At 45.8% G+C, this 144,179-nt stretch overlaps 1 protein-coding gene across 1 annotated transcript; it reads right to left on the reverse strand.

The window, feature by feature from the left end:
- Positions 1-4,062: 4,062 nt before the first annotated feature.
- Positions 4,063-101,613, reverse strand: LOC120986670 (acetylgalactosaminyl-O-glycosyl-glycoprotein beta-1,3-N-acetylglucosaminyltransferase-like). Its single transcript, XM_040415341.1, has 3 exons — positions 101,109-101,613; positions 5,906-6,468; positions 4,063-4,643 (listed from the first exon to the last, which is right to left on the reverse strand). Exons 2-3 carry the CDS (start codon positions 6,459-6,461, stop codon positions 4,183-4,185), a joined length of 1,017 nt encoding a protein of 338 aa, XP_040271275.1. The 5' UTR covers positions 6,462-6,468; positions 101,109-101,613; the 3' UTR covers positions 4,063-4,182.
- Between the last annotated feature and the right edge of the window lie 42,566 nt (positions 101,614-144,179).

Consider the following 144,179-nt stretch of genomic DNA (forward strand, 5'->3'; position numbering starts at 1 on the left):
ACTTGAATAGTCCCACATACAGTCTAGATGATGTCATTAAATCCAATACAGTTTCAAAATTCAATTCAAAAAGTGCAGTCCATAGTTTTAAATTCAGTCCAGAATTTAATTTAAAAAAAATTTGAGCTCAAAGATTTTGGCATCAATAAAAATCCAAAAATCTTCTAAGAAAAAAATGTAAATCTCCAATGTACGCCACTTTCTTGTGTCACGCACATTCACATTTTCATTTATTCATTTCTTGCTGCAACATTATTTATTCATATCCATACGCACCCCAGACTGCACACACAGCTCTGCTGAGCATCCATCCGTCTCTACAAGGGTCATATTCGAATTCAAGATATTTTGCGAATATTTTGGAGAATATTTGTCGAATATTCGCAAATTCGAATATTCGTTATATTCTTTTTAACTCGAAAAATCGGCAATGTAATGATCGTGTAATATGCGAATATTACGCAATCAATACAGGCGTGGTTCAAAAAGGAATATATAGCACAATATTGAATATAGCGCTGTATATTCGTTTTTTAGAATATTCGTCATTTTTTTCCATCTGAAGTCATGATTCCTCCCTGCTTGACAAGCAACTTAAGCAGGAAGGTAACATAACTTCAGATGGAAAAAAATGACGAATATTCTAAAAAACAAATACAGTGCTGCCCATAATTATTCCTACCCCTGGCAAATTTTGACTTAAAGTTACTTTTATTCGACCAGCAAGTAATTTTTTGATGGGAAATGACATCGGTGTCTCCCAAAAGATAATAAGACGATGTACAAGAGGCTTTATTGTGGGGAAAAAACATTTCTCAGCTTTTATTATCAGGGTAATTTGGATGCTTTAGAGCAGCTTGGACTATTTGGTATAGAACTTTGGATTTCCCTACAGACTGTGACAGTTTGTGAAGGGTATGAATAATTTTGGACTGGACACTTTTTGCTCAAATTTTCCCCAATAATGCCTCTTGTACATCGTCTTATTATCTTTTGGGAGACACCGATGTCATTTCCCGTCAAAAAATTACTTGCTGGTCGAATAAAAGTAACTAAGTCAAAATTTGCCAGGGGTAGGAATAATTATGGGCAGCACTGTATTCAATATAGTGCCATATATTCCTTTTTGAACCACGCCTGTATTGATTGTGTAATATTCGTCTATTACGCGATCATTACATTGACGATTTTTTTTGTAAAAAAAAAAAGACGAATATTTCGAAAAACAAATATATAGCACTATATTCAAAATATTTGTGAATTCTCAAAGTTGCGATATTCGCACTAAAAAATTCGAATATTCGCGCTCAACACTATCTACTACAACTTCAAACATCAAAAGCTTAAAGCGGCAATGATTTACGGCTGCCCTACCAGCTACGCAGCCCTCTCTGTCTGATGTTCCTGAAACTTAGGCCTCATGCACTCAAACTTATTTTCATTCTGTGTCCGTTCCGTTTTTTTTTTTTTTGTGGACCATATACGGAACCATTCATTTCAATGGGTCCGCAAAAAAAAACAGAAGGTACATTCCGTCTGCATTCTGTTTCCTTATTTCCGTTCCGCAAAAAAATAGAACATGTCCTATTATTGTCCGCATTACGGACAAGGATAGGACTGTTCTATTAGGGGCCAGTGTTCCGTTCTGCAAAATATCATCTGCATTTTTTGCGAATCCGTTTTTTTGCAGTCCTCAAAATACATACGTTGTGTGCAAGAGGCTTCACCCTCCCCCCCATACAGCCACATAGCAGTCCATCACATGAGCAGCGATCAGTCTGGGAAATTCTGCTGGAACAGGGAGTTTATATCACGGACTGAATACACTAGTCTGAAATCCGCCATTATTGGAGCGCCCAAATGCTTCTCTAACACGTCAGCGTCCCCCAAATGTGAATCGCTGCAGCTTTATTGCACTTTCAGGAAACGGAAGGCATACTGAGTAACTTCATTTTTTTTTGCGGATCCATTGAAATGAATAGTCCCGTATACGGACCACAAAAAACGGAACGTAAACGAAAAAAAAAACATGTGCATGAGGCCTTATTCTGACAAATCAAAAGAATGGAAAGTGCATCACAGATGTGAACAAGGCCTAGTGTTCTTCTGTCTGTCATGGCTGAATTCCAGGGTGGACTGCCGATGAGCTTACGGTTCGGCTACATGACAAAGGGTACATCTACACAGCGACTTCTTGTCACGGAAAAGTCACACGTTTTTGTAATAATAGTTAACGGTGTCACAATATGACATGCTGCGGCTGTGATGTGACAGTGGCAAAAAAAAAACTGACTTGGATGGACTTTTTTTGAAACTGTCACAGCAAGTCGCATGTCACATTGTGACACCATTGACTAATATTGCAAAATAAATGCTGCGTGACTTTTCTACGACATATGTCACTGTGTAGCCAGACCCTTAACCCTGTCCACCCTCCCTGTCCATATGTATACTATAAGAATGCCTGAGACGTCTTACTGATGTACCTCCTTCAGTCTGCAGGGGGAAAGGGTTAAACACAGGCATGACTAGCTGTCTCTGTGGCTGACTGGTTGTTGTCTTCGCGGGCTGCATGACCATGCTGAGCACTATGTGCGTCCATACATAGAGACTGGGATCTAGAGAAAAAGCATCGGCGCTGCTCCTCTCTGGGAGTGACAGGCCTTGCATGGCAAAGCAGCAGGCAGGAAAGTTAGCCTTGCCTTCATTGGATGGACTCCTCAACTCCTCCTCATCCTCCTCCTCCTCCTGACCGCCTGGTCTTGGCTTGGTCTATGGGCAGAACGCATAGTGGTGGCCCAAAATACCCTCTCTATGTAACACCCTAGCAACAATAAGCATATCCATTTGCTCAAATCCCATTTCTGATACCAAGTGTTTAAAACATGAATTCAAAGAGAATGAATACACTTAAGCAGGCTAAGTGAATAAATATAATTAATACGTTTGATTAAATAAAAGATAACACAGACAAATCACATACAGAATAATAAAAAGTAAATAATCACCACTGGCCTGGGGATTGGGGGGCTCCGAGTCGGCCCCAGGGTGTATAAGAGATAGGGCAAATCAATACTCATATCCTACTGTACCTAGAAGAAAGTTTTCAATGGAGTGCCAACTAATGTATGTGTGTAAGAAAGTTTATAGCCCCTCCTGCAGTGTGAGGTACGCATGTCTTCTCGGGAGTGTGGCCTCAGCACAATGGGGGATGGGTATGATCGAACTATCCCTAACCCACTACGTTGCAAGTAAAACTTTATTGCACAGAATATTAAAGATAATTTAAAAGAGATTTAAAGGGGACAAAATACTTCAAAATACTGTTACAACACAGATACATAAATAAATTATTCAAGATTTGCAGGGGTCGCCCCCAGTCTCTGAAGTAGAGTTTTTGAGTCATGACTTTTTTTGTAACACCCCAGGGTGGTGTTACCACTCCAGCACCCTGCTACTTTCTTTAATGGTCTAACATAAATGTCATGTGTGTAATTCTGTTCCAGGTTCACCACAATGTGCATCTATAAATATTGTTATGCAACTGTTATATATGTAATGTGTCTGGTTCACCAGCAAGTGGCAGCGTTTCTGGCAGAGCTATCTAAGACAGAATGGAACTCACCATTACATTTCCCCCTTTTGGGCAGAAGTGGGCCAGTCCTGCTTGCTATCAGAAGGAGTGGTGGCAGTTCTAGTTGATTCTGGTTCAGACTCCATGTTGGAGCTGACATGAGCCTAATCTATTCCTTGCCTCAAACTAAGTCAGACTAAAGAGTGGAGTGCAGCATAAAGAAGGAATCAAAGTTACTTAACTGGCTTCTCAGTACAGCAGAGAGAAAGAGATAAAGCAGAGTTGAGTTTGCCTGCCAGTTCATGCTAAAGCCTGCTGGAACCAAGACCAAGCCTGAAAACAGTTTTTACTTTAATCAAGTAAAGCTGCCATTGAACTTCATCTCAAGATTTGGACTTAAGTTATTATTTTATCCCTCAATTATTCCCCCTTTTTATTTCTTTGGAGTCAAAGCCTTGGGTCCAGCAGAATCCAAATAGGAGCACCGTGACATAAAGAGACATTTAGGCCGCACTACACCACTCGGCATTCCTACTACACCTGGGGCGCGATAGAGGGGCCCTGGGGGGAGGCGCACATTGGACATTGTTGGTTCCAGCTGATCGCGATCACTTAATGGTGGGCACTGTGCCGTTACATTGGGCTTCTTGGACTAGTTTCCAGATTTTTTGCAGGTAATCAGGTTCTATTCTGTGCACCACAAAAGCTTGCTGGTAGTCACAAGGGTCAAATTTCAGTCCAAAAACATAAAAACGACTGTCATGGCGAAGACTGAGATTGGCGGCCAAAGAAAGGAACCCAAAATATACGTCATCTAGTGGAAAAACTGGCAGCTGCAGGGAGGCATGATACAGGAGCTGGACTGAGGCTCCAGGGAAGAGGAAGCCTCCACCAGACAGAAAGTATGGATATTTAGAATAAGGGAACAAGGTCTCGGAGATTTTGTATTTGGAGTAACGAAGAACAACCGAGTGTCTCTGCAGTGCCCCATGTAGTGTGGATGGAGACGTAGCTTGCATCTTTATGTACTGGACCAAGGAGGCTGGATTCACAAACACATCGTCATCACCTAGAAGACAACAGAAGCACATCATCGTCACCTAGAAATCTACACAAACACATTGCCATAAACTAGAAATCTACATAACAACTAAAAGGCAACACAAACACATTGTTATATAAAAAAGACACAAACTCATCACCTAGAAAATGACACAAACACATCATCTGGAAGACAATAAAAGCACACAATTATCACCTAGAAGACACCACAGACATCATCCTCTAGAAGACAACACACACCTTTATTAATGGATTTGGCTATTTATACTGGTGCCTGGCCTGGGGTCTAATTTGGAGATATGGTCCTCCTCTCCTATCCTGCAGTCTGTACATGCATGTGGAACGCCCCAGAGTGGTGTTACCACTTCTGCACTTTGCTACCATCTCTATTGGTCTAACCTCATGTCATCTTATGCATTTATTCCAGGTCCTCCACAACGTGCATTCCTATTTTGTTATGTAATGGGACTGATTCACCAGCAGGTGGCAGAAAACACGGCAGAACTACAGTTATATAGAATGGAACTTTCCATTCCATTCTAAAGGGTGGGACCAGTTAGTTCTAGTCTAGCTTACCCCCAGCTAGGGGAATGGTGTGCAGGGACACGTCCCTGTGGATGTGCCCACACCAGCCAAAGCACCCTAAGCTCTGCTGGCCATGGAGGCCAAAGCTTGAAGCCTCAGGAGCCAGGAGGACAGTTCCCTGGCCTAATCTAGAGTCAGCCTATGGAGAAGAAGCTGAGTTATACAGCCAGCCTGTCAGTACAGCAGAGTCAGAGAGGAACAGATGTAGCAGAGTTCAGTTTGCCTGCCAGTTTCATGCTAAAGCCTGCTGGAACCAAAACAAAGCCTATAAACCATTTTGGAGAACGTTTATGCAAAGCAAAGCTGCCATTGAACTTCATCTCAATGATTCCCCCTATTTATTGCTTCGGAGCCAAAGCCAGCGGTCCAGCCGTATCCAGGTAGGAGCACCGTGACACACATAAAGAGACATTTTAGGCCGCACTACACCACACTGCATTTCCTACACCTGGGATGTGTTATATAGAGGGCTCTGGGGGGAGGCACCCGTTGCACATGGGACCATTGCGCCACCAGTCTCTGTTCACTTATCAGCTCATGTTGGGGGTTGTACTTCCACAGTTGTGTTTTTACCATGACTCAGACGATAAGCATGCCTTAATCCTCACATGGATCTTATAAATGCTCATAAGGGGCCATTCGATACCTTGGTTCCTTCTAATTACACCCCTGGGAGACACTGACCTTTGAATATAAAAGCTGCCTGTGGGGAATTGTAGTTCAGCCACTCCAAGAAGCATCGTTCCTTGAGGGACAAGTTGTGGTGTCCTTCAGTGAAGTCCCACAGTAAGATGTCCTTGTATTCATCATTCTCCAGCTTCACTATCTCCATCTGCATGTCACTTAGTGCCATCAGGAAGACTGGCCTCACCATGTAGCCCATTATGTCCACAGATTTTGCCCATGTACTTCTCAGGGCCGCTCTTCTGCTGAGTGATGCTGGGTGAGATTTGATAGCCAGGAGCAGTAGTGGTGAGGTGCCCCCATTCACTGGCTGGGGGGTGTAGAGGAGGGAGCAGTGGTAACTCTGAAGCTGAGGGAACTCTTCCTGGAATTGTGAGAGGTTCAGGTGGTAGGTGTAGACCCCGTCCTCCAGCGTCACTGACTTTCTCTCAGGCTCGGGAAGGCTTGCGGGAATCACAGACATCTTGGCTGAAAGCGTCAAACTTATTGTTGCAAAGAGCAAAATGACGCCCATAGACAGAAGGACGCAGAAGGAAACCAAGATCCGGTGCCGCATGATATCTGCAAGACAATGGGGGATGGGTGAGACGACTATTGTACATTATCCAGCACTGCATGCTCTTCCCTACTAATAACCCCCATACATTACACTCCATGCTCATACCCACCAGTGACCTCCGACCTCTACACTACAGCTCTATTACTCCATACTCATCAGTGACCTCTGACCTCTATAGTCTGATAACCCCCATACATTGCATGAGTCTAGCACTCTATGCTGATACCCGCCAGTGACCCCTGACATTAACACTATATATCTCTAACCCCCATACATTCCCAGTGTCCGAAAATCCATCCTCATCCTCTGACCTCTGACTATTATAGTCCTATGACCCCCATACATTGTGTGAGTCCAGCAATGCATACTCATTAGTGAATCAACTTGTAACAAACCAGATTGGTTTACGAATTTCATGAAAATTCATCTGCCAAATGAACCCAAAGCTTTTTAGGTTTGATTCCGTCAAATCCAGTAAAAGGGCGCACAGTGCCATTTTACTGCGCATGTTGGAGGGCAAAACGATGAGGGAGGAAGAAGGATGTTCACATGACCCTGGCAGGAAGAATGTCCCACGGAATATGTAGGATTATCCTTCTTTTATATTGGGACTGTCCTGTAAATCCCATTGATCAGTTCCTGTAGACAATATGATAAGTAGGAGTACGTACTCACGATGTAACTACACGTGGCTCGAGCGTGGACTCACCCCGCTGCGGCCCGCCGCGTGACACCGGAGTCTGTGATATGTGATGTTGGGTTCGTTACCCTTCAGCTCTACCACAGTATATATTATTATTCTTAAATGAATGTATCTTTTGAATTGATATATATCTTAGGGTCTGCCAAACGCGTTTCGGAGCGTACTTCGGATGCGTCCTGCCCACTTTTATATCCATTTATTGGTCACAAGTAAAAACCCTTTTATGGATTTTTTGATTCATTCTGTTTATATGTAGTTCATACATCAAAGAAAGGAGATACAGTATTTCATATTCCTAAATGAACCTCCCATACGACAGTTTAAATCAATGATCGTATTGTTCTTATATCCAACCATGTTAAAAAAAAAAACGCTTTGGGATTTAGGTGCGTTTTTTGCTATACGTGCATTTTATTGAGCATGGATACATCTTGGCTCTGGTAGTTAGGACTAGGGGATGCAGGATAGAGGCAAAGTACACAGTTCTTGAATCAAACAGCGATAAGTTGTATCACAAAACGCAGGCGGCTTGGTGTCTGTTCAGACACAAGAAACGTCCATAAACAATAAAAGTCACCTTTTCTCCTGTTAATTCACACCCTGTTAGCCGTTCAGCCTCATCAAGTCCATAGGCGGCCTGTTCGCCTTTAGAGGGTCCTGAGTCCTCCAGCCCGGCTCAGACCTCAGATCCCAGCACAGGCCTCAGATCCCAGCACACAGACTCCTGAGCTCCACCATCAGAGGGAGGTAAATCCACCATACCTGGCAGTGCTGGCTGGTTTTTATGCCTGGCAAAACCGACCTGGAACATGGGGAGTAGTCACCCACCCAGCACTTTGACTACTCCCAGTAAGAGCCGGCCAGCTATGACTGCCATGCTAAATCTCACGGTGTCAATTAGCAATAGCTGCTGCTGACACATAAAATACAAAGTGGAATCTCTAGGTGAAGCCCTACAAGCTGGTGGGAAGCTTATATCACCACATTTTTTGTTATTTCCATGAACTGTTATTTTGTTTGCTGGAGCCTGTATCGTATTTTCGTGTATGCCCAATAAACCCTGGGAAAAGAGACTGTCTGAATGGTCCCGTCTCATATATGGTGGAGGATGTGGGCAAGTCGGTTGCAAGAAGCAATACCTGTTATTGGTGAATTGGTTAAAGCAGCAGCAGCAGAATTGCAATAAGACTCTGTTATAATGGAGGATCTCATTAAACAGATGGTGCAGAGCGTGCAGAGGCTTTACAGGCTCAACGGCAGGCTAATGCACAGCAACAGGAGATTAATCGCCTACTGACAGGGCAAATTGCGGCCCTAAGAGACGCCGTGACAGGGCAGCAAGTGGTGCATGTGGCTGGGCAAAGTTCTGGTGGTGGTGTGCGGAAAACTGTGCAGTCTGCCTTACAAAAAATGACGACTGAGGATGATGTGGAGGCTTATTTGACTGTCTTTGAGCGTATTGAAGACAGAGAAAAACTGCCTGTAGATCAGTGGGCTGAAGTGCTGGCTCCATATCTGACTGGAGAGCCGCAGAAGGCTTACTATGACCTCACCTTGCAGGATTCCAAGGACTACCGCAAACTAAAAGTTCAGATACTTGCTCGTCTTGGGGTCAGTCCCGCACTCCAGGCCCAGCGGGTGTCACGGGAAGTACGGGAAAGGAAAGACAACCAAAGGGAACCACAACTAAGCAACAACAGACTAGGCCCCGAACCTAGGGAACAAAGAGGACACCTCCTAGCAATCCCTGAAACTCTCCCTAAGCTGCTAACAACATGTGCAAATCTCAAAGGTAGAAATGCACATGCACTGGAACCTGAGATTGCTGAAACACTGCACTGCACCCTCAGCTTAGGGAACAGGGAAAGAGGCAACCGGCTCCTTCCAAACTGAAGGAACTAGTGTCTCCCTGAGGCCTAGTCAGAACAGACACACCAGGAAAAGGGAAAAGGACTTAGCTTGAGATATAACTGGAACAGGAGAACCACCATACAAGCAGAGCACTCCACAGAAGAACTATCAGCCACAGGGAAACAAGTGAGAGGCGGAACATATAAAGAGCCACCTGACTGATAATGAGCAGCATCTGCGAAGGGGTGGAACCTGTCAGATAGACTCCTGAGTCTTCCGTCTATCTGAACTTCTAAGATCTCTCCCAGGGCCGGCGATGACAGCGGGTACATCAATGGACTTTTTGCAAAGACAAGCCTCCAAGGTCACAGATTTTTGACCTATTCCACTTGGTTTGGAAGTGGTTGCAACCGGAGTTGTCTTCTGCCAGAATATTTATACTGCTCTGATTAACAGTCTATATTCTTAATGTAAATAAATTAGAATCTGTAAGAGAGGAGATTCTAACTTATTATCATAAAGATCAAGCCAATAAGAGCTCGTGATCGGCGCTAAGTTTGACGACAAAAAGAAGGCGGTGGTAAATCAAAATATATATATTTATTTATTAAAATAATAATAATGCAGTGCAAATTAATCAAATCCTATTTGTTCCTGGACGGTTTGCAAACAGTAACAGAAAGATCCCGCTCCCCTGCCTCTCTATCCTAGCATTGGTTCTTCTTCATGCACGGAAACCGCAGTTAGGACCTCGATACTTGTAGCAAAGAAAAAAATATTGGATCCAGCACCGGAGTATTTCAGAGTTGTTTGTTTCTTTAAAAAGGTACATGCAGCATCAAAACCATCCGCTGATGTCAACCAAAGTCTGCGCGTTTCGAACCGTGCGGTTCTTACTCATGACTTACTCGGAATGCCCAGACAGCTGAACTTATAAGAATAGACTCAATCTCCTCCTTTGAATGGGGGATGGAGGATAGAATAGGTCAGGTGTATCCTTAAATGAAGCTGCACTGGGTGTTACCTGTGAGGCTAGCCTACTTAAGCCTCGTTCACATCACCGGCTCTCCTTTCCGTTCTCCGGCTCCGTGAGGATAACTGAGACCTAACTGAGCGTAACGGAGCCTTAAGACCCCATAGACTACAATGGAGTCCGTTCGGTGTCCTCTTAGAATATGATTTTTGAGCAGAGAGGAAAGTCCTGCACATCTCTACACTTATCAGAAGCGGCGTGAATCCCCTAGAGATCTATACGAGGAAATAAAAAACCGCAAGTAGCACATGGCGTATGTAGAAAGACATCGCATCTAAAAGGGCAAACAGAAAAAGAGTTGTATCATATTAATACAAATGTATCTGATCCTGTCCTGTGTGATACTGTCTGCTGAGCTGTGTATCTAAGCCTATCCTGTGTGATACTGTCTGCAGAGTCGTGTATCTAAGCCTATCCTGTGTGATACTGTCTGCAGAGTCGTGTATCTAAGCCTACTGTGTGTGATACTGCCTGCTGAGCTGTGTATCTAATCCTATCCTGTGTGATACTGTCTGCAGAGTCGTGTATCTAATCCTATCCTGTGTGATACTGACTGCTGAGCTGTGTATCTAATCCTATCCTGTGTGATACTGTCTGCTGAGCTGTGTATCTAATCCTATCCTGTGTGATACTGTCTGCAGAGTCGTGTATCTGATCCTATCCTGTGTGATACTGTCTGCAGAGTCGTGTATCTAAGCCTATCCTGTGTGATACTGTCTGCAGAGTCGTGTATCTAAGCCTATCCTGTGTGATACTGTCTGCAGAGTCGTGTATCTAAGCCTATCCTGTGTGATACTGTCTGCAGAGTCGTGTATCTAAGCCTATTGTGTGTGATACTGCCTGCTGAGCTGTGTATCTAAGCCTATTGTGTGTGATACTTTCTGCTGAGCTGTGTATCTAATCCTATCCTGTGTGATACAGTCTGCTGAGCTGTGTATCTAATCCTATCCTGTGTGATACTGTCTGCTGAGCTGTGTATCTAAGCCTATTGTGTGTGATACTGTCTGCTGAGCTGTGTATCTAAGCCTATCCTGTGTGATACTGTCTGCAGAGTCGTGTATCTAAGCCTATCCTGTGTGATACTGTCTGCAGAGTCGTGTATCTAAGCCTACTGTGTGTGATACTGCCTGCTGAGCTGTGTATCTAATCCTATCCTGTGTGATACTGTCTGCAGAGTCGTGTATCTAATCCTATCCTGTGTGATACTGACTGCTGAGCTGTGTATCTAATCCTATCCTGTGTGATACTGTCTGCTGAGCTGTGTATCTAATCCTATCCTGTGTGATACTGTCTGCAGAGTCGTGTATCTGATCCTATCCTGTGTGATACTGTCTGCAGAGTCGTGTATCTAAGCCTATCCTGTGTGATACTGTCTGCAGAGTCGTGTATCTAAGCCTATCCTGTGTGATACTGTCTGCAGAGTCGTGTATCTAAGCCTATCCTGTGTGATACTGTCTGCAGAGTCGTGTATCTAAGCCTATTGTGTGTGATACTGCCTGCTGAGCTGTGTATCTAAGCCTATTGTGTGTGATACTTTCTGCTGAGCTGTGTATCTAATCCTATCCTGTGTGATACAGTCTGCTGAGCTGTGTATCTAATCCTATCCTGTGTGATACTGTCTGCTGAGCTGTGTATCTAAGCCTATTGTGTGTGATGCTGTCTGCTGAGCTGTGTATCTAATCCTATCAGGTGTAATACTGTCTGCTGAGTTGTGTATCTAATCCTGTCCTGTGTGATACTGTCTGCTGAGCCGTGTATCTAATCCTATCCTGTGTGATACTGCCTGCTGAGCTGTGTATCTAATCCTATCCTGTGTGATACTGTCTGCTGAGCTGTGTATCTAATCCTATCCTGTGTGATACTGTCTGCTGAGCTGTGTATCTAATCCTCCCCTGTGTGATACAGTCTGCTGAGCTGTGTATCTAATCCTATCCTGTGTGATACTGTCTGCTGAGCTGTGTATCTAATCCTATCCTGTGTGATACTGTCTGCTGAGCTGTGTATCTAATCCTATCCTGTGTGATACTGTCTGAGCTGTGTATCTAATCCTATCCTGTGTGATACTGACTGCTGAGCTGTGTATCTAATCCTATCCTGTGTGATACTGTCTGCTGAGCCGTGTATCTAATCCTATCCTGTGTGATACTGTCTGCTGAGCTGTGTATCTAATCCTACCCTGTGTGATACTGTCTGCTGAGCTGTGTATCTAATCCTATCCTGTGTGATACTGTCTGCTGAGCTGTGTATCTAAACCTATCCTGTGTGATACTGTCTGCTGAGCTGCGTATCTAATCCTATCCTGTGTGATACTGTCTGCTTAGCTGTGTATCTAATCCTATCATGTGTGATACTGCCTGCGAAGCTGTGTATCTAATCCTATCCTGTGTGATACTGTCTGCTGAGCTATGTATCTAATCCTATTCTGTGTGATACTGCTGAGTTGTGTATCTAATCCTATCCTGTGTGATACTGTCTGCTGAGCTGTGTATCTAATCCTATCCTGTGTGATACTGTCTGCTGAGCTGTGTATCTAATCCTGTCCTGTGTGATACAGTCTGCTGAGCTGTGTATCTAATCCTATTATGTGTGATACAGTCTGCTGAGCTGTGTATCTAATCCTATCCTGTGTGATACTGTCTGCTGAGCCGTGTATCTAATCCTGTCCTGTGTGATACTGTCTGCTGAGCCGTGTATCTAATCCTATCCTGTGTGATACTGCCTGCTGAGCTGTGTATCTAATCCTACCCTGTGTGATACTGTCTGCTGTGTATCTAATCCTGTCCTGTGTGATACTGTCTGCTGAGCTGTGTATCTAATCCTATCCTATGTAATACTGTCTGCTGAGCTGTGTATCTAATCCTATCCTGTGTGATACTGTCTGCTGAGCTGTGTATCTAATCCTATCCTGTGTGATACTGTCTGCTGAGCTGTGTATCTAATCCTCCCCTGTGTGATACAGTCTGCTGAGCTGTGTATCTAATCCTATCCTGTGTGATACTGTCTGCTGAGCTGTGTATCTAATCCTATCCTGTTATACTGTCTGCTGAGCTGTGTATCTAATCCTATCCTGTGTGATACTGCCTGCTGAGCTGTGTATCTAATCCTATCCTGTGTGATACTGTCTGCTGAGCTGTGTATCTAATCCTACCCTGTGTGATACTGTCTGCTGAGCTGTGTATCTAATCCTATCCTGTGTGATACTGTCTGAGCTGTGTATCTAATCCTATCCTGTGTGATACTGACTGCTGAGCTGTGTATCTAATCCTGTCCTGTGTGATACTGTCTGCTGAGCCGTGTATCTAATCCTATCCTGTGTGATACTGTCTGCTGAGCTGTGTATCTAATCCTACCCTGTGTGATACTGTCTGCTGAGCTGTGTATCTAATCCTATCCTGTGTGATACTGTCTGCTGAGCCGTGTATCTAAACCTATCCTGTGTGATACTGTCTGCTGAGCTGTGTATCTAAACCTATCATGTGCGATACCGCCTGCTGAGCTGCGTATCTAATCCTATCCTGTGTGATACTGTCTGCTGAGCTGTGTATCTAATCCTATCATGTGTGATACTGTCTGCTGAGCTGTGTATCTAATCCTATCCTGTGTGATACTGTCTGCTGAGCTATGTATCTAATCCTATTCTGTGTGATACTGCTGAGTTGTGTATCTAATCCTATCCTGTGTGATACTGTCTGCTGAGCTGTGTATCTAATCCTATCCTGTGTGATACTGTCTGCTGAGCTGTGTATCTAATCCTGTCCTGTGTGATACAGTCTGCTGAGCTGTGTATCTAATCCTATTATGTGTGATACAGTCTGCAGAGCTGTGTATCTAATCCTAGCCTGTGTGATACTGACTGCTGAGCTGTGTATCTAATCCTATCCTGTGTGATACTGTCTGCTGAGCTGTGTATCTAATCCTGTCCTGTGTGATACAGTCTGCTGAGCTGTGTATCTAATCCTCTCCTGTGTGATACTGTCTGCTGAGCTGTGTATCTAATCCTATTATGTGTGATACAGTCTGCTGAGCTGTGTATCTAATCCTAGCCTGTGTGATACTGACTGCTGAGCTGTGTATCTAATCCTATCCTGTGTGATACTGTCTGCTAAGCTGTGTATCTAATCCTATCCTGTGTGATACTGTCTGCTGAGCTGTGTATCTAATCCTATTCTGTGTGATACTGCTGAGTTGTGTATCTAATCCTATCCTGTGTGATACTGTCTGCTGAGCTGTGTATCTAATCCTATCCTGTGTGATACTGTCTGCTGAGCTGTGTATCTAATCCTATCCTGTGTGATACTGTCTGCTGAGCTGTGTATCTAATTCTACCCTGTGGGATACTGTCTGCTCAGCTGTGTATCTAATCCTATCCTGTGTGATACTGACTGCTGAGCTGTGTATCTAATCCTATCCTGTGTGATACTGTCTGCTGAGCTGTGTATCTAATCCTATCCTGTGTGATACTGTCTGCTGAGCTGTGTATCTAATCCTATCCTGTGTGATACTGTCTGCTGAGCTGTGTATCTAATCCTATTATGTGTGATACTGTCTGCTCAGCTGTGTATCTAATCCTATCCTGTGTGATACTGACTGCTGAGCTGTGTATCTAATCCTATCCTGTGTGATACTGTCTGCTGAGCTGTGTATCTAATCCTATCCTGTGTGATACTGTCTGCTGAGCTGTGTATCTAATCCTATCCTGTGTGATACTGTCTGCTGAGCTGTGTATCTAATCCTATTATGTGTGATACTGTCTGCTGAGCTGTGTATCTAATCCTATCCTGTGTGATACTGTCTGCTGAGCTGCGTATCTAATCCTGTCCTGTGTGATACTGCCTGCTGAGCTGCGTATCTAATCCTGTCCTGTGTGATACCGCCTGCTGAGCTGCGTATCTAATCCTGTCCTGTGTGATACCGCCTGCTGAGCTGCGTATCTAATCCTATCCTGTGTGATACTGTCTGCTGAGCTGTGTATCTAATCCTATCCTGTGTGATACTGCCTGCTGAGCTGCGTATCTAATCCTGTCCTGTGTGATACTGTCTGCTGAGCTGTGTATCTAATCCTATGTGATACCGCCTGCTGAGCTGCGTATCTAATCCTGTCCTGTGTGATACCGCCTGCTGAGCTGCGTATCTAATCCTGTCCTGTGTGATACCGCCTGCTGAGCGGTGTATCTAATCCTATCCTGTGTGATACAGTCTGCTGAGCGGTGTATCTAATCCTATGTGATACCGCCTGCTGAGCGGTGTATCTAATCCTATCCTGTGTGATACTGTCTGCTGAGCTGTGTATCTAATCCTATGTGATACCGCCTGCTGAGTTGTGTATCTAATCCTGTCCTGTGTGATACTGCCTGCTGAGCTGCGTATCTAATCCTGTCCTGTGTGATACTGTCTGCTGAGCTGTGTATCTAATCCTCTCCTGTGTGATACTGCCTGCTGAGCTGTGTATCTAATCCTATCCTGTGTGATACTGTCTGCTGAGCTGTGTATCTAATCCTATCCTGTGTCATTCTGCCTGCTGAGCTGTGTATCTAATCCTCTCCTGTGTGATACGTCTGCTGAGCTGTGTATCTAATCCTATCCTGTGTGATACTGTCTGCTGAGCTGTGTATCTAATCCTATCCTGTGTGATACTGTCTGCTGAGCTGTGTATCTAATCCTATCCTGTGTGATACTGCCTGCTGAGCTGCGTATCTAATCCTGTCCTGTGTGATACCGCCTGCTGAGCGGTGTATCTAATCCTATCCTGTGTGATACAGTCTGCTGAGCTGTGTATCTAATCCTATCCTGTGTGATACTGTCTGCTGAGCTGTGTATCTAATCCTATCCTGTGTGATACTGTCTGCTGAGCTGTGTATCTAATCCTATCCTGTCTGATACTGTCTGCTGAGCTGTGTATCTAATCCTATCCTGTGTGATACTGTCTGCTGAGCTGTGTATCTAATCCTATCCTGTGTGATACTGTCTGCTGAGCTTTGTATCTAATCCTATCCTGTGTGATACTGTCTGCTGAGCTGTGTATCTAATCCTATCCTGTGTGATACCGCCTGCTGAGCTGTGTATCTAATCCTATGTGATACCGCCTGCTGAGCGGTGTATCTAATCCTATCCTGTGTGATACTGTCTGCTGAGCTGTGTATCTAATCCTATGTGATACCGCCTGCTGAGTTGTGTATCTAATCCTGTCCTGTGTGATACTGCCTGCTGAGCTGCGTATCTAATCCTATCCTGTGTGATACTGTCTGCTGAGCTGTGTATCTAATCCTATCCTGTGTGATACTGTCTGCTGAGCTGTGTATCTAATCCTATCCTGTGTGATACTGATTGCTGAGCTGTGTATCTAATCCTATCCTGTGTGATACTGTCTGCTGAGCTGTGTATCTAATCCTATCCTGTGTGATACCGCCTGCTGAGCTGTGTATCTAATCCTATGTGATACCGCCTGCTGAGCGGTGTATCTAATCCTATCCTGTGTGATACTGTCTGCTGAGCTGTGTATCTAATCCTATGTGATACCGCCTGCTGAGTTGTGTATCTAATCCTGTCCTGTGTGATACTGCCTGCTGAGCTGCGTATCTAATCCTATCCTGTCTGATACTGTCTGCTGAGCTGTGTATCTAATCCTATCCTGTGTGATACTGTCTGCTGAGCTGTGTATCTAATCCTATCCTGTGTGATACTGATTGCTGAGCTGTGTATCTAATCTTATCCTGTGTGATACTGTCTGCTGAGCTGTGAATCTAATCCTGTCCTGTGTGATACTGTCTGCTGAGCTGTGTATCTAATCCTATTCTGTGTGATACTGCCTGCTGAGCTGCGTATCTAATCCTGTCCTGTGTGATACTGCCTGCTGAGCCGTGTATCTAATCCTATCCTGTGTGATACTGCCTGCTGAGCTGTGTATCTAATCCTCTCCTGTGTGATACTGCCTGCTGAGCTGTGTATCTAATCCTATCCTGTGTGATACAGTCTGCTGAGCGGTGTATCTAATCCTATCCTGTGTGATACTGATTGCTGAGCTGTGTATCTAATCCTATCCTGTGTGATACTGTCTGCTGAGCTGTGTATCTAATCCTATCCTGTGTGATACTGTCTGCTGAGCTTTGTATCTAATCCTATCCTGTGTGATACTGTCTGCTGAGCTGTGTATCTAATCCTATCCTGTGTGATACCGCCTGCTGAGCTGTGTATCTAATCCTATGTGATACCGCCTGCTGAGCGGTGTATCTAATCCTATCCTGTGTGATACTGTCTGCTGAGCTGTGTATCTAATCCTATGTGATACCGCCTGCTGAGTTGTGTATCTAATCCTGTCCTGTGTGATACTGCCTGCTGAGCTGCGTATCTAATCCTGTCCTGTGTGATACTGTCTGCTGAGCTGTGTATCTAATCCTATCCTGTGTGATACTGTCTGCTGAGCTGTGTATCTAATCCTATCCTGTGTGATACTGATTGCTGAGCTGTGTATCTAATCCTATCCTGTGTGATACTGTCTGCTGAGCTGTGAATCTAATCCTGTCCTGTGTGATACTGTCTGCTGAGCTGTGTATCTAATCCTATTCTGTGTGATACTGCCTGCTGAGCTGCGTATCTAATCCTGTCCTGTGTGATACTGCCTGCTGAGCCGTGTATCTAATCCTATCCTGTGTGATACTGCCTGCTGAGCTGTGTATCTAATCCTCTCCTGTGTGATACTGCCTGCTGAGCTGTGTATCTAATCCTATCCTGTGTGATACAGTCTGCTGAGCGGTGTATCTAATCCTATCCTGTGTGATACTGATTGCTGAGCTGTGTATCTAATCCTATCCTGTGTGATACTGTCTGCTGAGCTGTGAATCTAATCCTGTCCTGTGTGATACTGTCTGCTGAGCTGTGTATCTAATCCTATCCTGTGTGATACTGTCTGCTGAGCTGTGTATCTAATCCTATCCTGTGTGATACTGTCTGCTGAGCTGTGTATCTAATCCTATTCTGTGTGATACTGCCTGCTGAGCTGCGTATCTAATCCTGTCCTGTGTGATACTGCCTGCTGAGCCGTGTATCTAATCCTATCCTGTGTGATACTGCCTGCTGAGCTGTGTATCTAATCCTCTCCTGTGTGATACTGTCTGCTGAGCTGTGTATCTAATCCTGTCCTGTGTGATACCGCCTGCTGAGCTGTGTATCTAATCCTCTCCTGTGTGATACTGACTGCTGAGCTGTGTATCTAATCCTATCCTGTGTGATACTGTCTGCTGAGCTGTGTATCTAATCCTATCCTGTGTGATACAGTCTGCTGAGCTGTGTATCTAATCCTATCCTGTGTGATACTGTCTGCTGAGCTGTGTATCTAATCCTATCCTGTGTGATACCGCCTGCTGAGCTGTGTATCTAATCCTATGTGATACCGCCTGCTGAGCGGTGTATCTAATCCTATCCTGTGTGATACTGTCTGCTGAGCTGTGTATCTAATCCTATGTGATACCGCCTGCTGAGTTGTGTATCTAATCCTGTCCTGTGTGATACTGCCTGCTGAGCTGCGTATCTAATCCTATCCTGTCTGATACTGTCTGCTGAGCTGTGTATCTAATCCTATCCTGTGTGATACTGTCTGCTGAGCTGTGTATCTAATCCTATCCTGTGTGATACTGATTGCTGAGCTGTGTATCTAATCCTATCCTGTGTGATACTGTCTGCTGAGCTGTGAATCTAATCCTGTCCTGTGTGATACTGTCTGCTGAGCTGTGTATCTAATCCTATTCTGTGTGATACTGCCTGCTGAGCTGCGTATCTAATCCTGTCCTGTGTGATACTGCCTGCTGAGCCGTGTATCTAATCCTATCCTGTGTGATACTGCCTGCTGAGCTGTGTATCTAATCCTCTCCTGTGTGATACTGCCTGCTGAGCTGTGTATCTAATCCTATCCTGTGTGATACAGTCTGCTGAGCGGTGTATCTAATCCTATCCTGTGTGATACTGATTGCTGAGCTGTGTATCTAATCCTATCCTGTGTGATACTGTCTGCTGAGCTGTGTATCTAATCCTATCCTGTGTGATACTGTCTGCTGAGCTTTGTATCTAATCCTATCCTGTGTGATACTGTCTGCTGAGCTGTGTATCTAATCCTATCCTGTGTGATACCGCCTGCTGAGCTGTGTATCTAATCCTATGTGATACCGCCTGCTGAGCGGTGTATCTAATCCTATCCTGTGTGATACTGTCTGCTGAGCTGTGTATCTAATCCTATGTGATACCGCCTGCTGAGTTGTGTATCTAATCCTGTCCTGTGTGATACTGCCTGCTGAGCTGCGTATCTAATCCTGTCCTGTGTGATACTGTCTGCTGAGCTGTGTATCTAATCCTATCCTGTGTGATACTGTCTGCTGAGCTGTGTATCTAATCCTATCCTGTGTGATACTGATTGCTGAGCTGTGTATCTAATCCTATCCTGTGTGATACTGTCTGCTGAGCTGTGAATCTAATCCTGTCCTGTGTGATACTGTCTGCTGAGCTGTGTATCTAATCCTATTCTGTGTGATACTGCCTGCTGAGCTGCGTATCTAATCCTGTCCTGTGTGATACTGCCTGCTGAGCCGTGTATCTAATCCTATCCTGTGTGATACTGCCTGCTGAGCTGTGTATCTAATCCTCTCCTGTGTGATACTGTCTGCTGAGCTGTGTATCTAATCCTATCCTGTGTGATACTGTCTGCTGAGCAGTGTATCTAATCCTATCCTGTGTGATACTGCCTGCTGAGCTGTGTATCTAATCCTATCCTGTGTGATACAGTCTGCTGAGCGGTGTATCTAATCCTATCCTGTGTGATACTGATTGCTGAGCTGTGTATCTAATCCTATCCTGTGTGATACTGTCTGCTGAGCTGTGAATCTAATCCTGTCCTGTGTGATACTGTCTGCTGAGCTGTGTATCTAATCCTGTCCTGTGTGATACTGCCTGCTGAGCCGTGTATCTAATCCTATCCTGTGTGATACTGCCTGCTGAGCTGTGTATCTAATCCTCTCCTGTGTGATACTGTCTGCTGAGCTGTGTATCTAATCCTATTCTGTGTGATACTGCCTGCTGAGCTGCGTATCTAATCCTGTCCTGTGTGATACTGCCTGCTGAGCCGTGTATCTAATCCTATCCTGTGTGATACTGCCTGCTGAGCTGTGTATCTAATCCTCTCCTGTGTGATACTGTCTGCTGAGCTGTGTATCTAATCCTGTCCTGTGTGATACCGCCTGCTGAGCTGTGTATCTAATCCTCTCCTGTGTGATACTGACTGCTGAGCTGTGTATCTAATCCTATCCTGTGTGATACTGTCTGCTGAGCTGTGTATCTAATCCTATCCTGTGTGATACAGTCTGCTGAGCTGTGTATCTAATCCTATCCTGTGTGATACTGCCTGCTGAGCTGTGTATCTAATCCTCTCCTGTGTGATACTGCCTGCTGAGCTGTGTATCTAATCCTATCCTGTGTGATACAGTCTGCTGAGCGGTGTATCTAATCCTATCCTGTGTGATACTGTCTGCTGAGCTGTGTATCTAATCCTATCCTGTGTGATACTGACTGCTGAGCTGTGTATCTAATCCTATCCTGTGTGATACAGTCTGCTGAGCTGTGTATCTAATCCTATCCTGTGTGATACTGCCTGCTGAGCTGTGTATCTAATCCTATCCTGTGTGATACTGTCTGCTGAGCTGTGTATCTAATCCTGTCCTGTGTGATACTGTCTGCTGAGCTGTGTATCTAATCCTGTCCTGTGTGATACTGTCTGCTGAGCTGTGTATCTAATCCTGTCCTGTGTGATACTGTCTGCTGAGCTGTGTATCTAATCCTATCCTGTGTGATACAGTGGCTCATTTCCCAGGTGTTTCTGTCTCTGTCATTCTTACAATTCCCTGTAGAGAGGACGGTTTGATGTGAAGGAACAGATCTGAGCCGGAGATCAGAGGGGGATAAGACGTTCCCTGATGGGTGACGGGGTTTTCGGCAGTGCAGGAGAATAGGGTGATACAGGAAAAATTACAATATCGTGCAAAGTTCATTTATTTCAGTAATACATCTTAAAAGGTGAAACTAACACATGAGACTCATTACAGGCAGCGAGATATTTCAATAGTTTGTTATGATTTGGATGATTATGGCTTACAGTTTATGAAACCCCAAAGTCACAATCTCAGGTCCCCTTTGCTCAGGGGGTATGGGTTAATTCGATGACTAGAGTCTGACACGTTGAGCCTAGAATATGGAACCTTTTAACAATATTCAAGTTTTAAGTTGCATTACGGAAATAAATGAACGTTTGCACAATATTCAAATTTTTTGAGTTTCACCTGTAGTTGTGGAAAGCAGAAACATTGTTTGCAGTGTATATTTCATTAGTTACAATTCTGGTATAATTTGATTTTGTGCACTTAGTAAGTTTGCTTTTTGGATGAAGACCAATGTCTCAGAAGAACTAAAACCTTCCATTTACACTTCTAGGTGTGAACAATAGAGGGGGGGGGGGGGGGGGGGCTGGATTTAACCTAATCAGGGACTAATCACAGAACAGCTGGATACAATGGTGAATAGTCAGAGCAAACAAACAGCTAATGACGAGACAGGGCCTGGAGCCTGGAGACTGGAACCTGGAGACAGGGCCTGGAGACTGGAGACAGGGACTGGAGACTGGAGATAGGGCCTGGAGACTGGAGACTGGACACAGGGCCTGGAGACTGGAGACTGGACACAGGGCCTGGAGACTGGAGACTGGACACAGGGCCTGGAGACTGGAGACTGGACACAGGGCCTGGAGACTGGAGACTGGACACAGGGCCTGGAGACTGGAGACTGGACACAGGGCCTGGAGACTGGAGACTGGACACAGGGCCTGGAGACTGGAGACTGGACACAGGGCCTGGAGACTGGAGACTGGACACAGGGCCTGGAGACTGGAGACTGGACACAGGGCCTGGAGACTGGAGACTGGACACAGGGCCTGGAGCCTGGAGACTGGAGACAGGGCCTGGAGCCTGGAGACTGGAGACAGGGCCTGGAGACTGGAGACAGGGCCTGGAGACTGGAGACAGGGCCTGGAGACTGGAGACAGGGCCTGGAGACTGGAGACAGGGCCTGGAGACTGGAGACAGGGCCTAGAGACTGGAGATAGGGACTGGAGACAGGGCCTGGAGACTGGAGACAGGGCCTGGAGACTGGAGACAGGGCCTGGAGACTGGAGACAGGGCCTGGAGACTGGAGACAGGGCCTGGAGACTGGAGACAGGGCCTGGAGACTGGAGACAGGGCCTGGAGACTGGAGACAGGGCCTAGAGACTGGAGATAGGGACTGGAGACAGGGCCTGGAGACTGGAGACAGGGTCTGGAGACTGGAGACAGGGCCTGGAGCCTGGAGACTGGAGACAGGACCTGGAGACTGGAGACAGGGCCTGGAGACTGGAGACTGGAGACAGGGCCTGGAGACTGGAGACTGGAGACAGGGCCTGGAGACTGGAGACTGGAGACTGGAGACAGGGCCTGGAGACTGGAGACTGGAGACAGGGCCTGGAGACTGGAGACAGGGCCTGGAGCCTGGAGACAGGGCCTGGAGACTGGAGACAGGGCCTGGAGACTGGGGCCTGGAGACAGGGCCTGGAGACTGGAGCCTGGAGACAGGGCCTGGAGCCTGGAGACAGGGCCTGGAGCCTGGAGACATGGCCTGGAGACTGGAGACAGGGCCTGGAGACTGGAGCCTGGAGACAGGGCCTGGAGACAGGGCCTGGAGACTGGAGACAGGGCCTGGAGACTGGAGACAGGGCCTGGAGACTGGAGACAGGGCCTGGAGACTGGAGACAGGGCCTGGAGACTGGAGACAGGGCCTGGAGACTGGAGACAGGGCCTGGAGACTGGAGACAGGGCCTGGAGACTGGAGACAGGGCCTGGAGACTGGAGACAGGGCCTGGAGACTGGAGACAGGGCCTGGAGACAGGGACTGGAGCCTAGAGACAGGGACTGGAGACAGGGACTGGAGCCTAGAGACAGGGACTGGAGACAGGGCCTGGAGACAGAGACAGGGACTGGAGACAGGGCCTGGAGACAGGGACTGGAGCCTGGAGACAGGGCCTGGAGACAGGGCCTGGAGACATGGCCTGGAGACTGGAGACAGGGCCTGGAGACTGGAGACAGGGCCTGGAGACTGGAGACAGGGCCTGGAGACTGGAGACAGGGCCTGGAGACTGGAGACAGGGCCTGGAGACAGGGACTGGAGCCTAGAGACAGGGACTGGAGACAGGGCCTGGAGACAGGGACTGGAGCCTAGAGACAGGGCCTGGAGACTGGAGCCTGGAGACAGGGCCTGGAGACATGGCCTGGAGACTGGAGACAGGGCCTGGAGACTGGAGCCTGGAGACAGGGCCTGGAGCCTGGAGACAGGGCCTGGAGCCTGGAGACAGGGCCTGGAGACAGGGCCTGGAGCCTGGAGACAGGGCCTGGAGACAGGGCCTGGAGACAGGGCCTGGAGCCTAGAGACAGGGACTGGAGCCTAGAGACAGGGACTGGAGCCTAGAGACAGGGCCTGGAGACTGGAGCCTGGAGACAGGGCCTGGAGACTGGAGCCTAGAGACAGGGCCTGGAGACTGGAGCCTGGAGACAGGGCCTGGAGACTGGAGCCTGGAGACAGGGCCTGGAGACTGGAGCCTGGAGACAGGGCCTGGAGACTGGAGCCTGGACATGAGCAGTAAATATGAGGCCTAGACACTTAGATGAGAGGCTAAACACAGCCGGTTTTCAGCCAAAGCCAGAAGTATAAATCCTTCCTTTACTGTATATTTCTAATTCCTTTCCAATCCATTCTGGAGGCAGGTCTGCTTCAAATCCTCATCCGAAAAACTTTGTGTATTTAGCCTTATTGCATTCACACGACCATATTTTTGGTCTGCATCCGATCCACATTTTTTGAGGACCCATTCCTTTCAATGGCGGCAAAAGAGATGTGGTCAACCCCCTGTGCTGCCTGCATCTGAATGTCCGTTCTGTGCCCTCCCCCCCTCCAAGAATATAGAACCTGTCCTATTCTTGTCTGTTTTGCGGGGGGAATTCTCCATTGGCAATACAGGGTGGGCAATATATATTTATTGGCAAAGCACGCAATATGAGGAGGGAGGTCGAAAGAGGATTATATACTGGCACTACTGGGGGAAACGGAGGAGCATTAAACACTGGAGCCATAATATATATATATATACACACAGACACTTCAGGGGCATTATAATACAGGGCACAGTACAGGGGAGGTATAACTGCAGAGGGCATTAGAACTACATGGGGACCTGCATTATAAATACTGAGGGCACCATGGTGATATTATTACTTGGGAATCGTTTCATTGCTCGTTATTGAAGGAGACCACTGAAATTTCGTGTAGCGAACGCCTTCATACTATGGTCAGGAGCAAACACTAATGCCATCTCTCCTCCCCATATGGAATAGGTTGGGAAAGGGTTAAATCACTCACCGTCCCAAAGTTGTGTTTTACACTTTTTATACCTTTTGCTATATTACTTTATTCACTGTCCTCCTGTGCTCATTGTGCCTACAGTCATATTTTTACTTTACAATTAAGATATAAAACCCAGCAGATACATGCGGTTATTTTGTTTTAAAAAATATTTTACTTGCAATAACACCAGCAAAAACGATGACACAAATCTAAGCACGTTCTGTATGACCTCACAATATACATTGTATCTGCAATGGGCAGGTGCTTATGTAGCAGGGCAGAAAAACTTGCTTCAAAAACTTCTCGTGTAATGTCTTCTCACACAATAAAACTGCTAGAATCAAATAACTTGCAACTTTCTCAGACCGTCAAATTTATAAAGTGAAATACAGTTGGGAAGGGAATGAACCGTCCCAATGGCTGCTGGGATGCCAGTAGTTCTTTATGGCTCTTCCATGGCCGGACTCTGGGCATTCGAGGTGTCACGGATAGGGTTGAGCGAACCCGAACATCCAGGTGTCCGCTCAACTCTAGTCACGGATAATGCCGATCTCTGTTAGTCCCACCCTGATTCTATTCCGGCATCTGGATAAACAATCCTCCTTCAAGTTGCTGGTCAGAGCTCTCTTTGCCCGACTGCCATCAAAGTTCACAGTCTTGACCCAGGTCAGGTACATGGCAGGGGGCACATGCTCTTGGAAGTTTGCTTGTGAAGAACGATGCTGCCGTCCGTGACTTGTGGCAAACAATAATTGGGCCAGTTCTGGGGCGATGACAGTCAGAGGAATGTCAGGTACAGCTCTCCCAGAGAAGGCAAGGATGTCATTTATTGGTAGGTCCTGCGTTGGCTGGAATTCCAGGAGAAACCCATTCTGACGGTGATCTGCTCTCCAGTCTACTCACTGGTCCTGTAGCCACAATCTCTTTGTCAAATACTTGATCATCAATCAAATAGGACATGTGCACCTCCTCTGTAGCTGCTGCTTTTCTCCTGAATTGCTTCCTGGACCCTTTATGTACTGTGTCCTTCATAAATTCTTTGAGATCACACACATGTGCCTGCAGATAACGCATTTCCTGAATAAGCTGTCTCATCATTGCAGTGCACTCACGTGGAGCACGGCAGACACAAGAGGAATTCAGCTTTCGCCGTACCATCTTTGGATGCAGACTATTGGCTTTTGGAGTATACTCAAGACGAAGTGGAAACGTTTGCTGTTCTGCTCTATTCATTTGTGGCAGAGCTTGTTCGAAGTTGGTGCAAACATTCTCCTGGATGTCGAATGCTGGCTCCAGCTCTCTTATTGTAAAAATGTCCAGGCTTTCTTTAAAAAGTATTCCAGTGGCCATCCATGAGTCTTCTGGTATGCTCACCTCTTCTTCTTTAGCCAGCAGAGATGGTTCCTGTATTTCTGGGGACATCACACTCACTTCTTTTTTTGCTCTGCTGGCCAGGCTCTTATTCCGTCTTTGTGGCATTGCATTCTCCTTTCCCACAGTCTTCTAGTATACGACTGGGTTTGGGTTTTCAGCGAGATGAGAAGTACTTGCACCATAGAAGGTCTTCTTCTTCATTTTCTGATACAGTACCAGTAGAGCAGACAATGAAACGGGAGATGTACAGGACTGTTTGTTCACTTCTCCTAAAGTCCTGATACAGTTCTGAAGTTTCCCTCCATTGGTTAACAGCTATGTTTATTCAAGGGACCGGGCGGCTCCAGGTGACATCACACCGTAAAAGTTTTGAGTGTTTTTAAAGTCTCCTTTTACTTGCTGTCTTATTGTATGTCCGTACACTGTACACAAACGTTAATATTTTAACTGAAGAAGATGACGCTCAAAATCTCCAAGTATTTGAGTGAGGCCATAGCGAACATGAAGAAGCAACACATGGCAACAAGAGAGATTCATACATGGCTGAAAAAAGTTGGAATCCACGCTAGATTCACTATCATGCATATAAAAGCGCTCGACTCCGAATACTGACGCTTTCTAAATGCACATGGTATGTGTTATATGTTCTACTACACCATTCTGAAGTGCGGTGCTGTCCTTATGTCCATCACACGTATGTCAATTGACGTTATACTGTCTGCTTCATTTTGTTGTAGGAGTATGAGGCAAATTGTGGATGCCTTGAGCCATAAAAACGACGAGCACACCGCTGCCCAAATACAGACGGTTCTTCATTCGCAGCATCCTCTTTCCTGCAGTAATAATTAGTGATGAGCGGCAGGGGTCATATTAGAATTCGCAATATTTCGCTAATATTTTGTAAAATATTCGGCGAATATTCGTGAATTCGAATATTCGTTATATTCTATGATTTTTTTACTCAAAAAATCGACAAGGTAATGATTGCGTAATATTTTTCAATTGCCAAGCAAAAACATGATTCCTCCCTGCTTCTTGCTTGTGGGCCAATGAGTCATAGCACTATATCGAATATATTTGTTTTTTCAAATATTCGTAATATTATAAAGCAAGAATATATAGCAATACAGCGAATATTCGAAAAAAACGAATGTAGAGCAATTTAGCTAATATAGTGCTATAATCTTTTTTTTAAATAGTTGAAATTTTTTTCCAATCTGAACTTCAGATGAGAAAAAATTACAACTATTAGACAAAGAAGATTATAGCACTATATTAGCTAAATTGCTCTATATTAGTTTTTTTTCCAAATATTCGCTATATTGCTATATATTCTGAATATATATTTTATATAGTGCCGTATATTCGTTTTTTAGAATATTCATCATTTTTCCTATTTAAAGTCATGATTCCTCCCTGCTTCTTGCGCGTGTCATTGGCCCACAAGCAAGAAGCAGGGAGGAATCGTGTTTTTGAATGCAGCACCTGTATCAGCACAACATCAAAAGAAGAAGACACGTAAACCATAATTAAATGTATAATTAACTAATAAATTTATAATTAATTAATAAATTTAGAAGTGTCGTCAACAAGCATTGGGATATTGTGAGAAAAGCATATCCCACGGTGCAGGAATTTCAGGATTTACCTATGGTTTGCTATAGAAGGTCTAAAAACATCAGAGATACCATAGTTAGAGCTGATATAGGAAGGACCATATCTACACCCAGGAGGGGCACCTTCCCCTGTCTGCAATGTATTCACTGTATTCACTAGTGTCATCAGGGGAGAATAGCTCACTCACCCGCACACAGGAGAATGGATTCCTATAAAAGGGTTTTCTACATGTAACAGCAATTTTGTGATATATATTTTGAAAATGCCCATGTGGGCTGGTATATGTTGGCGAAACATCAACTCGCATGAAAGACCGGTTCTGCAAACATAAGTCAACCATAAGTAAAAAGAATTCATTGCTGCCGCTTCCCTTTCACTTTGATCAATGTCGCCACAATATATCTCAACTGCGCTTTCAAATTATAGAACAAATACTACCAAATACTACCACCTCGCAGGGGTGGAGATGGAATGCAGATGTTAAAAAAACATGAAGGGCTGCAGACCCTGGATCCAAGAGGCTTGAATCGTAAATATGAGCTTAATTGCTTATTGTAAAAGGGATTTTCTCCTTTGTGTTGAATAAGATGCTGTTGTCACCCTGTAGTGAATTACCATTCATATGGTTTCTTGTGGAATGAACTTCAGTCAGTGATCTTCTTTTGAAATTTAGTGATTCGACAATTATTGCATATCCCACATCTAAAGAATCCTTTTAATTCCAACCAATTTTGTGTCTGCATTATTCCATTCTTTTTATATGAAGGGGCAATTTTTAGGCCCAAATTCGGAGCTCTCGTATAAGTTATCTTTGGGGTAGGAGTTAGAATAGGACCTATTAATTTGTCTTCTAAAATATAATGCCAATGTTTGTTTATTATCTTTTCTATCCCTCTATAGTGAGCGCTAAAGGGGAGAATTATTCCTAAAACATCATCTTCATTCTTTTCAATTGCAGTCCTTTTTGTGCAAAAGTCTTTCCTCTTCATTGATCTAACTTTATTCAAAGAACTATCAATACATTTTAGGGGATAATCTTACCTTAAAAATTGTCCACTTACTTCCTGTGCCTCCTTTTCAAATTGATCATCTTTAGTACAATTCCTTATTCATCTTCTAAATTGACTAGTGGGTACATTAATCAGCCATCTTGGTAGGTGGCAGCTTGAGAAGAGTATATATAGCTCTTTTTATTGACTGGTTTTTGGTATGTGTTACCCATTAAACTATTATTTTGTTTTTTAACTGTTATATGCAAGAAATTCACCTTTTCCCTACTAATATTTGTAGTAAAACTCAGGTCCCTTTGATTGATTGATGTTTATATCTTGTATAAATGTATGTAGGTCCTCTTCTGATTCTATGTAGTGGCGCCAGAGCACCAGGCTTTCCCCCAGCCTGGGAGTGATGACCTCATCTTCCCAATGTGCCATAAAAAGATTGGCATAGCTGGGGGCAAACCTGGTGCCCATGGCAGTCCCGATAATTTGCAAATAAAAATCTGATCCATAATAAATAAACCTTTTATTATTAGATTTGCCCTTGGTACGGTTCCCGGTAAATTGAGTGCCTGTTAATTTAATTAATACACAGATATTTCACTACTGATAGTGGGGTGTTCAGATAACGGTGCACCTAAATTCAGAGGCCAAACAGGAGAGCCGCTATATATTTATATAATTTATATTTGTTATGTCCCTGCCTTTCTTCAAAATTGGTCTTAGGAGCCCACGGCATTACATATGGTGGAGGATGCGGCCATAACAGTAAGGCAAACATAGTGTTCACATGTCTTGGATTAAACCAGCAAAGTTCCAACCTAAGCCAGCAGCCGAGATAGAGGAAATATTGAAGCAGCTGGTGTTGGCCAATGTTCAGCAACAGCAAGAGACCAACAGCCTGTTGCTACAGCAGATTGCGGCCCTGAGGGAGACACCACCACTGGTGACCCAGCTCCAGCTAGCGGCCCGGGATAAAGTTCGGTCAACATTGCGGAAGATGACTCCAGAAGATGACGTGCAGGCCTTTCTGACAGTTTTTGAATGAACAGCAGAGTGGGAGAATCTGCCGTCCGACCAGTGGACTGAAGTGGTGGCTTTGTTTCTGGTGGGGGATGCACAGAAGGCCTACTTTGACCTCAGCCGTGAGGACGGCCAGAACTATGGGAAGCTTAAAGGTGAGGTACTGGCCCACATGGGGGTCAATACATATGTGCGGGCCCAGCGAGTGTACCAGTGGGCGTTTGTAGATCCTCAGCATGCCAGGTCACAGGCTTATGATTTGTTGCACCTCGTGAAAAAATGGCTCCAGCCTGGGACTTTGTGCCCAGAGCAGATAATAGAGCGAGTGGTGGTGGATCGGTTTGTGCGTACTCTGCTAGTGGCCATTCAGCGTTGGGTGGGTCAGAAGGGACCCGGGCAACCTCGACCAGTTGGTCAGCCTGGACGAGCAGTACCCAGGTATTAGTGCGAGACACTTCTCAAAAATGGGTGACACCCCGGTCCCCCTTATAGAGACTGGAAAAAGGTCCCAATCCCAAGCAGGGGAAAATGCAACCCACAGGCCCCTTAAGCATGCCCCGTGGGCTTGTGAGGACACATTTATCTGATGCTGTCGGTGCCAGGGGCTTGGACATAGGGTCGCTAACTGCCCCTTGACCACTGAACCCATGGACTGCGGGTTTGCACGCCAGTCCTCATTCTACGCCAGGACTGTCTGTACCGCAGACACCCTGCTGAGTGCTGTTAACCCTCATGTGCCCATTAACGGGTAAAGGGTTAACACGCTGTAAGGGATCGCTTTCTCAAGCAGGGAGGTGATGACACACTCCTCCTCTAACAACGGGGTTCAAGTCCAGATGGTGCTTTATTTTGCCACTTCAGCACCAGCACAAACATAAACATTGCGAAATAAACACCTGCCCGTCTAGGCACTACCTAATACAGAGGTCTTCTCCCTGACTGACCTCTAATGCACAGTTTACACACAGGGTCTCAGGCTCCAACCCTTAGCAGGTCAGCTCACCAAACATAAGTCCAGGGGAGAAATATGGCTTCACACAGCCTTGTAGCCCCTCAGCCCTCCTGGCTGAGACCACACAGAACCTCTGCAGGCCTCTCTTTCCCAGTCCTCCCTCTCTAGGGTCACTTCCTCTCCCCCAGACTCATGCACAAAGAGTTGGTTTTATCCCTTCTTGATTAACCCAACTGGCATCACCTGGGGCCAGGGAACCTGTAATGGACTGGGGTGTGGACTGGAAGACTCCCACTACCAACCTATCTCCCAGTCCAAAGAAATCCAGCCCATACAACTTTAAACAAAATGATCTCTAGCAAGCTACGCCTCGCTGAAGCAGCACCATTACTGGATTCCAGTTATCTCACCCAGCTAAACTGAACCACCGGGTGAGATACACCCCCCACCATACCTCTACCATGCACTTTACTGTATACATTACCACAGCGCTGATAGACTCCGGGAGTCTAGTGACCCTACTGCATGGGTCACTGGTTTGTCAGAAAAATCCCTCTGAACAAAAGGTCTCTGTTATCTGTATCCATGGGGATATCCGAGAGTATCCGACGGCGATGGTTGTCCACAACGGGCGGGGAGGTACAGCACATGGTGGGAGTGGTAAAGAATTTTGGGAAGAGACTTACCCATATTATGGTCCTTATGGAAGGACGGAGCAGGTTCTCTTGTGGAGAGAGATTCTCCGGGTCCTGATCCCGAAGACCCCGATTCCAGGGTACCGGCCGTAGGGGTCCCCATCTTAGGGCCAGAGTGTAACTCCGATAGGTTTCCCTAGAGGCATTCTCCGGCGAGGCCGCAGAGGCCCCATCTATCCCGGAGCCGGTAGGTGTTAAGACGCCAGGACTAGAGATTGCGACAAAAGTGTGTGACATTGTGGTGGATGGCAGTCCAAGTGTTGTTGGACGCAGGGAGCCAGGAGAGCCTGGTACATGCCAGCTTGGTAGTTGGGGACTATGTGTTGGACATACATGGGGATAGCAAGAACTATCCAGTGGCTCTCACTAAGTGTGAGACTCCAGTGGGAACTGGGACTTATGAACTTGATGTTGCTAACAAGCTCCTTCATGATGTAAGGTTGGGCCGTCATTTCCCCTTGTTGTGGGGAAATGGAGACACTTCTGCAGCAAGTGACAAAACTCCTGCAGAACCTGTACCTGTCCCTTTTAATGAAGGTGTAAGGGAGATGCACAGTATACACAATGGTTTAGGTGAAACAACCATTGAAGACAATGGGTCAGATAAGGTGCAGAGTGAACACGTCAACTTAACTGTAATGCATAATGAAAGTGAGGGGTCATCTGAAAGATATGATGAGGATGATGATGATGACACCCCATTTCTCCCCCTGCTGGTAAAGATGTATGTGATTTAAAGATGCTGATTGATGTTGAGAGCACACAGATGAGGGAACCCACTGTGATAAATGTGCAGGAAAGTGTGGCAGTGCTACAGGGTGTACCACACGTACCAGGGGTGGACAAGCAGTCTCCACAGTGTTCTATGATTGTGAGCTCGGGTGCAGGGTTGATGAAGGTGTTGTGACATACAACGTGAACTAGGCACATGAAAGAGAACCTGAGTGGGTTCAGGACATGAACCTGATCAAGCAGGGAGAGGTCAGCATAGAGTCCAATAACTATACCCAGGCAGTCAGGACCTTCTCCCCAGGAGATAGAGTTCTCATGCTCGTACCCACTGCTGAGAGTAAGTTTCTAGCCAAGTGGCAAAGGCCCTATGAAATTCGGGAAAAAGTGGGCAAAGTTAACTATAAAATATATCAGCCTGGGTGGAGAAAACCAGAACAAATATATCACGTAAACTTGCTAAAGGCGCGGAACCCTTGTGGGCCACTGAGGCGCTGGTTGGGAGTAGTGTAGACCCTCCAACGTCAGTCCCGACAGAGGTCGGAGTAAAAATAGCAGCAGAAGACCAATGTCTTTTCAGAAAAGCCTGGTCGTACATCGGTGATCCAGCATGACATTGTCACCGAGCCGTACCGTGTGCCAGAGGCCCGGAGACAAGCCATTACAGAAGAGGTACAGAAAATGCTTAGCCTAGGAGTTATCAAGGAATCCAAGAGCGAGCGGGAAGTCCCATTGTGTTGATTCCAAACCGTAGGGGTCGTTGCGATTTTGTAACGATTTCTGGAAATTGAATAAAGTGTCGAAGTTCAACCTTTATCCAATGCCTCGGGTTGACAAGCTGATTGAAAGACGGAACCAAGCCCAGTACTTCACGACGCTGGATTTAACCAAGGGTTACTGGCAGGTACCTCTGACAGTCCACAAAGGAAAAGACCGCCTTTGTCACACCGGAGGGACTTTACCACTATGTTGTTTTGCCTTTTGGGTTACATGGGGCCCCCGCCACGTTCCACGTCCCGCTGATGGACATAGTCTTAAAACCTCATCGGAAGTACTTAGATGATATCATTATCCATAGTGGCGACTGGCAGTCTCATTTGTCCCAGGTGCAGGCAGTCGAGGACTCACTCCGAGATGAGGGCTTGACTGCGAATCCTCCAAAGTGTACCATAGGGCTAGAGGAGGCTCGTTATTTGGGGTACGTGATTGGCCATGGAACATCGAACGGGAAAGCTGCAGGGTAATGTAGATGCCCTGTCACGAGCATCATGTTTTGGTTCAGGTGTTCACCACCACAGGTTTGAACAGGGGGGGGTGAGCGGGGTATGTGAGGCAGTGACAGGCCTCATATATGAAGGACGGTATGTATCTCCGAGAATGGTGCAGGAAAACTATTAAGGGGATACATATTGTGGTTTGCTGTGGTGCACCTGAGACGTGCTACCAAGGTACCCGGCCTTGGTGGAGTAAAAGCCGTTAGCTTGTGCGTCCACTAGAATACGGTAGATAGTGGACGCTCTTGTTAACTGGCATAACTGGTTTCAGCTAATCCGGGCCTGGCTTTTACTGGGAGTAAAAAAAGAGCTGGGTGGTTGCTTACTCCCCACCATCCACTCCGGGGTTTATACGTGGCTCATGTCAATGGTTGTGTTTAAAAGTCAGCAGCAGGAAGCAGGATGTGTCTGAGGAAGTGGAAAGGCTGCAGATTAAATTCCAGCTAAACTTGACCTTAAGCACACATCAAGGCATATTTATGACTTTCATTATTTTCAAAGGGTCAAAAAGACCAATAAAGCCTTTTTGTTACATGTGCTCTTCGTTACATATTAAAACATAACTTTTATTATTGCTGTAAACATAAACATCCACTGACTAAATAAAAAATTCTAAAATTATCAGCTGTGTCGTCTGGTTACTTTTTATCAATTGTATTTGTAGCACTGTTATCTTCACGGTGTAATGTAGCAATTGCAGGGATATAATGAGCTGTGTCCGTACTTTGCTAAAGTCTCACTGCACTAGAGTGGGACTCCCCCAAAAAATCTTAACTGACCAGGGGACACCATTTATGTCCAGGATTATGAACGAGCTATGTAAAATACTAAAGATTAAACAGTTAAAAACTTCATTATACCGTTCACAAACCGATGGCCTTGTAGAGAGGTTCAACAAAACCTTGAAGGCAATGCCGAAAAGGCCATTAAAAAAGACAGTAATGATTTGGATTGTTTGTTGCCATGGTTGTTGTTCTCAGTCCGGGAAGTTCCTCAAGCCTCTACAGGGTTCTCACCTTTTGAGTTGCTCTATCGTAGACACCCCGGGGTTTGCTTGATGTATCTAAGGAGACATGGGAGACTGAAGCCACTCCATACAGAAGTGTAATTGATAATGTTGTACAAATGCAGAAAATAATTGCCAAGGTGATGCCCATAGTCAAGAAACATCTCCAGAGGGCCCTACAAGCTCAGAGAAGTGTGTACAACCGCTCTGCCCAAATTAGAGAGTTCAAGCAGGGGGGGTCAGTATTAATTTTGGTACCTACGGTTGAGAGCAAGTTCTTGGCTAAATGGCAGGGACCTTTTGAGGTGATGGAAAAGGTTGGGGAGGAAAATTACAGAGTCCATCAGCCAGGTAAAAGGAAACCAGTGCAGATATATCATGTAAACCTGATGAAACCTTGCAGAGAAAATGAGTCATTGTCGGTTACTCTCTTCTCTCCTACTTAATGCTATGGAACATGATATCCTTACTGAGTCCCAGTTAAGGAAAACCTTACCGCATCCCAGAAGCCCGTAGACAGAGGGTCTCAGAAGAAGTTCAGAGGATGTTAACATTGGGAGTAATTGACAGGTCCAAAAGTGAATGGTCAAGCCCAATTGTATTAGTTCCAAAACCAAATGGAAGCTGGCTCTTCTGCAATGATTTTCAGAAACTTAATGAGGTTTTCAAGATGGGCGCCTACCCTATGCCCAGGGTGGATGAACTGGTTGAAAGATGGGGTCCAGACAGATACATTACCACATTAGACCTCACTAAAGGGTATTGGCAAATACCATTGTCAAAAGAGGCCCAAGAGAAAACAGCATTTTCTACTTCAGAAGGGTGTTTTCACAATGTTAGAATGCCATTTGGGTTGAAAGGAGCCCCTGCTACATTTCAAAGGGCAATGGATGATATTTTGGTTTCCCATAGAGAATATGCAGCCTGGATTGGGAAAGCCATTTAAGTAAAGTCCAGGCCGTCCTAGACTCGCTTAGAAAAGTGGGGTTTATGGAGCAGGCTAAATACTTGGCCTACATTGTGGGAAGAGGCATGATTAAACCCCAAGCCAATACGGTAGATGCCATACAGAATTGTCCACAGCCTCTTACAAAAAAGCAAGTGAGGGCGTTCCTAGGTATAGTGAGTTATTACCGGCGGTTTGTGCCCAACTTTGGCGGTATTGCAGCCCCTTTGTCTGACCTCACAAAAGGGAAAAAGTCGGTTATGGTTCGGTGGTCCCCTGAGGCAGAAAAGGCATTTGTGGAACTGAAACCCATCTTGTGTAGACAACCAGTGCAGATGGCGCCAGATTTCTCTTAAGAATTTGTAGTGCAGACAGATGATCCGAGGTGGGGCTAGGGGCTGTTCTGTCACAGGAAGTTAATGGAGAAGAGCATCCTGTCATGTATTTAAGTAGAAAACTGAACTCCTGTGAGAGGAATTACTCTATTGTGTTTGTCAATAAAATGGGCCCTAGAGTCCCCAAGGTTCTACCTGCTGGGCAGAAAGTTCAGACTTGTCTCAGACCATGTCCCATTGAAGTGGACGACTCAAAACAAGGGAAATAATGCTAGGGTAACAAGGTGGTTCCTGGCATTACAGGACTTTGACTATGTGGTAGAACACAGGCCAGGGAAATTACATATCAATGCAGATGCCCTGTCAAGAGTCCTCTGTTTATGTCGTGGAATGTGCCGAGCCCCCCGGCTTTAGGCAGAGGGGGGGATATGTAAGCAGTCAATGGGTAAGGTCATTGATGGAAAGTATGTATCACTGAGGACGCTACTCTCAGGGATATAAGTCCCGGAGGTAGGTTGTGACCAGTGATGCTAGATCACTGAGTTTGTGGTAGCCGGAGTTTGGGCCTGGGATTTAGGAGTGACTGAAGAGCTTGGGTGGGAAGGTCACTCCCATACTCCATCCTGGGTGTTCCTACCTCAACCAGGAGGAAAACGAATTAAAAGGCCCACGTCCGAATGGAGCAGGTGAGCGGGCCGCCGGAGGGCGTCACTGGCCTCGGGTTCTGCTTTTAGGGAATCCGCTGGTGTGAAAGAGCCCTTAGGAAAGTATCAACCTCGTATAGACTAATAACTGGAAACATGAGTGTGACCTGCCCTCCTGCAGTAATGTCAGGGTAATGCTTGCTCTGGCAGCATTAAAGGGGTATTCTCTGAGGAAGACGTCTTTCTCCTCAGCTCCGATACTACGGACCTAATCGGACTTCATCCGTCCACTTTATAAAGCCTAAAATCCTCATCACGGCCTTCGGTGATTACTGCTGACATCTACCCCGATTTGAGACCTTTCCGGGGCCAAGGGACAGCCCTGTTCCGAAGTTACCAGCGAGGCCTAGCGGATTTGGAATCCACGGCCTAGATTTAAACGTAGCCGCGGCGGAATACAGTATCTTACTGGCCCTAGTCCGTACAAACTACAGCATCGCAAACCCGATTGTACTAGGACCTGTGTGAATATAATCAACACGGCGATCAGAATCGGAGGAGTACACACCGGACCGGAACATCAGCTTAGGCCCTCATCGAAGAGAAGCAGCGGCAAATACAAAATAAGCTGCGCAGAAGTAGTCCCACACATACAGAGCCAACGGTCACCTCACACAACCCCCACCTGAGATCGGAAGGGATACCATCAAGAATCTGCTAAGCGGAGCTCTACCACAAGCGCCGCATCCCAGGGAACAGACAGCGCCTACCTGGACAAAGTGGAGATCCGCCATCTTACTCTGCAGGAAGGTTCCGGTAAGAGCGCCGTTTCCCCGCCACCATCCTATGTAGATGTCTGAAACTGCAGCTGTGATAGTAGTAAGAAGCAAGAAGGTCCACTTAATAATAGTGGCTGACACAGTGACAGGTTCCCCCAGCATCTAATGATCACCTCCTAATCCTAGATCTTTCTCTGAACTTCCCGATTTAAAGGGACAGTGACCTATTTGTTCTGTCAACCCAAAATCTAATGCCAAAACGACAGAAGATATTTAGCTGTACTTACAATCTGTTTTAAAACCTAAAAAAGGGGGCCGGAGCCTAGCCGAAAATGCAGATGGCAGTGTGAGAACTCGACTCCACCGCACCCAAGCAATTTAAACCATTTAATTAACGGTGACCCACTTCAAAATGGTCAAACATGGGAGAGACAGGAGCTCTGATGCTCCCGACACGCCAAAAGAACCCAAAAAAGCCAGCAGACAATGCAACGCTTCCTCAAGAAGAAAGCGCTCCTCTCACCAGACGCAGGCCCTAAGATGGCGGCGGCAGCTACATGCGCTGAGGAGGGGGAGGACACAGATGCAGACAGCTCTCAGGGAGAGGATAAAAAGTATACTGGGCACACTCACTTATGCAGAATCATACATTTTATTGATAGACATATAAGGTAAAATACACTCAATAATACTTAAGAACGCATATAAAATACAATCAATTGGTGTACATAAGCACAATAAAACCTGTTAATCAATAAATCGGGATAAGATAAATAAATGGCAATAAATAAATCTTAATAAATATAATAAATAACAAGCCGTGGTGGGGCTGATGATGTAATGTGATCATTCCATGTACAGCGCGAAAACGGGATATCCCGACTGGTGGCTAAAGTTGATTTGATAACTAGCCTCTCAAAGTCATATGGAGTTCACAGTCCTGACCCTTTGGAGGAGAATGACAAATATTAAGATCAGAACACTTTGCTTAAGTGAGCATACTCGCGGCGTCCCGCTTATACTCACTGTGCAGTGTAATTCTTTTGTGCTGGTAGACTTGGAGGCAAATGCCGTTCTAGGCTACTCCTGTAGTGGCTGGATGATGCTGTGCCTTTCTTCCCGTGTCCTTACAGTCCTCTGGCTATCGCTCCGTAGTGGCAAGCACTGGGACTCGAAGTTGCTTTTCCCCACGTCGGCTGATCTGCGACACACTCCTGTATGTCCTCGTGTGTTGCGCTTGTAACCGCCGGCGTGTCAGGGTTTAGTAAGACACGGAATCCTCGATAGGTTTGAATTGCCGCACAGCTTTTGATGATTCCAGCATATACTTTCTGAGATTACTCAGGGGGTCTTTCTTCACCAAACGCGTTTCGGGGTACTTGCCCCTTCCTCAGTGGTATTGACTCCCCCGCAAGTGTCCGCTTTTATAATGCCATACAAATTATAATTATTCAAACACATGATGGTCCTCCTCACTTTACTCAAAGACTGATACGGAGTAAAGTCCATTCCATTCAGTCCAACCCAATTGTCCATAGTAAAACTTAAATTCCAACTCACATGATGCACATCAATATTTGCCGGTTCCTATATATAATACATTCCTATATGTGATTATTATATATAATTTACTTCTTTTGTTTTACACCAAAAAATATGCATATTTCATTTGCTTTATTTATTTTCAAAAAGTCTCTTGCGGTATCTATGCGGTATTGATTTAATAGTCGGGGGGTTATAAATAACAAATTAAATAGCGATCATTCTTTGTTATCCCCTGTTATTTGCACATGATTACAATTTGTAAATATAAAAATAAAATAAAATACACCAGCATAGGATAGTTGAATAACATTGGTCATTCCCAGGGATTAGGGCGTTAACCCTTTAGTGACCAAATATAGTGATGGTTTCGTATCACTTCCATATCCCACTGTTAAAACTTCCTATGGGGACCATGTACCTCATTCCCAACGAAAAAAACTTTCCCAACGGAAAAAACTTTTATATTTGTTGTCGTAAAATATTTTTCTTTTTAATTTTGAGTTTTACATTTTAAAAAAAAAATAATTTAATAATTGATTCCACTAAAAACACTTCCATTCTTCTTCATCCTTTAGAAAACAGGGTGGATTGCGACTTCCCAAATTTTGGGAAGTAAGATGATGGGTGGAGGTCCCCCATGAAGGGCCGAACTCCCCAGGAGAGAGAAAAACCTGCAGGGGTTTTGCCGTCCACGGGGGACATCCACCAATTTACAGGAATCCGAATAACTCGAATTCTGCATTCAATCCACCCGGCATCAAAGTATTTAGTTCATATATTCGTTGGGACTCTAATCTGGACATTTTACTTATGTGGTCCCCTCCCCTCCATCCTTTCTCCACTTTGTCAATTGCCGCAAATTTCAAGCCTGTCGGGTTTTGGTCATGCATTAATTTGAAATGTTTGGACAGTGTATGGGTTTCTAGGCCCTTTTTAATATTAGCAATGTGTTCTGAGATACGTTTTTTTAGAAGTCTTTTTGTTCTCCCAACATATTGACGTCCACATGGGCACTCGATGATATATATGACATTGTCGGAGTTGCATGTTTAAAAGTCCTTTATTATATGTTTATGCTTATTGACCGATGATATGATTTCTTTTGTTTTCCGGGGAAAAGAGGTGATCCTACAATTTCCACATTTCCCACATCTATGGAAACCCTCCATATTCAACCAATTTTGCAAGGAGGTACTTCCTTGATTTCCTCTTTTGACTGTTGGGGCCACCTTATTCCCTAAATTGGGAGCTTTAGTAAAGGTTATCTGCGGTTTAGTTGGGATTAGGGGGCCTATTGTTTTGTCCTTTTGTAATAAATTCCAATGCCTCCCTATTATCTTTTGGATCTTCCTATATTCATCATTAAAGGGTAGGATAATCCTTATCTCTTCCTTTTCCCCATCTGAATTTTTCACCTTTTCTATAAAGATAATCTTCCCTTTTCATATTTCTTACTTTATTCAGGGATCCAGTAATTAACTCCTCTGGATAATCTTTGTCTAAAAATGCCTTTTTCATCTTATTGGCTTCCTCTTCAAATTGATTTTCTAGTGTACAATTTCGCTTTATTCTTTGGAACTGGCCTTGCGGTATATTTATGAACCAGCTAGGTAAATGACAGCTGTTGTACAGTATATAACTGTTTCTCATAGTGGGTTTCATAAAAGTGCAACTTTTGACTGTCCTCTCTTCTATAAAAAGTCTTAAGTCTAAAAATTCTACCATCTCATTACTAAAATTGTGCGTAAATTTCAAATTAAGATCATTGTGATTAATAGCCCCTAAAAAATTCTCTAAAGATTCTTTACCCGATTTCCAAATGAAGAGCACATCATCTATATATCTTTGCCATAGCACCAGGTCCACCCCCAGTCGAGGGGTAATATTTCGTTCCTCCCAATCCGCCATAAATAAATTTGCATAACTGGGGGCGAACCTGGTGCCCATGGCTGTGCCCTGGGTTTGGAGATAAAAATCTGTTTCAAAGTTAAAATAATTGTGCGTTAATATAAAATCTATACTTTGTATTAAAAAATTGATCTGCTCCTCCTTTAGTCTACCTTCTTGTTTTAGTTGGGACTCAATTGCTCGTTTTCCTTGCTCGTGGTTAATAATTGTATATAACGATTGGACATCCAATGTGCCCATCCACCAGTCCTCTTCAAATGCCATATTTTCTACAGTTTTTATTATTTGTGTCGAGTCTTTGGTATACGAAGCAGTTTTTTTGACTGTCGGCTGTAGTAATACGTCAATATATTTAGAAAGATTGCACGTCAAGGACTCTATCCCTGAAACTATGGGGCGACCTGGTGGGTTATTCATATCCTTGTGCACTTTGGGTATGCAATAGAATACCGGTATCCTGGGATATTTGTTCAGTATGAAATTATATTCATTCTCATTCAAAATCCCTCTCGCTTTACCGTCTTCCACCAGGTCTGTTAATCCCATGAAAAAGTCACTAGTTGGGTCTTTCGTTAATTTCTTATAGGTGTCCTCGTCTGACAATTGTCTATAACATTCCTGTTTGTATTTTTCTACGTCTTGTACGACTATTGCCCCCCGTTTATCGGCTGGGCGAATGATAATCCTATTATCTTTCTGTAATTGTTTTAGGGTCCCAATTTCTCCCTTCGTTAAATTCTTGCGTCTGTATTTGTTAGTATCTTTAATTTTTCGTAGGTCGTTCTCAACACTTTCTTTGAATGTCGCCATTTCATGGCTGATTTCGTTCCTAGGGTATTTCTTGGAACGATTTTTGAGGTTAGTATGTATATGTTTCTCCCTCTGACTGTTATTTTCTAGTTCTTTTTCAATCGGGTTTTTCGCGAAATATTTTTTAAGGCATAGCCGCCGTATGAATTTCTCTACCCCTATAAAGGTAGAGAATTTGTTAAGTTTTTCAGTCGGGGCAAATTTTAAGCCTTTATTTAAGAGATGTTTTTGGACATTAGTTAATGGAATTGAGCTCAAATTGATAATAGAGTCATTGGTCACTTCTGACTCTACTATCTGTGGTGTCTTTCCCTTCCTCCTTCCTCTCCGTACCTTCCCCTTTTCTCGTTGTGATATCTCGTGTTGTGATTGTATTGATTGTGTGGTTGTCGATATTTCCCTATGTGTTGTGAATTGGAGTCCTGTTACTCCAATTCACAACACATAGGAAAATATCGACAACCACACAATCAATACAATCACAACACGAGATATCACAACGAGAAAAGGGGAAGGTACGGAGAGGAAGGAGGAAGGGAAAGACACCACAGATAGTAGAGTCAGAAGTGACCAATGACTCTATTATCAATTTGAGCTCAATTCCATTAACTAATGTCCAAAAACATCTCTTAAATAAAGGCTTAAAATTTGCCCCGACTGAAAAACTTAACAAATTCTCTACCTTTATAGGGGTAGAGAAATTCATACGGCGGCTATGCCTTAAAAAATATTTCGCAAAAAACCCGATTGAAAAAGAACTAGAAAATAACAGTCAGAGGGAGAAACATATACATACTAACCTCAAAAATCGTTCCAAGAAATACCCTAGGAACAAAATCAGCCATGAAATGACGACATTCAAAGAAAGTGTTGAGAACGACCTACGAAAAATTAAAGATACTAACAAATACAGACGCAAGAATTTAACGAAGGGAGAAATTGGGACCCTAAAACAATTACAGAAAGATAATAGGATTATCATTCGCCCAGCCGATAAAGGGGGGGCAATAGTCGTACAAGACGTAGAAAAATACAAACAGGAATGTTATAGACAATTGTCAGACGAGGACACCTATAAGAAATTAACGAAAGACCCAACTAGTGACTTTTCATGGGATTAACAGACCTGGTGGAAGACGGTAAAGCGAGAGGGATTTTGAATGAGAATGAATATAATTTCATACTGAACAAATATCCCAGGTATTCTATTGCATACCCAAAGTGCACAAGGATATGAATAACCCACCAGGTCGCCCCATAGTTTCAGGGATAGAGTCCTTGACGTGCAATCTTTCTAAATATATTGACGTATTACTACAGCCGACAGTCAAAAAAACTGCTTCGTATATCAAAGACTCGACACAAATAATAAAAACTGTAGAAAATATGGCATTTGAAGAGGACTGGTGGATGGGCACATTGGATGTCCAATCGTTATATACAATTATTAACCACGAGCAAGGAAAACTAGCAATTGAGTCCCAACTAAAACAAGAAGGTAGACTAAAGGAGGAGCAGATCAATTTTTTAATACAAAGTATAGATTTTATATTAACGCACAATTATTTTAACTTTGAAACAGATTTTTATCTCCAAACCCAGGGCACAGCCATGGGCACCAGGTTCGCCCCCAGTTATGCAAATTTATTTATGGCGGATTGGGAGGAACGAAATATTACCCCTCGACTGGGGGTGGACCTGGTGCTATGGCAAAGATATATAGATGATGTGCTCTTCATTTGGAAATCGGGTAAAGAATCTTTAGAGAATTTTTTAAGGGCTATTAATCACAATGATCTTAATTTGAAATTTACGCACAATTTTAGTAATGAGATGGTAGAATTTTTAGACTTAAGACTTTTTATAGAAGAGAGGACAGTCAAAAGTTGCACTTTTATGAAACCCACTATGAGAAACAGTTATATACTGTACAACAGCTGTCATTTACCTAGCTGGTTGATAAATATACCGCAAGGCCAGTTCCAAAGAATAAAGCAAAATTGTACACTAGAAAATCTATTTGATGAGGAAGCCAATAAGATGAAAAAGGCATTTTTAGACAAAAATTATCCAGAGGAGTTAATTACCGGATCCCTGAATAAAGTAAGAAATATGAAAAGGGAAGATTTCTTTATAGAAAAGGTGAAAAATTCAGATGGGGAAAAGGAAGAGATAAGGATTATCCTACCCTTTAATAATGAATATAGGAAGATCCAAAAGATAATAGGGAGGCATTGGAATTTATTACAAAAGGACAAAACAATAGGCCCCCTAATCCCAACTAAACCGCGGATAACCTTTACTAAAGCTCCCAATTTAGGGAATAAGGTGGCCCCAACAGTCAAAAGAGGAAATCAAGGAAGTACCTCCTTGCAAAATTGGTTGAATATGGAGGGTTTCCATAGATGTGGGAAATGTGGAAATTGTAGGATCACCTCTTTTCCCCGGAAAACAAAAGAAATCATATCATCGGTCAATAACCATAAACATATAATAAAGGACTTTTTAACATGCAACTCCGACAATGTCATATATATCATCGAGTGCCCATGTGGACGTCAATATATTGGGAGAACAAAAAGACTTCTAAAAAAACGTATCTCAGAACACATTGCTAATATTAAAAAGGGCCTAGAAACCCATACACTGTCCAAACATTTCAAATTAATGCATGACCAAAACCCGACAGGCTTGAAATTTGCGGCAATCGACAAAGTGGAGAAAGGATGGAGGGGAGGGGACCACATAAGTAAAATGTCCAGATTAGAGTCCCAACGAATATATGAACTAAATACTTTGATGCCGGGTGGATTGAATGCAGAATTCGAGTTATTCGGATTCCTGTAAATTGGTGGATGTCCCCCGTGGACGGCAAAACCCCTGCAGGTTTTTCTCTCTCCTGGGGAGTTCGGCCCTTCATGGGGGACCTCCACCCATCATCTTACTCCCCAAAATTTGGGAAGTCGCAATCTACCCTGTTTTCTAAAGGATGAAGAAGAATGGAAGTGTTTTTAGTGGAATCAATTATTAAATTATTTTTTTTAAAAAATTTAAAACTCAAAATTAAAAAGAAAAAAATTTTAAGACAACAAATATAAAAGTTTTTTCCGTTGGGAAAGTTTTTTTCGTTGGGAATGAGGTACATGGTCCCCATAGGAAGTTTTAACAGTGGGATATGGAAGTGATACGAAACCATCACTATATTTGGTCACTAAAGGGTTAACGCCCTAATCCCTGGGAATGACCAATGTTATTCAACTATCCTATGTTGGTGTATTTTATTTTATTTTTATATTTACAAATTGTAATCATGTGCAAATAACAGGGGATAACAAAGAATGATCGCTATTTAATTTGTTATTTATAACCCCCTGACTATTAAATCAATACCGCATAGATACCGCAAGAGACTTTTTGAAAATAAATAAAGCAAATGAAATATGCATATTTTTTGGTGTAAAACAAAAGAAGTAAATTATATATAATAATCACATATAGGAATGTATTATATATAGGAACCGGCAAATATTGATGTGCATCATGTGAGTTGGAATTTAAGTTTTACTATGGACAATTGGGTTGGACTGAATGGAATGGACTTTACTCCGTATCAGTCTTTGAGTAAAGTGAGGAGGACCATCATGTGTTTGAATAATTATAATTTGTATGGCATTATAAAAGCGGACACTTGCGGGGGAGTCAATACCACTGAGGAAGGGGCAAGTACCCCGAAACGCGTTTGGTGAAGAAAGACCCCCTGAGTAATCTCAGAAAGTATATGCTGGAATCATCAAAAGCTGTGCGGCAATTCAAACCTATCGAGGATTCCGTGTCTTACTAAACCCTGACACGCCGGCGGTTACAAGCGCAACACACGAGGACATACAGGAGTGTGTCGCAGATCAGCCGACGTGGGGAAAAGCAACTTCGAGTCCCAGTGCTTGCCACTACGGAGCGATAGCCAGAGGACTGTAAGGACACGGGAAGAAAGGCACAGCATCATCCAGCCACTACAGGAGTAGCATAGAACGGCATTTGCCTCCAAGTCTACCAGCACAAAAGAATTACACTGCACAGTGAGTATAAGCGGGACGCCGCGAGTATGCTCACTTAAGCAAAGTGTTCTGATCTTAATATTTGTCATTCTCCTCCAAAGAGTCAGGACTGTGAACTCCATATGACTTTGAGAGGCTAGTTATCAAATCAACTTTAGCCACCAGTCGGGATATCCCGTTTTCGCGCTGTACATGGAATGATCACATTACATCATCAGCCCCACCACGGCTTGTTATTTATTATATTTATTAAGATTTATTTATTGCCATTTATTTATCTTATCCCGATTTATTGATTAACAGGTTTTATTGTGCTTATGTACACCAATTGATTGTATTTTATATGCGTTCTTAAGTATTATTGAGTGTATTTTACCTTATATGTCTATCAATAAAATGTATGATTCTGCATAAGTGAGTGTGCCCAGTATACTTTTTATCCTTATTTATTCACTTTTAGAGGAAGGGCGGATCCTCTTTACTGGCAGCACCTCCTCCTTATTTTTCTTCAGTCCTGTGCGTCTCATAAACTCCTCTTTTAGCTCTCAGGGAGACACAGTGGAATCCAGAGACCCATCACCCGTCTCAAAATCATTCCTCACAAAGGTATTGGGGCAAGCACTAGAAAAAGCTATAAAGCCAGTACTGGTAGAACTTTCAGATATTAAATCGGAAATCACTCAAATAGGGCAAAGAGTAGAATCTCTGGAAACTACAGCACAGGAACTTGTGTCGCACTCCACGGGAGTAGAGGAATATCTCAACTTCCACACTACAGAGCTCAACAGAGCGATGCTATTGCTAGAGGACCAGGAAAACAGAAGCAGGAGACGGAATATCCGCTTCAAGGGCTTACCTGAATCCTGGGCCTCCGAAACACTGAATAAAGTGGCAATGGAGATCTTCGCAGATTTACTAGGCCAAGAGTCGGCCGCCTCGATTATAATAGAGGGAATCCACAGGGCCCTAAGACCAGCCCCGAGGCCGAATGAAAGACCCAGAGATGTTGTCTGCGGTCTATTGTCATTTGTGGACACTGCTCGTATTCTGGCAGCTGCCAGAAAGAAAAGGCAAATCTCACATAATGGGGTGGACATTGCCCTCTACCAGGATATCGCACCTTCCACATTAGCAAAACGGCGCACCATGAAGCCCCTACTAGATGTGCTGAGAGCCCAAAAGATACAATACGCCTGGCTATATCCCTTCGGTATCGCGATCATAAGGAACGGCAAGCGCATTGCGATACATACCCCGGACGATCTGGATAGAGCCTGGGAAGCAATAGGAATACACCCACTGGAAGTACCATCATGGATGCCGATTGCCCAACATACAGACCTGCCACGACTCACACAGATTGAATCCTGGAAGAAAGTACCTAGGGGGAAATCCAAGATGAATAGAGCAGCGGCAGAAGTGCGATCCCCACCACCTTGAAGACGCGAACAAGATCTGTTAGTTTCAAACCTTCAATGGGTAGCTGAAATAGTCATACATATTTGCTATCCCATAAAGAAGTTCGGGACTTATGTTATTTATCATATCTTCTCTGTTGTTCGTTATAATTGCGATAAGGGGAAAAATATATAACAATAAATAGAGGGAATATCGTTAGGGCTCTAGCTCACTGGTTCATCGCCAACAAAGAGCTTATGTATACGCTTCTAGTTTGTAATTTAAAAAAAAAATGTTTTTTTAGCTTGATTAGGGCCCTATATACCTGCATAGATATTGCAGGGTTTCTCCCCCTCTAATGGCTCAATCCCCAATTATGGAGCTGATGTTGTGCATTGTTCCTCAAAGCAGTTCCTTCCCTCCCCACCCATACGTCCATCCTACCCAGCACACATAAAAGAAAAAATAAATAAATAAATAAAAAAATAATAAAAAATTAAAAAATAGAAAGAAAAAAAGATAAGAAAAAAGAGGGGTAAATGATATTAGAGTACCGCTAGTTTCTCTTGAAACAGATCTCACATCAATGTATCTCTCTTGCGGTCTTCATTTAGCACCATTATGTTCAGACAGTCACTATACCTCCCCCACTACTCTCTATTAAGTAAGTTTTTCTTTTTTGTTTCCCCCTGCTACATACTATCTCTTTTTTCTATAACTTTGACTCCTCCCTCCACCCCTCCCCCCCACCTCTCTTACTCTCCCTATTGAACAGCTTAAAAACTTTCTGCTCTAGTGGACAAGTGTAAAGTACCTCCATCCAGCAGGACATGGCGGAGATTAAGGTGACAACTTACAATGTTAAGGGCCTCAATTCACCCCAAAAGAGAGGTCAGGTATAGAGATGGCCCGAACTATCCGACGGCGAACAGTTCCCGGCGAACATAGCTTGTTCGCGTTCGCCTCTGCCGGGCGAACACATGCGATGTTCGGTCCGCCCCCTATACATCATCATTGAGCAAACTTTGACCCTGTACCTCACAGTCAGCAGACACATTCCAGCCAATCAGCAGCATACCCTCCCTCCCAGACCCTCCCACCTCCTGCACAGCATCCATTTTAGATTCATTCTGAAGCTGCAGTCTTAGTGAGAGGAGGGAGACTGTAACTGCTGCTGATTTAATTGGGAAATCGATAGCTAGGCTAGTGTATTCAGTGTCCACTACAGTCCTGAAAGACTCATCTGATCTCTGCTGTAAGGACAGCGTCCTGACAGCACCCCAAAAAGCCCTTTTTAGGGCTGCAACATTAGTCTGCTTTTTTTTTTTCCTTTATATACATATTGCAGTTGCCTGGCCTGCCTGTGTGTGAGGAGCTGCAGGCCCACAGACTGTAGTGTGCCCACTGCCAGTGCTCACCCCTGTCATCCCGTGTGGCACAGGACTTTGCTTAAAAAAAGGCACTTAATTTTTACACTTTAATCTAAGGTTAGTTGCCTGCCAGTGTGTGTCAGGCTGACTTCCACTGACTGTAGTGTGCCCACTGCCAGTGCCCACCACTCATACCGGCTGGCACAGGACTTTGCATAAAAAAGGCATTTAATTTTTACACTTTAATGTAATTTCAGCTGCTTGCCTGCTGCTAGTGTGTGTCAGGCTGACTTCCACTGACTGTAGTGTGCCCACTGCCAGTGCTCACCCCTGTCATCCCGAGTGGCACAGGACTTTGCTTAAAAAATAGGCACTTAATTTTTACACTTTAATCTAAGGTTAGTTGCCTGCCAGTGTGTGTCAGGCTGACTTCCACTGACTGTAGTGTGCCCACTGCCAGTGCCCACCACTCATACCGGCTGGCACAGGACTTTGCTTAAAAAAGGCATTTAATTTTTACACTTTAATGTAATTTCAGCTGCTTGCCTGCTGCTAGTGTGTGTCAGGCCGACTTCAACTGACTGTAGTGTGCCCACTGCCAGTGCCCACCCCTGTCATCCCGAGTGGCACAGGACTTTGCTTAAAAAATAGGCACTTAATTTTTACACTTTAATCTAAGGTTAGTTGCCTGCCAGTGTGTGTCAGGCTGACTTCCACTGACTGTAGTGTGCCCACTGCCAGTGCCCACCACTCATACCGGCTGGCACAGGACTTTGCTTAAAAAAGGCATTTAATTTTTACACTTTAATGTAATTTCAGCTGCTTGCCTGCTGCTAGTGTGTGTCAGGCCGACTTCAACTGACTGTAGTGTGCCCACTGCCAGTGCCCACCCCTGTCATACCGAGTGGCACAGGACTTTGCTTAAAAAATAGGCACTTAATTTTTACACTTTAATCTAAGGTTAGTTGCCTGCCAGTGTGTGTCAGGCCGACTTCCACTGACTGTAGTGTGCCCACTGCCAGTGCCCACCACTCATACCGGCTGGCACAGGACTTTGCTTAAAAAAGGCATTTAATTTTTACACTTTAATGTAATTTCAGCTGCTTGCCTGCTGCTAGTGTGTGTCAGGCCGACTTCAACTGACTGTAGTGTGCCCACTGCCAGTGCCCACCCCTGTCATACCGAGTGGCACAGGACTTTGCTTAAAAAATAGGCACTTAATTTTTACACTTTAATCTAAGGTTAGTTGCCTGCCAGTGTGTGTCAGGCTGACTTCCACTGACTGTAGTGTGCCCACTGCCAGTGCCCACCACTCATACCGGCTGGCACAGGACTTTGCATAAAAAAGGCATTTAATTTTTACACTTTAGTGTAATTTCAGCTGCTTGCCTGCTGCTAGTGTGTGTCAGGCCGACTTCAACTGACTGTAGTGTGCCCACTGCCAGTGCCCACCCCTGTCATACCGAGTGGCACAGGACTTTGCTTAAAAAATAGGCACTTAATTTTTACACTTTAATCTAAGGTTAGTTGCCTGCCAGTGTGTGTCAGGCTGACTTCCACTGACTGTAGTGTGCCCACTGCCAGTGCCCACCACTCATACCGGCTGGCACAGGACTTTGCTTAAAAAAGGCATTTAATTTTTACACTTTAATGTAATTTCAGCTGCTTGCCTGCTGCTAGTGTGTGTCAGGCCGACTTCAACTGACTGTAGTGTGCCCACTGCCAGTGCCCACCCCTGTCATACCGAGTGGCACAGGACTTTGCTTAAAAAATAGGCACTTAATTTTTACACTTTAATCTAAGGTTAGTTGCCTGCCAGTGTGTGTCAGGCTGACTTCCACTGACTGTAGTGTGCCCACTGCCAGTGCCCACCACTCATACCGGCTGGCACAGGACTTTGCATAAAAAAGGCATTTAATTTTTACACTTTAGTGTAATTTCAGCTGCTTGCCTGCTGCTAGTGTGTGTCAGGCCGACTTCAACTGACTGTAGTGTGCCCACTGCCAGTGCCAACCACTGATACCGGGTGGCACAGTAGCTTGCCGATAAATAAGGCATTTAATTTTTAGACAGTAGTCTAAATTCAGTTGCTTGCCTGCTGCCAGTGTGTGTCAGGCCCGCTTCCACTGACTGTAGTGTGCCCACTGCCAGTGCCAACCACTGATACCGGGTGGCACAGTAGCTTGCCGATAAATAAGGCATTTAATTTTTAGACAGTAGTCTAAATTCAGTTGCTTGCCTGCTGCCAGTGTGTGTCAGGCCCTCTTCCACTGACTGTAGTGTGCCCACTGCCAGTGCCAACCACTGATACCGGGTGGCACAGTAGCTTGCCGATAAATAAGGCATTTAATTTTTACACTTTAGTGTAATTTCAGTTGCTTGCCTGCTGCCAGTGTGTGTCAGGCCCGCTTCCACTGACTGTAGTGTGCCCACTGCCAGTGCCAACCACTGATACCGGGTGGCACAGTAGCTTGCCGATAAATAAGGCATTTAATTTTTAGACAGTAGTCTAAATTCAGTTGCTTGCCTGCTGCCAGTCAGTGTGTCAGGCCCTCTTCCACTGACTGTAGTGTGCCCACTGCCAGTGCCAACCACTCATACCGGGTGGCACAGTAGCTTGCCGATAAATAAGGCATTTAATTTTTACACTTTAGTGTAATTTCAGTTGCTTGCCTGCTGCCAGTGTGTGTCAGGCCCGCTTCTACTGACTGTAGTGTGCCCACTGCCAGTGCCAACCACTGATACCGGGTGGCACAGTAGCTTGCCGATAAATAAGGCATTTAATTTTTACACTTTAGTGTAATTTCAGTTGCTTGCCTGCTGCCAGTGTGTGTCAGGCCCGCTTCCACTGACTGTAGTGTGCCCACTGCCAGTGCCAACCACTGATACCGGGTGGCACAGTAGCTTGCCGATAAATAAGGCATTTAATTTTTAGACAGTAGTCTAAATTCAGTTGCTTGCCTGCTGCCAGTCAGTGTGTCAGGCCCTCTTCCACTGACTGTAGTGTGCCCACTGCCAGTGCCAACCACTCATACCGGGTGGCACAGTAGCTTGCCGATAAATAAGGCATTTAATTTTTACACTTTAGTGTAATTTCAGTTGCTTGCCTGCTGCCAGTGTGTGTCAGGCCCGCTTCTACTGACTGTAGTGTGCCCACTGCCAGTGCCAACCACTCATACCGGGTGGCACAGTAGCTTGCCGATAAATAAGGCATTTAATTTTTACACTTTAGTGTAATTTCAGTTGCTTGCCTGCTGCCAGTGTGTGTCAGGCCCGCTTCTACTGACTGTAGTGTGCCCACTGCCAGTGCCAACCACTGATACCGGGTGGCACAGTAGCTTGCCGATAAATAAGGCATTTAATTTTTAGACAGTAGTCTAAATTCAGTTGCTTGCCTGCTGCCAGTGTGTGTCAGGCCCGCTTCCACTGACTGTAGTGTGCCCACTGCCAGTGCCAACCACTGATACCGGGTGGCACAGTAGCTTGTCGATAAATAAGGCATTTAATTTTTACACTTTAGTGTAATTTCAGTTGCTTGCCTGCTGCCAGTGTGTGTCAGGCCCGCTTCCACTGACTGTAGTGTGCCCACTGCCAGTGCCAACCACTGATACCGGGTGGCACAGTAGCTTGCCGATAAATAAGGCATTTAATTTTTAGACAGTAGTCTAAATTCAGTTGCTTGCCTGCTGCCAGTGTGTGTCAGGCCCTCTTCCACTGACTGTAGTGTGCCCACTGCCAGTGCCAACCATTCATACCGGGTGGCACAGTAGCTTGCCGATAAATAAGGCATTTAATTTTTACACTTTAGTGTAATTTCAGTTGCTTGCCTGCTGCCAGTGTGTGTCAGGCCCTCTTCCACTGACTGTAGTGTGCCCACTGCCAGTGCCAACCACTGATACCGGGTGGCACAGTAGCTTGCCGATAAATAAGGCATTTAATTTTTAGACAGTAGTCTAAATTCAGTTGCTTGCCTGCTGCCAGTGTGTGTCAGGCCCACTTCCACAGACTGTAGTGTGCCCACTGCCAGTGCCAACCACTCATACCGGGTGGCACAGTACCTAGCACGCGTAGTACCACTTATCTAAAAAAAAAATGACAGGCAGAGGCAGGCCACCCCGCAGGGGCCGTCGTGGTCGTGGTGCTGTGATTTCCACTGTCCCTGGAATAATGCCCAGTTTTCAGAGGCCACGTACCCTGAACCCGAAAAATTCAGAGGACGTAGTTGACTGGCTTAGACAGGACACCCAATCTTCAACAGCTTCCGCTAAGAACCTTGACGCACCATCCTCCTCCAACTCAGCTTCGGTCACCTGCTCTCAAGTTACCACGCACCCGCCCGTCGCCACTACCACCACAGCCACCACAGCCGCTTCACTTGATCCGTCAGAGGAGTTATTTACACATCAGTTGGATGCAATTAGTGATGCGCAACCATTATTGCCAGATGATGTAGATTACGGGGATATGTCTCAGTCAGGCAGGATTACACACATGGACGTACAGTGTGATGATGATGATGTTGTACCCGCTGCTGCTTCCTTTGCTGAGGTGTCAGATACAAGTGAAGCGGTTGATGATGACGATGTGTCCACGGATGCCACGTGGGTGCCTGCTCGAAGAGAAGAAGAGGGGGAAAGTTCTGAAGGGGAGACAGAGAGAATGAGGAGACGAGTTGGAAGCAGGGGGAGGTCGTCGCAAGGAGTTAGTGGCACAGTCAGACAGCATGTATCGGCACCTGGGGTCAGCCAGACAGCACGCCAGTCAACGCATGCTGTTGCCACCACTAGAATGCCGTCATTGCAAAGCTCAGCAGTGTGGCATTTTTTTTGTGTGTCTGCCTCTGATAAAAGCAATGCCATTTGCAACCTGTGCCAAAAGAAACTGAGTCGTGGGAAGTCCAACACCCACCTTGGTACAACTGCTTTGCGAAGGCACATGATCTCACATCACAAACGCCTATGGGATCAACACATGAGTACAAGCAGCACACAAACTCAAAGCCACCATGCTCCTCCTGGTCCTGCATCTTCAGCCACGTCAACCACTGCTGTCCTCCCTGCCCCCTCTCAACCACCCGCCACTCCATCTCTCACCTTCAGCAGTTCCTGCTCATCTGCCCACAGTCAGGTGTCTGTCAAGGACATGTTTGAGCATAAGAAGCCAATGTCACAAAGTCACCCCCTTGCCCGGCGACTGACAGCTGGCTTGACGGAACTCTTAGCCCGCCAGCTTTTACCATACCAGCTGGTAGAGTCTGAGGCCTTCAAAAAATTTGTCGCTATTGGGACACCACAGTGGAAGGTACCCGGACGAAATTTTATTTCAAAAAAGGCAATCCCAAACCTCTACCATGTCATTGAAAAGGAAGTCATGGCATCTCTGGCATACAGTGTTGGGGCAAGGGTCCATCTGACCACTGATACCTGGTCTGCAAAGCACGGTCAGGGCAGGTATATCACGTATACTGCGCATTGGGTCAACCTGCTGACGGCTGACAAGCATGGAATGCGTGGCTCTGCAGCGGAGTTGGTGACACCACCACGACTTGCAGGCAGACCTACTGCCACCTCCTCTACTCCTACTCCATCCTCTTTAATTTCCTCCTCGGCTGAGTCCTCTTCTGCTGCGGCGTCTGGCTGCACATCAACTGATTCCCCCCAGCTCCCCAGGGGCTATTCCACATCCCGGATACGACAGTGTAACGCTATCTTGGGGTTGACTTGCCTGAAAGCAGAGAGCCACACAGGACCAGCACTCCTGTCTGCCCTGAATGCACAGGTGGATCAGTGGCTGACCCCGCACCAACTGGAGATCGGCAAAGTGGTGTGTGACAATGGAAGCAATCTGTTGGCGGCATTAAATTTGGGCAAGTTGTCACATGTGCCGTGCATGGCACATGTGTTGAATCTCATCGTACAACGTTTTGTGTCTAAGTACCCAGGCTTACAGGACGTCCTCAAGCAGGCCAGGAAGGTGTGTGGCCATTTCAGGCGTTCCTACACGGCCATGGCGCACTTTTCCGATATTCAGCGGCGAAACAACATGCCAGTGAGGCGCTTGATATGCGACAGCCCGACACGTTGGAATTCAACACTCCTAATGTTCGACCGCCTGCTCCAACAAGAAAAAGCCGTCAACGAGTATTTGTATGACCGGGGTGCTAGGACAGCCTCTGCGGAGCTGGGAATCTTTTTGCCACGTTACTGGACACTCATGCGCAATGCCTGTAGGCTTATGCGTCCTTTTGAGGAGGTGACAAACCTAGTCAGTCGCACCGAAGCCACCATCAGCGACCTCATCCCATTTGTTTTCTTCCTGGAGCGTGCCCTGCGAAGAGTTCTGGATCAGGCTGTAGATGAGCGTGAAGAGGAAGAGGAAGAGTTGTGGTCACCATCACCACCAGAAACAGCCTTGTCATCATCGCTTGCCGGACCTGCAGCAACGCTGGAAGAGGAGTATGAGGAAGAGGAGTCAGAGGAGGAATGTGGCGGCTTTGAGGAGGAGGAAGACCAACCACAGCAGGCACCCCAGGGTGCTCGTTGTTGTCACCTATCTGGGACCCATGGTGTTGTACGTGGCTGGGGGGAAGAACAGACCGTCAATGACATCAGTGAGGACGAGGAACGGGAAATGAGAAGCTCTGCATCCAACCTTGTTCAAATGGGGTCTTTCATGCTGTCATGTCTGTTGAGGGACCCACGTATAAAAAGGATAAAGGAGAACGATCTGTACTGGGTGACCACGCTACTAGACCCCCGGTGTGGCGAAACCAACCTCGCCACTGGGTTTTGGAGAGGACTGGCTGCTGGCCTCTTGCCCCAGGATTATGGGCCATATACTAACTTTTAAACCCCTGAACCGATTCAAGTGAATTTTGGATAGGTTTGTCCCCACGTTATACTGTTTGAATTAATGTAAGTTATATGTATGGCCAATGTAAACTCACAAAGTTGTAACAATCTATAATAATTGTAACTTGTCAGCTTGGGAGGAAAATGCTGGGTGTGTTTCTATTGTGCCATTGTCCCATTGTGTGTTTAAATGGTGATGTCTGTTCTGTTGTATCTACATGTGTATTGGCGATCTCCCTTTGTCCTCAGAGATAATTGGATTGCTCCTCAGGTTGTCTCCAGACAGAGGGGAGGAGACCATGATGCATTGTGGGGATATGTTGTCCTATGTCCCAGTCTTCATTCTGGTCCTCTGGGGGCGTGAACGATTGGTTGCTGTAGTTGCATTGTATGTGTTGTTAATTACTGATTGGTTGTATTTCAAACCCCTGTGGGCAGTACTATGTTTTTGGTTTGTGAATAAAAGAGGCTGTACGTGAAGTACAGTCAGTTCCTGTTTCACCTTCAACATAGAGCCTCGTCTCATGTGTGTGGGGATTGCTATACGTGTATACTCCCCTGGCTATAACTACTAGCTCTTTTAAGGGCTGTTCCTGATCTCTGGTTTTAGGAGAGGTCCACCCACTGGAGCCTGGAGCCTTGTCGTAGGTCCAGGGTGGGTAGGAGACGGTGAGACCTCAACCAAGCTTCGGCGGTTCGTGGGGTCTGCAGTGCGTACGGCGTCAAGTGGAGTGCTTGGAGTCCTCGGAAAGCACTAGGAGCATTCATTCAACGGAGGTACCCGGTCGGTGTACCAGGTGATCCGTTACATTGGTGGCAAGCAGTGGGATGGCGTCCTAGTGTGAGGAGAAGCAGCTCGGAGACACCGTTCGTGGAGTTACAAATTGAGGGCAACGCTAGTATCCGTACAGCGCCCCTGGGAGCAGAGGTATCCAGCGACTTGGAGCAGACAAGTATGGAAGGCTCTGAAGATGACTGGCTGGCCGAGGTGAGGCAGCGAGTGGCCCAGTATGGAGGTAATGTGTCCATGGATATATACCAGGCCATCTGGAACCAGGTCACAGCCAAGCGACATGCAAGGATGGAACGAGAATTCCGACTGGCGAAAGAGAGCGAAATTGCCCAGCGGAAGGAGTGTTACAGCAGCCGAGCAGAGGCTGCATCCGAGGAGGTTAGCAGTCTCCCCCTGAGGCGGCCAGAGGAACCCGAAGTAGGGGTCCTCATAGACTGGTCCTGTGAGGAACCACAACAGGCAGGTGGAGACGGGACCGAGGTCTCTCCACCGGGATGCTGGGCAGCTGGCCCAGACGCTCAACAGCAGCCGGAGTTGCCAGGTGTGGACGCAGGTGGTTCTTACTCGCAACTGTTGAGGGACCTCACAGACTGGTCCTGGGAGGACCCACAGATGGCAGGTGGAGATGGGACCGAGGTCTCTCTACCAGTCCTACAGGTATGCTGGACGGTTGGTCCAGATCTCCAGCCATCTCCGCAGGGATACCAGGAGGAGGAGGTAAGCGAGCCCTACCCTTCCCAGGTACTTCCCAACCGAGTTCTGGGGGCAGGGGATGAGCCTGCGATATCCACTGATCTCTCTCCCCAACCACAGGGGGACAGCACCCCTAACTCCGATGGTGCAGATGGGACCACGGTCTCTGCACCAGACCTACCGAGATACTGGACGGCCGGTTCAGATCCCCCACCAACCCTGCAGGAATGCCAGGAGGAGGAGGTAAGCGATTCCTCCTCTCCACAGCCGATCTGCAACAAGGTCCTGGGGATAGGATTCCCTGACCACATCCCAGCGGAAGAGCTGGCATCTGGGCAGAGCGCAGTCGGCCTCTGCCCTCCCCTATCCTCTTCTCCAGAGCCGGACTTCCCACAGGCTACCCCAGCAGAAGAGCTGGCATCTGGGCAGAGCGCAGTCGGCCTCTGCCCACCAAGTACCTACAGCTCCAAGCTGGAGAACCACAAGGAAGCGAGGAGTAGCAGATGCCCACTCAACAGCTGGGGACATACAGAACAGAGCCAGGCCCCAAGATTCAACAGGTCCAGTATTGGGTTGTGGGTGGGCTGCCAGACTAACTCAGGTACCGACCGGCGTGAGGTCAGGTATCTGGTTAGTCTTCCCTGGGAGGGGGAGATGTGTGGCGAAACCAACCTCGCCACTGGGTTTTGGAGAGGACTGGCTGCTGGCCTCTTGCCCCAGGATTATGGGCCATATACTAACTTTTAAACCCCTGAACCGATTCAAGTGAATTTTGGATAGGTTTGTCCCCACGTTATACTGTTTGAATTAATGTAAGTTATATGTATGGCCAATGTAAACTCACAAAGTTGTAACAATCTATAATAATTGTAACTTGTCAGCTTGGGAGGAAAATGCTGGGTGTGTTTCTATTGTGCCATTGTCCCATTGTGTGTTTAAATGGTGATGTCTGTTCTGTTGTATCTACATGTGTATTGGCGATCTCCCTTTGTCCTCAGAGATAATTGGATTGCTCCTCAGGTTGTCTCCAGACAGAGGGGAGGAGACCATGATGCATTGTGGGGATATGTTGTCCTATGTCCCAGTCTTCATTCTGGTCCTCTGGGGGCGTGAACGATTGGTTGCTGTAGTTGCATTGTATGTGTTGTTAATTACTGATTGGTTGTATTTCAAACCCCTGTGGGCAGTACTATGTTTTTGGTTTGTGAATAAAAGAGGCTGTACGTGAAGTACAGTCAGTTCCTGTTTCACCTTCAACATAGAGCCTCGTCTCATGTGTGTGGGGATTGCTATACGTGTATACTCCCCTGGCTATAACTACTAGCTCTTTTAAGGGCTGTTCCTGATCTCTGGTTTTAGGAGAGGTCCACCCACTGGAGCCTGGAGCCTTGTCGTAGGTCCAGGGTGGGTAGGAGACGGTGAGACCTCAACCAAGCTTCGGCGGTTCGTGGGGTCTGCAGTGCGTACGGCGTCAAGTGGAGTGCTTGGAGTCCTCGGAAAGCACTAGGAGCATTCATTCAACGGAGGTACCCGGTCGGTGTACCAGGTGATCCGTTACACCCGGTATAAGCAGAAAGTGGCAGAAATGTTACAAAATTACCGAAAGTCGGAAAGGATGCAGCAGTTCAAAACCAAACTAAAAAATATGCTTTACACAGCTTATAAGGGAGATGTCACAGCACAACGGGAATCTAACAGGGGAAGAGGTGAGTGTAATCCTCCTCCTACCACGGCGGCAAGGACTGGACGATTTACAGATGTGTTGTTGATGGAGGACATGCGGAGCTTTTTCAGTCCTACTCATCGCCACAGCCCTTCGGGATCCAGCCTTAGAGAACGACTCGACCGACAGGTAGCAGACTACCTCGCCTTAACAGCAGATATCGACACTCTGAGGAGCAATGAACCCCTTCACTACTGGGGGTGCAGGCTTGACCTGTGGCCTGAGCTATCCCAGTTTGCGATAGAACTTCTGGCCTGCCCTGCTTCAAGTGTCCTGTCAGAAAGGAGCTTCAGTGCAGCAGGAGGCATTGTCACTGACAAGAGAAGTCGCCTCGGTCAAAAAAGTGTTGATTACCTCACCTTCATAAAGATGAATGAGGCATGGATCCCGAAGGGACTGACAGTGGGGGATACGTTTGACTAACAAAAGGCCTGATTACATGCCTTGGCCTCAAAATGGTCCCCACGCTGCTGTATTTAATGTCTGCATACCGGATGACTTTCGTGAATTCTCCACCACCAACTAGGGTTCAAGCCGTAATGTTTTAGTCACTTTTCTGCCTGGAAAACATAAATTTTTCCGGCCGCTGCTACAATAGCGTCTGCAACAGTGCCATTATTTTTCAGGCATGTGTACATGCCTAATTTTTCTGTCCTATGGTGCAGCACTGTGGCTGCAAAAACAAACCAAAAAAAAAAGGCACATACAAGTGTCAATTCCCCTTCGTGATCGTTACCTTGTTGTGGTGAAGGGGCTTGCGTATCACAATGAAGCAATCATCATCACCTCTATAAAAGTGTGTTGGCAATGTTGCCACACCCCAGATGATAAGGCCGTTGCTTCATTATGGTCAGACCAAAAGCGATCGGGTGGCCACGCTACTAGACCCCCGGTATAAGCAGAAAGTGGCAGAAATTTTACCAAATTACCAAAAGTCGGAAAGGATGCAGCAGTTCAAAACCAAACTAAAAAATATGCTTTACACAGCTTATAAGGGGGATGTCAATGGGGGATTCGACAATGGTTAATCAATTCGACCGGATAGGGTCCGTAACAGGGATTAAACTGATAGCAATAGTACTAGTTAAGACACCACTCATATAGGGTGTCACAGCACATTGCTCTGTGCACGCGCAGTGCCCCAATTTGGGAGTAAGAGGACCGACCAAGCTGCTTTTTCCATCTCCCGGTTCCTGAAATCAATTCAGTTTAGTGTATGAGAGTTTGGTCTGTCACTGTGAAGGCAGTCGAAGGTACCCGGCCTAAATTTTTTTTCATAAAAGGCAATTCCTGATATGGGACGTAACAGGGATTAAACTGATGAGAATAATACTACAGAAAATACCACTCATATCGGTGGAGGGAGCCAGCGTTTTTTTAACCATCTCCCCGTTCAAAAAATCTATTTAATAAATGGCCCCCAGATTGGGGATGTTAGAGGGATTAAACTGATGAGAATAGTACTACAGAAAATACCACTCATATCGGGTGTGACAGTAAATTGCACGGCGCAGATGCAGTCACCGTGGTTTAAAACAGAGTGGAGGGAGCCAGCGTTTTTTTAACCATCTCCCCGTTCGAAAAATCTATTCAATAAATGGCACCCAGATTGGGGACGTTAGAGGGATTAAACTGATGAGAATAGTACTACAGAAAATACCACTCATATCGGGTGTGACAGTAAATTGCACGGCGCAGACGCAGTCACCGTGGATTAAAACAGAGTGGAGGGAGCCAGCGTTTTTTTAACCATCTCCCCGTCCGAAAAATCTGTTTAATAAATGGCCCCCAGATTGGGGAGTCGGGGACGTTAGAGGGATTAAACTGATGAGAATAGTACTACAGAAAATACCACTCATATCGGGTGTGACAGTAAATTGCACGGCGCAGACGCAGTCACCGTGGATAAAAACAAAGGGGAGGGAGCCAGCGTTTTTTTAACCATCTCCCCGTTCGAAAAATCAATTCAATTGACCTTTCGGGGACCCTTGGTGTTGTACGTGGCTGGGTGGAGGAAGAAACCTTCAATGACATCACCGGGACGTGGCTAGCTTGGTATCCAACCTTGTGCAAATGGGGAGTTTGCGGTTGTGCAAATGAACTGTTTGCGGTGCATTAAAAGGGGAGTTTGGTCTGTCAATGTCTGTGATGCGGGCGTAACCCTTACACTACCTGATCGATACAACATCATACCTGATCGTATACACACACTGGATGTTTTAAAGCACGTTATTCCAAACAATTTAGGAATGTTAGTTGATTTATGCCCTTTATGGATTAAAACCCGACTCTGCGTCCACTACGTAATTTTCCATGGGAGTTTTGCCATAGATCCCCCTCCGGCATGCCACAGTCCAGGTGTTAGACCCCTTGAAACAACTTTCTCATCACTATTGTGGCCAGAAAGAGTCCCTGTGGGTTTTAAAATTCGCCTGTCTATTGAAGTCTATGGCGGTTCGCCCGGTTCGCCAGTTCGCGAACATTTGCGGAAGTTCGCGTTCGCTGTTCGCGAACTGAAAATTTTATGTTCGCGACATCACTAGTCAGGTAATGCTTGCCCTGAGAAAAATGGGCTCACATATTGTCTTTTTACAAGAGACACATCTGCGCCAGAAAAAGATACCAAAGCTGCCTTCTAGACCATTTAATCAATGGTTTCACAGCGCTCACCCTACCTCAGCCTCCAAGGGTGTCTCCATAGCTATACACCAATCCATACCTTTCACACTCTCTCAACAGCTCACAGATGCGGAAGGGAGACTCCTGATCGTGAAAGGAGAGATTGCCTCAAGAAAATACACCCTAGTGAATCTATATGCACCGAATACAGCCACCATACAATGGCTTCTTAAGGCACTAGACACCGTAAAGCATTTTGCAGAGGGTCAGGTAATTCTGGGGGCAGACCTTAACCTGGTACTAAACCCAGACCTTGACTCCTCCACATCTAGGTCACACATAGCGCAGAAACATATCAGTAGACTGCATAGAAGGTTGCAGGAACTTCAGCTGATAGACGTCTGGAGAAATAACAATCCGACAACTAGGGACTACTCCTTCTTCTCAAACCCACATAGATCATATCAGAGACTTGACCACATCTTAACATCTTCTTCTCTTTTGCCTGTCTCCAGCGATGCCGAGATTGGGAATATCACTATTTCCGACCACGCACCATGTCATCTGACTCTCACCCTGGCTTCACTACCAAGGAGGGAATGGAATTGGAAACTCAACGAATCCCTGCTGAACAACAGAATTAACCTCGATCAGGTCAGATCTCAACTAGAGATGTATTTTGAGATCAATACCTCCACACACAGCACCTCACCTATTGAATGGGAAGCGCATAAGGCATATGTGAGAGGGTGCCTCATCTCTATTGGTACCAAGGTAAAAAAGGAATATCAGAAAAAGGTAGACTCCATACTATCCCAGATAATGTTATTAGAGAAATTAGACAAACTATCCGCATGTAAACAGAAACAAGGGGAATTAGCAGAACTCAGACTCCAACTCAAAAATCTCTTAGCTCAGAAAATAAAGAAACAGATATTACATTTTCAACATAAAGTATACGCGCATGGAGACAAGGGGGGCAAGTTGATGACCTCTTTGCTAAAAAATACAAAGAATGTAACATATATACCCAAGATAAAACTACCAGACGATAGGGTTACCCAAGATACGCTGGAGATAGCAAGTGCCTTTCAACAATTTTATGAGGGTCTATATAACCTTAACAAATCAATGTCTCCAAATCAATCTGATAACAGACAGACATATATTAGAGAATTTCTAAGCTACCTCAAGCTTCCAAACAGTTCACCAAACAGATATAGATCTATTATCCGCCCCAATCACTCGGGAGGAAGTGTCCACTATTATAAGAAATTTCCCCCCTGGTAAGAGCCCAGGACCAGACGGTCTGCCCTTACTTTACTATAGAAGCTTTCAGGACATCCTAATTCCACGATTTACAGATATTTGCAACGCACTGCTACAGGGAGGGTCATTGCCTAGACAGACACAGGAATCGTACGTAACTCTTATCCATAAGGAAGGCAAGGACCCCCAGAACTGTGGAAGTTATAGGCCAATTTCCCTCTTGAACTTAGATCTGAAAATCTGGGCCAAAATACTTGCAACAAGATTAAATAAAATACTCCCTTATCTGATAGGCCCGGAACAATCAGGGTTTATTAAGGGCAGAGAGGGGAAAGATAACACACACAGGATATTCCATGCTATTCAAGCAGCCAAAACAAAGAAGTTCCCGTTGGCCCTGTTGAGCATAGATGCCGAGAAGGCGTTTGACAGGGTCAACTGGAACTTCATGAAACTAACTTTGGAAAAATTTGCCTTTCCTGACCCCTTCATACACTCAATTCTCACACTATACCAACAACCACATGCCAGACTAAAAGTCAACGGAACACTATCCCCAGTCTTCGAAATATCAAATGGAACAAGACAAGGGTGTCCGTTGTCACCCTCTTTATTCATACTAGTGATAGAGACACTTATCCAGCTGATCAGACAGACCCAGGAAATTGAAGGAGTCAAACATAACAAAGGAGAACTAAAATGCACTGCTTTTGCAGATGATCTTTTATTCCTGGTGACTAACCCGGATAAAGGATTAGATCAACTGGTCAAAAAGATCGAGCTATTTAGCCAGATATCAGATTTCAAGGTCAATCACTCTAAGTCCGAAATATTAAATATTTCACTTCCTGACTCCAGAGCAACCTCCCTGCAGAATAACCTCCCTTTTCACTGGACCAAGGGAACAATAAAATACCTAGGAATAAAGATTCCAAAGAATCTAGATGACCTATTTAAATGTAACTACATTACCCTTAAAAAGGACATCACACAACTTCTACTGAAGTACAACTTACCTTATCTGTCTTGGATGGGCAGAAAAAATGTGATAAAAGCTTACGTCTTCCCCAAGATACTATATGTTATGCAACTGGTCCCGATACACTTACCAAAAACATTCTTTCTAGAGATTAGGAGACTTTTTCTGAGATTCCTATGGAATGGGAAGAAACCCAGGATAGCTCATGATCTTCTGGTAAGGAGTAGAACAGGTGGAGGTCTGGGACTCCCAGACGTCTCGAGGTATTATCAAGCAACACAACTAAATAGATGGCTAGAGCTAGTAGACCCTCAGAGACAACCAGATGTATTAGAACTAATGCGACATAGTGTAGGGCCAACACTACAACAGCTTCTCTGGTTAACTGACAAAAGTCAAATTAAGAATAAAGATATAGACCCCTTATTGAAAGGAATAAGAGAGACATGGAAAGAACTAAGCAAAAAGTTAGCACCCGACCCGTCACCCCTATTGCCGGCAAACCTCATTCCTGACCTTCTAGGAAATAATGGAGATATTCACCAGGAAGTTTGGTCGTCATTAACGCAAGTCAGACTGGGGGAGCTAACCCCTGACATAGAATCAACTATAATAAGCAAGTTACCAGAACGAATAAAAAACTCCGCTAGTTTTTTTCTCACAAAAGCATATATAGGAGCTGTGTGCGGAGGATTGAGAGAGAGATCCAACTCAGTGAGACAACTGACAGAGTTTGAAAAAACTCTTTTGTCCCCACTTCGCAAACAGAGGAAAATCTCAGCATTATACGCTTTAATGGGAGCAGAGATTGAAGGAAAAAAACCACTATATATTAGAGACTGGGAGAGAGAGCTTGACATCATTTTTTCAGACCAGGAACTCAAAAAACTTCTATCTTTCTCACATGGATCATCGCCATGTATACGACTGCAAGAAAATCATTTCAAGCTTCTTTCCAGATGGTACAGAACTCCAGAGTTCTTACACAAATGTGGTCTGTCCGATGACCGCCTTTGCTGGAGATGCGGCAATGGAGAGGGATCTTTATCCCATATATGGTGGTCATGCCCTCTAATCATCCCATTCTGGGAAGACGTTAATAAGATAATAAATACAGTCTCGGCTACTGAGCTAAAGATCACACTTGAAATGGTGTTCTTCTCACTTCCAACTGACCATTACAGGCCATCCAGACGCAATTTAGTAACCCACCTTATAGCGGTGGCCAAATCTATCATACCTCTCCACTGGAGAGACGCAAACACCCCCTCAATAAAGGAATGGATTACCAAAGTAAATCAAATTTGTAGTTTCGAAGAAATGACAAGTTGGATCAACAGAAACCACAAGAAATTTCTGAAAACCTGGCACCCTTGGAGGTCATGGGTAGTGAAGTGAAACTAACTGGTAACTCCATATCATAACAAACCACAGTTGAACTAGAGCCATTTGACTGACACCCTAAACTTGAGCTTGAACTCATACACAGTTCTACAGAGCACTGAAATAGCTTAAATCTCGCCTACCATCTATCCCCCCCCCCCTCCTCTTCTTCATCTTTCTTCTATCTCTTTCTCCCCCTTTTCTTTCCTTTTCATTTTTTTTCTATCTTACCTTTTTTATGCATAAATAGCATATTGCTTTACTGCATGATATTACTTATGGATCTATAAAGATACGTCAAGTAGTTAATATATGTAATGTATATGACCTGTAATATTAACTCTGTATACTACTATATATGGCCAAACGGTCATTGTTTGTTTTTATCTTAATTGAAAATTCTGAAAATAAAGAATTTACAAAAAAAAAAAAAAGGCACACGTCCAGACAGCAGTGTGTGTGTGCTGGTCTGAGAGGAAGACCCACGAACAAGACCACTATACAGAGTGGAATCTCTAGGTGAAGTCCTACAAGCTGGTGAGAAGCTTATATCACCGCATTTTTTTTGTTATTTCCATGAACTGTTATTTTGTTTGATGAGGCAAGCCTATATCATATTGTCCTGTATGCCCAATAAACCCTGGGAAAAGAGACTGAATGGTGCCGTTTCACAGTAGTCTAGATGAAAGTGTGCCTGTCAAATATATATAACCTTTTTGTACATTTTTGGCGGAAGGTGAGCCAAACATCAGAGCACCTTGTTTCATAGTAACATAGGGATGAGCCGCTAATCCAAATATATAATTGTGGGACTTTGATCAGGGAAAGCTATGAGGGAGTGAGAGGCTAAAGAAGCCACTTGCAAAAAAATGTTTGTTTTTCCATTTAAACAAAGATAGCTTTGTATTTTTTTTCTTAAAAACCTAATTTTTACATAAACTTATTGCCAGCACAGTACCCCGACAAAATTCTGCTGCTGAGCAATTGCACTTTTTTTTTAATTGCACTTCTTTTTTAAACGCATTGCATTATAGCAAAATCATTTTATGGCAGTAATATTATTTTATACCAGTGAAATCAATGCAAATTACACTGTAGACAGAAATATTAAGGCAACTATAAATTTGTGATAAAGGTCAGAATAATCGCATTACAACTTTGCAATGTGTGTCTTAACAATAAAGAACATTTTTTTTTAACCTGCGTTTTTTTACGCAAATAAGACAGTAGATAGTAAAGTTACTGGACTTTCCTCCATCATTATATTGGTGGTAGGGGGATGGATAATCACATTACACATTTGCAAAGTATGTCTTAACAATAAAGAAAGGCCTTTTTTGATTCTGCGTTTTTAAATGAAAATAACACAGTAGGCAGAAATTTTACTGGCGCTAATACTGCACTATTCCCAAGCTAATTATCAATAGCAGTGTTTAGTGTGTTTGTAGAATAGAAAGTACATTTATTTGCCTCTCTGTCTTTAAATTTTAAAAAAAACACACATTTGCAATTTTGTAATATACCATTCCATAATTTATGTGACTGTGCACCAAACCCAGGACTTTTCATTTAGGAAAAATTTTAGTTTTCATTAGGCCTCATAATAAAATGTCTGGAATAAAATGTCAAAACGAAAGACCCAGGCCTTGTCCTCCCAGAGCTAGAATATGGGTAGTAGCAGAAGCAGTAGGCCAGAAGTAGTAGTAGTAGGCTGCAGTTATTCCTGGCTTCCCAAAGGCCCAACATTATTATTGAGGACAAACAGGAGGCGATAGTGAATTGAATGGCTCATTCCTCCTCTCAGTAACAGCAGGATAAGGTGGAGGTCACTTCAGAGTCTGGCACCATGCCTTGGAGCCAAGGGTCACAACATTCCTCCTGATCCTCCTCCTTGCAGCCCCAGAGAAGCTTTTTTTAAGTGGCATCCTCTCACCACCCACTCCTAGTAGGAAACCTTCATTCTGTTTTCTAAAACAAGGTAACAAAACCCCCACCACACACTATGGCAGATAGTCAAGAGAATCACCCTGTTGATGACTTGTGTGAGAGCAGTCAGCAATTAGACTGCCATGATGAAGAGGTTCAAGAGGAGGTCAGAAAGGAGGGGGGTGTTGGTGGTAGTGGTGATGGCACTTGTAGCCACGGTGGTGGAGGTAGGGGCAATAATAGCTAGGGTGGCAGTCAGGGCAAATACAGAGAAAGGAATAGGGAGAGGGGCCAAGGAGTCCACCATAAGATATCTGTCACCGCCAGTTCTGTGAGAAGGTCTGGCAGACGTTCTTCTCTACCTCTTGTATGACGTTCTTTGTTTTGGTTTCACTTTGTCATCTCCTTTCCTTCTGCCAGGTGTCACTTATTTAGACTAATCGTCTTCCTTTATATTCCCTCCTATACTGCCTCACTTTGCGGTTTATACTACTTCCTGGATGAAGTGTTCACTGCTGGAGGCTGCTGCTGCTGTTTGCTCAGATAAGTCTTTTCCCTTATTGTGTTTCCTTGTTGGCTTGATTCTAGGTGACCCTGACTCCGTCCGTATTAAGTGTAGGGAGCCGGTGGTCGTGTCCCCTCACTATTATAGGGTTTTCAGGTGTCACACAGTCTTAAGTACATGGGCATGCAATCATCTACCATTGAGATCCTTGCATGTGCAGGGAGAGCTCTTAGGGTTTTAAAGGGCTCACATATATGCTCCTTAGTTTGGGATCAAGCCAGTCGTCGTTTATTTATATGTTCCAGCTATCTGCAACTTCATCCGTGACAATATCAAAGCCTGCTAAAAGTGGCTAGTAAGGTAAGGACTATGATTGACTGTGTGTTGGGAAGGACCTGGGAGCTGGATTGGGGTGCTGAGGAGAAGAAGGAGACATCAGGAGAAAAAGGTGGTGGGCATGGCAGCAATAAAGAGTGTGGGTAACAAATGGCCAATACCTCCAAAAGAACAGCCAGGACGACAGAAATAGGGAGCAGGTCACCTCCTAGAGCTTCCCTAATCTGACCCTGACTCCTAGCTGCATGAGCCGACCTTGAAGGTAGGAGGGCTCATGCTAGGAACCTCGGATCCCTACTGACCCTCCGCCGATCCCTGAGCTAGGAAGTGGGTAGACAGCCCGTTCCTCCTGGACACGGAGGAACAGGAGTCTCACTGGCCAAGCTGCAAGGAAACAGGATACAAAAACAGACCTATGGATATGGCAGGTGAACTACACAAGTTCCACCTACCTGCCACAGCCTTGCTGACTGGATCCCTGTGTTGACACGCTGACATCCACACAATACTTAAAATGACACAGCCAACACACATACAGACAGGAACCCAGATCCATAGCTGCATTAAATAACAAAAGGAAAGCCACATCAACTTAACATCACATAAAAACTTTTGCTATGACCACAAGGGTGTCCCTCACTGGCAGATGGTATTAGGTAGGAGGATGACTCCAGCAGACCATGGCTGAAGTACCCCTCTGACTACTGCTCTCAGCAGAGGCTATATAGGCCCAAGTAGCCACACCCACACAGACACACCCAGTGCACACACACTAGGAAGGGAATTAACCCTTCCCACACCAGCAAAGGGAAGACAGCCACTTAAAGGGGACGTGCACACAATTACACTTCAGATGTTACCGCAGGCAACGACATGCGTGGCAACCGTGTCCTGGGAGTCAGCCAGAAGGCCGAGACACTGCCACCACATGAACACAATAACACGTTGCCTCGGGCAAGCACAAGTGAAGGGAAAATGTCACAGTGCACACACCCAAACCTCGTGCACACCAAACATATAAAAAGGCACACCTACAAAGACAGGTTGCCAGGTGCAACCGCATGCAGATTGCAGAAAGCTGCCTAGCAACAGCTCAGGCTGCTATATTGCCAAGTGCAAACATGTTGCCAGCGGCAACCACATGTGAGGCAACAATCCAGCCGCCCTCACAATGTGATTGACAAAAACCAAACCGCAGGCAACTGCATGCGGATCAGGAGTCACGACCATGACCATGGTCGTGACAATGCTAAGATGGAAAAGTGTGTATTTGCTGTATAGGAAGTGCAATTTCTGGGTTACCTGCTCTCATCCTCAGGTTTTCGTATGGATCCCGAGGAGGTCCGTGTCGTGTTGGACTGGGATTGACCCGAAAATCGGAAAGCGCTCATGCGGTTTTTGGGGTTTACCAACTACTACCGTAAATTTATCTTAAAACTATTCATCGATGGTTAAACCTTTAACAGACATGACTAGGAAGGGTGCGGATATTTCTGTCTGGTCTGATGCGGCATTACAGGCCTTTTCTGCTGTGAAAGAATGTTTTGCTTCCGCCCCTATTCTGGTGCAACCGGACGTGTCTCAGACATTTATTGTTGAGGTTGACGCGTCTGAGGTTGGGGTAGGAGCAATCTTGTCGCAGGGTCCTTCACCCAGTAAATGGCGCCCATGTGCATTTTTTTCAAAAAAACTCTCGACTGCTGAAAGGAATTATGATGTGGGGAATAGGGAATTGCTGGCCATTAAGTTGGCGTTCGAGGAGTGGCAGCATTGGTTGGAAGGAACAATTCATCCTATTACGGTAATTACGGATCACAAGAATCTGGCCTACTTGGAGTCGGCTAAGCGACTGAACCCAAGGCAGGCCAGATGGTCATTGTTTTTCACCAGATTTAACTTCATCGTCACTTATCGCCCTGGAGTTAAGAACGTCAAGGCGGATGCTTTGTCATGTAGCTTTCCTGGGGGGGTGAGTCTAATGACCCTAGTCCCATTTTATCTGAAGGGGTAGTTATTTCCGCTCTTTATCCTGATCTCGAGGCCAGGGTGTTGGAGGCACAGGAGGATGCTCCGGACTCTTGTCCTCAGGGGAAATTCTTTGTTCCCTCCAAATTGCGTCACAAGGTGTTCGAGGAACATCACTGTACGGTGCTTGCTGGGCACCCTGGGAGCAGATCAACTGTCAAACTCATCTCTCGCAGATTCTGGTTGCCGGGGTTGCGTAAGTGTATTGAGGACTATGTGTCAGCCTGTGGTACCTGTGCACATGCTAAGGTGACACACACTCGGCCTTCCGGATCTCTGCTTCCATTGCCCATCCTGTCCATACCGTGGACCGATTTGTCCATGGATTTTATCACGGATTTACCGAATTCTTCAGGAAAGACTGTGATTCTGGTGGTTGTCGATCGTTTTAGTAAAATGGAACACTTTATTGCATTACCTAGTCTACCCAATGCTAAAACTCTTGCGCAGGTGTTTGTCGACAATATCGTGAAACTACATGGCATTCCCTCTGATGTGGTGTCCGATAGAGGGATTCAGTTTTTTTCCAGATTCTGGAGAGCGTTCTGGATTCGTCTGGGTGTACAATTGTCCTTCTTTTCGGCTTTTCATCCTCAGTCGAATGGACAGACGGAGCGCACTAATCAGAATCTGGAGACTTAATTTAGATGTTTTGTTTCAAAGAATCAGGAACAGTGGTCTTCATTTTTGTCGTTAGCTGAGTTTGCTATAAATAACCATAGAAAGGAATCCACTGATAATCGCAGTTTTTTGGGGCATATGGGTTCCATCCACAGTTTGGTACATTTTCTGGTGCTCATAGTTTCGGCATTCCTGAGGAGGAACGATTTTCCTCTTCTTTGTCTTCTATTTGGCGGAAAATCCAAAATAACCTGGAAAAGATGGGCAACAGGTATAAGCGTGCGGCTGACAGGAGACGTATGAGTGGTCCGGACCTGAGAGTGGGTGATTCTGTGTGGCTGTCTACAAGAAACATTAAATTTAAGGTACCTTCTTGGAAGTTGGGACCAAGATTTATTGGTCCATATAAGATCACTGCCATTGTTAACCCTGTAGCCTTTCGTCTTGAACTTCCTCAGGCATTGAAAATCCATAACGTATTTCATAAATCATTGTTAAAGAAATGTGTTGAACCTGTTGAACCGCCCTCCTTGCCTCACGCTCCTGTCATGGTGGATGGAAATTTAGAATTTCAGATAAGCGGGATTATGGACTCCCGAGTTCTCTGGAGATCCCTACAGTATCTCGATCATTGGTGAGGGTACAGACCAGAGGAGAGGATGTGGTTCTATTGACCGATGTTAATGCTAGCCGTCTGGTGAGAGCATTCCACAGAGCTCATCCTGATAAGGTCGGTCCTGGGTGCCCGGAGGTCACCCGTAGAAGGGGGGGGTACTGTCACGCCGGTGACAGGTTTGAGAAGGTCTAAAAGAATATCTGCACATTAGTTATCTGACAGCTTCATTTGGTTTTTGGAAGATCTGGAGTGTGGTTTGTGGTGAAGTCCTGTTCGTCCATCATCCATCAGCCTCAGAAGTTAAGTGTTCCGCTTGTTGTGTTTTGTATTCCCCCCCACCTTTGCTATTTACTAGGCCTCAGCGAGACGCTGGTTCCTTCACCAGGGAAGGAGCGGGTTGTCTCTGCCCGGTCATTACTATTAGGGCAACTGAGGGCCACTAGGGTTTTCTAGGTTCCTGTGTATGGGCATCTCTACCATCGAGAGGTGCCCATATGGATAGGAGTTAGGGCCAGGAGCAGGGTTTTATAGGTGGTGACCCTTTTCCTTCCCTAGCGGTGAGGCCTAGTGTCTTTTCCCTTCCTTCTTGTTGTCCTTTGGTGTTCTCCCCTACAACATCCGTGACAATACCTCTATCTATACAGACATCAGACCAGACTTCCTATTTATATAGACCTCAGATTAGACCCTATCTATAAAGACCTCAGATCAGATCCCTAGCTATACAGACCTCAGATCAGATACCTATCTATACAGACCTCAGATCAGATCCCTATCTATACAGACCTTAGATCAGATCCCTATCTATACCGACCTCAGATAAGATCCCTATCTATACAGACTTCAGTGCAGACCTCCCATTTATATCGACCCCAGACCATACCTCTATCTATACAGACGTCAGACCAGACCTCCTATTTATATAGACCTCAGATTAGACCCTATCTATACAGACCTCATATCAGACCCCTATCAATACAGACCTCAGATCAGACGCTTATCTATACAAACCTCAGAGCAGACCCTATCTACTGTATACAGACTTCAGATCAGACCCCTATCTATAGATACCCCAGAGCAGACTTCCTATTTATACCGACCCCAGAGCCCTCTCTATACAGACCCCAGACCAGACCTCACATTTATACAGACCCCAGAGCAGGACCCTATCTATACAGACCCCAGACCAGACCTCACATTTATACAGACCCCAAAGCAGGACCCTATCTATGCAGACCCCAGACCAGACCTCCCATTTATAGAGACCCCAGATCAGGACCCTATCTATGCAGACCCCAGACCAGACCTCCCATTTATACAGACCCCAGATCAGACCCCTATCTATAGAGACCCCAGAGCAGACCTCCTATTTATACAGACCCGACCCCTCTCTATACAGACCCAATAGCAGACCTCCTATTTATGCTAAACCCTCTCTATAGAGACCCCAGATCAGACCCCTATCTATAGAGACCCTAGAGCAGACCTCCTATTTATACCGACCCAAGACCCCTCTCTAAACAGACCCCAGACCTGACCCCTATCTATAGAGACCCCAGAGTAGACCTCCTATTTATACCAACCCCTCTCTATAGAGACCCCGGATCAGACCCCTATCTATAGAGACGTCAGAGCAGACTTCCTATTTATACCGACCCCAGAGCCCTCTCTATACAGACCCCAGACCAGACCTCTAATTTATGCAGACCCCAGATCAGGACCCTATATATACAGACCCCAGACCGATCCCCCCATTTATACAGACCCCTGATCAGGACCCTATCTATACAGACCCCAGACCAGACCTCCCATTTATACAGACCCCAGATCAGACCCCTATCTATAGAGACCCCAGAGCAGACCTCCTATTTATACCGACCCGACCCCTCTCTATACAGACCCCAGAGCAGACCTCCTATTTGTACTAACCCCTCTCTATAGAGACCCCAGATCAGACCCCTATCTATAGAGACCCTAGAGCAGACCTCCTATTTATACAGACCCCTCTCTATACAGACCCCAGACCAGACCCCTATCTATAGAGACCCCAGAGTAGACCTCCTATTTATACCAACCCCTCTCTATAGAGACCACAGATCAGACCCCTATCTATAGAGACCTCAGACTAGACCCTATCTACTGTATACAGACTTCAGATCAGACCCCTATCTATAGATACCCCAGAGCAGACCTCCTATTTATACCGATTCCAGACCCCTCTCTATACAGACCCCAGACCAGACCTCCCATTTATACAAACCCCAGATCAGGACCCTATCTATACAGACCCCATACCAGACCTCCCATTTATATAGACCCCAGATCAGAGCCTTTTCTAAAGAGACCCCAGAGCAGACTTCCTATTTATACCGACCCCAGAGCCCTCTCTATACAGACCACAGACCAGACCTCCCATTTATGCAGACCCCAGATCAGGACCCTATCTATACAGACCCCAGATCAGATCCCAATCTATAGAAACCCTAGAGTAGACCTCCTATTTATACCAACCCCTCTCTATAGAGACCCCAGATCAGACCCCTAACTATAGAAACCCCAGAGTAGACCTCCTATTTATACCAACCCCTCTCTATACAGACCCCAGATCAGACCCCTAACTATAGAAACCCCAGAGTAGACCTCCTATTTATACAATAATCCAAGGAGATGAATAAATGATAGCGGCACTCACCACTTTGCAGCAAAATTCTTCTTTATTTTCAATGAAGATAGAAGTTACAGAGGCTGGGGCGGACAGTGCGTAGAACGCTGAGTGATCAGCTGGCGACGGCCGTTTCGCGCTCCTGTGTTTCTTCTGGCCTCTGACAAAGTCGCGCTACCCATACGCTCATTTAAATGCGTCGACGTTGCCATGGCAACCAAAGACGCTAAAAACATATATACCCCGTCTGCTACGGAACGGGGAGGGTAGAAACATAACATTCCCTGACAACCAAATGTGCCTGTATCGCGTGCGCGGTCCTCTATCTGTATAAACAGACACTAAGATCATTTCGAACATTTAGTCCCAATGGACCCATAGCAGCCGTGCGGATAATCCACTCCGCCTCCTTCTGCAAGAGGAGGGGGTCCCTATCTCCACCTAATACCGGGGCGGGGACATGTTCGAGGGCAGCGAATTTTTGACATTTAGTATTGTAATCGTGTTTAGTGCGGATGTGGTCAATGAACCTTTTCCTGACTTCACTGAATTACTATGCTCCCTGAATCTCTCGTACATTGGGCAGATCGTCTTCCCTATGTAGAAGGATCCACAGGAGCATAGTACCAGGTATACCACGTATTTTGTCCTACATGTGGTAAATTGCTTAACCCTATGCCTAATACCTGCAAAGAAAAAATACTTGCCCTGTAAAGCATATTGACAAAAAGAGCAGTCCCCACATTTATAGCTCCCTATAGGTGTACGCTCAGTGAGCCAAGTGCTGGCCTTAGTCTCCTTCAGTCTACTCCTCACCAGCTTATCTTTAATCGTATGGCACCTTCTGAAGGTGATAAGAGGTTTGTTGCATGTTATATCTTGGAGCCCCTCTTCATTCTTGAGGATGTCCCAATTTTTAAGTACAACTTGTTTTATGGTGTCTGCTAAGGGGCTATATTTAAAGGCAAATACAAACCTATTTGTGGCACTTTTTTTAGAAGTGTTTTTCTTCTTTAGTGGTTCACCCTGTGTGAATCGGCCTGCTCTCTCTAGCGCTGCGTTTAATTCTGACTCCGGGTGTCCTCTGTGTAGGAGTCTCTCCTTCAATTCCTGGGCCGGCGTAGTGTACGCTGCTTCTGTGCTGTTAATACGTTTCAAGCGAACAAATTGTCCAAAGAGGACCACTCTTCTTACGCTACGTGTATGATAACTGTCATAATGGAGTAAGGAATTTGTGGCGGTAGGTTTGCGAAAACCGGTGGTGACAAAAGTGCCCTCGTCAATGGTTACACGTACATCGAGGAAATCCAAAGTGGTTCCTCCGAAGTTTAGTGTGAATTTCATATTCATTTCATTATGATGATTTAAGAACTGGACAAACTCCTCACACACCTGCCGCGAACCTTGCCAAACCATAAAGACGTCATCCACGTAGCACAAAAATAGCTTGATATGCTGCAAGAATGGATGACTTAATAGGATGGAAGAATTTCCTACGTCTACTGATACCTACCCTGATCCCCTTTAAATAATCACACCAACACCTACTTGCTTTGGTAAAATGACCATGACGGCCAAACTTTATTATTCCACACATTAAAGCAACATCTTTCACCATATAACATGAATAATAATAATAATAACAACAGCAGGCACTTTTTAAACATCCCTCAAGATTATCACCTACTGCACCGTAACAAGGATCCTGGAGGGCAACCCAAACTAGCAGTATCCTCCTTCACCGCCTCACCTCGTACTTCAAGCTTACCCTTGGCCGCACTCACCGACCCAAGGGCACCAACTCCTTGAAGTATACCAGTATCCCTCCTGTAGGCCTTGTAGCCCAAACAGGAGCCCCATCGATCGGTATTAACAAACCATATGAGATGCAGGCTCCAACATGTCCTGCATCTCTTAACCATTGAATTGCTCCCCCAGGATCCCATATCAAGCAGCCACCAAACGACCACCGGTGACACCTCACCTGTGGGCGTCCCGCCATACCTTAAGGGCAGTCTCCAAACCCTCCTGAATACCCAATGCCCACATGTCTATGCCAACGTCATTCAGGTGCACACCATCCTCTCTCAAGAATTGAGAATACCCAATTCCCGGTGACGCACTACCAAACCACCTTGCCTGCGAACAAAACGTCCCACCTCCTTATTCAATTTTGCCCGGGCTTTATTGATACGCTCCACCGACCTGGCCAACCGCCAGCAACGTCTCGCAACCACCTCTGACCAAACAATCAACAAATCCGGAAAATCCGACAATAAGCGCAGCACATCCAACTTAATGTCCCGGATCACATCCCGAGATCGCCTCACGCCCAGATCGTTGCTCCCAACATGGAGAACTAAGATATCAGGCGGCCGATCTAAAGTGGCATTAACCTGAATTTCAGGCAACACCCGACCCCAAAGGAGCCCCCTCAACCCAATCCACCTGATTACCAACTCATCCGTCGGGAAACCCAATTGGCGTCCGTTCCGCCTGGCATCCGCACGTAAGGCCCCCCAATGGACGTACGAGTGCCCGAAAATCCATGCCAGACAAGGCGCTGCCCCTGTAACAAAAAATAAACATATTCATAACAAATCCAGAACACCCACATGCTTCACTCACAAAAGACCCGCCCAACAGTCATTCATAAAAGATGAGGTCGAATATATGAGTGAAAACAATCCGACTCCCAGCGCCCAATACGCTTGATAACATCTTCACCCAGCCCCCACCTGGCCGCTTCAGTTGCTGCCCCAATCCGAAAGGAGTGGGATGCATAATCATTAACAGGCAAACCCGCCGCCAACAAACACTTCCTAAAAACAGATATGAATTGGAAGCGAGACAACCGCGACCCGTCCTGATGAACCAACAATGCACCCGATACATCCGGCCGCACTCCCAAATATTCCTCAACGCAGCGCACTGGACAAAGTACCGACCCCACCAATTGCCGAAGCCACAAAACCACACCTCTACCTTCCTGATCAGTTTTAGACTTGCGTATTACGCACCGCAAACCGCCTTCCAACAACAGTACATCTTCCAACAACAAACCTCCACCACCCGAGCGACTAGCTGCTACCAATTCAGAAATACGAAACGCTCCAAAAAAGGCTAGCGAAAACGCAGCCCTAAACAACAACACCTCAAATGCCGACACACAAACCAACTCCGCCCTCTCCCACAACAACTGCAACACCGCAAAAGACACTGGCCTTCTGGTGTCCTTCCGCATCATCCCACGACGGTAACCCTTCAACGCCTGCCGAACCCCAAAACACTTAAAAACATCCGCCAGACCCCGCCAGCGCAACCAGAAAGCCACAGCCGCAACCCTCTTTGACACCACCGAGAAAGACAGACCTGCCGCATAACACAAACCCACCCAAAAAAACAATAACGTCCGGAAATCATCATCCGAACTACAACCACCTACCTGCTCTATCAATTCCTCCCACAAAACCCACACTGCTGAGTAGGCCGCCCACGTACCTCTACTAAGCGACTGCCTAATCAGATCAGCCGACACTCCAAGGCCACGCTCCAGAGCCACTGGGGACAGGGTAACCCCCGGACTTCGGCACCCGGCGCCAAGCTGCGAAAGCGATCCCACTGGAAACGAGAAAGGGAATCAGCAAGTGAGTTGTCTACCCCAGGAACATGCACAGCAACAAAACAAGCATTCAGCCGCAAACCCCTCAACACCAAATGCCTTAATAAATTCAACACCGGCGGAGAGTTGGCTGTCTGACTATTAATCGCCTGCACCACACCCAAATTATCACAGTAGAAACGCACCCGCCGATTCCTAAGCCATTCCCCCCACAACTCCGTAGCCAAAACAATAGGGAAAAGCTCCAACAACACCAAGTTGCCAAGGACACCAGCCCGTCTCCACTCTTCCGGCCATGCCTCCGCACTCCATTGCTCCTGACAAAAAACACCATATCCACACGAACCTGCCGCATCCGAAAATAATTCCAAATCCACACTACTAATCGCCTCTTCCATCCACATAGACCGCCCATTATACTCCCCAAGAAAGCTCTCCCAAACCGCCAAGTCCTCCTTTACCTCAGCCGGTAACCGCAAGTAATAAAACGGTGCAGTAACACCCGCAGTAGCCAACGCCAAACGCAGACAAAAAACCCGTCCCATCGGCAAAATACGACAAGCGAAATTCAGTTTGCACAAGACCGACTGCACCCGTTTGAGCTGGACCTTTTTGGCCCTTCGTAGGAAGACAACCTCAGCCAACAAATCAGACACCTTGTTGTCAGGTAGCCGACATTCCATGGCCATGCTGTCAATCTCAATCCCCAAAAACGTCAATACAGTGGAAGGACCCTCTATTTTTTCACCCGCTAAAGGGATCCCAAACCTCGCCGCCACTCGCTCCATCGTATGCAACAAAACCGCACACACCCTGGATTCAGCCGGACCTAAGAACAAAAAATCGTCCAGGTAATGCAATACTGAATTCCACCCCGGCTCCTGTTTCACTACCCATTCCAAAAACGAACTGAACGATTCAAACAATGAACAAGAAATTGCGCAGCCCATCGGCAAACAACAATCCACATAAAAACAACCTTCCCATTGGAAACCAAGTAAATGCATACTATCCGGGTGGATGGGCAACAACCGAAAAGCAGCCTCAATGTCCGTTTTAGCGAGCAGGGCTCCCAGCCCGAAACGCCTCACCCAACGCACCGCCGCATCAAACGACGTGTAGGACACAGAACACAACTCATCAGCAATCCCATCATTCACAGACCCCCCTTGCGGATAGGACAAATGATGAATCAACCTAAACTTATTGGGCTCCTTCTTAGGCACCAAACCCAACGGGGAGACCCACAAATCAGGCAAAGGACACCAGTTAAAGGGGCCTACAACCCTGCCAGCCGCCACCTCCTTCTCAATCTTCTCCATTACCACACCCGGATGGCGCAATGCCGAGTGTCAAATTCCTATCCGATACACTCGGCCCAACTAAACTACACGGAATCACGAAACCTTCCGTAAACCCCGCCAACAACAACTGAGCCACCTCCCTATTTGGATACTTCCTTAAATAGGGGGCCATCTCTTCCACCCTCACCGGCGTCACCCCTCTTCTGCGTAGCCTCGGGTCCCTTACCCCTCCCTCGCCAGAAACACCACGACAAACTGTGGGAGCCACCGCAACCGGAGCACTCATGCTTGTACCGGCAGTCTGACAAGAACCTGCAATGTCCTTCATTATACTGCCAGCAACAACCCTTTCTATTTCCTCCTTGCAACTCCGAGGCCAAGGGACCCCCGGCCGCTCCCCGAAAGGGCTGAGAACCTCCCCTAGGCGCCGCCATCAGCCGCATCCAGAGACCAATGTCCTTATGATCCCATCGTATGCTGGGCCTGACCGCCTTCCGCTGCCGGAACTGCTCATCATACCTAAGCCACGCCACACCCCCATACGTCCGATGAGCCTCCCCTATCGCATCCATATAGCAGAACAGTGCAGAGCAATGTTCTGGCGATTTCTCCCCAACCACACTGGCCAGAATCGCAAAGGCCTGAAGCCAATTCTGAAACGTACGCGGGATCAATCTATACCGCCTCCGTTCTTCCTCCTCTTTCTTACTCTCATCAGGTTTACCCCTATCTAAATTAAATTTTTCCAACGGAAGCAATGAGAATATTTCCACATATTCATCCTTCCATATCCTGTCCCTAATTTCCTGCTTCAAGTGAGCCCCCAGCGGCCCCTCAAAACACACATATATCTCCCCCTTCGCGGCATCCGCCAACCGAACTCCATCCCCCGCATCACTACTAACACCCGCCACCGCCCCTGAACCTGAGGCCTGCGAACCAACAGCGGAGACACTCACCCCGGAACCACCAGAACCCTGCACCATCCCTTGATCCAACGCCCCCAACGCCTGAGCAGACCCCCAAACTGACGCCGGAGAGACAGGCGCCCCGGTCCCCAGCCGTGAAAGCAAAGACAGCATACCCGACAGTACCTCCCGAGCTAAAACATCCGCCCCCCCCCCCCCCCCCACTCCCCCACTATGCTGTACTGGACCCCCAACCAGCATCTGACACGACGTCATCTCACCTGGCCGTCCCCGGATGGATCCTCCGGCAGCCGCGGATCCGCTCAAAGACACTCCCACCAGCGTGCTTGCTCCGCAGGGCACGGCGACATCCAGAATGGAAATATCTCTTCCGCCTGCCGTGACGTCCGCTCCCGGATCCAGTTCTCCCTCCTCCATCTGTAACGCCTCCCCCTCCAGAAGATGACTAGAGGGGAGGGTAATACTCCTACTCCTTGATGTGTGGGCCCGATCACTCGGCCGCAGGCTGTCCATTCTTCCTGCCCCCAACTGAAGAGGCTCTGCAGCAGCTGCACTGCAAGCCGCCTCTCCATGCCCCTGCTCAGGGGGCGGAGCCACAGTATCCCTTTCATCAACATTTTGGGTGCAATGACGCTGGCCCACCACTAGGGGCCGCGACGCATCCACTTCAACACCAGCTCCTGCGCTCTCCCTGGACACCTCACTCCTCAGCTGCCGGCCTGTATCCATCCGCCGCAGCGCCGACACATCAGAAAATTCAGCCGCACGAAGGCCCGAACCGGAAGACGGTCCGGCCGCACTGCTTCCTCCATGGTCAGGTAAGGCCCTCCTGGCTCGCTCCCCGCGCGGGACATCTCGCGGGGATCCCGCCGCAGGCGATCCCACTCTCCCCCGTGTAACTGGGGAAACAGGCCTAGGACGAACCTGGCCCTCTCCAGCCGGCCCGCCACGCGATCCCGGATTCCTCCCGCTGCGCCTGAGGGCCCGACCGGCTACAGACACCTCAGACCGCAGCGGAGGGTCCCTGGCGGGGCTCCTGATACGTCGGCGGACCCGAGGGGTGGATTCAGGGCTCAAGCGCTCAGGGGGGACAGATCTCCTGGCCCTGACAGCGCGAGCAGACGCAACCGGAGGCGGGGGGGGGGGGGGGGGTTAAGAGCAGCCTGGATGGTCTGCTGAAGAAAGTCCATACCATGCAACTCCACAGCAGCCCGCACCGACGCCAAAAGCTCATCCATGGAGGCCATGACCACAAAAAACTCGCTGGCTCAAGCTGGCAACTGACCAGTAGCCCCTCCCTCAGTTACTTATATACAGCCCGCGAAATTACCAGCTCCCCCCACTCCGTCCAACAGACCAGCCCCCAACCATGAACCAACCCAGCATCATTAACCCCTTACTAGCCTACAGTCTTCCCCCTAAGTCAGTACGCCCTGCGCTATGTCTGCGCCTCGCTCCGTTGCTATTATTAGAGGTGGAACAGACATAGCGGTCTTCAAAGACTGCCAAGTATAAATTGGTGAATGTGCAAGACACAGGCGTGCCCATGTCCATACCAGAGATCTGCCTGGACCAGCACTCCCCAAAAGTAAACACGTTGTTGCTGAGTACAAAATTAAGTGCTTCCTGGATGAAGGTGCAATAGACAGCGCTCTTGTCAGTTTTGCCCAACACCATGATGACAGCCTGCACACCCTCCCCGTGTGGTATAATGTCTAAAGTCTGCTGCCCTTGAACATGTCCCCGCCCCGGTACTAGGTGGAGATGGGGACCCCCTCCTCTTGCAGAAGGAGGCGGAGTGGATTATCCGCACCACTGCTATGGGTCCATTGGGACTAAATGATGGAAATGATCTCAGTGTCTGTTTATACAGATAGAGGACCACGCACGCGATACAGGCACATTTGGTTGTCAGGGAATGTTATGTTTCTACCCTCCCCGTTCCGTAGCAGACGGGGTATATATGTCTTTAGCGTCTTTGGTTGCCGTGGCAGCGTGGACGCATTTAAATGAGCGTATGGGTAGCGCGACTTTGTCAGAGGCCAGAAGAAGCGCAGGAGCGCGAAACGTCCGTCGCCAGCTGATCACTCAGCGTTCTACGCACTGTCCGCCCCAGCCCTCTGTAACTTCTATCTTCATTGAAAATAAAGAAGAATTTTGCTGCAAAGTGGTGAGTGCCGCTATCATTTATTCATCTCCTTGGATTATTGCACGCTTTACTGTGGACTTTCAGATAGCAGAGCACCACCATACATTGCACCGCCTGACTGGGTCTCACAGTTTATCGTCCCGCACCTGTGATCTGGTACATTATTAGCAGTGCCACCTCATATTTCTCCGTATACTGTATTTATCCGGTCCTTGACGGGATGGTTACTGAAGAGGAGACACCCAGTCTGAACATGGGCAGAGAAGGGGCGGACGAGTGTAATTCCCGAGACACATTACAGTCATTGAGCGCGAAGGCTCTGGAAATGCGTGTCAACAATCTGGCTGATAAAGAGGTCCGACTGTTTTGGACAGTAAATTCACTCAAATCATACAACATGAGTGGCAGAGTTCCTAGAGGACTAAGGATCTACAAGGAGCTCCTCCAATATGAGGAGGACGAAACATTTGCAGCATAGTGGAAACACCTACATATGAACTTCTCCTCCCAAATACTGGCCTTGGTACTAAAACGGGAAGAACAGGAGTACAATAAAATCAGTGAAGGCCTTAGAAATGCACAAAGTGCACTTGCATTAAGATTAACTGAAAACCAAATGGCCACCTTTGAAAAAAAGACTTAATAAGAAACTTGTCATTACACAGACTGACATCAAGGAAAGGAAAAAAGATACATTTTTAAGAGAAAATGCGATTACGATAGTGGAAAAATATTTGACTGGAACAAAAGGAAACAAAGAAGAAGAAGACATCCGGAAAGGAAAATTAGAAGTGATACTGGACAACTGATAGTGACTCTAGTATGTCTGATGATACTAATAATACCCGAAGCACAACAGAAAACGCACCCCCTTAAGACGCAGTACAAGAAGGGGAAGGAAAGGGAGAAAGAAGACCAGCGAGGAAATCAGCGCGCAACAGGAAACAGGTGTCATGGCGTCAATGACATCATCTCCAAAGAACGTATCTGAAGATAATCTTGTAATCAACCTGACTGCCCTTCAATTGACACCTCCTTGCATTAGTGCCCTCAATAAAGAGCTCGGCTTCTGTCTGGTGGAAAACTTCAATCCAGTGACATTTGAAATCGATCTATTCAGAGCTATACGCAAACTACAACTGCATAAATGTATAGTAGTTCCCAGACTATATTAGGGTCCATTAGGGTCCAAGAGAGAGGGTGAAATCCCGGCCCACACGAACGTGTTGGGGTTTAAATTGGATGAAACCTATGACGAAACAGAAATTGCCTGTCTAGAATTCTTAGCTGACACAGAGTTAGGTGGTCTCCTGCAGAAGCAGGTCGCTTTGAGGGAGGTATAAAATCGACATATTCCCCCCCCCCCTTGCCTGCCGGGAGTAGCATCGACATCTTCCACAAACTAATATTAAGAGATGTGAAAGCCCTAGTGTACCCCAGAGCGGAGAATAATACCACTAAGGAGGAGTTGTCTGCCATTAAATGGCTGGCTAACCGAGACGATGTCATAGTGAAACCGGCAGACAAGGGGGACAATATTGTCCTTCTCACTAAGGAGTACTACCTACAAGAAGCACATAGACAGCTGGGAGATACCTCTGTTTATTCCAAGCTTGGGAATGATCCCACCTCGGCCATAAAAGCACAACTCTGTGAGTTGCTGACACGTTACATTGAGGTTGATTTTTTTACGGCACGTATCATGGATCGGCTTGTACCACCATCCCCCAAGAAACCCACCTGGTACTTCGTACCCAAAATTCACAAGTCACTGACCCAACTCCCTGGCCGCCCCATTGTGGCGGGGATGGGGTCAGTGACTGAACCATTGTCTAAATACCTGGACTGGCTCTTGAGACCGCTCTTGTCTCATGCCCCTACATATTTGCGAGACACCAACGCCTTCCAGGAACCACTGAAGGATTTCCAGTGGCAGGAAGATTTTAACTTGGTGTCCCTTGATGTGGAAAGCCTCTACACCCGTCTACCACACGGGGAGGGTGTGCAGGCAGTCATCAAGGTGTTGAGCAAAACTGACAAGAGCGCTGTCTATTGCACCTTCATCCAGGAAGCACTTAATTTTGTACTCAGCAACAACGTGTTTACTTTTGAGGAGTTCTGGTCCAGGCAGATCTATGGTACGGCCATGGGCACGCCTGTGTCTTGTACATTCACCAATTTATACTTGGCATCTTTGTCTGTTCCACCTCCAATCCATTCTTGCAGCATATCAAGCTCTTTTTACGCTACGTGGATGACGTCTTTATGGTTTGGCAAGGTTCGCCGCAGGTGTGTGAGGAGTTTGTCCAGTTCTTAAATCATCATAATGAAATGAATATGAAATTCACACTAAACTTCGGAGGAACCACTTTGGATTTCCTCGATGTACGTGTATCTATTGACGAGGGCACTTTTGTCACCACCAGCTTCCGCAAACCCATCGCCACAAATTCATTACTCCATTATTACAGTTATCATCCACGTAGCGTAAAGAGAGCGGTCCCCTTTGGACAATTTGTGCGCTTGAAACGCATTAACAGCACAGAAGCAGCGTACACTACGCAGGCCCAGGAATTGAAGGAGAGACTCCAACACAGAGGATACCCGGAGTCAGAATTAAACCCAAGTTGTACTTAAAAATTGGGACATCCTCAAGAATGAAGAGGGGCTCCAAGATTTAACATGCAACAAACCTCTTATCACCTTCAGAAGGTGCCATACGATTAAAGATAAGCTGGTGAGGCGTAGACTTAAGGAGACTAAGGCCAGCACTTGGCTCACTGAGCGGACACCTATAGGGAGCTATTAATGTGGGGACTGCTCTTTTTGTCAATATGCTTTACAGGGCAAGTATTTTTTCTTTGCAGGTATTAGGCATAGGGTTAAGCAATTCACCACATGTAGGACAAAATACGTGTTATACCTGGTACTATGCTCCTGTGGATCCTTCTACATAGGGAAGACGATCCGCCCTATGTACGAGAGATTCAGGGAGCATAGTAATTCAGTGAAGTCAGGAAAAGGTTGTCCCAGGCTCATTGACCACATCCGCACTAAACACGATTACAATACTAAATGTCTAAAATCCGCTGCCCTTGAACATGTCCTCGCCCCGGTATTAGGTGGAGATGGGGACCCCCTCCTCTTGCAGAAGGAGGCGGAGTGGATTGTCCGCACCGCTGCTATGGGTCCATTGGGACTAAATGATGGAAATGATCTTAGTGTCTGTTTATACAGATAGAGGACCACGCAAGCGATACAGGCACATTTGGTTGTCAGGGAATGTTATGTTTCTACCCTCCCCGTTCCGTAGCAGACGGGGTATATATGTTTTTAGCGTCTTTGGTTGCCGTGGCAACGTGGACGCATTTAAATGAGCGTATGGGTAGCGCGACTTTGTCAGAGGCCAGAAGAAGCGCAGGAGCGCGAAACGGCCGTCGCCAGCTGATCACTCAGCGTTCTACGCACTGTCCGCCCCAGCCTCTGTAACTTCTATCTTCATTTAAAATAAAGAAGAATTTTGCCGCAAAGTGGTGAGTGCCACTATCATTTATTCCTTCTCCTTGGATTATTGCACGCTTTACTGTGGACTTTCAGATAGCAGAGCACCACCATACATTGCATCGCCTGACTGGGTCTCACAGTTTATCGTCCCGCACCTGTGATCTGTACATTATTAGCAGTGCCGCCTCATATTTCTTCATATACTGTAGACCTCCTATTTATACCAACCCCTCTCCTCTATAGAGACCCCAGATCAGACCCCATCTATAGAGACCCCAGAGCAGACCTCCCATTTATACCGACCCCAGATCAGACCCTTATCTATAGAGACCCCAGATCAGACCCTTATCTTCACAGACCCCAGACCAGACCTCCCATTTATACAGACCCCAGATCAGACCCCTATCTATAGAGACCACAGATCAGACCCTTATCTATACAGACCCCAGACCAGACCTCCCATTTATACAGACCCCAGATCAGACCCCTATCTATAGAGACCACAGATCAGACCCTTATCTATACAGACCCCAGACCAGACCTCCCATTTATACAGACCTCAGATCAGGTCCCTATCTATACAGACCCCAGAACAGACCTCAGATCAGACCCCTATCTATAGAGACCACAGATCAGACCCTTATCTATACGGACCCCAGACCAGACTTCCCATTTATACAGACCCCCAGATCAGGTCCCTATCTATACAGACCCCAGGACCAGACCTCCCATTTATACAGACCTCAGATCAGATCCATATCTATAGAGACCTTAGATCAGACCTCTCATTCATACAGACCCCAGACCAGACCTGTCACACCGGTGACAGGTTTGAGAAGGTCTGAAAGAATATCTGCACATTAGTTATCTGACAGCTTCATTTGGTTTTTGGAAGAGCTGGAGTGTGGTTCGTGGTGAAGTCCTATTTGTCCATCATCCATCAGCCTCAGAAGTTAAGTGTTCCGCTTGTTGTGTTTTGTATTCCCCCCCACCTTTGCTGTTTACTAGGCCTCAGCAAGACGCTGGTTCCTAAAGACCTCAGATCAGATCCCTATCTATACAGACACCAGATCAGATCCCTATCTATACAGACCTCAGATTAGACCCTATCTACTGTATACAGACCTCAGATCAGACCCCTATCTATACAGACCTCAGATCAGACCCTATCTACTGTATACAGACCTCAGATCAGACCCCTATCTATACAGACCTCAGAGTAGACTCTATCTATACAGACCTCAGATCAGATCCCTATCTATACAGACCTCAGATTAGACCCTATCTACTGTATACAGACCTCAGATCAGACCCCTATCTATACAGACCTCAGATCAGACCCTATCTACTGTATACAGACCTCAGATCAGACCCCTATCTATACAGACCTCAGATCAGACCCTATCTACTGTATACAGACCTCAGAGTAGACTCTATCTATACAGACCTCAGATCAGACTCTATCTACTGTATACAGACCTCAGATCAGACCCCTATCTATACAGACCTCAGAGCAGAACCCTAACCATACAGACCGATTAAAAGTGAGAGTTCAGCTTCCCATACAGAGTCCTAGGAATTGCATATATATGCAGTGCTCCGTGTGATCCATCTACAAAATAGCCTCAGTAAAGTACAGTGGACTCGCTATATGAACCTTGGTCTCATCATTGTGTGCACCCGCATTGCTGTCACATCACTTCAGGGAACTTTGCTTTGCACCTCAAATCTAACCACCAACCACATAACATCAGGCAGGAGCCCCAAAACCAGGGAAGAAAAGGTTCACGCTTACTATCACTTTATTGCCCAAGGAGCGACATAGCGAGGACAGCCACCGTGATTACTACTCCTGTCCTCTCTGCCTTCCTTGCGGCTCATTGGACATCTATACAGACCTCTATTTTATACAGACTCCAATTTATACGTTCCTCAAAGCAGACTTAATCTATAACAACTTCAGACCAGGTCCCCAATCTAAGCAGACCCCAGACCAAGCCCCGTTCTAAGCAGACTTTATACTAGACCCACATCTATAGAGACTCCAGACCAGACTCATCATCTATGCAGACATCAGATCACCCTCCATCTATACAGACCTCAGAACAGCACCCTATCTATATAGACATCTTACCAGACCCACATCTATACAAACACCAAACTCTGTGCAGACTCAGTCTAGGTAGGGATGGATCAGCCCCCCCCCCCCCCCCCCCATATCTAGGTAGACCTTAGACCAGACCATATCTGTAGAAACCCCAGACCAGGCTTACGATCTATTCAGACTTCAGAAGAGCCCCCCTATCTATACAGACCTCAGAACAGCCCCCTATCTATACAGACCTCAGAACAGCCCCCTATCTATACAGACCTCAGACCACCCCCTATCTATACAGACCTCAGACCATACCTTTTTCTATACAGACCTGAGACCAGCCCCCTATCTATACAAATCTCAGACCATACACTTATCCATACAGACCTGAGACCACCCCCCTATGTATACAGACCTCAGACCAACCCCCTATCTATACAGACCTGAGACCAGACCCCTATCTATACAGACCTCACACCATACCCTTATCTATACAGACCCCAGACCAACCCCTATCTATATAGACCTCAGACTATACCCTTATCTATACAGACATCAGACCAGCCCCTATCTATACAGACCTCAGACCACCCCCCTATCTATACAGACCTCAGACCAGCCCCCTATCTATACAGACCTCAGACCAGCCTCCTATCTATACAGACATCAGACCAGCCCATTATCTATACAAACCCCAGACTAGCCCCCTATCTATACAGACCTCAGACCAGCCCATTATCTATACAAACCCCAGACTAGCTCCCTATCTATACAGACCTCAGACCAGCCCCTATCTATACAGACCTCAGACCACCCCCCTATCTATACAGACATCAGACCAGCCCCCTATATATACAGACCTCAGACCAGCCCATTATCTATACAAACCCCAGACTAGCCCCCTATCTATACAGACCTCAGACCAGCTTGCTATCTATACAGACCTCAGACCAGCCCCCTATCTATACAGACGTCAGACCATACCCTTATTTATACAGACATCAGACCAGCCCCCTATCTATACAGACCCCAGACCACACCCTATCTATACAGACCTCAGACCAGCCCCCTATATATACATACCTCAGACCAGCCCCCTATCTATATTGACCTCACACCATACCCTTATCTATACAGACGTCAGACCATACCCTTATTTATACAGACATCAGACCAGCCCCCTATCTATACAGACCTCAGACCAGCTCCCTATCTATACAGACCTCAAAACATTCCCTTAGCTATACGGATCTCAGACCACCCCCTATGTATACAGACCTCAGACCAGCCCCCTATCTATACAGACCTCAGACCAGCCTCCTATCTATACAGACATCAGACCACCCCCTATCTATACAGACCTCAGACCAGCCCCCTATCTATACAGATCTCAGACCACCCCCTATCTATACAGACCTCAGACCAGCCCCCTATCTATACAGACCTCAGACCAGCCCCCTATCTATACAGAACTCAGACCAGCCCCCTATCTATACAGACCTCAGACCAGCCTCCTATCTATACAGACCTCAGACCAGCCTCCTATCTATACAGATCTCAGACCAGCCCCCTATCTATACAGAACTCAGACCAGCCCCCTATCTATACAGAACTCAGACCAGCCCCCTATCTATACAGACCTCAGACCAGCCCCCTATCTATACAGACATCAGACCAGCCCCCTATCTATACAGACCTCAGACCAGCCCCCTATCTATACAGACCTCAGACCAGCCCCCTATCTATACAGACCTCAGACCAGCCTCCTATCTACACAGACCTCAGACCAGCTCCCTATCTATACAGACCTCAGACCACCCCCATATCTATACAGATCTCAGACCACCCCCTATCTATACAGACCTCAGACCAGCCCCCTATATATACATACCTCAGACCAGCCCCCTATCTATACAGAACTCAGACCAGCCCCATATCTATACAGACCTCAGACCAGCCCCCTATCTATACAGACATCAGACCAGCCCCCTATCTATACAGACATCAGACCAGCCCCCTATCTATACAGACCTCAGACCATTCCCATATCTATACAGACCTCAGACCAGCCCCCTATCTATACAGACCTCAGACCAGCCCCCTATCTATACAGAACTCAGACCAGCCTCCTATCTATACAGATCTCAGACCAGCCCCCTATCTATACAGACCTCAGACCAGCCCCCTATCTATACAGACCTCAGACCAGCCCCCTATCTATACAGACCTCAGACCAGCCCCCTATCTATACAGACCTCAGACCAGCCCCCTATCTATACAGATCTCAGACCAGCCCCCTATCTATACAGACATCAGACCAGCCCCCTATCTATACAGACCTCAGACCAGCCCCCTATCTATACAGACCTCAGACCAGCCCCCTATCTTCACAGACCTCAGACCAGCCCCCTATCTATACAGACCTCAGACCAGCCCCCTATCTATACAGACCTCAGACCAGCCCCCTATCTATACAGAACTCAGACCAGCCTCCTATCTATACAGATCTCAGACCAGCCCCCTATCTATACAGACCTCAGACCAGCCCCCTATCTATACAGACCTCAGACCAGCCCCCTATCTATACAGACCTCAGACCAGCCCCCTATCTATACAGACCTCAGACCAGCCCCCTATCTATACAGACCTCAGACCAGCCTCCTATCTATACAGATCTCAGACCAGCCCCCTATCTATACAGACCTCAGACCAGCCCCCTATCTATATTGACCTCACACCATACCCTTATCTATACAGATCTCAGACCATACCCTTATCTATACAGACCTCAGACCACCCCCCTATCTATACAGACCTTAGACCACCCCCATATCTATACAGACCTCAGACCAGAGATAGAAAATCAGCCAGCAGCACTCCAATTTTGCAAGGAAAATCGTGTAGTTTATTGACCCAAAGTCAAGCGACGTTTCAACAGCTTGTTGCTGTCTTTATCAAGCCTAGTGCACGTGTTACAAGCGTGCTTTATATAGGGACATTAATCAACTAGTAATTTAACACCAATTGATAGAACATAGTGAAAAGCAATACATATAGTAATGCAAGCAGTTACATGAATATATAAAAATCACTGTCACAATCTGACAAGTATAGTGAGGATAAATGAAAAATCATTATTACAACATCCTTTGCGTTGTGTACAAAAAGTCTTAATAAGTGCAGGTGAAAACAATAATTGCGTGAAATTAAAGCACTCACTGTCAGCTGGGTGACTATGTAGTTCGAATCGTGTGCTCCGCGGCGTTCCCATTCACTAACCGCGCATGCGCGAGAAAAACAAATATCACGTTTTTTCTGACGTCTAAGAATTTACTGGCAACCACAATCAGGATGGCCGAGACAGCCTCACAAGTGGTATGCGCATGTCAGGACCGTAGTAGGAGCCGCCCATCAGTCTCTACGTAATCGTAGTCGCATACATGAATAATTAACTAGGTATAAGGAACGGGATTACGAAAATATGAATTAATAAAGGAACTTGTATAGGAGGTAAGGTCTAGGACACTGTCAACCCGTGACCTACATGGTATACATATAAAGTCACTGGATTGAGCGTCTTATCAACCTATGGAACGGATATAAGGAGGCTGTGCAAATGGTGTAAAGAGAAAGATACCCAACACTGGCAGGTCACGTTAGTGATCCATCAGTGTTAGAATGGACCTCAGACCAGCCCCCTATCTATACAGACCTCAGACCAGCCCCCTATCTATACAGAGCTTAGACCAGCTCCCTATCTATACAGACCTCAGACCAGCCCCCTATCTATACAGACCTCAGACCAGCCCCCTATCTATACAGACCTTAGACCAGCTCCCTATCTATACAGACCTCAGACCAGCCCCCTATCTATACAGACCTCAGACCAGCCCCCTATCTATATTGACCTCAGACCAGCCCCCTATCTATACAGACCTCAGACCAGCCCCCTATCTATACAGACCTCAGACCAGCCCCTATCTATATTGACCTCAGACCAGCCCCCTATCTATACAGACCTCAGACCAGCCCCCTATCTATACAGACCTCAGACCAGCCCCCTATCTATATTGACCTCAGACCAGCCCCCTATCTATACAGACCTCAGACCAGCCCCCTATCTATACAGACCTTAGACCAGCCCCCTATCTATACAGACCTCAGACCAGCCCCCTATCTATATTGACCTCAGACCAGCCCCCTATCTATACAGACCTCAGACCAGCCCCCTATCTATACAGACCTCAGACCAGCCCCCTATCTATATTGACCTCAGACCAGCCCCCTATCTATACAGACCTCAGACCAGCCCCCTATCTATACAGACCTCAGACCAGCCCCCTATCTATACAGACCTCAGACCAGCCCCCTATCTATACAGACCTCAGACCAGCCCCCTATCTATACAGATCTCAGACCACCCCCTATCTATACAGACCTCAGACCAGCTCCCTATCTATACAGACCTCAAAACATTCCCTTAGCTATACAGATCTCAGACCACCCCCTATCTATACAGACCTCAGACCACCCCCTATCTATACAGACCTCAGACCATACCTTTTTCTATACAGACATCAGACCAGCCCCCTATCTATACAAATCTCAGACCATACACTTATCCATACAGACCTGAGACCACCCCCCTATGTATACAGACCTCAGACCAACCCCCTATCTATACAGACCTGAGACCAGACCCCTATCTATACAGACCTCACACCATACCCTTATCTATACAGACCCCAGACCAACCCCTATCTATACAGACCTCAGACCAGCCCCCTATCTATACAGATCTCAGACCATCCCCCTATCTATACAGACATCAGACCAGCCCCTATCTATACAGACCTCAGACCACCCCCCTATCTATACAGACATCAGACCAGCCCATTATCTATACAAACCTCAGACCAGCCCCCTATCTATACAGACATCAGACCAGCCCATTATCTATACAAACCCCAGACTAGCCCCCTATCTATACAGACCTCAGACCAGCCCATTATCTATACAAACCCCAGACTAGCTCCCTATCTATACAGACCTCAGACCAGCCCCTATCTATACAGACCTCAGACCACCCCCCTATCTATACAGACATCAGACCAGCCCCCTATATATACAGACCTCAGACCAGCCCATTATCTATACAAACCCCAGACTAGCCCCCTATCTATACAGACCTCAGACCAGCCCCCTATCTATACAGACGTCAGACCAGCCCCCTATCTATACAGACGTCAGACCATACCCTTATTTATACAGACATCAGACCAGCCCCCTATCTATACAGACCCCAGACCACACCCTATCTATACAGACCTCAGACCAGCCCCCTATATATACATACCTCAGACCAGCCCCCTATCTATATTGACCTCACACCATACCCTTATCTATACAGACGTCAGACCATACCCTTATCTATACAGACCTCAGACCAGCCCCCTATCTATACAGACCACCCCCCTATCTATACAGACCTCAAAACATTCCCTTAGCTATACGGATCTCAGACCACCCCCTATCTATACAGACCTCAGACCAGCCCCCTATCTATACAGATCTCAGACCACCCCCTATCTATACAGACCTCAGACCAGCCTCCTATCTATACAGACCTCAGACCAGCCCCCTATCTATACAGATCTCAGACCACCCCCTATCTATACAGACCTCAGACCAGCCCCCTATATATACATACCTCAGACCAGCCCCCTATCTATACAGATCTCAGACCAGCCTCCTATCTATACAGACCTCAGACCAGCCTCCTATCTATACAGATCTCAGACCAGCCCCCTATCTATACAGACCTCAGACCAGCCCCCTATCTATACAGACCTCAGACCAGCCCCCTATCTATACAGACCTCAGACCAGCCCCCTATCTATACAGATCTCAGACCAGCCCCCTATCTATACAGACCTCAGACCAGCCTCCTATCTATACAGATCTCAGACCAGCCCCCTATCTATACAGACCTCAGACCAGACCCCTATCTATATTGACCTCACACCATACCCTTATCTATACAGATCTCAGACCATACCCTTATCTATACAGACCTCAGACCACCCCCCTATCTATACAGACCTTAGACCACCCCCATATCTATACAGACCTCAGACCAGAGATAGAAAATCAGCCAGCAGCACTCCAATATTGCAAGGAAAATCGTGTAGTTTATTGACCCAAAGTCAAGCGACGTTTCAACAGCTTGTTGCTGTCTTTATCAAGCCTAGTGCACAAGTGTTACAAGCGTGCTTTATATAGGGACATTAATCAACTAGTAATTTAACACCAATTGATAGAACATAGTGAAAAGCAATACATATAGTAATGCAAGCAGTTACATGAATATATAAAAATCACTGTCACAATCTGACAAGTATAGTGAGGATAAATGAAAAATCATTATTACAACATCCTTTGCGTTGTGTACAAAAAGTCTTAATAAGTGCAGGTGAAAACAATAATTGCGTGAAATTAAAGCACTCACTGTCAGCTGGGTGACTATGTAGTTCGAATCGTGTGCTCCGCGGCGTTCCCATTCACTAACCGCGCATGCGCGAGAAAAACAAATATCACGTTTTTTCTGACGTCTAAGAATTTACTGGCAACCACAATCAGGATGGCCGAGACAGCCTCACAAGTGGTATGCGCATGTCAGGACCGTAGTAGGAGCCGCCCATCAGTCTCTACGTAATCGTAGTCGCATACATGAATAATTAACTAGGTATAAGGAACGGGATTACGAAAATATGAATTAATAAAGGAACTTGTATAGGAGGTAAGGTCTAGGACACTGTCAACCCGTGACCTACATGGTATACATATAAAGTCACTGGATTGAGCGTCTTATCAACCTATGGAACGGATATAAGGAGGCTGTGCAAATGGTGTAAAGAGAAAGATACCCAACACTGGCAGGTCACGTTAGTGATCCATCAGTGTTAGAATGGACCTCAGACCAGCCCCCTATCTATACAGACCTCAGACCAGCCCCCTATCTATACAGATCTCAGACCAGCTCCCTATCTATACAGACCTTAGACCAGCCCCCTATCTATACAGACCTCAGACCAGCCCCCTATCTATACAGACCTTAGACCAGCTCCCTATCTATACAGACCTCAGACCAGCCCCCTATCTATACAGACCTCAGACCAGCCCCCTATCTATATTGACCTCAGACCAGCCCCCTATCTATACAGACCTCAGACCAGCCCCCTATCTATACAGACCTCAGACCAGCCCCTATCTATATTGACCTCAGACCAGCCCCCTATCTATACAGACCTCAGACCAGCCCCCTATCTATACAGACCTCAGACCAGCCCCCTATCTATATTGACCTCAGACCAGCCCCCTATCTATACAGACCTCAGACCAGCCCCCTATCTATACAGACCTTAGACCAGCCCCCTATCTATACAGACCTCAGACCAGCCCCCTATCTATATTGACCTCAGACCAGCCCCCTATCTATACAGACCTCAGACCAGCCCCCTATCTATACAGACCTCAGACCAGCCCCCTATCTATATTGACCTCAGACCAGCCCCCTATCTATACAGACCTCAGACCAGCCCCCTATCTATACAGACCTCAGACCAGCCCCCTATCTATACAGACCTCAGACCAGCCCCCTATCTATACAGACCTCAGACCAGCCCCCTATCTATACAGATCTCAGACCACCCCCTATCTATACAGACCTCAGACCAGCTCCCTATCTATACAGACCTCAAAACATTCCCTTAGCTATACAGATCTCAGACCACCCCCTATCTATACAGACCTCAGACCACCCCCTATCTATACAGACCTCAGACCATACCTTTTTCTATACAGACATCAGACCAGCCCCCTATCTATACAAATCTCAGACCATACACTTATCCATACAGACCTGAGACCACCCCCCTATGTATACAGACCTCAGACCAACCCCCTATCTATACAGACCTGAGACCAGACCCCTATCTATACAGACCTCACACCATACCCTTATCTATACAGACCCCAGACCAACCCCTATCTATACAGACCTCAGACCAGCCCCCTATCTATACAGATCTCAGACCATCCCCCTATCTATACAGACATCAGACCAGCCCCTATCTATACAGACCTCAGACCACCCCCTATCTATACAGACATCAGACCAGCCCATTATCTATACAAACCTCAGACCAGCCCCCTATCTATACAGACATCAGACCAGCCCATTATCTATACAAACCCCAGACTAGCCCCCTATCTATACAGACCTCAGACCAGCCCATTATCTATACAAACCCCAGACTAGCTCCCTATCTATACAGACCTCAGACCAGCCCCTATCTATACAGACCTCAGACCACCCCCCTATCTATACAGACCTCAGACCAGCCCCCTATATATACAGACCTCAGACCAGCCCATTATCTATACAAACCCCAGACTAGCCCCCTATCTATACAGACCTCAGACCAGCCCCCTATCTATACAGACGTCAGACCAGCCCCCTATCTATACAGACGTCAGACCATACCCTTATTTATACAGACATCAGACCAGCCCCCTATCTATACAGACCCCAGACCACACCCTATCTATACAGACCTCAGACCAGCCCCCTATATATACATACCTCAGACCAGCCCCCTATCTATATTGACCTCACACCATACCCTTATCTATACAGACGTCAGACCATACCCTTATCTATACAGACCTCAGACCAGCCCCCTATCTATACAGACCACCCCCCTATCTATACAGACCTCAAAACATTCCCTTAGCTATACGGATCTCAGACCACCCCCTATCTATACAGACCTCAGACCAGCCCCCTATCTATACAGATCTCAGACCACCCCCTATCTATACAGACCTCAGACCAGCCTCCTATCTATACAGACCTCAGACCAGCCCCCTATCTATACAGACCTCAGACCACCCCCTATCTATACAGACCTCAGACCAGCCCCCTATATATACATACCTCAGACCAGCCCCCTATCTATACAGATCTCAGACCAGCCTCCTATCTATACAGACCTCAGACCAGCCTCCTATCTATACAGATCTCAGACCAGCCCCCTATCTATACAGACCTCAGACCAGCCCCCTATCTATACAGACCTCAGACCAGCCCCCTATCTATACAGACCTCAGACCAGCCCCCTATCTATACAGATCTCAGACCAGCCCCCTATCTATACAGACCTCAGACCAGCCTCCTATCTATACAGATCTCAGACCAGCCCCCTATCTATACAGACCTCAGACCAGACCCCTATCTATATTGACCTCACACCATACCCTTATCTATACAGATCTCAGACCATACCCTTATCTATACAGACCTCAGACCACCCCCCTATCTATACAGACCTTAGACCACCCCCATATCTATACAGACCTCAGACCAGAGATAGAAAATCAGCCAGCAGCACTCCAATATTGCAAGGAAAATCGTGTAGTTTATTGACCCAAAGTCAAGCGACGTTTCAACAGCTTGTTGCTGTCTTTATCAAGCCTAGTGCACGTGTTACAAGCGTGCTTTATATAGGGACATTAATCAACTAGTAATTTAACACCAATTGATAGAACATAGTGAAAAGCAATACATATAGTAATGCAAGCAGTTACATGAATATATAAAAATCACTGTCACAATCTGACAAGTATAGTGAGGATAAATGAAAAATCATTATTACAACATCCTTTGCGTTGTGTACAAAAAGTCTTAATAAGTGCAGGTGAAAACAATAATTGCGTGAAATTAAAACACTCACTGTCAGCTGGGTGACTATGTAGTTCGAATCGTGTGCTCCGCGGCGTTCCCATTCACTAACCGCGCATGCGCGAGAAAAACAAATATCACGTTTTTTCTGACGTCTAAGAATTTACTGGCAACCACAATCAGGATGGCCGAGACAGCCTCACAAGTGGTATGCGCATGTCAGGACCGTAGTAGGAGCCGCCCATCAGTCTCTACGTAATCGTAGTCGCATACATGAATAATTAACTAGGTATAAGGAACGGGATTACGAAAATATGAATTAATAAAGGAACTTGTATAGGAGGTAAGGTCTAGGACACTGTCAACCCGTGACCTACATGGTATACATATAAAGTCACTGGATTGAGCGTCTTATCAACCTATGGAACGGATATAAGGAGGCTGTGCAAATGGTGTAAAGAGAAAGATACCCAACACTGGCAGGTCACGTTAGTGATCCATCAGTGTTAGAATGGACCTCAGACCAGCTCCCTATCTATACAGACCTCAGACCAGCCCCCTATCTATACAGAGCTCAGACCAGCCCCCTATCTATACAGACATCAGACCAGCCCCCTATCTATACAGACATCAGACCAGCCCCCTATCTATATTGACCTCACACCAGCCCCCTATCTATACAGACCTCAGACCAGCCCCCTATCTATACAGAGCTCAGACCAGCCCCCTATCTATACAGACATCAGACCAGCCCCCTATCTATACAGACCTCAGACCAGCCTCCTATCTATACAGATCTCAGACCAGCCCCCTATCTATACAGATCTCAGACCAGCTCCCTATCTATACAGACCTCAGACCATACCCTTAGCTATACAGACCTCAGACCAGCCCCCTATCTATACAGATCTCAGACCAGCCCCCTATCTATACAGAGCTCAGACCAGCCCACTATCTATACAGACCTCAGACCAGCCCCCTATCTATACAGAGCTCAGACCAGCCCCCTATCTATACAGATCTCAGACCAGCCCCCTATCTATACAGATCTCAGACCAGCCCCTATCTATACAGATCTCAGACCAGCCCCTATCTATACAGATCTCAGACCAGCCCCCTATCTATACAGACCTCAGACCAGCCCCCTATCTATACAGACCTCAGACCAGCCCCCTATCTATACAGACCTCAGACCAGCCCCCTATCTTCACAGACCTCAGACCAGCCCCCTATCTATACAGACCTCAGACCAGCCCCCTATCTATACAGACCTCAGACCAGCCCCCTATCTATACAGACCTCAGACCAGCCCCTTATCTATACAGACCTCAGACCAGCCCCTTATCTATAGCAAGTTCTACCAGGAGTACAGATATTCTAAATTCCCTACTGGGGTTATCTCTACAACAAGTGGTTGAGAAGCCAACCCGGAGGGAGGCCATTTTGGATTCGGTATTCACAAACGGGGATTCGGTATATGATGTCATTGTAGGCGAAACCTTGGGATCTAGTGATCACCAGTCAGTGTGGTTTAATATAAGAACTGTGAAAGAGTCCCACCACACAAAAACAAAAGTTTTAGATTTTAGAAAAACAGACTTTTCAAAAATGAAATTAGTCATAAATGAGTCCTTATCAGACTGGAACGGATTACATGGAGTCCAGGAGAAATGGGACTACTTAAAAGGTGCATTATTGAAGGCAACAGAAAATTGCATTAGACTTGTCAGTAAAAGCAAAAAAAGGAAGAGACCAATGTGGTACTCAGCAGAAGTGGCCCAAATCATTAAAAATAAAAAGCTAGCATTTTGTAATTATAAAAAAACCAGAGCAATGAAGATAAGGAAATCTACAAGATTAGGCAGAGAGAGGCCAAGCAAGTTATAAGAACTTCTAAAGCGCAGGCAGAAGAAAAACTAGCTCAGTCTATGAAAAAAGGGGATAAGACATTCTTCAGATATATAAATGAAAAAAGGAAATTAAAACAGGAAATAACTAAATTAAAAACAAAGGACGGAAGGTATGTAGAAGAGAATAAAGGGCTAGCCGACTGCCTTAATGAATACTTCTGTTCAGTTTTTACAAAAGAAAAAGAAGGAGAAGGACCTCCACTAGAAAGGATGACTATTAAATCGTTTGATGCATGTATCTTTACAGAGGAAGATGTTCTAAGTTTGCTGTCTAAGGTGAAGACAGATAAGTCACAGGGGCCTGATGAGATACACCCGAAATTATTAAAAGAGTTTAGTGGTGAGCTGGCAAAACCGTTAACAGATTTATTTAACCAATCATTAGTAACAGGAGTCGTCCCGGAAGATTGGAAATTGGCAAATGTCGTGCCCATTCACAAGAAAGGTAGTAGGGAGGAATCGAGCAACTATAGACCAGTGAGTCTGACATCAATAGTAGGCAAATTAATGGAAACCCTATTAAAGGATAGGATTGTGGAACATCTAAAATCCCATGGATTGCAAGATGAAAAACAACATGGGTTTACTTCAGGGAGATCATGTAAAACAAATCTTATAGATTTTTTTGACTGGGTGACTAAAATAATAGACGGTGGAGGTGCAGTAGACATCGCATATCTAGATTTTAGTAAGGCTTTTGACACTGTCCCACATAGAAGACTTATCAATAAACTGCAGTCATTGAGCATGGACTCCCATATTGTTGAGTGGATTAGGCAGTGGCTGAGTGACAGACAGCAGAGGGTTGTAGTCAATGGAGAACATTCAAAACAAGGTCATGTTACCAGTAGGGTTCCACAGGGATCTGTACTGGGACCAATTTTGTTTAATATCTTCATAAGTGATATTGCAAAAGGCCTCGATGGTAAGGTTTGTCTTTTTGCTGATGACACAAAGATATGTAACAGGGTTGATGTTCCTGGAGGGAAACGCCAAATGGAAAAGGATTTAGGAAAACTAGAAGAATGGTCAGAACTCTGGCAACTGAAATTTAATGTGGATAAGTGCAAGATAATGCACCTGGGGCGTAAAAACCCAAGGGCAGAATATAGAATATTTGACACAGTCCTGACCTCAGTATCTGAGGAAAGGGATTTAGGAGTAATTATTTCAGAAGACTTAAAGGTGGGAAGACAATGTAATAGGGCAGCACGAAATGCCAGCAGAATGCTTGGATGTATAGGGAGAGGTATAAGCAGTAGAAAGAGTGAAGTGCTTATGCCGCTGTACAGAACACTGGTGAGACCTCACTTGGAGTATTGTGCGCAGTACTGGAGGCCATATCTCCAGAAGGATATAGATACTCTAGAGAGAGTTCAGAGAAGAGCTACTAAACTAGTACATGGATTGCAGGATAAAACTTACCAGGAAAGGTTAAAGGACCTTTACATGTATAGCTTGGAAGAAAGAAGAGACAGAGGGGAGATGAGAGAAACTGCTAAATACATAAAGGGAATCAACTCGGTAAAGGAGGAGAGAATATTTAAAAGAAGAAAAACTACCACAAGAGGACACAGTTTTAAATTAGAGGGGCAAAGGTTTAAAAGTAATATAAGGAAGTATTACTTTACTGAGAGAGTAGTGGATGCATGGAATAGCCTTCCTGCAGAAGTGGTAGCTGCAAATACAGTGAAGGAGTTTAAGCATGCATGGGATAGGCATAAGGCCATCCTTCATATAAGATAGGGCCAGGGACTATTCATAGGATTCAGATATATTGGGCAGACTGGATGGGCCAAATGTTTCTTATCTGCCGACACATTCTATGTTTCTATGTTTCTATACAGACCTCAGACCAGCCCCCTATCTATGCAGACCTCAGACCACCCCCCTATCTATACAGACCTCAGACCAGCCCCCTATCTATAAAGACCTCAGACCATACCCTTAGCTATACAGATCTCAGACCACCCCCTATCTATAAAGACCTCAGACCACCCCCCTATCTATACAGACCTTAGACCACCCCCATATCTATACAGACCTCAGACCACCCCCATATCTATACAGACCTCAGACCAGCTTGCTATCTATACAGACCTCAGACCAGCCCCCTATCTATACAGACCTCAGACCAGCTTGCTATCTATACAGACCTCAGACCAGCCCCCTATCTATACAGACCTTAGACCACCCCCATATCTATACAGACCTCAGACCACCCCCATATCTATACAGACCTCAGACCAGCTTGCTATCTATACAGACCTCAGACCAGCCCCCTATCTATACAGACCTCAGACCAGCTTGCTATCTATACAGACCTCAGACCAGCCCCCTATCTATACAGACCTCAGACCAGCCCCCTATCTATACAGACCTCAGACCAGCTTGCTATCTATACAGACCTCAGACCACCCCCTATCTATAAAGACCTCAGACCACCCCTCTATCTATACAGACCTTAGACCACCCCCATATCTATACAGACCTCAGACCACCCCCATATCTATACAGACCTCAGACCAGCTTGCTATCTATACAGACCTCAGACCAGCCCCCTATCTATACAGACCTCAGACCAGCTTGCTATCTATACAGACCTCAGACCAGCCCCCTATCTATACAGACCTTAGACCACCCCCATATCTATACAGACCTCAGACCACCCCCATATCTATACAGACCTCAGACCAGCTTGCTATCTATACAGACCTCAGACCAGCCCCCTATCTATACAGACCTCAGACCAGCTTGCTATCTATGCAGACCTCAGACCACACCAGGGGGCCACTGTTACAATGTTATCTGCATAGTTACTTGGTCTGAAGAGCACTACAGGAACAAGGAGACGTATTGTGTAAAACATGATGCCCAACTTACCTTTTTTCAGGGTGCTCTTTCCCTAGGAGTTGACAAGTACATAGTATTGTAGAATTTCTTGAAGTTGCGATCCCAGTGATCACCTGTGGAGGACCTGGAGACAAGTGTCCTATTCCGGCACAACACCACCAGAAATGAAGTATTACAAGGGTCCTGTTTAAATCCGTGGACAAACTCTCTAATGCAAGATGTTGGGTCCTCCAGAAAGTGAGACGCTAGTAGATGACTCCCCTTTCATCACACATCTGCCTTGATGTTTGTCAGGGCTTCCTGAGGTTACTGTGCTGAACCTTGTACATTCAAGAGCCCACGACCACTTCTAGCAGGAGCCTGACATACACTGCTCGTCTGTGTCTTTACCGACACCACATTCTCTTGAAGGCAGCTAAAAACAAAGCACTTCCCCAATTTCCGTGTTGTCAGGAAGGGAGATGAATTGTTTGTAAAATGTAAATTTTCTTTATTAAAAGCCAGTGTGATTTCCTCCCCCGCTACCAGAGAGAGCATTTATCTGCACACACCCTGTTACTAGCCTGGACCACAGAGGGGCGGGGTGGGGGGGGGGTTGAGAAAACTTTACAGGCCGTACAGATATTCAGAATGTTTCATAACTAAAAATGTTACTTCTCTACTCTGATTCCAAGGGTAACATTGTACATATGTACATAGGAGCAGTATTATAGTAGTTATATTCCTGTACATAGGTGCAGTATTATAGTAGTTATATTCTTGTACATAGGAGCAGTATTATAGTAGTTATATTCTTGTACATAGGAGCAGTATTATAGTAGTTATATTCTTGTACATAGGAGCAGTATTATAGTAGTTATATTCTTGTACATAGGAGGCAGTATTATAGTAGTTATATTCTTGTACACAGGAGCAGTATTATAGTAGTTATATTATTGTACATAGGAGCAGTATTATAGTAGTTATATTCTTGTACATAGGAGGCAGTATTATAGTAGTTATATTCTTGTACATAGGAGCGGTATTATAGTAGTTATATTCTTGTACATAGGAGCAGTATTATAGTAGTTATATTCTTGTACATAGGAGGCAGTATTATAATAGTTATATTCTGGTACATAGGATCAGTATTATAGTAGTTATATTCTTGTACATAGGAGGCAGTATTATAGTAGTTATATTCTGGTACATAGGAGCAGTATTATAGTAGTTATATTCCTGTACATAGGAGCAGTATTATAGTAGTTATATTCTTGTACATAGGAGCAGTATTATAGTAGTTATATTCTTGTACATAGGAGCAGTATTATAGTAGTTATATTCTTGTACATAGGAGGCAGTATTATAGTAGTTATATTCTTGTACATAGGAGGCAGTATTATAGTAGTTATATTCTTGTACATAGGAGGCAGTATTATAGTGTATATATTCTTGTACATAGGAGGCAGTATTATAGTAGTTATATTCTTGTACACAGGAGCAGTATTATAGTAGTTATATTCTTGTACATAGGAGCAGTATTATAGTAGTTATATTCTTGTACATAGGAGCAGTATTATAGTAGTTATATTCTTGTACATAGGAGCAGTATTATAGTAGATATATTCCTGTACATAGTAGGCAGTATTATAGTAGTTATATTCTTGTACATAGGAGCAGTATTATAGTAGTTATATTCTTGTACATAGGAGGCAGTATTATAGTAGGTATATTCTTGTACATAGGAGCAGTATTATAGTAGTTATATTCTTGTACATAGGAGCCAGTATTATAGTAGTTATATTCTTGTACATAGGAGGCAGTATTATAGTAGTTATATTCTTGTACATAGGAGGCAGTATTATAGTAGGTATATTCTTGTACATAGGAGGCAGTATTATAGTAGGTATATTCTTGTACATAGGAGCAGTATTATAGTAGTTATATTCTTGTACATAGGAGCAGTATTATAGTAGGTATATTCTTGTACATAGGAGCAGTATTATAGTAGTTATATTCTTGTACATAGGAGACAGTATTATAGTAGTTATATTCTTGTACATAGGAGACAGTATTATAGTAGTTATATTCTTGTACATAGGAGCAGTATTATAGTAGTTATATTCTTGTACATAGGAGCAGTATTATAGTAGTTATATTCTTGTACATAGGAGGCAGTATTATAGTAGTTATATTCTTGTACATAGGGGGCAGTATTATAGTAGTTATATTCTTGTACATAGGAGGCAGTATTATAGTAGTTATATTCTTGTACATAGGAGCAGTATTATAGTAGTTATATTCTTGTACATAGGAGCAGTATTATAGTAGTTATATTCTTGTACATAGGAGCAGTATTATAGTAGTTATATTCTTGTACATAGGAGGCAGTATTATAGTAGTTATATTCTTGTACATAGGAGCAGTATTATAGTAGTTATATTCCTGTACATAGGAGCAGTATTATAGTAGTTATATTCCTGTACATAGGAGCAGTATTATAGTAGTTATATTCTTGTACATAGGAGGCAGTATTATAGCAGTTATATTCCTGTACATAGGAGCAGTATTATAGCAGTTATATTCTTGTACATAAGAGCAGTATTATAGCAGTTATATTCTTGTACATAGGAGCAGTATTATAGTAGTTATATTCTTGTACATAGGAGGCAGTATTATAGCAGTTATATTCCTGTACATAGGAGCAGTATTATAGCAGTTATATTCTTGTACATAGGAGGCAGTATTATAGTAGATATATTCTTGGACATAGGAGACAGTATTATAGTAGTTATATTCTTGTACATAGGAGCAGTATTATAGTAGTTATATTCCTGTACATAGGAGCAGTATTATAGTAGTTATATTCTTGTACATAGGAGCCGTATTATGGTAGTTAGATTCTTGTACATAGGAGCAGTATTATAGTAGTTATATTCTTGTACATAGGAGCAGTATTATAGTAGTTATATTCTTGTACATAGGAGGCAGTATTATAGTAGTTATATTCTTGTACATAGGAGGCAGTATTATAGTAGTTATATTCTTGTACACAGGAGCAGTGGTATAGTAGTTATATTCTTGTACATAGGAGGCAGTATTATAGTAGTTATATTCTTGTACATAGGAGGCAGTATTATAGTAGTTATATTCTTGTACATAGGAGCAGTATTATAGTAGTTATATTCTTGTACATAGGAGGCAGTATTATAGTAGTTATATTCTTCTATATAGGAGCAGTATTATAGTAGTTATATTCTTGTACATAGGAGCAGTATTATAGTAGTTATATTCTTGTACATAGGAGGCAGTATTATAGTAGTTATATTCTTGTACATAGGGAGCAGTATTATAGTAGTTATATTCTTGTACATAGGAGGCAGTATTATAGTAGTTATATTCTTGTACATAGGAGCAGTATTATAGTAGTTATATTCTTGTACATAGGAGCAGTATTATAGTAGTTATATTCTTGTACATAGGAGCAGTATTATAGTAGTTATATTCTTGTACATAGGAGGCAGTATTATAGTAGTTATATTCTTGTACATAGGAGCAGTATTATAGTGGTTATATTCTTGTACATAGGAGCAGTATTATAGTGGTTATATTCTTGTACATAGGAGGCAGTATTATAGTAGATATATTCTTGGACATAGGAGACAGTATTATAGTAGTTATATTCTTGTACATAGGAGCAGTATTATAGTAGTTATATTCCTGTACATAGGAGCAGTATTATAGTAGTTATATTCTTGTACATAGGAGGCAGTATTATAGCAGTTATATTCCTGTACATAGGAGCAGTATTATAGCAGTTATATTCTTGTACATAAGAGCAGTATTATAGCAGTTATATTCTTGTACATAGGAGCAGTATTATAGTAGTTATATTCTTGTACATAGGAGGCAGTATTATAGCAGTTATATTCCTGTACATAGGAGCAGTATTATAGCAGTTATATTCTTGTACATAGGAGGCAGTATTATAGTAGATATATTCTTGGACATAGGAGACAGTATTATAGTAGTTATATTCTTGTACATAGGAGCAGTATTATAGTAGTTATATTCTTGTACATAGGAGCAGTATTATGGTAGTTAGATTCTTGTACATAGGAGCAGTATTATAGTAGTTATATTCTTGTACATAGGAGCAGTATTATAGTAGTTATATTCTTGTACATAGGAGCAGTATTATAGTAGTTATATTCTTGTACATAGGAGCAGTATTATAGTAGTTATATTCTTGTACATAGGAGCAGTATTATAGTAGTTATATTCTTGTACATAGGAGGCAGTATTATAGTAGTTAACTTCTTGTACATAGGAGCAGTATTATAGTAGTTATATTCTTGTACATAGGAGCAGTAATATAGTAGCTATATTCTTGTACATAGGAGCAGTATAATAGTAGTTATATTCTTGTACATAGGAGCAGTATTATAGTAGTTATATTCTTGTACATAGGAGGCAGTATTATAGTAGTTATATTCTTGTACATAGGAGCAGTATTATAGTAGTTATATTCTTGTACATAGGAGGCAGTATTATAGTAGCTATATTCTTGTACATAGGAGCAGTATTATAGTAGTTATATTCTTGTACATAGGAGGCAGTATTATAGTAGTTATATTCTTGTACATAGTGCAGTATTATAGTAGTTATATTCTTGTACATAGGAGCAGTATTATAGTAGTTATATTCTTGTACATAGGAGCAGTATTATAGTAGTTATATTCTTGTACATAGGAGCAGTATTATAGTAGTTATAGTCTTGTACATATGAGCAGTATTATAGTAGTTATAGTCTTGTACATAGGAGGCAGTATTATAGTAGTTATATTCTTGTACATTGGAGCAGTATTATAGTAGTTATAGTCTTGTACATAGAAGCAGTATTATAGTAGTTATATTCTTGTACATTGGAGCAGTATTATAGTAGTTATATTCCTGTACATAGGAGGCAGTATTATAGTAGTTATATTCTTGTACATATGAGCAGTATTATAGTAGTTATAGTCTTGTACATAGGAGCAGTATTATAGTAGTTATATTCTTCTATATAGGAGCAGTATTATAGTAGTTATATTCTTGTACATTGGAGCAGTATTATAGTAGTTATATTCCTGTACATAGGAGGCAGTATTATAGTAGTTATATTCTTGTACATATGAGCAGTATTATAGCAGTTATATTCTTGTACATAGGAGCAGTATTATAGTAGTTATATTCTTGTACATTGGAGCAGTATTATAGTAGTTATATTCCTGTACATAGGAGGCAGTATTATAGCAGTTATAATCTTGTACATAGGAGCAGTATTATAGCAGTTATATTCTTGTACATAGGAGCAGTATTATAGTAGTTATATTCTTGTACATAGGAGCAGTATTATAGTAGTTATAGTCTTGTACATAGGAGCAGTATTATAGTAGTTATATTCTTCTATATAGGAGCAGTATTATAGTAGTTATATTCTTGTACATAGGAGGCAGTATTATAGTAGTTATATTCCTGTACATAGGAGCAGTATTATAGTAGTTATATTCCTGTACATAGGAGCAGTATTATAGTAGTTATATTCTTGTACATAGGAGGCAGTATTATAGTAGTTATATTTTTGTACATAGGAGCAGTATTATAGTAGTTATATTCTTGTACATAGGAGCAGTATTATAGTAGTTATATTCTTGTACATAGGAGCAGTATTATAGTAGATATATTCTTGTACATAGGAGGCAGTATTATAGTAGTTATATTCTTGTACATAGGAGCAGTATTATAGTAGATATATTCTTGTACATAGGAGCAGTATTATAGTAGTTATATTCTTGTACATAGGAGGCAGTATTATAGTAGTTATACTCTTGTACATAGGAGCAGTATTATAGTAGATATATTCTTGTACATAGGAGGCAGTATTATAGTAGTTATATTCCTGTACATAGGAGCGGTATTATAGTAGTTATATTCTTGTACATAGGAGGCAATTTTTATTGTGAAAACAAACAAAAAAATACAATTAAAATACATTCTTACAAAAACAAAAAATAACAGGCATTGTACACACAATGACTACTCAACTAGAATGACTATAGAATCATATTAAACTTCTTAGAAAGTCCACATTTGCTGGGGAGGAAAAAGAAGAGAAAAAAAAACCACACAAAATAACATCATATTTTCTGTTTTAAACCAAAGACACATTTCTCCATAATTTCCTATTATTCGGGTTACTCCGTATCTCTAATGACTTAACCCACTGGAGCTCAGACATTATTTGGCTTACGGCTGTGGTGTGGTGGAATGGCTCATTGTGTATAGACACGCGGGTTCTCATGTGCCAATGGTAATATTTTATGACCGAAATGATCAGGTACATTGTCCCCCTGTCTACATTCCTATTTCTGGATGGAACAGCATAGATTATATCAGCATAAGTCAGGGACTGCAGTAATGGGATGTTTAGCTTTTGTGACACCTCTTCCCATATTCTCCTCCCACCCCTGCAGTCAGATATTAAGTGCTCCATCGTCTCCTCCTGCTGACAACCGAGAGGACAGTTCCTATCTGAAACACTTAAAAATTTCAGGTTACCCCTAACAAATAGCTTTCCATGTAATGACAACCAAGCTATGTCAAATAATTTGGCGGGGAGTCGTTTCCCATTGAGGAGCTTCAGACTTTCTTGTAAAGTGCTAGTCACACAATCCCTCAAGACAAGTGGAGAACAAAAGAAAGCCCTACAGATCCTCACGTATAGATCTTTCCTTGGCTTACCCTCAATGTAGGACTTCTCTATCTTCCACCTTCTTACACACTTCAGCCCATAGTCCAGGTACTGGGGGAGGTAGTCACTCGTCCATCGACCCCTCTTGAGACTGCCGCCTCGCACCCAAGACTCTGCAAAAGGCATTATCCAGTCCCTGATACTATTCACCCACAGGAAGCTATTCTCTGAGTCCAGGCAACCAAAATTAACTTTTAGAAACATGGAGTCAAAGAACACCCTTGGATTCAGCATATCCAACCCACCCTCTCTCCTCTGTAGGTAGGTGATCCCTCTTTTTATCAGGTTCAACCTGTTCCCCCACAACAGTTGGAAGAACATGTCTCCCTCCTTATGTTGTTTATTGTCTAAGGTTGCTTCTTCTAGTCTGTGTGCATTTATGCGCTTTACTCTTTCTGGTAACTGTTTTAATGCCAGGATTATGTTCTTATTTGGCTTTTGGCCTGATATGGTTATGGAGCAGTCGAAAAGGGTTCCTGCTCGGGCGAGGTACCTTTCATTACACCACAAGTGCCTTCAGATTGTGTTATGTCAATTGATGTATGATGTGATATCGTTGTTGTGCTATATCTCTGATACAATGATTGTACTGGATGACCTTGCTATTGCACGGTTGGACTTCTGTATTCATTTAAATAAAGAATAAAAAAATAAAAAAAATAAAAAACAGTTGGAAGAACAGGCTAAAGAGCCTAGTGGAGAAAGATTCCGGCAAAGGAAAAACGACAGAGACATACAAGAAGACAGGGACCAGGTAAGTCTTCAACATTTTAACCCTTTCTCTATAGGTCAGCCTCCAGTTCTTCCATCGCTGAACCTTTGCATTTCCGGCTTCCAACTTCTCTTCCCAATTTAGTTTGGCGTTATCATTCCTCCCAAATTTGACCCCTAGGATTTTAATATAGGTGGAGGCTCTCACAAATTGTGGCAGATCAAAGTCTGGATCACTGTCTGATATCCAGAGAGCTTGACTCTTCTCAAGGTTGACCAGAGACCCTGAGGCCTCCGATTAACTTCTGATGGCCGCAGACAACATCTCCACCTCACGAGGCTCAGATATCACTACAGTCACATCATCCGCATAGGCAACAACACTCAGGGGCAGGCAATGGGGGACTGGCACCCCCTGAAAACCACACTCCTGCAGTGACCTCAGGAAAGGGTCTAAGGAAAATACATACAGCAGCGGACTCAGTGGGCAACCCTGTCTCACCCCTGCCTCAACCCTGAAGGTATCACCCTGCCAACCATTGACCAGAGGAAAGCTCTCAGCCTCGCAATACAAAGTCTTCAGCCAATCGATGAATTGCCCCGGAATACCGTACTTTGACAAAGTGGCCCATAGATACTCATGATCTACTCTGTCAAACGCTTTAGCCTGGTCAAGACTCACAACATATCTCCCACACCTCAGGGCTTTACATCTCTCAAACATCTCCCTTATCGAGATGACTGCTCCAGAGATGTTCCGCCCTTCTACTGTGCCAAACTGACAGCCTGACAACAGTGCTGAGGACAGACAAACTAATCTAGAAAACAGAATTTTTGCCAGAATCTTTCTGTCGACATTCAAGAGGGCAATCGGCCTCCAGTTCTTGATGTCACTCGGCTCTTTACCTTAGGACAGCAGAATCAGCGAGGACACTCTCATGGATGGAGGCATCAGGTGACTTTCTAGACAATTTGTATATACATCCATGAGGATTGGGGCCAAGAGGTCTTTGAATGTCCTATAGAATTCTGCTGTTATCCCATCTGGACCTGGTGCCTTCTTCAGACGTAACTTATCAATTGCCTCTTTAACCTCCGCCACCGTCAAATCTGCTGTCAAAGGAGAAAAGTCCAAATCATTAGTATCAGGGAGCGGAGTTGCCTCCAAGAATTGGGTCATCTTGTCTCTATCCAAAACCTTCCTCTGAAACAAGTCAGCATAGTAAGATCTCACCACCCCCAGGATACCCTCCCGAGATTCTTGCAAAACACCCTGGGGGTCAGTGAGACCGGTGACAGATTTATTTGCCAATCGCTCCCGGCAATTCTCAAAGGGATCAGGAGACCCTAAGGTCCCATAATCCCGTTCAAGAACCAGGGAGGTATACCTGCTGTACTGATACTGCCTTATCTCAGATTTCAGCCGGTCTATCCTTTGTTGGTCATCCCCTCCCGCCGAATATAGTGACTCCAATTCTTTCCGCAGCTTGAGATACTGGCCATACTTACTCTTGCCCTTTATAACTGACAGTCTCTTTAAGAGGGATCTGATCTCATCCTTGACATCCTCCCACCAGTCGGCCATATTGCCATAAAAGTCCACTCTCTCTAGCTGACTCTGTATAAGAGAGTGAACATGACTCTGAACAGAAGGGTCTTCTTGTGGCAAAACCAACCTCGCCACTGGGTTTTGGAGAGGACTGGCTGCTGGCCTCTTGCCCCTGGATTATGGGTCATATACTAACTTTTAAACCCCTGAACCGATTCAAGTGAATTTTGGATAGGTTTGTCCCCAAGTTATACTGTTTAAATTGATATAAGTTATATGTATGGCCAATGTAAACTCACAAAGTTGTAACAATTTATAATAAGTGTAACTTGTCAGCTTGGGAGGAAAATGCTGGGTGTGTTTCTATTGTGCCATTGTCCCATTGTGTGTTTAAAAGGGTGATGTCTGTCCTGTTGTCTGCGCATGTGTATTGGTGACTTCTTTTTGTCTTGAGAGATAATTGGATTACGCCTCGGGTGTCTCCAGGGGAGAGAGGAGGAAACCATGATGCATTGTGGGGATGTATTGTCTCTGTGTATCCTACAGTGCTGCATATCTGTCCTAGGTCACAAGTCTTCCTTCTGGTCCCCTAGGGGCGTGTACTTACATTGTATGTGTTGTAACATATTGATTGGCTGTATTTCAAACCCCTGTGGGCGGACCTGTATTTGCAACAACTGTAATAAAAACCAGGCTGGGTGTGCCAGCACCTCAGACCACTGCTTGACCCTCAACACGGAGCCTTGTCTCGTTATTGGGGGGATTCACTGTATGCTGTTAGAGGACCGATTGCCAGAAGTGTAAGATCCCTGTTCGTCTGCTAGCAGCTATTCGTGAGGTTCCAGTTTGGAGTGCTATTTTGTATCCAGTTCGGGACATTGGTGTTCTGCAGTAGCTGTGCCTGTCTCTCAGAAAGGGGCACATCGCCTGAACGGATTTTAACCCCTTGTCTGCTGAAACGGTCCGTTACATTGGTGGCAAGCAGCGGGATCGTTCCCACAGCCCAGAAGGACAGCTACAGAGAAACATCATTCCCTGGAATTACAATTTGAGGGCAACGCATGTCCCAGTACAGCGACCCTGACAGCACCAGAATGGAAACAGCAGTGGAGTACGATGAGGGTGTCATGGATGACCGAGATGCAGTCCGCAAAGGCATCTGGTACCAGGTACTGGGTATTGTGGAGTATATGCAGGACCAGAGACTCCCCACGGAAGACCAGCGGTTGCAGAAGCGAGTAGCCCTGCGGATGCCCTTCCTGGGAGAGCAGCCCCGGGAGGAATGGGTAAAGGAATTGGAACTCCTAGCATGGCGGGAGCTGTGGCTGGAAGATGCCTACCAGGCGCTCTGGTGGTATGGGGCACAGTACCTACCCAGGACAGCTGAGCATGACAAGCCGGAGGGAGAGGAGTTTGATGGTCCTGGCTTGTTATGGGAGACTTTTTCAGAGCTGGAGTTTGGGAGCCCTACACAAGCCCGGTTCCATGATCTCTTGGAATGGAGGGAGAGCAGGTATGACTAGGACGACACTCATGAGATTGAGCAGGACCTGGTCCACCTGGTGACCTGGGAGATGGAGCTGGAACAGGGCTACCAGCAGCTGTTCCACGCCAGTGAGAAGGCTCAGCAGGACAGTAAGGTGACAAACCCAGTCTCCATTCCCCAGCGGCAGTGTGAAGTGCAGGGAGAGGAGAGCAGCGTCCTCCCTCCCCAGCGGCAGGCTGAGTTACAGGGGGCAGAGGTAGTTGTTCCTGCCCCCCAGCAGCAGCATGATTTTTTGGGAATTGGGAGCACAGTCTCCATTCCCCAGTGGCAGGCGGAGTTACAGGGGGCAGAGACAGTCGGTCCTGTCCCCCAGCGGCAGAGTGTCCAGCAGGGAATAGAGAGCCCAGTCTCCTTTTCCCAGCAGCAGGACACTGTATTGGGAGCGGAGACGGTCGGTCGCCCTCCCCAGCGGCTGGAAGTATGTATGGGAGAGGAGCTTGTTACCACCTCTCCCCAGCGGCAGCTTAACGCACCAGGGGGAGACAGTAAGCCCCACAACAGTGCAGATGGGACCGTGGTCTCTGCACTTACAGCACAGGGGGTAGAGACAGTCGGTCTCCCCCTCCAACAACCAGACTCCAAGCCAGGGAGCAACACAGAGACCGAGAGTACCAGCTTCCAACATAACCTTGGTGGACTCACTGGACAGAGACAGGCTACCAAATGCAACAGGTCCAGTATTTGGTTGTGGGTGGGCTGCCAGACTAACTCAGGTACCGACCGGCGTGAGGTCAGGTATCTGGTTAGTCTTCCCTGGGGGGGGGAGATGTGTGGCAAAACCAACCTCGCCACTGGATTTTGGAGAGGACTGGCTGCTGGCCTCTTGCCCCTGGATTATGGGCCATATACTAACTTTTAAAACCCCTGAACCGATTCAAGTGAATTTTGGATAGGTTTGTCCCCAAGTTATACTGTTTAAATTGATGTAAGTTATATGTATGGCCAATGTAAACTCACAAAGTTGTAACAATTTATAATAAGTGTAACTTGTCAGCTTTGGAGGAAATGCTGGGTGTGTTTCTATTGTGCCATTGTCCCATTGTGTGTTTAAAAGGGTGATGTCTGTTCTGTTGTCTGCACATGTGTATTGGTGATTTCTCTTTGTCTTGAGAGATAATTGGATTACCCTCTACCTGTCCCAGAACACTTTGTGACACCCAAACAGAAATATAAGGCCAGATGGTCTGAATAAGGAACGATCTTCTCATCTTTCTCACCAATGGTCTCTGTAGGACTCACCAGAGCTAAATCTATCCGACTTCTTCTTTCACCACAAATATAAGTAAATTTGGGTTTCCGACCACCCTGCACAAACACATCTGACAACCCGGCCTGTTGAATAATTCTGTTTAAGACCTTGGAGTCTCTGGTAAGAGGCCTATTAGAAGTCCTGTCACAAGATGTCCTGGTGGCATTAAAATCTCCAGCCATGATGACAGGGATAGATGTGAAGAGATATGGCTTCACTTCATTATAAAGGTTAACCCTTTCAGTCACTGTCTGCGAACCATAGATATTTATAAGACGGAGCCTCCTACCCCGAATAGTAACTTCCAGAATTAGGCACCTTCCCATCAATACCTCTGTCAACCTATGTATAGTTACATCATTGGTGTTAAAGAGGATAGAGACCCCGGCACTTGGTTCTACAGCCAGTGACCAAAAGGATGGACCAGACCGACATTCGGCTTCCCGTAAGAGTCCTAAAGTATTCAAACGTGTCTCTTGTAAGAAAAAGACATCAGCATCAAGAGACCTTAGATGTTCATAAACCACATGCCTGGTCCTCCTCACTCTGACACTGTTCACATTACTGGAGAACACTTTAAGGGTAAAGTCAGCCATCAAAGCAAAGCAAAGCACAAGTAGCAGAGATATTACCCCCATCATCATAGATCTAAGTCTGAGCCCACCTGCCGACCACCTGTCTCCATGTCTGATTCGGACAGACGTTTAGCTCGCGGGGGTTTCCTTTTTGTGGGGGGATCGCCCTCTTGGTCCTCATTAAATTCATCTACCACCCTCTTTAATCTCTCTCCATCTCTTCCTCAGCGTCTGACTCTGATAGGACACCGTACCTATTTGTAATAGTCATGACACCTGACCCGGGGTCTACTTTCTTTTTGGAAGGTTTTTGGACAGTGGTCCATTCCCCTCAGGCTTACAGCTGGTCTTGTCCTTCTTCCGTCTCCTCTGTGGATTTATTGATGCAGGGGCAGAAGACGACGTGCCCACAACCTGCTCAGTGACCTCCCCATTCCCCTCAGTGGCTCTTGGCTGGGACTGGTCAGACACTATGTCTCCCATGTTGTGCTGAGGCTCGGGCGGTGTCACTGCTGACCCTGACAACAGCGTCTCCTCCTCTAGGTCATCTGCCACTTCCAGCAAGTCCTCATCAGGGAAGTCCTTACAAACATTATGCCAGGCGTCTGGACAGTCCCTGTGGGAGTGACCGATCCTACCACAGAGGTTGCACCGGATGTTCTGGCAGGTGGCGCTGACATGGCCGATCTCCCCGCATAAGTTACATTTTACCAGGGTGCACACACTCGCAATATGACCGGCCTTTCCGCATTTAAAACATTTTCTAGGCTGACCCGCATAGAAGCATACCCCTTTCTCCCGGCCAATAAAGAATGAGTTGGGCAGATGTTGGGTGATGTTGTTAACCTGCCGTAACTTTACCAGGACCTTCCACCCCCCAGTCCATATGCCATCCTCGTCCCTGGTCTTGGTCAGATCTGACATTAGGTCACAGTGTCTTTTTAGCCACACAACAATATCCTGGTGTGGTACCGACTCGTTCCAGAATATTATGGTGACGTTTGCTGTGTCCGGTCTAGAGATGGGGATGAGGCTGAACTTATTCCAGCCATCAGCATCTCTCACCCGGGCGAAATGAGCCCAGAAGCGGTCCAGGTCAGACATGAGTTTAAAGCTGACGTCATACCCCTGCCTGTCAGGAAGGTTTATCACTGCCAGGATGTTAGATGGCAGGAAACCCATTTGGTGGCACAGAAGTTCACGGACCACAAACCTCCTGTCAGGCAACTCTCCTTGGCCCCTCTATGCCTGAACCTGACCACGTTCCTCCTCTTAAAAGCCTGACCTGTATAGTTCACATTAGACCTGAAGGATGGTGACCCACGGCTCCAGGCATTACCAGAGGAGACACCACCAGTTCCACCCTCCTGCTGTACTTGGGGGCGCTGTGGTGGCTGCTGACCGCCTGCACTATGGGGGTCTGACACTTCTGGTGTAACTAAAGGGGGGAAGTGCTGTGCATCAGACTGTACAGCCCCCTCCCCACCATCATCCATAATACTCTGCGGGTCACAAGCCTCTGAAGGCTGATCTAATGGTGGACCTGACTCCAGAGATGACCCCAAATCCCACACACACTGTGAAGCGCTCCCCCCTGCAGAAACATCATCAGTAACATCACATACAGCCATATCAGTGCAGTCACTAGCAGTATGATCCTGCTCTACAGAGCCCCGACAGTCCTGCTGAGCCATGACCTGTGAGCTCTCTGCCGCACTGCTGCCTTCAGGCAAGAGTCCACAGTCCTGCTGCTCTCTACTGCCCCCCAGGGCTTGTGGTGACTGCACTGCTACTGCAGAGTTACCTTCAGGCGAGAGCCCACAGTCCTGCTGCTCTCTACTGCCCCCTAGGGCTTGTGGTGACTGCACTGCTACTGCAGAGTTACCTTCAGGCGAGAGTCCACAGTCCTGCTGCTCTCTACTGCCCCCCAGGGCTTCTGGTGACTGCACTGCTACTGCAGAGTTACCTTCAGGCGAGAGTCCACAGGCCTGCTGCTCTCTACTGCCCCCCAGGGCTTGTGGTGACTGCACTGCTACTGCAGAGTCACCTTCAGGCGAGAGTCCACAGTCCTGCTGCTCTCTACTGCCCCCCAGGGCTTGTGGTGACTGCACTGCTACTGCAGAGTTACCTTCAGGCGAGAGCCCACAGTCCTGCTGCTCTCTACTGCCCCCCAGGGCTTGTGGTGACTGCACTGCTACTGCAGAGTCACCTTCAGGCGAGAGTCCACAGTCCTGCTGCTCTCTACTGCCCCCCAGGGCTTGTGGTGACTGCACTGCTACTGCAGAGTTACCTTCAGACGAGAGCCCACAGTCCTGCTGCTCTCTACTGCCCCCCAGGGCTTTGTGGTGACTGCACTGCTACTGCAGAGTCACCTTCAGGCGAGAGTCCACAGTCCTGCTGCTCTCTACTGCCCCCCAGGGCTTGTGGTGACTGCACTGCTACCGCAGAGTTACCTTCAGGCGAGAGTCCACAGTCCTGCTGCTCTCTACTGCCCCCCAGGGCTTGTGGTGACTGCTCTGCTACTGCAGAGTTACCTTCAGGCAAGAGTCCACAGTCCTGCTGCTCTCTACTGCCCCCCAGGGCTTGTGGTGACTGCACTGCTACTGCAGAGTTACCTTCAGGCGAGAGTCCACAGTCCTGCTGCTCTCTACTGCCCCCCAGGGCTTGTGGTGACTGCACTGCTACTGCAGAGTTACCTTCAGGCGAGAGTCCACAGTCCTGCTGCTCTCTACTGCCCCCCCAGGGCTTGTGGTGACTGCACTGCTACTGCAGAGTTACCTTCAGACGAGAGTCCACAGTCCTGCTGCTCTCTACTGCCCCCCAGGGCTTGTGGTGACTGCACTGCTACTGCAGAGTCACCTTCAGGCGAGAGCCCACAGTCCTGCTGCTCTCTACTGCCCCCCAGGGCTTGTGGTGACTGCACTGCTACTGCAGAGTTACCTTCAGGCGAGAGTCCACAGTCCTGCTGCTCTCTACTGCCCCCCCAGGGCTTGTGGTGACTGCACTGCTACTGCAGAGTTACCTTCAGGCGAGAGCCCACAGTCCTGCTGCTCTCTACTGCCCCCCAGGGCTTGTGGTGACTGCACTGCTACTGCAGAGTTACCTTCAGGCGAGAGTCCACAGTCCTGCTGCTCTCTACTGCCCCCCAGGGCTTGTGGTGACTGCACTGCTACTGCAGAGTTACCTTCAGGCGAGAGTCCACAGTCCTGCTGCTCTCTACTGCCCCCCAGGGCTTGTGGTGACTGCACCGCTACTGCAGTCACCTTCAGGCGAGAGTCCACAGTCCTGCTGCTCTCTACTGCCCCCCAGGGCTTGTGGTGACTGCACTGCTACTGCAGAGTTACCTTCAGACGAGAGTCCACAGTCCTGCTGCTCTCTACTGCCCCCCAGGGCTCGTGGTGACTGCACTGCTACTGCAGAGTCACCTTCAGGCGAGAGTCCACAGTCCTGCTGCTCTCTACTGCCCCCCAGGGCTTGTGGTGACTGCTCTGCTACTGCAGAAATACCTTCAGGCGAGAGTCCACAGTCCTGCTGCTCTCTACTGCCCCCCAGGGCTTGTGGTGACTGCACTGCTACTGCAGAGTTACCTTCAGGCGAGAGTCCACAGTCCTGCTGCTCTCTACTGCCCCCCAGGGATTGTGGTGACTGCACTGCTACTGCAGAGTCACCTTCAGGCGAGAGTCCACAGTCCTGCTGCTCTCTACTGCCCCCCAGGGCTCGTGGTGACTGCACTGCTACTGCAGAGTTACCTTCAGGCGAGAGTCCACAGTCCTGCTGCTCTCTACTGCCCCCCAGGGCTTGTGGTGACTGCACTGCTACTGCAGAGTTACCTTCAGGCGAGAGTCCACAGTCCTGCTGCTCTCTACTGCCCCCCAGGGCTTGTGGTGACTGCACTGCTACTGCAGAGTTACCTTCAGGCGAGAGTCCACAGTCTGCTGCTCTCTACTGCCCCCAGGGCTAGTGGTGACTGCACTGCTACTGCAGAGTCACCTTCAGGCGAGAGCCCACAGTCCTGCTGCTCTCTACTGCCCCCCAGGGCTTGTGGTGACTGCACTGCTACTGCAGAGTCACCTTCAGGCGAGAGTCCACAGTCCTGCTGCTCTATACTGCCCCCCAGGGCTTGTGGTGACTGCACTGCTACCGCAGAGTTACCTTCAGGCGAGAGTCCACAGTCCTGCTGCTCTCTACTGCCCCCCAGGGCTTGTGGTGACTGCACTGCTACTGCAGAGTTACCTTCAGGCGAGAGTCCACAGTCCTGCTGCTCTCTACTGCCCCCCAGGGCTAGTGGTGACTGCACTGCTACTGCAGAGTTACCTTCATGCGAGAGTCCACAGTCCTGCTGCTCTCTACTGCCCCCAGGGCTTGTGGTGACTGCACTGCTACTGCAGAGTTACCTTCAGGCGAGAGTCCACAGTCCTGCTGCTCTCTACTGCCCCCCAGGGCTCGTGGTGACTGCACTGCTACTGCAGAGTCACCTTCAGGCGAGAGTCCACAGTCCTGCTGCTCTCTACTGCCCCCCAGGGCTTGTGGTGACTGCACTGCTACTGCAGAGTTACCTTCTGGTTGGAGTCCACAGTCCTGCTGCTCTCTACTGCCCCCCAGGGCTTGTGGTGACTGCACTGCTACTGCAGAGTTACCTTCAGGCGAGAGTCCACAGTCCTGCTGCTCTCTACTGCCCCCCAGGGCTTGTGGTGACTGCACTGCTACTGCAGAGTTACCTTCAGGCGAGAGCCCACAGTCCTGCTGCTCTCTACTGCCCCCCCAGGGCTCGTGGTGACTGCACTGCTACTGCAGAGTCACATTCAGGCGAGAGTCCACAGTCCTGCTGCTCTCTACTGCCCCCCAGGGCTTGTGGTGAATGCTCTGCTACTGCAGAGTCACCTTCAGGCGAGAGTCCACAGTCCTGCTGCTCTCTACTGCCCCCAGGGCTTGTGGTGACTGCACTGCTACTGCAGAGTTACCTTCAGGCGAGAGTCCACAGTCCTGCTGCTCTCTACTGCCCCCCAGGGCTTGTGGTGACTGCACTGCTACTGCAGAGTTACCTTCAGGCGAGAGCCCACAGTCCTGCTGCTCTCTACTGCCCCCCAGGGCTCGTGGTGACTGCACTGCCACTACAGAGTTACCTTCAGGCGAGAGTCCACAGTCCTGCTGCTCTCTCCTGCCCCCCAGAGCTTGTGGTGACTGCACTGCTACTGCAGAGTTACTTCAGGCGAGAGTCCACAGTCCTGCTGCTCTCTACTGCCCCCCAGGGCTTGTGGTGACTGCACTGCTACTGCAGAGTTACCTTCTGGCGAGAGTCCACAGTCCTGCTGCTCCTCTCTGCCCCCCAGGCTTGTGGTGATTGCACTGCTACTGCAGAGTTACCTTCAGGCGAGAGTCCACAGTCCTGCTGCTCTACTGCCCCCCAGGCTTGTGGTGACTGCACCGCTACTGCAGAGTCACCTTCAGGCGAGAGTCCACAGTCCTGCTGCTCTCTACTGCCCCCCAGGGCTTGTGTGACTGCACTGCTACTGCAGAGTTACCTTCAGGCGAGAGTCCACAGTCCTGCTGCTCTCTACTGCCCCCCAGGGCTTGTGGTGACTGCACTGCTACTGCAGAGTTACCTTCAGGCAAGAGTCCACAGTCCTGCTGCTCTCTACTGCCCCCCAGGGCTTGTGGTGACTGCACTGCTACTGCAGAGTTACCTTCAGGCGAGAGTCCACAGTCCCTGCTGCTCTTTACTGCCCCCCAGGGCTTGTTGTGACTGCACTGCTACTGCAGAGTCACCTTCAGGCGAGAGTCCACAGTCCTGCTGCTCTCTACTGCCTCCCAGGGCTTGTGGTGACTGCACTGCTGCCTTCAGGCGAGAGTCCCCAGTCCTGCTGCTCTCTACTGCCCCCCAGGGCTTGTGGTGACTGCACTGCTACTGCAGAGTTACCTTCAGGCGAGAGTCCACAGTCCTGCTGCTCTCTACTGCCCCCCAGGGCTTGTGGTGACTGCACTGCTACTGCAGAGTTACCTTCAGGCGAGAGTCCACAGTCCTGCTGCTCTCTACTGCCCCCCAGGGCTTCTGGTGACTGCACTGCTACTGCAGAGTCACCTTCAGGTGAGAGTCCACAGTCCTGCTGCTCTCTACTGCCCCCCAGGGCTTGTGGTGACTGCACTGCTACTGCAGAGTTACCTTCAGGCGAGAGCCCACAGCCCTGCTGCTCTCTACTGCCCCCCAGGGCTCGTGGTGACTGCACTGCCACTGCAGAGTTACCTTCAGGCGAGAGTCCACAGTCCTGCTGCTCTTTACTGCCCCCCAGGGCTTGTGGTGACTGCACCGCTACTGCAGAGTCACCTCAGGCGAGAGTCCACAGTCCTGCTGCTCTCTACTGCCCCCCAGGGCTTGTGGTGACTGCACTGCTACTGCAGAGTTACCCTTCAGGCGAGAGTCCACAGTCCTGCTGCTCTCTACTGCCCCCCAGAGCTTGTGGTGACTGCACTGCTACTGCAGAGTTACCTTCAGGCGAGAGCCCACAGTCCTGCTGCTCTCTACTGCCCCCCAGGGCTTGTGGTGACTGCACTGCTACTGCAGAGTTACCTTCAGGCGAGAGTCCACAGTCCTGCTGCTCTCTACTGCCCCCCAGGGCTTGTGGTGACTGCACCGCTACTGCAGAGTCACCTTCAGGCGAGAGTCCACAGTCCTGCTGCTCTCTACTGCCCCCCAGGGCTTGTGGTGACTGCACTGCTACTGCAGAGTTACCTTCAGGCGAGAGTCCACAGTCCTGCTGCTCTCTACTGCCCCCCAGGGCTTGTGGTGACTGCACTGCTACTGCAGAGTTACCTTCAGGGCAAGAGTCCACAGTCCTGCTGCTCTCTACTGCCCCCCAGGGCTTGTGGTGACTGCACTGCTACTGCAGAGTTACCTTCAGGCGAGAGTCCACAGTCCTGCTGCTCTTTACTGCCCCCCAGGGCTTGTTGTGACTGCACTGCTACTGCAGAGTCACCTTCAGGCGAGAGTCCACAGTCCTGCTGCTCTCTACTGCCTCCCAGGGCTTGTGGTGACTGCACTGCTGCCTTCAGGCGAGAGTCCCCCAGTCCTGCTGCTCTCTACTGCCCCCCAGGGCTTGTGGTGACTGCACTGCTACGCAGAGTTACCTTCAGGCGAGAGTCCACAGTCCTGCTGCTCTCTACTGCCCCCCAGGGCTTGTGGTGACTGCACTGCTACTGCAGAGTTACCTTCAGGCGAGAGTCCACAGTCCTGCTGCTCTCTTACTGCCCCCCAGGGCTTCTGGTGACTGCACTGCTACTGCAGAGTCACCTTCAGGTGAGAGTCCACAGTCCTGCTGCTCTCTACTGCCCCCAGGGCTTGTGGTGACTGCACTGCTACTGCAGAGTTACCTTCAGACGAGAGTCCACAGTCCTGCTGCTCTCTACTGCCCCCCAGGGCTCGTGGTGACTGCACTGCTACTGCAGAGTCACCTTCAGGCGAGAGTCCACAGTCCTGCTGCTCTCTACTGCCCCCCAGGGATTGTGGTGACTGCTCTGCTACTGCAGAAATACCTTCAGGCGAGAGTCCACAGTCCTGCTGCCTCGACTGCCCCCCCAGGGCTTGTGGTGACTGCACTGCTACTGCAGAGTTACCTTCAGGCGGAGATGTCCCACAGTCCTGCTGCTTCTCTACTGCCCCCCAGGGATGTGGTGACTGCACTGCTACTGCAGAGTCACCTTCAGGCGAGAGTCCACAGTCCTGCTGCTCTCTACCTGCGCCCCCAGGGCTCGTGGTGACTGCACTGCTACTGCAGAGTTACCTTCAGGCGAGAGGTCCACAGTCCTGCTGCTCTCTTACTGCCCCCCAGGGCTTGTGGTGACTGCACTGCTACTGCAGAGTTACCTTCAGGCGAGAGTCCACAGTCCTGCTGCTCTCTACTGCCCCCCAGGGCTTGTGGTGACTGCACTGCTACTGCAGAGTTACCTTCAGTTCAGGCGAGAGTCCACAGTCCTGCTGCTCTCTACTGCCCCCCAGGGCTAGTGGTGACTGCACTGCTACGCAGAGTCACCTTCAGGGCGAGAGCCCACAGTCCTGCTGCTCTCTACTGCCCCCCAGGGCTTGTGTGACTGCACTGCTACTGCAGAGTCACCTTCAGGCGAGAGTCCACAGTCCTGCTGCTCTATACTGCCCCCCAGGGCTTGTGGTGACTGCACTGCTACCGCAGAGTTACCTTCAGGCGAGAGTCCACAGTCCTGCTGCTCTCTACTGCCCCCCAGGGCTTGTGGTGACTGCACTGCTACTGCAGAGTTACCCTTCAGGCGAGAGTCCACAGTCCTGCTGCTCTCTACTGCCCCCCAGGGCTAGTGGTGACTGCACTGCTACTGCAGAGTTACCTTCATGCGAGAGTCCACAGTCCTGCTGCTCTCTACTGCCCCCCAGGGCTTGTGGTGACTGCACTGCTACTGCAGAGTTACCTCAGGCGAGAGTCCACAGTCCTGCTGCTCTCTACTGCCCCCCAGGGCTCGTGGTGACTGCACTGCTACTGCAGAGTCACCTTCAGGCGAGAGTCCACAGTCCTGCTGCTCTCTACTGCCCCCCAGGGCTTGTGGTGACTGCACTGCTACTGCAGAGTTACCTTCTGGTTGGAGTCCACAGTCCTGCTGCTCTCTACTGCCCCCCAGGGCTTGTGGTGACTGCACTGCTACTGCAGAGTTACCTTCAGGCGAGAGTCCACAGTCCTGCTGCTCTCTACTGCCCCCCAGGGCTTGTGGTGACTGCACTGCTACTGCAGAGTTACCTTCAGGCGAGAGCCCACAGTCCTGCTGCTCTCTACTGCCCCCCAGGGCTCGTGGTGACTGCACTGCTACTGCAGAGTCACATTCAGGCGAGAGTCCACAGTCCTGCTGCTCTCTACTGCCCCCCAGGGCTTGTGGTGAATGCTCTGCTACTGCAGAGTCACCTTCAGGCGAGAGTCCACAGTCCTGCTGCTCTCTACTGCCCCCCAGGGCTTGTGGTGACTGCACTGCTACTGCAGAGTTACCTTCAGGCGAGAGTCCACAGTCCTGCTGCTCTCTACTGCCCCCCAGGGCTTGTGGTGACTGCACTGCTACTGCAGAGTTACCTTCAGGCGAGAGCCCACAGTCCTGCTGCTCTCTACTGCCCCCCAGGGCTCGTGGTGACTGCACTGCCACTACAGAGTTACCTTCAGGCGAGAGTCCACAGTCCTGCTGCTCTCTCCTGCCCCCCAGAGCTTGTGGTGACTGCACTGCTACTGCAGAGTTACCTTCAGGCGAGAGTCCACAGTCCTGCTGCTCTCTACTGCCCCCCAGGGCTTGTGGTGACTGCACTGCTACTGCAGAGTTACCTTCTGGCGAGAGTCCACAGTCCTGCTGCTCTCTACTGCCCCCCAGGGCTTGTGGTGATTGCACTGCTACTGCAGAGTTACCTTCAGGCGAGAGTCCACAGTCCTGCTGCTCTCTACTGCCCCCCAGGGCTTGTGGTGACTGCACCGCTACTGCAGAGTCACCTTCAGGCGAGAGTCCACAGTCCTGCTGCTCTCTACTGCCCCCCAGGGCTTGTGGTGACTGCACTGCTACTGCAGAGTTACCTTCAGGCGAGAGTCCACAGTCCTGCTGCTCTCTACTGCCCCCCAGGGCTTGTGGTGACTGCACTGCTACTGCAGAGTTACCTTCAGGCAAGAGTCCACAGTCCTGCTGCTCTCTACTGCCCCCCAGGGCTTGTGGTGACTGCACTGCTACTGCAGAGTTACCTTCAGGCGAGAGTCCACAGTCCTGCTGCTCTTTACTGCCCCCAGGGCTTGTTGTGACTGCACTGCTACTGCAGAGTCACCTTCAGGCGAGAGTCCACAGTCTGCTGCTCTCTACTGCCTCCCAGGGCTTGTGGTGACTGCACTGCTGCCTTCAGCGAGAGTCCCCAGTCCTGCTGCTCTCTACTGCCCCCCAGGGCTTGTGGTGACTGCACTGCTACTGCAGAGTTACCTTCAGGCGAGAGTCCACAGTCCTGCTGCTCTCTACTGCCCCCCAGGGCTTGTGGTGACTGCACTGCTACTGCAGAGTTACCTTCAGGCGAGAGCCCACAGTCCTGCTGCTCTCTACTGCCCCCCAGGGCTTCTGGTGACTGCACTGCTACTGCAGAGTCACCTTCAGGTGAGAGTCCACAGTCCTGCTGCTCTCTACTGCCCCCCAGGGCTTGTGGTGACTGCACTGCTACTGCAGAGTTACCTTCAGGCGAGAGCCCACAGTCCTGCTGCTCTCTACTGCCCCCCAGGGCTCGTGGTGACTGCACTGCCACTGCAGAGTTACCTTCAGGCGAGAGTCCACAGTCCTGCTGCTCTCTACTGCCCCCCAGGGCTTGTGGTGACTGCACCGCTACTGCAGAGTCACCTTCAGGCGAGAGTCCACAGTCCTGCTGCTCTCTACTGCCCCCCAGGGCTTGTGGTGACTGCACTGCTACTGCAGAGTTACCTTCAGGCGAGAGTCCACAGTCCTGCTGCTCTCTACTGCCCCCCAGAGCTTGTGGTGACTGCACTGCTACTGCAGAGTTACCTTCAGGCGAGAGCCCACAGTCCTGCTGCTCTCTACTGCCCCCCAGGGCTTGTGGTGACTGCACTGCTACTGCAGAGTTACCTTCAGGCGAGAGTCCACAGTCCTGCTGCTCTCTACTGCCCCCCAGGGCTTGTGGTGACTACACTGCTACTGCAGAGTTACCTTCAGACGAGAGTCCACAGTCCTGCTGCTCTCTACTGCCCCCCAGGGCTTGTGGTGACTGCTCTGCTACTGCAGAGTTACCTTCAGGCGAGAGCCCACAGTCCTGCTGCTCTCTACTGCCCCCCAGGGCTTGTGGTGACTGCACTGCTACTGCAGAGTTACCTTCAGGCGAGAGTCCACAGTCCTGCTGCTCTCTACTGCCCCCCAGGGCTTGTGGTGACTGCACTGCTACTGCAAGTTACCTTCAGGCGAGAGTCCACAGTCCTGCTGCTCTCTACTTGCCCCCCAGGGCTTGTGGTGACTGCACTGCTACTGCAGAGTCACCTTCAGGCGAGAGTCCACAGTCCTGCTGCTCTCTACTGCCCCCCAGGGCTTGTGGTGACTGCACTGCTACTGCAGAGTTACCTTCAGGCGAGAGTCCACAGTCCTGCTGCTCTCTACTGCCCCCCAGGGCTTGTGGTGACTGCACTGCTACTGCAGAGTTACCTTCTGGTTGGAGTCCACAGTCCTGCTGCTCTCTACTGCCCCCCAGGGCTTGTGGTGACTGCACTGCTACTGCAGAGTTACCTTCAGGCGAGAGTCCACAGTCCTGCTGCTCTCTACTGCCCCCCAGGGCTAGTGGTGACTGCACTGCTACTGCAGAGTTACCTTCAGGCGAGAGTCCACAGTCCTGCTGCTCTCTACTGCCCCCCAGGGCTTGTGGTGACTGCACTGCTACTGCAGAGTTACCTTCAGGCGAGAGTCCACAGTCCTGCTGCTCTCTACTGCCCCCCAGGGCTTGTGGTGACTGCACTGCTACTGCAGAGTCACCTTCAGGCGAGAGTCCACAGTCCTGCTGCTCTCTACTGCCCCCCAGGGCTTGTGGTGACTGCACTGCTACTGCAGAGTCACCTTCAGGCGAGAGTCCACAGTCCTGCTGCTCTCTACTGCCCCCCAGGGCTTGTGGTGACTGCACTGCTACTGCAGAGTTACCTTCAGGCGAGAGCCCACAGTCCTGCTGCTCTCTACTGCCCCCCAGGGCTTGTGGTGACTGCACTGCTACCGCAGAGTCACCTTCAGGCGAGAGTCCACAGTCCTGCTGCTCTCTACTGCCCCCCCCAGGGCTTGTGGTGACTGCACTGCTACTGCAGAGTCACCTTCAGGCGAGAGTCCACAGTCCTGCTGCTCTCTACTGCCCCCCAGGGCTTGTGGTGACTGCACTGCTACTGCAGAGTTACCTTCTGGTTTGAGTCCATAGTCCTGCTTCACAATACAAACCGCTGGGACTTGTGGTACCTTTTGAGGAGTCTCTGCAGGTCTTTGCTGTTGCTGGACACTTTCTCCCACTTCTCTGTACAAATTCCCTTTCTCAGAAGGGCAGCTGGCTGGTCTGAGGACTGGTCTTGCACAGGCCTGCTGGGTGTCATCTGGACAGGTTGGAGACTTGGGTTTAGATGGAGATGGTTCTGGCGCAGGTCTTCCCCCATGTCCCTCAAGTCTTTGCTGGTTCCTGAAGGATTCAGCGACTGGTCCCATCTGCTCCAGTACAGCCTCCATGTCCTGCACAGTGTCAGCGAGCTGCACAGCGAGGGAGCTCAGCTTCTTGTCATGGACGGCCTGATTGTTGGGGTTTGCTGCCTTTAGCTTATAGACACAATCTATCTGTTTCTGCAGCTGTAGTTTTGTTCTTTTTAATGTCTCCAGTCTCTTGACCAGAGCTGGGATCCGCTCGGCCAGACATAGTTCAGGTGCACGCTGAGTATTGGGGGGTTGTGTACTCACAGAATGGCTCCTTACAGGCGTCCCTCTGCTTGGTCCTTGCACTGGACTTGGTGCAGCCGTGGTCACTGCTGCGAGGTCACTATCTCCAGATTGGGGACTGGGCCCCTGGTTCTTCCCAGTGACTGCACTTGTGGCCCCATGAAGCCTTCCTTCAGTGGGTGACCACATTTCCAAACTGCCATTCAGGGACACCCGCCCCGGCCCCCCCGCACCCATGTCCACTCCCCAAAAAATATGATTTTTGATACTTTTAAAAAAAAATGAAGTCACTTAGTGACAGCGGCGTACTTTGTACTTACGCTGGCAAGTTCATTGCATCGAAGTTATGCTTGAGATTGCTATAAACATAACTGCCTGTGCATTGTTCAGTAATTTGTGATTGTGCCCTGCACACAATCACTGGCTACCTAAAACAGGTCATATTTTTAATGTGTTAGACATCTCTTAAGAAAATAGAAATAAGAAATAGAAAAAACAAACAGAACAAGTTGCAATAAATTAACAGATTTTTTTTATTGTTTTTTTTTTTTAATGAGCAAGAACTTTTAGAAACTAGGTATAAACTAGTAACCATATATAAAAAAACACAAACAAATCCACATATTTCTTAATGTGTAAAAAACAGATATATTACTATAAATATATTCTTGAAAATATATTATTAACAAAACAGTCAACTATAATATAGTAGTAAATACTGTATAATATTTCTGGAATATTAATGCTGTGTCTAATTCAGCTCACATGGCAATATGACCATAACCAAATCTTTCCATGTTGGACACCAGCTCAGTATCTTTTGTTTTCAACACTGTCTAAAAGTGTATTTCTTATCACTTCTTGCACATTGCAAGAGTTTTTTATTTTGTTTTACGAAGCTGTAAAAAGATTGACAGCCCATGTCAAAATTGATTTTAACCTGAAGTTCAGATTTTATTAGATCAATGCTGCATCTGTTTCTTGTGTCAGACCAGCACATTCCCATCATGCTGAAGACCCTTTCAACTGCTGCATTTGAGCATGGGATGCTAATGATGAATGAAACCACTTTCAAGAGGTTTGGCAGTTTTTCAGGTCCAGCCTTCATGAATATTGTTGACCATTTAACATCTGTGTTCAGATCATTATCCGCTTCAGTACTGGTCAAAAACTTTTGAAAGTGTGGACAAACACAAGTATATTCTTCATAAAGGTCGTCTATTGAAACAGAGTCTAAATTCAGAGCTTCAACTGATGCCACCAGATTGTCAAATGTAAGGTTCTCCTTCAAATTCAAGCATTGAATTTTAGACAAATAGTTTTTGTCTGAAAAATCAAACCACTGTTCTAAATACTGAACAGCTCTTTGATAAAATTTTAGGAATTCGGATTCAATTTTTTTTGCTTGTAGATGAAGTAGTTTTTTCAAAGATTTCCCAACTAGATATCCAAAAAAATGATCTATCTGTCGTTGGCTTAGTTTGTTCTTGACTGATGTCATGATCTCATATACATCAACTGCAATCAAGTCATTTCTCTCCAGTTTTAATATGGCTGTCTGAAAAATAGGCAAGCAGTTATGTAAAAACTGCAGATATAACTCAGGAACTGATGGCGTGTCCAGTTCTGTGGTCTCACCGTCTTCATCCACAATAAATTGCCATATTACTTTAGGTGTTTCGTCCTCACCAATACTTTGGAAGTAAGCTTTTACAGCTGGCCAATTTTTTAAAACTCTCTCGATTGCTGGATAAAGAGACAACCATCTTGTTGGTACATGGCGAAGAAGTTCTGACCACTCAAGGTCAACAAAGTCAAACCTTTCTTTTAGTGTGGCAACTCTCTTGGCTGATATTGAAAAATAATTGTATAATTTCAAAATTAGACTTTCCACATCAAAATTTAAGACATCTGAAGCTTTTTTAGCTGTATTGTGAAGTATGTGAGCAGGGCAGCCAGCTGGCAATATCCGCTGATTTGCAGCATGAAGCTTCTGGTACACACCGTTATGCTTACCAAAGTTTACACTTGCATTGTCAGCAGAATATGCAGACATCATATCCACAGATAAGCCATTTGTTGTAATCACATGTAAAATTTTCTCTGAAATTGCAGCAGCACTTTCCTCACCTTCATAAAAATCCAACAAGCTTGTTACAACTCCTTTGGAGGGCTGAAAGTAACGCAGAACTAAGGGGAAAAGTTTGGTGTGTCCATGGTTAGATGCATCTGATCCAACACTAAAATAAGCATAATTGTTTTTTAAATCTTTGACTACCATTTCCACACTGTAAGGAGCCAGCACATTTGTTACAATGGCTTCAGCTTTTGTACGACCACATGACATCTTAGTGGCTTTAGCAGAATCCTGAAATATAACAGGAAGTAGTTTCATGGTGCAGTCCAAAGATCTATATGAATGACTGTGGCACACGGAATGGTAAACCATTGATATTTCAGCTGCTATTATGTCATCTTGCATTGCCATATCCTTAGAGGGAATCATGAATTTGGAAAGCATCCCACTTTGTTTTGCAGCCCGATTGGCATTTTGTGACTTCGCTAGATATGTGGTTTTGATATCACCTTCACCACCATGACCAGTTCCAAACTCCCGCCTACACAGAGTACAATATGCTCTATGATAGTTACCAGTCACTGCTGTAATGCATGAATACGTAGTTTTCCATAAGTCTCGAAAACGGCACAATCGCTTTATCTTCTTTGATTTAGAAGTCGATGGCCCCTGTTCATCCCCACTGCTATCCATCTTAGCACCAGTTGCACGATGTGTGAATTATCTTATAGTAATGTATGAAATGGGCAAGCCAACTTGTAATACAAAGTATTTATCAACATGCCACAGAGCTCCACAGCCATAAAACTCTACAAGCTAGTCTTTCATTGAAAATGTATCTCACCTGATGTACTGATGGCCTATCTCATTTCTTGAGACACTAATGGCACACAAAGAAAATCGGGCGAACACCTTTGTCCAAGGAACGATTGTGCGATTTTCCAAAAGTGTGTATACAACTTTTGACAGCCGATTACGAACACAAATTTCCAAAGGGAAAAACGCCAAAATTACTCGTATGGGAACAGAATGGACCATTTTCGCATGAGAAATAGCAGATACAAAAGACTGCGCATGATCAGAAACAACAAATAACACGAGAATTTCCGTGCATTATTTCTATCCTCGGTTCCGACTTGCTGTAAAACATTGATGAAAACCGGCCGATCGTTTGTCAGATTTTCTCATAGTGTGTATAAGGCTTAACAAGCCAGAACTGTACAAAAAAAAAAAACCAAAGTACCCCTTTTTGGAAAGTAGACATTACAAGGTATTTAGTAAGAGGCATGGTCAGTTTTTTCAAGTTGTCATTTTTTATTTGCAAAATTAAGATTTTTTTTTGTTTTCACCAAATTGTCATATTCACAGGTTATTTCTCTAACACAGCATATGCATACTTGCAACTACACCCCAAAATACATTCTGCTACTCGTCCTGAGTATGGCGATATCACATATATGAGACTTTTACACAGCCTGGCCACATAAAGAGGCCCAACATGCAGGGAGCACCTCATTTCCTAACTACCTATTACACTTTGGAAGGCCCTGGAGCACCAGGACAATGGAAATGCCCAAAAAAAAAAAAAAAAAACATTTTGAAAAGAAAACACCCGAACATATATTCTATGAGACATGACGAGTCTTTTGAACCTGTCATTTTTTTTCACACGTTTTTGGAAAATGTGGAAAGAAACTTTTTAACCATGAGGCATCAGTGCAGTTATGTGTAGCCCACAGTGACAGTAATGCTGAAATGTTCATCTGTTCACTACAAATAATATGTGACGCAGGATCTGACAGTTACAGTTATTTAATGGATAGTAAAATCTCATGGACAAGAAAATATTTTAAACATAATTTTTAACAGGAATTTTTATAAGAAGAAAAAAAAGTCAAAATGTTTTTCAACAACTGAAATTTTTCAGCATGCTCTTAAAGTGGTTGCAAACCTATTTTTATAACATTATGCTACATGTAAGCCTATATTAAGACTTACATGTAAATACCCTGGATATCTCCTAAACCTGCACAGTTTAGGAGCTATCCCCCTGTGTGTGCATGTGCCAAAGCGATTGGCACATGCACACTGAAGCAATGGCACGTCGTGCTGTTGCTTCAGTTAGATGTGCTGTTACCGGCGGCTCACTTTAAATAATTTGACAAATAGGTCAGTTTTTTTTTTTTTTGTTTTTTTTTAACAAGAGACATGGCAATATGTTTAATTGCCAATTACCTGTACTGACCTGTAGATAAGCAGATAACACACGACCACCCCAGGTGGAATATTGGCAATTTCTCCTGTCGACCGGAATCTCCTCTGTACTTATCTGCCAGCTGGTAAGATCTTCTTGAGAGACATATATAAAGAGAGAGAAATACGGAAGGTGCTCAGTCTTTTTTATAAAATTTTCATGAGAGAAACACATGGTCTGCCATTGCTGACCTCTCCTCCTGAAAATGCTGTTAGTCTAGCATGGTGAGTCTCTGGCCTTGAAACATTCAGGCACTGAAAAGCAAGCATTTGTATCTGCGTATGTGTTTTGTGTCAGTGATTTATAAAGTAGTAGTTATAGAATAGATAAGGGTGAGCACTCAACAAATGGCACTTGGAAATTAAAAGTTTAATTAAACACTAAAATATTAAAATACAATAAAATAATATACTATTAGATGAAGGATAAAACGGTATAGACAATTTCATATATAAGCAATTTCATATAAACAGTTTCATATAAACAGTTGACATGTGTTCATAATTCGCATAAGTATGCATAAATACACATTAGGCCTATTCAGTATGCGTGACTTTTGATATAGGTTCAGTCAATAGCTTGAATAGGTGGTCCCATTCAGCTGTTTTCTTGGAACAGTTGAATAATCAGTTAATCAGCTCCAGTAATAATGTGTTGATATATATTATTATGTTCACTCCATGTCCTTGATAAGTGTTCCTATTCAATTGTCTCTTACAGCAATTGGTGCTGGATAATGGATAAAGGCACCTCCAGTGACGTCATTCAGTATCATATAAATTAGTTAGATTTGCCGTTTGCTGGTCTCCAATATAGTGCCGGCCTAGCCCGTATAAGGGCAGATTGCAGAGGTAGTAGATTCTTACCTACCTCGTATCTGATCTCCAATATAGTGCCGGCTTTATCGGTATAGAGGCAGATTGCAGGGGTAACAGGATCTTACCTTCCTCGTGTCTGTCCCAAACTTTCCTCTCATCCGGTGCGGGTGTCGCAGGATGCCGCTTGCCCGGGCTCTGCACGCTGCTTCGTGAACTCACCCACTTCTCGCGGGAATTGAGAATCTCTTCCGGGTTAGTCCGATCACGTGATCTATAGCAGCATAAACAAAGTAGCGGTCTTTTCCAGTTTATTATATATCTCGCATGGCCATGCAAATTATTGCGGAGGTATTTTCTTCTTTATAACAGCGATCCAGCCCAGACGCGTTCGGGAGCTCTGCTTCCCTTCATCCACTGATGAAGGGAAGCAGAGCTCCCGAAACGCGTCTGGGCTGGATCGCTGTTATAAAGAAGAAAATACCTCCGCAATAATTTGCATGGCCATGCGAGATATTTAATAACCTGGAAAAGACCGCTACTTTGTTTATGCTGCTATAGATCACGTGATCGGACTAACCCGGAAGAGATTCTCAATTCCCGCGAGAAGTGGGTGAGTTCACGAAGCAGCGTGCAGAGCCCGGGCAAGCGGCATCCTGCGACACCCGCACCGGATGAGAGGAAAGTTTGGGGACAGACACGAGGAAGGTAAGATCCTGTTACCCTGCAATCTGCCTCTATACCGATAAAGCCGGCACTATATTGGAGATCAGATACGAGGTAGGTAAGAATCTACTACCTCTGCAATCTGCCCTTATACGGGCTAGGCCGGCACTATATTGGAGACCAGCAAACGGCAAATCTAACTAATTTATATGATACTGAATGACGTCACTGGAGGTGCCTTTATCCATTATCCAGCACCAATTGCTGTAAGAGACAATTGAATAGGAACACTTATCAAGGACATGGAGTGAACATAATAATATATATCAACACATTATTACTGGAGCTGTATTAACTGATTATTCAACTGTTCCAAGAAACAGCTGAATGGGACCACCTATTCAAGCTATTGACTGAACCTATATCAAAAGTCACGCATACTGAATAGGCCTAATGTGTATTTATGCATACTTATGCGAATTATGAACACATGTCAACTGTTTATATGAAACTGTTTATATGAAATTGCTTATATATGAAATTGTCTATACCGTTTTATCCTTCATCTAATAGTATATTATTTTATTGTATTTTAATATTTTAGTGTTTAATTAAACTTTTAATTTCCAAGTGCCATTTGTTGAGTGCTCACCCTTATCTATTCTATAACTACTGCTTTTTTGACCAGAGGGTGGGTGTCCCTCTTGCGGGTTAGCAGCACCAATTCTGTGATCACGTCCTCAGTGAGCCACCATTTTTCACTATTTGATTTATAAAGTAGTTTAAGCATCAAGCTTACCATGACAGCCAGGCTGCTAGCGCTCTCAGTTCTCTGTGTGTCTCCTTTATTAGTGTCCCCTCAGTTCTCTGTGTGTCCCCTTTATTAGTGTCCCCTCAGTTCTCTGTGTGTCCCCTTTATTAGTGTCCCCTCAGTTCTCTGTGTGTCTCTTTTATTAGTGTCCCCTCAGTTCTCTGTGTGTCCCCTTTATTAGTGTCCCCTCAGTTCTCTGTGTGTCTCCTTTATTAGTGTCCCCTCAGGTGTCTCTGTCTCCTTCATCAATGTCCTCTCAGTTCCATGTGTGTCACCTTTATTAGCGTCCCCTCTGTTCCCTGTGTCACCTTCATTACTGTTGTCTTAGCCGGGACTTACTAGCGGGAGCCGAGGTCAGGAGGACTCAGAGGAGGAGGAGGTCTTGGTCTGTGCCACTGCCGCGGTACTGGTAGGTGACGGTGAGTGACTCACTGCCTGCCCTGTACGAATCGATGCTGCTGCGCTGGCTCTCTCTGCTGCAAGAACCGCGGGGGCAGCTGGAGGAGGAGGAGGTGGGGGTGGAGTCGGAGCCGCAGAGAGAGCGGGACATGGTGACGTCACTGGTTGCTACACGCCAAGCGGGGCAGCCGTAGCAACCAGTGATTTAGGATGAATTAATTACAACAGCACTGCGGCAGTGAATGTTGCAGTCTGGCAGGCAGTTGATTCCGGGACTCTCTATTGTCCCGGTTTGAAGGCTCCCAGGACACGGGACAAAAACGTAAATTACGGGACGATCCCGGGCAAACCGGGACACGTGGTCACCCTACTCTGGTCTCATCTGTCGTGTTGGTGACTTTTGCGCTGTTCCCACTCCCGTAACGCGTGCGGTCAGACCGTATCAGGACAGGCTGCTGCAGATTCTCCTGCATGGTCTGCTTCTCCAGGAATGTTCTCCTCTGTCTGCCTGAGGGTGGGGTGGATTGCACACCTGCAGCCATGCTCTTACTCAGTGATGTTTCCTTCTTTACTTCCAACATTTTCTTTTCATCTTTGCTTCCTGCTGCACTGGGACTGGCAACACTCGGAACATTCCTTCCTTCCAAAGAAACTTCTGGATAATTATCCATGGAGTGAGAGGTCTGGGAATTATTTCCCAGAACAGGCCTTGGAGCCTGGGCCTTGCTTGGGGAGCATCCCCACCCAGAGTGGCCCCGCCCTGGGCTTTCTCCAGACATCCAAAGCCTCAGGAGAGCTACTGACACACGTCCTCACAGCTAGGAGGCAGTATTATAGTAGTTATATTCTTGTACATAGGAGGCAGTATTATAGTAGTTATATTCTTGTACATAGGAGCAGTATTATAGTAGTTATATCCTATATACATAGGAGCAGTATTATAGTAGTTATATTCTTGTACATAGGAGGCAGTATTATAGTAGTTATATTCTTGTACATAGGAGCAGTATTATAGTAGTTATATTCTTGTACATAGGAGCAGTATTATAGTAGTTATATTCTTGTACATAGGAGCAGTATTATAGTAGTTATATTCCTGTACATAGGAGCAGTATTATATTAGTTATATTCTTGTACATAGGAGGCAGTATTATAGTAGTTATAGTCTTGTACATAGGAGCAGTATTATAGTAGTTATATTCTTGTACATAGGAGCAGTATTATAGTAGTTATATTCTTGTACATAGGAGGCAGTATTATAGTAGTTATATTCTTGTACATAGGAGGCAGTATTATAGTAGTTATATTCTTGTACATAGGAGCAGTATTATAGTAGTTATATTCTTGTACATAGAAGCAGTATTATAGTAGTTATATTCTTGTACATAGGAGCAGTATTATAGTAGTTATATTCTTGTACATAGGAGCAGTATTATAGTAGTAGTTATATTCTTGTACATAGGAGCAGTATTATAGTAGTTATATTCCTGTACATAGGAGCAGTATTATAGTAGTTATACTCTTGAACATAGGAGCAGTATTATAGTAGTTATATTCTTGTACATAGGGGCAGTATTATAGTAGTTATATTCTTGTACATAGGAGCAGTATTATAGTAGTTATATTCTTGTACATAGGAGCAGTATTATAGTAGTTATATTCTTGTACATAGGAGCAGTATTATAGTAGTTATATTCTTGTACATAGGAGGCAGTATTATAGTAGTTATATTCTTGTACATAGGAGCAGTATTATAGTAGTTATATTCCTGTACATAGGAGGCAGTATTATAGCAGTTATATTCTTGTACATAGGAGGCAGTATTATAGTAGTTATATTCTTGTACATAGGAGCAGTATTATAGTAGTTATATTCTTGTACATAGGAGGCAGTATTATAGTAGTTATATTCCTGTACATAGGAGCAGTATTATAGTAGTTATATTCTTGTACATAGGGGCAGTATTATAGTAGTTATATTCTTGTACATAGGAGCAGTATTATAGTAGATATATTCTTGTACATAGGAGCAGTATTATAGTAGTTATATTCCTGTACATAGGAGCAGTATTATAGCAGTTATATTCTTGTACATAGGAGCAGTATTATAGTAGTTATATTCTTGTACATAGGAGCAGTATTATAGCAGTTATATTCTTGTACATAGGAGCAGTATTATAGCAGTTATATTCTTGTACATAGGAGCAGTATTATAGTAGTTATATTCTTGTACATAGGAGGCAGTATTATAGTAGTTATATTCCTGTACATAGGAGCAGTATTATAGTAGTTATATTCTTGTACATAGGGGCAGTATTATAGTAGTTATATTCCTGTACATAGGAGCAGTATTATAGCAGTTATATTCTTGTACATAGGAGCAGTATTATAGTAGTTATATTCCTGTACATAGGAGCAGTATTATAGCAGTTATATTCTTGTACATAGGAGCAGTATTATAGCAGTTATATTCTTGTACATAGGAGCAGTATTATAGTAGTTATATTCTTGTACATAGGGGCAGTATTATAGTAGTTATATTCCTGTACATAGGAGCAGTATTATAGTAGTTATATTCTTGTACATAGGAGCAGTATTATAGTAGTTATATTCTTGTACATAGGAGGAGTATTATAGTAGTTATATTCTTGTACATAGGAGGCAGTATTATAGTAGTTATATTCTTGTACATAGGAGCAGTATTATAGCAGTTATATTCTTGTACATAGGAGCAGTATTATAGTAGATATATTCTTGTACATAGGAGGAGTATTATAGTAGTTATATTCTTGTACATAGGAGCAGTATTATAGTAGAAATATTCTTGTACATAGGAGCAGTATTATAGTAGTTATATTCTTGTACATAGGAGGCAGTATTATAGTAGTTATATTCTTGTACATAGGAGGCAGTATTATAGTAGTTATATTCCTGTACATAGGAGCAGTATTACAGTAGATATATTCTTGTACATAGGAGGCAGTATTATAGTAGAAATATTCTTGGACATAGGAGCAGTATTATAGTAGTTATATTCTTGTACATAGGGGCAGTATTATAGTAGTTATATTCTTGTACATAGGGGCAGTATTATAGTAGTTATATTCTTGTACATAGGAGTAGTATTATAATAGTTATATTCTTGTACATAGGAGGCAGTATTATAGTAGTTATATTCCTGTACATAGGAGCAGTATTATAGTAGTTATATTCTTGTACATAGGAGGCAGAATTATAGTAGTTATATTCTTGTACATAGGAGCAGTATTATTGTAGTTATATTCTTGTACATAGGAGACAGTATTATAGTAGTTATATTCCTGTGCATAGTGCAGTATTATAGTAGTTATATTCTTGTACATAGGAGCAGTATTATAGTAGTTATATTCTTGTACATAGGAGGCAGTATTATAGTAGTTATATTCTTGTACATAGGAGCAGTATTATAGTAGTTATATTCTTGTACATAGGAGGCAGTATTATAGTAGTTATATTCCTGTGCATAGTGCAGTATTATAGTAGTTATATTCTTGTACATAGGAGGCAGTATTATAGTAGTTATATTCTTGTACATAGGAGCAGTATTATAGTAGTTATATTCTTGTACATAGGAGGCAGTATTATAGTAGTTATATTCTTGTACATAGGAGGCAGTATTATAGTAGTTATATTCTTGTACATAGGAGCAGTATTATAGTAGTTATATTCTTGTACATAGGAGCAGTACTATAGTAGTTATATTCTTGTACATAGGAGCAGTATTATAGTAGTTATATTCTTGTACATAGGAGCAGTATTATAGTAGTTATATTCTTGTACATAGGAGCAGTATTATAGTAGTTATATTCTTGTACATAGGAGGAGTATTATAGTAGTTATATTCTTGTACATAGGAGGCAGTATTATAGTAGTTATATTCTTGTACATAGGAGCAGTATTATAGCAGTTATATTCTTGTACATAGGAGCAGTATTATAGTAGATATATTCTTGTACATAGGAGGAGTATTATAGTAGTTATATTCTTGTACATAGGAGCAGTATTATAGTAGAAATATTCTTGTACATAGGAGCAGTATTATAGTAGTTATATTCTTGTACATAGGAGGCAGTATTATAGTAGTTATATTCTTGTACATAGGAGGCAGTATTATAGTAGTTATATTCCTGTACATAGGAGCAGTATTACAGTAGATATATTCTTGTACATAGGAGGCAGTATTATAGTAGAAATATTCTTGGACATAGGAGCAGTATTATAGTAGTTATATTCTTGTACATAGGGGCAGTATTATAGTAGTTATATTCTTGTACATAGGGGCAGTATTATAGTAGTTATATTCTTGTACATAGGAGTAGTATTATAATAGTTATATTCTTGTACATAGGAGGCAGTATTATAGTAGTTATATTCCTGTACATAGGAGCAGTATTATAGTAGTTATATTCTTGTACATAGGAGGCAGAATTATAGTAGTTATATTCTTGTACATAGGAGCAGTATTATTGTAGTTATATTCTTGTACATAGGAGACAGTATTATAGTAGTTATATTCCTGTGCATAGTGCAGTATTATAGTAGTTATATTCTTGTACATAGGAGCAGTATTATAGTAGTTATATTCTTGTACATAGGAGGCAGTATTATAGTAGTTATATTCTTGTACATAGGAGCAGTATTATAGTAGTTATATTCTTGTACATAGGAGGCAGTATTATAGTAGTTATATTCTTGTACATAGGAGGCAGTATTATAGTAGTTATATTCTTGTACATAGGAGCAGTATTATAGTAGTTATATTCTTGTACATAGGAGCAGTACTATAGTAGTTATATTCTTGTACATAGGAGCAGTATTATAGTAGTTATATTCTTGTACATAGGAGCAGTATTATAGTAGTTATATTCTTGTACATAGGAGCAGTATTATAGTAGTTATATTCTTGTACATAGGAGCAGTATTATAGTAGTTATATTCTTGTACATAGGAGCAGTATTATAGTAGTTATATTCTTGTACATAGAAGGCAGTATTATAGTAGTTATATTCTTGTACATAGGAGCAGTATTATAGTAGTTATATTCCTGTACATAGGAGCAGTATTATAGTAGTTATATTCTTGTACATAGGAGCAGTATTATAGTAGTTATATTCTTGTACATAGGAGCAGTATTATAGTAGTTATATTCTTGTACATAGGAGCAGTATTATAGTAGTTATATTCTTGTACATAGGAGCAGTATTATAGTAGTTATATTCTTGTACATAGGAGCAGTATTATAGTAGTTATATTCTTTGTCAATTGTCTTTTTATTGAAAAGCATATCAAAAGAGATGTTTACATACATTGATGCACAAATCAGAGTTATTACAGACAAGTCTAAAGCGTACTTTGACAGTATAGTGCATAGTATACATATGACATATATAAAGTGCATGTCTTCAGAGCAAGGTCATCTAGAACCAACTAATTGACATTTGGTGTGTGACCTGATGTAGGTAGGTCAAACAAACATATAAAAAGGGGGGGGGGAGGATGGGGGATGGGGGGGGGGGGTGTCCTTAGAACTGGACAGATACGGTCTGAGGCTGTTAAGATAACCTTTGATGATTCCAAAGGGAGGAAGAAGGTTTAGCACCCTCCATTCTCACTAATGTGTCGTTCCTGTCTGCGGGGACATTTTCAAAGTTGTTTGTCTGTTGAAAATTGTTTAAGATGTTGGTGTACCATTCGCATATCTATATGTAATCCATGGGGCCCATAGCTTTTTGTGCTTCTCATGTGCCCTAAGTTCCCAGCCCGCTAGCTCTTCCATACGATGAACATGATCTAGTTTGCTTAACCACTGAGAGGTGGTGGGGGGTTCTTTACTCAGCCACTTTTGGGGGATAAGTAGACGGGCAGCTTGAATCAAGTGTATAACAAGTTTGTTCCTTGATGGCGATAGTTCTTTTGTTGGAAGCCATAAAAGAACCAACTCTGGGGTTAATGTCAGGTTAGTGTTTAGAATTTCATTAATGGTCCGAGAGACGTCATCCCAGTATCCTCTTATTTTAGAACAGGACCAAAAAATGTGTAGAAGAGTGCCACTCTCTTCCCCACACCTCCAACACCTGTCATGATCACTCAGACCACTAAGAAATAGTTGTTTAGGGGTGAGGTACCACTGTGTGAGGACCTTATATGAGTGCTCTTGGATCTTCACGCAGCGGGAGAAGCCATGCGAGTGTGCGTGCATACGGAGAATATCTGTCTCCGAAAAGGTAACCTTAAGGTCATTAGCCCAGGTGTGGACATATTGTGGAGTAATGCGACGTTGTGGTGAGATCAAGGCCAAATATATAGTGGATATCAATTTGCGTTGAGGGGAAGGGGGGGTTGCTAATTTTTCAAACCATGTCGGGGTCATTACACATGACTTCTGAGTAGTTAGTTGTTTCCCAGCAGATTTTATAGTTATTAGGTCTAGAAAGTTAAATGTACTCCAGGCTAAGCTAAGGGGATGTTGATCCGGTAAAGTGCCGTTTACCTTTCCTATAAAGTCAGCTGTGGAGAAATCTCTTAATCTGTGCCAAATCTGTGAGACCTGAGATCCTGGAGGCTGAATCGAGTGTGGTATGAGATCTGCTGGCATTATACTAGGGGGGTTCTGTAGGAGCCCATGTGTCTTGTTGAGCTGTTTAATGACCAGGCTAGTGCCCTTTAAGAGGACATGTGAATGGAGTGATGCATTTGCCTGACCCCATAGTGCTGCTTTCTGTGGTTGGGTGAGCTGCATTAGTTCCAGTTCCGTGCCCAATGTGCGGTAGACAGGGGAATAAAGCTGCAACCACCTCCTCAGGTGAATAGCCCTGTAATATGTTTGGACATCCGGCAGTGCTATACCTCCATGACCACGCCCCAGTATCAGCCTCTGGTGAGGAGCCCTAGCCTTCTTGCCGCCCCATAGGTAAGTCATAAAAAGCCTGCGAATCCTTGTAAAATATGAGTTAGGTAAAAATATTGGCAACATCTGTAGTACGTACATAATTTTTGGGAGGACAAACGCTTTTAGTATATTCTTCCTTCCCATCCAAGAGGAATAAGGGAGGTGTAGCGATTGGAGCAGGTTTTGGACCTCTGATATTAGGGGAGTATAATTAAGCCGGAATAAATCTTCCGTGCAGGCGGAAATCTTAACTCCTAGATAGGAAACACAGGAGGACTGCCATTTAAATGGTGTATTTGATTTCAAAATGGCTATGGAGCTCGCCGGAGCATTAACGTTTAAAGCTTCTGACTTGGTATAATTCATTTTGTAGTTTGACAGCCTACCATACTCTTTAAACAATGTCAAAAGATGCGGGAAGGCCTCGACCGGGTTAGAAACCATGATCAGTAGATCGTCAGCATATGCCACGTTAATGTATTCTATGGCGTCATTTTCTGTTTTCACACCACGTATATTTACATGGTCTCTAATGGCCTGAAGAAGGGTCTCCATGACCAATATATATAAGGCAGGAGATAGGGGGCAGCCCTGACGTGTCCCGTTGCGAATAGGGAAGGATGGGGACAATGTGCCATTGACCCTGATTCTAGCACTCGGATCCTTGTACAACGACATGACTGCCTCCTGAAATCTCGTCGGGATTCCAAACCTCAGTAGAGTCCTCCTCATAAAGTCCCAGCTCACCCGGTCGAAGGCCTTCTCCACATCCACACTGAGCAGCGCCAAGGGGAGGTTTTTCTTTTTGGCCCACTGTATTGCTGTGATTAACCTACAGGAATTATGATTCCCTTCCCTCCCTGGAACAAAGCCAGATTGGTCAGGGTGGATAAGTTTAGGAAGTAGATTTCCCAGACGTGTCGCCAGAAGTTTGGCCCATATTTTTATATCTACGTTAAGTAACGAGATTGGCCTAAAACTACCGCAGAGAAGGGGATCTTTCCCCGGTTTGGGGAGGATGGTTACCGTGGCCTCCAGTGATTGTTTATGAAGGGTTTCACCATTTAGGAGTGCATTGCACCACGTTACCAGGTGGGGTATTAATATATCTGAGAATTTTTTATAATAGCCCACTGGGAAGCCATCTGGGCCAGGACTTTTACCCATGGGCATAGAGGCTAGTAACTTTTTCACTTCTAGTTCGGTGACTGGCTCTAATAATGTGTCACTTTCTTGGGAGGTTATCTGGGGTAGATTGAGGCCTTTTAAAAACAGGTCTGTTGCTTCTGGTATTGATGGATCTGGGTGATTAGGGTCTGACAGGCCGTATAGTTGCTTATAGAATTTTTGAAATTCTTCTGCAATGTCAGCTGTTTTATGCAGCATATTTCCAGTACTGGATTTGATATTGGGTATGAACATGGACTCTTTCCTTTGTTTAATAAGGGAGGATGTCAGTTTAGAACCTTTATCCCCGTGTGAGTAGTGTTTAAATTGGGCATATTGATAGGCCTTTGCGTTTTGAATGTTTAAATGGTCTTTTAGTTGTGATCTTAGCTGGGTCAGTTCAGTCTGGACTTTTATTGCTCTAGACCGTTTATGGACCGCTTCTTTATCTGCTATCTGAACCAAGAGATCGTGTAGGATCTTTTGTTTCTCTTTTTTAACCCTACTACCTAAGGCTATTAACTCTCCCCGGATAACCACCTTGTGCGTCTCCCACAGTGTCGTCTGGGGCATACCTGGTGTCGCATTATCTATAAAGAAGTCCTTTAATTTTTGCTCCAGGATTGAGGTATCTGCTTGTCTATCTAGCAGCGTCTCGTTTAAGCGCCACTGTCTAACTGAGTCAGGCAAGCTGGAAAATCTGAGGGCAGCAGAGACTGGGGCATGGTCAGAGACGGACACAACACCTATGTCAGCCGAGTCCACCATATCCACGGCATTGCTTGACAGTAGGATATAGTCTAATCTTTTATGTGATTTGTGTGGGGCCGAGAAGAAGGTGAAGTCCCTAGTATCTGGGTGGGCTAGTCGCCAGACGTCCAGCAGATTCATGTCTGATATGTACCTATTGATGCACCCCAGTGCTGATTGGGTCAATTGGGAGGAGCCGTCAGAAGCATCAATCAAAGGATTCAGTGTGACATTGAGGTCTCCCCCAATCAATCTAATCCCCTCTGCAAACAGATCTAGTTTACTTAGTGTGATCTTGATCCATTGTTTCTGGCCACGGTTAGGGCTGTACAAACTAGCGAGTGTAACCTTTTGTGTACCTATGAGGCCTTTCACGAAAATGAAGCGGCCCTCAGGGTCCGTCAGGGTAGATATCAATGTAAATGGTACTTTTCTAGAAATTGCAATACCCACTCCTCTTTTTGCTTTCTCAAAGGCACTGAAATACCAGTGTTGGAAGTATGGGTTCTGAATTTTAGGTACATTTGTTTCTCTAAAATGCAGCTCCTGAAAGAAGCAAATATCTGTATTGTTCTTTTTTAGCAGACGGATGACCTGAGAGCGCTTTTGTGGGGTGTTAAAGCCCCTTACATTATACGTTGTACATTTAATTGACGACATCATTGAGAAAATGGGGTGACTTTGGAACCGGAGAACTCCAGTTATTCACATCGACCGTATCTAGGGAGTGAACAAGTAACATCACAACTAAAGTTTCTGTCAACATGACAAGTATAACAGTGCAATGGCTCTCATGCCAGCAACACCGCAGCAGGTCACTTAGCTGCAGTGAAGCGGGCGTGAGCAGCCATTTAATCAGGCACATGTACCAGGTCTGTGCCAAGATAACCCTGGTAGGTAGGGGGGGTACAAAGTGGAACCATATCTTCATAATGGTGTCCACATTGCGCCACCTGCTGAACTGGTGCGGGATAGCACCTTACATATTATGGTCTAGGTTGAATGCAGTAAAATAACATTGCAAAGCAGAATGTCTGCTCTGCAGATTACAACAAGAACGGGAACAATTCAGGACTCATGACAGACAGGTATACTTGCAGACTTAAGATGTGATATAATCAAGTAAGAACCTGTCCCTCTATGATGTCTGTGGAGAACTTCATCTGAGGTAAGATAACTCCTCTGTATAGTCTCTAGGACTTCAAGTGTCTCTAGATCTGTGCTGGTTCCTCTTCTTCTGTGAAGCTTTAAGCCATCCTGAGGCCTCTGGGAGATCTGGCAGCTGTGTTCCAATCTCTGCAGACGGCAGCCATGATGGTACATCTAGTGGATCTGTTTGCAGCAGCTCCCAGGCCGCCTGGAGATCTTGTGGCAGGCGAATGGTGCAGCGCTTCCCATCTACAGCAAAAGTGAGGCCAAAGGGGAATAGCCATTTGTATGGCACCTTGTGATGGCGCAGATGGTCAGTGAGGGGCCGCAGCGCCCTCCTTTTATTCAATGTGGAGGATGCCAGGTCCTGGTAGATGGAGATTTTAGCCCCCTCATATATGATCTCCTTCATATTTCTGGCAGCTTGCATCAGGGCAGCAGTGTCCACATACCTCAGGAGACCGCATACCACGTCCCTGGGGTTCTCTCTCTCTTTTGGCTTCGGCCTGAGCGCTCTGTGGATTCTTTCTATTTGAATCTCGGCCGCTCTGGAGCTTCCCAGGAGCAGGGAGAAGATGGCGCCGGCAGCTTCTGGTAAGCCTTCATGTGGGGTGCTTTCAGGCAGGCCGCGGATCCGGAGGTTTTTCCTCCTATTCCGATTCTCCTGGTCTTCTATGAGGGAGTATGCAGTGTCCAGTGAGGCTGCCAGAGCCATGGTGTGATTGCTTGCAGCTCTGATGTAATTCGAGATGGACGCCTGGTTACTTTCCAGTGTTTCCACCCTCGTGCCGATATGCTTCAGGTCAGCTTTAATCTCCTGCAGATCCTGAACCACTGGGGCCAGGGCTGCTGATAAAGCCTGCTGCAGGAACTGCCTGGATATCGGGGCAGCACTTTGTGATGTGGAGCCTGCTGTGTGCTCTGCAGCAGCTTCATCTTCTCCCTCCGGATCCCTGCCCCAGACATCTAGTTCCGGCAGCACCATCTTAGGACCGGCCGGCACAGGAGCTGCAGTTTTCTTGTTGAGATATTTATCCATGTCGGAGGCACCACGCTCCGGTTTGCTGACTTCAGGTTTCTCTCTGGGTATATATCTACCGACTTTTCCCATTCTTGAGCAAATTAGACCGCTGAATTTACCAGTTAGCAGAGTGGTAAGGAGGAGAGCTCTCCTACATGTGTCCTGCTGGGTCTGCAGTCAGGCTCCGCCCCCCTATAGTAGTTATATTCTTGTACATAGGAGCAGTATTATAGTAGTTATATT

This window comes from Bufo bufo, chromosome 1, assembly GCF_905171765.1.
Source record: "Bufo bufo chromosome 1, aBufBuf1.1, whole genome shotgun sequence".
Lineage (NCBI taxonomy): Eukaryota > Metazoa > Chordata > Amphibia > Anura > Bufonidae > Bufo > Bufo bufo.

Coding starts and splice junctions, on each gene's coding strand:
- LOC120986670 (XM_040415341.1), bottom strand. CDS start 6,461: ATGCGGCACCGGATCTTGGTTTCCTTCTGCGTCCTTCTGTCTATGGGC. Junction 4,644..5,905: donor GGCAGCTTTTATATTCAAAG/GTCAGTGTCTCC, acceptor GTTGTCTTCTAG/GTGATGACGATGTGTTTGTG.